At 43.9% G+C, this 127,426-nt stretch overlaps 3 protein-coding genes and 1 long non-coding RNA gene across 9 annotated transcripts; 3 read left to right on the top strand and 1 right to left on the bottom strand.

Moving 5' to 3' along the window:
- The first annotated feature begins 30,904 nt into the window (after nucleotides 1-30,904).
- On the top strand, nucleotides 30,905-82,220 carry GPR155 (G protein-coupled receptor 155). Of its 5 annotated transcripts, none has more exons than XM_075829488.1 (16): nucleotides 30,905-31,013; nucleotides 45,781-46,308; nucleotides 47,972-48,371; nucleotides 53,840-54,005; nucleotides 54,685-54,840; nucleotides 55,557-55,640; nucleotides 57,230-57,350; nucleotides 59,961-60,045; nucleotides 60,135-60,225; nucleotides 61,651-61,855; nucleotides 64,599-64,694; nucleotides 65,674-65,810; nucleotides 65,988-66,083; nucleotides 66,603-66,667; nucleotides 67,099-67,239; nucleotides 81,112-82,220. In XM_075829488.1, exons 2-16 carry the CDS (start codon nucleotides 45,855-45,857, stop codon nucleotides 81,137-81,139), a joined length of 2,325 nt encoding a protein of 774 aa, XP_075685603.1. In that variant the 5' UTR covers nucleotides 30,905-31,013; nucleotides 45,781-45,854; the 3' UTR covers nucleotides 81,140-82,220. The 5 variants fall into 5 exon arrangements, with proteins under 5 accessions (XP_075685603.1, XP_075685600.1, XP_075685602.1 ...); XM_075829485.1 differs by lacking the exon at nucleotides 81,112-82,220 and adding an exon at nucleotides 70,581-74,816; XM_075829487.1 differs by lacking the exon at nucleotides 81,112-82,220 and adding an exon at nucleotides 70,528-70,670.
- Nucleotides 74,780-94,218, bottom strand: SCRN3 (secernin 3). Of its 2 annotated transcripts, none has more exons than XM_075829491.1 (8): nucleotides 94,134-94,218; nucleotides 90,521-90,690; nucleotides 88,206-88,387; nucleotides 87,926-88,125; nucleotides 85,578-85,790; nucleotides 82,306-82,468; nucleotides 79,991-80,171; nucleotides 74,780-76,752 (listed from the first exon to the last, which is right to left on the bottom strand). In XM_075829491.1, the coding sequence occupies exons 2-8, from the start codon at nucleotides 90,674-90,676 to the stop codon at nucleotides 76,606-76,608; spliced, it is 1,242 nt and encodes a 413-aa protein (XP_075685606.1). In that variant the 5' UTR covers nucleotides 90,677-90,690; nucleotides 94,134-94,218; the 3' UTR covers nucleotides 74,780-76,605. The 2 variants fall into 2 exon arrangements, with proteins under 2 accessions (XP_075685606.1, XP_075685605.1); XM_075829490.1 differs by lacking the exon at nucleotides 94,134-94,218 and adding an exon at nucleotides 93,862-94,013.
- Nucleotides 76,324-80,487, top strand: LOC142655393 (uncharacterized). The gene is made up of 3 exons (XR_012849485.1): nucleotides 76,324-76,372; nucleotides 80,039-80,197; nucleotides 80,400-80,487. It is a non-coding gene; the product is annotated as an uncharacterized LOC142655393 (long non-coding RNA).
- Nucleotides 94,219-94,278: 60 nt separating the features above from the next.
- Nucleotides 94,279-122,321, top strand: CIRSR (corepressor of RBPJ and splicing regulator). Its single transcript, XM_075829492.1, has 10 exons — nucleotides 94,279-94,503; nucleotides 95,101-95,195; nucleotides 97,914-97,987; nucleotides 100,480-100,490; nucleotides 101,733-101,788; nucleotides 104,322-104,370; nucleotides 106,120-106,237; nucleotides 115,959-116,065; nucleotides 118,491-118,579; nucleotides 121,410-122,321. The coding sequence occupies exons 1-10, from the start codon at nucleotides 94,432-94,434 to the stop codon at nucleotides 122,044-122,046; spliced, it is 1,308 nt and encodes a 435-aa protein (XP_075685607.1). The 5' UTR covers nucleotides 94,279-94,431; the 3' UTR covers nucleotides 122,047-122,321.
- The last annotated feature ends 5,105 nt before the right edge of the window (nucleotides 122,322-127,426 follow it).

Here is a 127,426-nt window from a genome sequence, read left to right as displayed (position 1 = left end):
ACAGTATCACACCGTGTAGGGACACATTCTCCTGACAAGGGGAATAGTAACACTTATCAGTCCTGGACTGCACAAAGACTCTTTGTGAAATACAAGGATTTCCTATAATAAACATGTCAGGAGAGGTGACAGATTGTCTATAAATCTAGTGACTCACAGGTGACGACGTCGTTTTTTTCCTCTTTTCTTCTCCATGCGGTCCAGACTTCATGATGACTTTTCCCGGCCATGACCCATTTCTACAGAATTTGCCACTCGGATGTCTTTGGCTCCTCACTTTTCCAACATTTCCACGCCTATAAACAAAGATAATATTATCATGGTGCCACACACTGTGCCCCTAAATATAATTGCACCAAACACTGCGCCCCTGAATAAAATAGTACCAAATGCTGGGCCCCTAAATATTATAGCTCCATAGACTGCACCCCTGAATATAATTGTGTCAAACACTCTACAGTAAAGTACCACATACACACAGCCCCTGTAGATAGCACCACACACAACCCCCTGTAGATAGCGCTACACACAGACCCCTGTAGATAGAGCCACACACAGCCCCATGTAGACAGCGCTACACACTGACCCCTGTAAATAGCGCTACACAGCCCTCCCTCTCTGTAAATAGCGTCATATAGCCCTCCCCCTCTTGTATATAGTGCTACACAGGAATCCCCCTTAGATATAGTGGTACATAGCGCCACCCCCCTTGTATATAGTGCCACATAGCACCACCCCCCTTGTATATAGTGCTACACAGCGCCTCCCCCCTTGGACCTGCAGCTCTTGCAATTGCTCAGTATAATGTTCCCCATAGCTGCCCCACAGTACATTGCCACCCATAGCTGCCTCATACAGTATAATGCCCTCCATAGCTGCCTCTACACAGCATAATTTTCCCCTTAGCTGTCCTACACAGTATAATGCCCTCCATAGCTGCCTCTACACAGTATAATGTTCCCCTTAGCTGTCCTACACAGTATAATGGCTCCATAGCTACCTCTACACAGTATAAAGTTCCCCTTAGCTGTCCTATACAGTATAATGCCTCCATAGCTGCCTCTACACAGTATAATGTTCCCCTTAGCTGTCCTACACAGTATAATGGCTCCATAGCTACCTCTACACAGTATAATGTTCCCCTTAGCTGTGCTATACAGTATAATGCCTCCATAGCTGCCTCTACACAGTATAATGTTCCCCTTAGCTGTCCTACACAGTATAATGTTCCCCTTAGCTGTCCTACACAGTATAATGGCTCCATAGCTACCTCTACACAGTATAAAGTTCCCCTTAGCTGTCCTATACAGTATAATGCCTCCATAGCTGCCTCTACACAGTATAATGTTCCCCTTAGCTGTCCTACACAGTATAATGGCTCCATAGCTACCTCTACACAGTATAATGTTCCCCTTAGCTGTGCTATACAGTATAATGCCTCCATAGCTGCCTCTACACAGTATAATGTTCCCCTTAGCTGTCCTACACAGTATAATGTTCCCCTTAGCTGTCCTACACAGTATAATGCCCCCATAGCTGCAACACAGTATAATGCCTCCATAGCTGCTACACAGTATAATGTTCCCCTTAGCTGTCCTATACAGTATAATACCCTCCATAGCTGCATCTACACTGTATAATGTTCCCCTTAGCTGTCCTATACAGTATAATACCCTCCATAGCTGCTTCTACACAGTATAATGTCCTCCATAGCTGCCTCTACACAGTATAATGTTCCCCTTAGCTGTCCTATACAGTATAATGCCACCATATGTACGTACCTAATAAAAAAATAACATAATTACTTACCTATCCCAGTTCCCACGACGGTGGGGGATGCTTCTCCTCCTCTGCACTGTCCCATGAGTGACTCGGTGCAGACAGGCGCAATCACGTCACTACATCGCGCCTGCCTGCGCCAAACCGCTCACGCCAGAGTGAATGCTGGAGCGAGGCTCCAGCATTCAACCCAGTTCAGTTGGAAGCGGGACCAGCGCAGTCCACAGCGGCAGTTAGTAGCGCTAGAGCGCTGCATAGTTTTTTAAGATTGTGCGGTTCGGGCGCCCGAACCGCCCATATGATAATCCGCCATTGGTCTGGGTGCCGAAACCCCCACCGTCGCAGAAACAAAGGTGTAGAAGCCTTCAGCTGAACGCCCTGCACCTTCAGCTGTGATCGGCGCTCCTAGGTAGGCTGAAGATGGGCTCACAATGAATGTCTATAAGCGCGTCTTCAGCCAAACAAAAAGCGCTGATCATAGTCAGAGGTGCAGGGCGCTTCTACACCATTATTTTAGCACCGAGACTCCTATGGATCCATACTTCTAATATGTCATTTGATCTTTACTCAAAGTAAAATTTTTGGACTATACAAACTACAGGAAATATTTTTGTCTTTTCCTTCATAAATGAAACTATTTCAGCTTGATAATGTTATAATCCATGTGATGCCATACAGGCTTCATCGGCTGCTGTATGTATACTCGGCTGTTTCCGTCATTCCCATAGCGTTTGAATGGAGTGGCAGCGTGCGTGCTCGACCACCGCTCCATTCAATGTCCTCCTCACTGTGGTAGGTTCAGTAAGGAGGAACGGGGGTTCACGATCGGTGGGGGTCCCAGCAGTGACACACACCTGATACCTGCATATTATTTAACTATATAGCCGTGGTTCAAGAACATTATATACAAAGCTCTTCTGTATACACACTACACACAAAGCTCTACTATCTTCATATTAGGATATGTTCACATGTAGCGTAAACTGCAGAATTTCCGACCAGATTTTCTTTGCTGACATTGACCTGCATTACAGATACTCATTCTGCAGTATGTCAATTTCTCGTGAAAACGCTGCAGCCCTGTTCACACAGATTATTTTGGCGCTGATTTTGATGCCAAAACTACGTCTGAATTAGTGCCAAAAAACGTCAAATCTCCTTTTGGGTATGCTCACACCGTTTTTTTCCATGTTTTTCAGCCACAGCCATTGAGCGCTGCAGCAAAAAACACTTTTTCTGCCTCCCATTGATGTCAATGGGAGGTCAGGGACGGAAACACGGGAAAAAAACGCCTCCACCTCCCATTGAAATCAATGGGAGACCATTTCGGACGGTTTTTGGTGCTGTATCCGCATCAAAAAAGGGGCCAAAAAACTGTGTGAACCAGCCCTTCTTGAGACGTTTTCCCACTCACAAACCCTATTGAAATCAATAGATGGAAAAAAAACAATGCGAATGGCTGCGGCGGTTTTTATCCGGACGGAAATTCTGCAGTATTTGCTACGTGTGAACATATTAATTACTATATAGCCCTGCTGCATGCACATGATATACAGAACTTTTCCATATACACACTCAGCTCTGCTACCTTCATATAACTTTATAGCTCTGCTGCTAGTTATATTAAGACCTGTTCACACAGAGGTTTTTGCCGTGGCTTTTGCCGCGGAAACCGCAGCAAAAAACGGCCGAAATGGCCCCCTATTGATTTCAAAGGGAGGTGGAGGCGTTTTTTTTCCAACAAGCAAAAAAATGCTCATGGGAAAAAGACATGACATGCCCTATATTGTGGCGTTTTCCGCCTCAAAAATCCTATTGAAATCAAACGGAGACAAGTGAGTTTTATCCAGTGTCATCGCATGTGTATATTTACACAAAGCAATAAATAGCGCATGAAATAGCGCACGTGTCCTGATATTTAGCACAACTTTCATGTAAGATGTATTTTTCCTTATGGCTGGGATACGATTACTTAAATATTTAGGGCTCTAAAAAAATGGTGTGGATGTATGATGATTTTGATGCATTTTTCAACTGTATGTATATATATGTATCCCAAAAAATGCATGCGAAAAGGAAATGTGTTTTATATAATTTACGCTAGAAACTGGCATAAATTTGTAGCGGAGATCTACGCCAGCCAGGCGCCACTCAGTGGCGCACATACCGATGAGGATGTGACAAATTAAATTAATTGAAGGCGTAGTCTCACGACAGACGTTTATGGCCCGTCCACAGGATATGCCAATAATATCTTTTAGATGCGGCTCCCAACTTTAAGACCCACACCTATCTCAAGAATGGGGGTCCAGGTGAGGCGGCCGCTGCGTTCAGGCGATGAAGGTGGCCGGGTTCCGTTAAAAATTCACGCTCACTGAGCTACAAGTGAATGGGAGTTCTGGAAACAGCATAGCACAGCGAATTAAGGAAACCACTGGGTCCGTATCTACCGTTCACTGCTTTGGTCGTCTGGTTCTGGAAGCCGACCCTCTTCACTGCCTGAATGCAGTGGCCAGCTCACCAGGCAGGAATGGGTAGGGGGGGCCCTATTCTTGAGATATTCTTGAGGTCGAAAAAGTAAAAGTGGCCGCATTGCGATCCGTGGAGAATCGCAAAAAATCCAGCAAGTTTATTTTTTGCAGCTGATGTGGCTGCAGCAACCTGTGTGTCGCAACATGGCCACATTGACTTTCCTTACCTGCGATGCACGTAGGGTGACACAGCGATCTTTGACCTATGTTGCAGCCAAAGTCGCTGTGAAGCCCTAGATATGGGCATATCCTTTATGCTGCTGGTGTATTTTGCTCTCATCTTGTCCAGACTGGATATCCTGTTTCTCCACTTTTCAGCTGTAAGAAGTATTATGTCTGTACAGGTTTTCAGCCTCTGGATGGGTATGGAGCTTTCAGCCGCTGGAAACCGGCAAATGGGGACACTGGACCCCTGTTCTCCCAATAGGTGAGGTCCCAGTTGTGGATATGGCAAGCTGCTTAAGGGTATGTGCACACACACTAATTACGGAAGTAATTCGGGCGTTTTTGCCCCGAATTACGTCCGAAAAATGCGCCTCGATAGCGTTGACAAACATCTGCCCATTGAAAGCAATGGGCTGACGTTTGTCTGTTCACACAAGGCGTATATTTACGCGCCGCTGTCAAATGACGGCGTGTAAATGGACGCCCGCGTCAAAGAAGTGACCTGTCACTTCTTGGGGCATAATTGGAGCCGTTATTCATTGACTCCAATGAAAAGCAGCGCCAATTACGTCCGTAATGGACGCGGCGTTCAAGCGCCTGCACATGCCGTTACGGCTGAAATTACGGGAATGTTTCCTCCTGAAAACATCCCCGTAATTTCAGCCGTTACGTACGCTGTCGTGTGAACATACCCTAAGGCTTTATTCACATGACCGGGTGTCAAATCGGCCGTGTAAAATGGCAGTTTTTCACCTGTACGGGACCCGTTTTTACGGATCCCTAATAGACTTGTCTATTGAGGGATCCGGGAGAACGGGCAAAAATAGGACATGCTATTTATTTCCCTTGCCGTTCACACTGTCCGTTAAGACAACAGCCGTGTGAATTGCCCCATAGACATGCGTTGATTTTAATACAGCCATGTGACGGCCATTAAAAAAAAAGGCTGTCACCTGGCCGATTATGCCGGTCATGTAAATAAGGCCTAAGATGGGTATACCCCTTTTTAAGTGGCAATCATACACAAGTCAGAAGTCAACTCTTGTGTAAAATTGCAGGGTTACATTGAAGCGACCCCCTAAGGACACATGGCTTTGTGTTGGCAAAATTTTTGTCTGGATCAGATTTTTTTTATGTCTTCATAAAGTTACCTGTGACCTTGTTTCTTATAGAGAACCAGCAAGGGTGCGTTGTGGTTATCCTTCAAATATTGCCATGTAGTCCCACCCTAATACATATACTAGTCCTTCTCAATGCATTAGAATATCATCAAAAAGTTTTTTATTTCAGTAATTCAATTTAAAAAGTGAAATTCCTATATTATATAGATTCGTTACACACAGAGTGATCTATTTCCAGCATTTTTTTCTTTTAATGTTGAAGATTATGGCTAAGGCTGGGTTCACACACACTATTTACGGACGTAATTCGGGCATTTTAGCCTCGAATTACGTGCGAAAATACGGCTCCAAAGCGTTGACACACATCTGCCCATTCATTTGAATGGGTTTTACGATGTACTGTGCCGACGGTCATTTTTTTTACGCGCCTCTGTAAAAAAACTGTGCGTAAAAAAGACGCCCGCGTCAAAGAAGTGCATGTCACTTCTTGAGACGTAATTGGAGCCGTTTTCCATTGACTCCATGGAAAAACAGCTCCAATTACGTCCGTAATGGACGCTGCGAAAAACGCCTGCACATGCCATTACGCCTGAAATTACGGAGCTGTTTTCTCCTGAAATCAGCTCCGTAATTTCAGGCGTATCGGAGGCTGCCGTGTGAACATACCCTAACTGTTAAAGAGGTTGTCCACTTTCTGAAAACTGATGACCTATCCACCGTATAGTTCATCAGTACATGATCGGTGCGTGTCCGACATCTGGACCCCGCACCGATCCGCAGCTCCGGCTGCCTCTGTGCACAGGATGTATGGAACGGGATGCGGTAGTTGGAGCCGGAGCAGATGGCTCCGACCACTGCATAGCGGCCGTTCGACAGAACTCCAGCTCTGCTCCTATTCACTTGAATAGGAGCAGAGCAGCAATACTGCAGCTCGGCCTCTATTCTTTGACCGGAGCCATCTGCTTCTGGCAACATTATCCGGCGTCCGGAGGCAGCCAGAGTGCCGGATCGTGTGTGACACTTACCGATCATATACTGATGACCTATCCGGAGGATAGGTCATCAGTTTTCAGAATGTGGAAAATGTCTTTAATAAAAACCCAAAATTTTGTGTCTCAGCAACTTGGATTGATGCCTCTCCACTTTTCCTCCAGACTCTGGGACCCTGATTTCTAATGAAATGCAAAATTTACTTTAATCTGAAAACAGGATTTTGGACCACTGAGCAACAGACCGGTCCTTTTTCCCAGTGCTTGCGGTTCAGTGTGAAGTTTCCATTAAGTCCAGAGTCAACGCAGCCGTCTAACAGGAAATTTTTGAGCACTTCATGCTTCCCTCTGATGACAGCTTTATGGAGATGCTGATTTCATTTTCCAGCAGGACTTGGCACCTGCCCTCACTGCCAAAAGTACCAATACCTGGTGTAATAACCACAGTATCACGGTGGGGTATTGTCAAGAGGAAGATGAGAGATACAACAATGCAGACGAGCTGAAGGCCGCTATCAAAGCAACCTGGGCTTCCATAACACCTCAGCAGTGCCACAGGCTGATTGCCTCCATGCCACGCCGCATTGATGCAGTAATTCATGCAAAAGGTGCCCCACCAAGTATTGAGTGCATATACTGTACATACTATTTAGTAGGCCAACATTTCGGTATTAAATATCATTTTTGAAATTGGGCTTATAATCTAATTTTCTGCGACACTAAACTTTGGGTTTTCGTTAAAGGGGTTATCCGGGGACCAAAAATTGCATTGCAATAATATTTATGTGAAACGAAGTTACTTACTAATATACTTTAATTAAAAATTCTGTACTAAATGGTGCAGTTCAAACCTCCATGAATTATTCAGGAAGTGCTGAAGATTTTCTAAAAGTTATGACGCTCCGACACGGCCCCACGTGACTGAGCTCTGGCTTTATGTGCTGTTCGTGAACATGACGCAAGGGGCTGTCACATTGCCTATTGCTTGAGTCCCGAGCAGAGCATCAGCTAGCGCTTTGCTTGGGACTCCAGCACTGCTCCCAACGTCCATAATTGGTCCATTCAGGGGTTTCCTATCGCTGGAGTCTCCGAGAAGAGTATCAGCTGATGCTCTGCCTGGCGACTCCACAACTTCTGCCGACCTCACTGTCCATATATGGACAATGTCGGCAGAGCAGTACTGGAGTCCCAGAGCAGAGCATTATCTGAACGGCCGCCGTGCGCTTCTGGCCCGCGTAGCGCTCCGGTGCCTCTGCGGATTGCAGGGCTGTTGGCCCTATCATTGCTAGCTGGGGTCTCCCTGCACCCTGTACCCTTGATTCTATGTGGGACAGCTTGTATTATATAAATAATAGCATTTAAAGTTGCGGCCGCCATCTTGGATTTCGGCCTCAGCAGGGTTATACCACTCTGCCTACTTACAGCCATCTTGGAAACTAAGGACCATGCTGTAGTACTACTGGGGTGAGTGCAATCTCCCCTGTGCCTGACCTAGACAGCTGTCATAAGACCACACAGTCCTGATAGCGCTATACAGCATCCCATTTAAAGCTTCCCTCAATACCGGCCTGTCTAGGCGCTGGATGTCCGGTGAGGCGTTGATACCCTGCCACCTTTAGGCCGCTGTGTGCGGTGACTCGGGGGCTCATATCCATCTATAGCATGACTGTGCAATGTCCTGCTTGCTAGACCTCTTTGCCTTGTTGTTTGACACGCTCGGTGGCTTTTTATGAACAATTACTGCCTAAGCTACTTTCCAGACTGTTACCCGGTTGCCAAGACTCAACGCCAGCCCTGTTGGTGGGTCACCTACAAAAACCTGGTGCATCGAATTTCTCAAACTGACTCCCAAACTTTACTAATGGCCCCCTTGGGTATCGACATTGTCTGTACTTCTCTGTAATGTAACACTTTGCCACCGCCGGGGTGCCTAATCCCCCCTCAGAGCGATACTTCATTGTGGTGTCCCATACGCCTTCATTTACAGCTACTTCAAATCCAGCCATGGCACCTCCGAAATCGCAAACTAAATCGGCTGGCAAGCCAGACCAATACCGCAGAGCAGACTCCTTGACAGCTCCATCCTCAGTTGTGCTGCCTATTGATCCGTCTGAAGTGGATTCAAACCAGCCTGCCTCTACTGCGTCTGACTCTTATCCGGACACATTGAAAGTTCTGGCGGCTATACATACATGCCAGTCCACCCTAACCACACGCATTGAGGAGATTAAAGTGGATATTTCCCTCATACGCCAAGATGCGCAACATACTAGAGAAAGAGTGACGGAGGTTGAAAAAAAGAGTCAGTACACTGGAGGACCAAGCCCCTCCACTCACCAGTCGTCTTGGAGTCTTAGAACAAGGCCTCACCAGATTACATCAGCATCTGGTTAATCAGGGAAACAGATTGTGGCGCTGTAACCTTCGATTTATTGACTTGCCGGAAGGTATGGAAGGCTCCTCTTCTTAGTCTTTTCTAGAAAATGTACTCATCACCATCTTCGAAAGAGAACATTTTTCGGTTATGTTTAGAGTGGAAAGGGCGCACCGTATCCTGTCCTAACCCCCACCAGGTGCTCCACCAGTGGCGGACACAGACTGCAAAAGGCCCCTGTGCAGATAATGTGCCAGGGCCCCCCCGCCCCCCCCCCCAATACCGACAAAGTTACCTAAACATATATATGCATATAAAAATAAACCTTACTAATAAAAATTATGAAGGAAGATTTATATTGTACATTTTATTACCAGTTTAGAACACAAGTAACACATTTTTTTCCGGGTTAAATTCTTATCTAAACTAAGTCCCTAAATGTGGGCAAAGAAAATGAAAAACCTATACTCACCTCCTCCGGCGCCTCCGTTCCCCCTCCGCAGCCCCTATCCCTTTCTGTGTTTACAAAGCTGCTGTGGTGACGCGCGGTCGATGGCACATGACCGCTGCAGCCAATCAATGCCCTCAACAGCGATTTGCTGTGGAACTACTGTCCTCAGCAGCACACCAATGAGGAGTTATTGGCAGCAGCGGTCACGTGCCATCGGCAGCGCGTCACCAGTGCAGCCTTGTACACTTGTAACACAGACCGAGACAGGAGGATGGGGGCTGCGGCGGGTGAACGGAGGCGAGGGAGGAGGTGAGTATAGTTTTTTTATTTTCTTTGCCCACATTTAGAGACTTAGGTTAAATTGAATCATTGAATATAACACAAAGCACTCATGCAACTGAGATGCAATAATTTAGATGATCTTATCATGCTTAGCTTACTGCACTGTTACCTATCAAGCAGGACTGAATCTCAAGATATCTACAGAGGGGGCTGTATGGCGTTATCTACAGGGGGGACTGTATGGCGCTATCAACAGAGGGGGCTGTATGGCGTTATCTACAGGGGGGACTGTATGGCGCTATCTACAGAGGGGTCTGTATGGCGCTATCTACAGGGGGGTCTGTATGGCGCTATCTACAGGGGGGACTGTATGGCGCTATCTACAGGGGGGACTGTATGGCGCTATCTACAGGGGGGACTGTATGGCGCTATCTACAGGGGGGACTGTATGGCGCTATCTACAGGGGGGACTGTATGGCGCTATCTACAGAGGGGGCTGTATGGCGTTATCTACAGGGGGGCTGTATGGCGTTATCTACAGGGGGCTGTATGGTGTTATCTACAGGGGGGACTTTATGGCGTTATCTACAGTGGGGTCTGTATGGCGTTATCTACAGGGGTTCTGTATGGCGTTCCCTACAGGGGGGGTCTGTAGGGAAAGTCATACAGCCCCCCCCTGTAGGGAACGCCATACAGACCCCCCTTTAGGGAACGCCATACAGACCCCCCTGTAGGGAACGCTATACAGCCCCCCCTGTAGGGAACGCTATACAGCCCCCCCTGTAGGGAACGCCTTACAGCCCCCCCCTGTAGGGAACGCTATACAGCCCCCCCCCTGTAGGGAACGCCATACACCCCCAATCACTCAAAAAAATGCGACCTACAGTGTGAAAAGACAAAAGACATGTATCCCCTATCCACAGGATAGGGGATACATGTGTGATCGCTGGCATTGATAGGGAGAGCGGGGGACCGAAAGTCCCCCGAAGTTCTCCATCACTCACCTCTGACTTCCGGTGTCTGCGCAGCTCAAGTGTGACCGGCGCTCCATTCATTTCTACGGAGCTGCCGACACAGACCCCGGAAGTCCGAGGTTTGTGATGGAGAACTTCAGGGGACTTTCGGTCCCCCGTTCTCCCTATCAATGCCAGCGATCACACACGTATCCCCTATCCTGTGGATAGGGGATACATGTCTTATGTTTAATGGCAGAGCGGGGAGATACTCCCTGCTCTGCCGTAGTGTTCCGTGGCATCGCGCTGTAGCAGCCATAGCGGCAGCTAGCGGAGATTCCGGCCAAGGTGGGGGCCCGTGCCGGCAGGTGACGCGGGCCCCCTCATGCCGCGGCCCCGTAGCAGCCGCTACGGCTGCTATAGCAGTAGTTACGCCCCTGTGTTAGGGGGAGTTCACACTGAGGTTTTTTTCGCGAAAAACGTCAGAAAGTGCCTCCCATTGAAATCCATGAAATTTTTCCTGCGAGCAGTAAAAACCGCATGCGGGAAAAAGAAGCGCAATGCCCTTTCTTCGGGCGTTTCTGTCTCTGACTTCCCATTGACAACAATGGCAGGCAGAAAATGCGTTTTTTGCTGCGTTTCCCTGCCCACGGCCCGATGGCCGAAAAACGCCACAAAAAAACGCAATGAAAAACGCGGGAAGTGTTCTACCGGCAGGTCAAAATATGCCTCAAAATTCCGGAAGGAATTATGAGGCAGATTTTTCTACATAAAAACTTCTCCCTTCTGACATGAACTTTTTAACTTCATCTACCTGTCCTCTGCAGTCTGCACGTCCTCCACTCGTCCTGTGTCTGTCCTCCGCTCATCCTATGAGTTCTCCGGCAGTCCTGACTGTACTGTCCAGCCGCCCGAAGTCTTACGTCGCACCGCCCCCTGTCCTCTCCCCTGCCTGAGCGCTCCTCCTACCACCAGCATCGCCGTCCTGTCCTATTCATCTGTGCCAGATTGGCAGTGCAGTGTAGCGGCTATCACCGGGCCCGGGCACCCGCCCCCTCCCTCCCGATTGGTAGTGCAGTGTGGCGGCTATCACCGGGCCCCCGCCCCCTCCCTCCCCTCATGCCTAGTGTTGTGATGCTACTAGGCATGAGGGGGCCCGTGCCGCCAGGCCTGGTACATAAAATGTAATGTGCCTGTCAGGGCGACACGGGCCCCCCCATGCCGCGGGCCCCGTAGCAGCTGCTACGGCTGCTACTGTGGTAGTTACGCCACTGAACGGGCCCCCTTCCCACGCGGGGCCCTTGTGCAGCTGCACCGGCTGCACATGCGGTATGTCCGCCCCTGTGCTCCACCACGCTCATTCATTGCTAAACTCCTCAATTACCGAGACAGGGATGCAATCCTCAAACTTACTAAAGAAAAAGGATCAATTCCTCATGCCAACACGCAAATTTCGGTTTCTCCTGATTTCTCCATTGAAGTTCAGAAAAAGACAGCTCTGTTCCTTACTGCTAAGAAGAAGCTTAGGGAAATTGACCTCTAATACGCTATGATCTACCCTGCGTGGCTAAAAGTATTGGCGGATGGCAGATCACATTTCTTCACCACGCCGCAGGAGGTTCTCTACTTGTTGGAGACTTGTCCTCATGGTCAAGCTGTTTCTCATCGACGTCCGGATGATTGATTTTGGACACATGTAACTGTATATTTCTACTACCTCACAGTTTCACGTTTACCTGTATGTTTATAGTTTCTGTCATTCTATGTTGGAACTGCAATATACTGGTTCATTGTCTGTACACCTTCATTTTCTTCATTCAGTACACTTTTTCTGATGGGAGGGGGGTAGCACCCTGCATCACCCTTTTCAAAATGCATAATCTTAGCACATAGTTTGTACTGCTGTTGTTACGACTGCTGTTGCCTGCGAGCATGATAGTAGGGTGGGGGGAGGGGATTTGTTTTTTTCTTGTTTTACAAGTTTGTTTCCACATTGCATACCATGCTTCTCTCTATCTTTAGTCCACAGGTACCTTCAGTTACTTATGTGCTGGTCCCATTGGCGGATTATCATTAGGGCGGTTTGGGCGGTGGCCCGGGGCCCAAGGCTCGCGGGGGGCCGATGGCTGGCCAAACCGCACATGATCGCATGGGCCCCCTCATGCCCGGTGGCATCGCTAGCACCGGAGGGGGCCCCGGTGCTAGCGGCAGCCACATTCATTTGTATCTGAGTCCTCAGGACTTAGATACAAATGAATACTATAGGCTGCAGCCGGTCACGTTCGGCTTGCAGCCTATAAGGTGCTGGGAAGACTCCCTGCGCAGGCAGGCATGATGCAGTACTGCATCACGCCGGTCTGCGCATGCGTCTAGTCCGGAGGATTCACAAGCGTCCAGCTGGAGCGGCCGCCACGGGGTAAGGTAAGTAAACTGTATATATATTTTTTTAGGTGGGGACTATCGCTGTGTAAATATTCAAGGGGGGCATTGCTCCGTTACACTATATACAAGGGGGAGTGCTGGGTGGCCCTATATACAAGAGGGAGGGTAGCGCTGTGTGCGCCTGTATACAAAGGGGGGGGAGTGCTCTGTGTCACTATATACAAAGGGGGGATTGCTATGTGGCTCTATATGCAAGGGGGAGCGCTGTGTGGCCCTATATACAAAGGGGGAGTGCTGTGTGACACTATATACAAACGGGGAGCGCTTTGTGACACTATATACAAGGGGAGGAGCGCTGTGTGTCACTGTACAAAGGGGGAGGGCTGTGTAGCACTATATACAAGGGGGGGCTGTGTAGCGCTATCCACAGCGGTATGTGTGTGGCGCTCTTTATAGGGGGACTTTTTGGTGCTATTTACAAGAGGGGAGGGCTGTGTGGCGTTCTCTACAGGGGGCGGTATGGCACTATCTATAGGGGGCTGTGTGTAACGCTCTCTATGGGGGGATGTGTGATATCTAAAGGGGTCTGTGTGGCGCTATCTATGGGGGTGTGTAATATCTACAGGGGCTGTGTGTGGCACTATGTACAGGGAGCTGTGTGTGGCTCTATGTACAGGGGGCTGTGTGTATGTGGGGTTTTACAGTGTGTGGTATTATTATATTCAGGCGCGCATAGTAGGGTGCTATTATATTTAGGGGCACTGTATGTGGCACCATGATAACTTTATTTTCGTTTATAGGTGTGGAAATGTTGGAAAAGTGAGGAGCCGAAGACATCTGAGTGGCAAATTCTGCAGAAATCAGTCATGGCCGGGAGAAGTCGTCATGAGCTCTGGACCGGATGGAGAAGAAAAGAGGAAAAAATTACTAGAAACTGAGACGTCGTCACCTGTGAGTCACTAGATTTATAGAGAATCTGTCATCTCTCCTGACATGTTTATTATAGGAAATCCTTATATTTCACAAAAAGTCTTTCTGCAGTCCAGGACTGATAGACAATTCCCCTTGTCAGGAGTATGTGTCCCTGCACAGTGCGATACTGTCAGTATGTAGGGAAACAGCCCTGTGACAAGGGGAATCCGTAACACCCATTTGTTAATGCTTGCCCAAAAAGTTACTGTTAAAAGTAGTTACGGCATGACAGGGCGGCGGTGCGGAGGGGGGCCCAAGTTTGGGTAACAGCCCAGGGCCCATAGTCTACTTAATCCGCCACTGGCTGGTCCACCCTCAATGGTTAAACCTGAATGTGCTCTTTTATTCTTCACTATGTCTACTGACCTAGTGTCTTTCTTGATTGAATTAAGAGAGCCCTTGTATTTCGTTACTTGCAAAAAACATGACTGTGGCATAATATGCCTTCAGGAGACCCACGTAACAGGACAGGCTCTGTCTTCTAAATAGACCATTGATTAGGTGGTCCTATCACTCCACATTCACTAATTTAGCCAGGGGTGTAACAATATTGATTAAACACTCCATCCAATTTCATCTGCTGGAGGTAATTGTCGACCCAGATGGTAAATTTGTTCTTATACACTGTTTACTTTATCACACACCATTTCTTCTTTATAGGGGTTTATATTCCTCCTCCCTTTTCCCTTGCCACTATTAACATTGTTTTATCATTTATATGTAGTCACCCATCTGTACCGAGTAGTTGGCTGGGAGACCATAAATCTACCTGGAATGGGCATTTGGATAGGTTCCTCTGCTCGGGCCACAATTCTGACTCGCCAGAACCATCCTCTCTCCATTCGCTTCTTTTAGAATTTAATATTACGGATGTGTGGAGAACTAGAAACCCTCATACCCGACAAGATTCTTGCTTCACACCGCGAGGCCCTCTCCCGTATTGACCTAATGCTGGTACACACCTCCCTCCTTACAGCTGTAGACTCAGCGGAGTACCTCTCCAGGTCTGTTTCGGATCACTTCCCGAGCCTTATATAAAGTTCTCTCACAGTGCATAGAAGTTATTCTCAGAAAGTTCTACATAGAATTATCTGACATAATAGTTACTTGCAATGCTGTTTAAAGACTATGTAAACCTTTTTTAAAGGGATTTTTATTTAATAAAAAGGTCAGTGTGATTTGGTGCAACTTTATAATTCGTTTTTATTTTTAAAAAAATTAGCATTTTGAGAAACAGCTGCTCTGTATTCTACAAGACCTGAATCCATCAGTCCCTTGGGCCTGATCGGAGCAGGATTTAGCAAACGATACAGCTGCTCTGTATGCAGAATACAAAGCAGCTGTATCTCAAAGTAAAAAGAATGTTTAATAAAACGAGTTTATAAAGTTGCACCAAACACACTGACCTTTCTATTAAAAAAAACAAAAACTTTCAATGTTTCATAGCCTTTAACATCTCCATATAAATGCATTCAGAATAGAAATGTATGATTTTAAACTCTATTGAATGTCTTTATCATTTTTATCCAACTACAGTAGTTGCTTCTCACATTTTATTTGGCTGGAGAAAGATAAGTGTAGTCTGTAGTGCTGCCCTGTAATAGCATGTGGTCCTGACATGCGGCTGGCACAACTACATTAGTGATTCAAGCTGCCAGGCTGCAAAGTTATTAACCAGCTCCATCATTATAAATTGTGTGGTATGTTATTTGGGAAAGTGCTTGAATGGCAGGAAGCTCAAAAGCATACCTCCCAACTTTCAAGAGGGACAAATTTGCATCACGCCAATTTTTTTTTTCCCGTTTAAGCCACGCTTCTAATACTACCCAATCCCTGCCCATACACACCCGGGTCAACCCACACAGTATCATGCTCCCATAGTGACTCCCACACAGTATAATGCCCTCTAGCTGCCACCATACAGTATAATGCCCCCATAGATGTACCCATACAGTATAATGCCCACACAGATTCTCCCATGCAGTATAATGCCCAAACCAATGATCCCATACAGCATAATGCCCCCATAGCTGCCCCCTGCAGCATAATGCCCACAGATGCCCCCATACAGTATAATGCCCCTGTAATGTCCGTGGCTGCGGGCTGTCAGCTCCAGCCTCCTCCTCAGGAGATGCCAGCGCTTGCATCCACTCACCTCCGCCAGAGCCTGTAGGGGCAGCGCGCGCACCAGACATCTTGAACGACCTTTGACCCATGAGTACCCTGGGCTATAAGAGGGGTCCAGCCCCCTAGTTCGATGCCTGAGCGTTGTTAGTTTTCCCAGTCTGTCTTGCAAATGGTCCCTTAGTGTTTCCCGTTCCTGTTGTTACCCGTACCTTGTTCCCCGTTCCTGTTTCCCGTGCTTTGCCCTAGTATCAAGTCGTGCCACGTCCTGTGTCATCTGCCACGTCCAGAGGAATCCGCCACGTCCTGTCATTTGCCACGTCCTGTTTCATCTGCCACGTCCAGAGGAATCCGCCACGTCCTGTGTCATCTGCCACGTTGTGGCGAAACCGGGTCAGTGGGGGTCGGTTTACGCCATGAGATTGTGGGCGATAGATTCAGGCGACACAGATTAACAGGGGACAAGGCACAGAGGCGCGTTTATTAACAGGGACAGACACACACATAACCAATGCATCGCTGCTTCTCCCCTCTGGGCTGGATGGGACAGGCTACCTCACTATGGGGTCTCTCCACTGTACCTTTCATCCTTTGGGGTGTCTCCAGATCCTCCTTAGTTAGATGGGACTCCAGCACTTGCCCTCTATTACTGTCCCTAGGTCAGGTACCATCTCTGAGGTAGATAGCCCCTGCCTGCAGCTCACACTGCTATTTCATCCTCTCCTCGACAGCAACTGACTGAAATTTCACACAGCACCACTATCTCCCTCACTCACCCCTCCCTCAGGCATCAGGCCATGTGCATCCTGCTCCTGCCCCCTCCTTTTTCTTAATTACACTCAGACAAGTTCCCGCTTGCAGCCGGTGACTCATTCTCCTTCAGTATAAGATTAATCCTAGAGGGGAGGACAGTGAAGCAGCACTGAATACAATATAATATAATCAACTGGTTATCAAACATAACGTAATGCAGTTTGAGGGGACATATCCCCATCTAGCACCGGGCGCCATCTAAGCTATGGCACCCGGATGGCGGGAGTGCGATGGTTTGCGGCAGGCTTAACCTTTATTTGGGTACAATGCCTGTAACCGTCACCCGTTCCGCCACAGACCTCCTCCAGCTTAGATCCAGAATCCGTCCTGCTGACCCTCTGTCGGGTCAGTGATGAGATATGGGCCCGGTGCTGTCAGTCTCCGCCCATCAGTGTCCTGCTGCCGAGAGAGTCCATCAGCATTCCCGTGGTCCCGGCCCTTTTTATGAGAGATGGTAAAGTTATAGGATTGTAAGGCCAGGCTCCACCATAGTAAACGCCCATTGTCCCCGGCGGTTCGGTTCAACCAACTGAGAGGACTGTGGTCTGTGACTATTGTGAACTCCCTCCCATAAACATAGGGCTGGAGCTTCTTTAGAGCCCACACGGCAGCCAGGCACTCCTTGTCAAGGGTTGCGTATGCCCTCTCTCGGTCCAGCAGCTTCCGGGAGAGATACGCGATCGGGTGTTCGTGGCCCACCTGGTCCACTTGGCTCAGTACCGCTCCCAGCCCGACGTCTGAGGCATCGGTTTGGACTATGAACCGCCGGTGGAAGTCAGGGGCTGCCAGGACAGGGGTGGTGGAGAGGGCAGTCTTAAGGCTCCCGAAGGCCGCCTCACAGTCAGGGGACCAGGGCATCAGTCGACTGAACCTTTTGGATGTCAAGTCGGTCAAGGGCTTGGCCAGGGTACTATACTGCGGGATGAATTTTCGGTAGTACCCTGTGACTCCCAGAAAGGCCCTAACCTGCTTCTGATTGGCCGGCCGGGGCCATTGGAGAATGGCCTCCACCTTGGCCGGCTCGGGGCGGATCTGTCCGCTGCCCACTCGGTGCCCCAGGTAGGCGACTTCTGCCATCCCCATCTGGCACTTGTCGGGACGGATGGTGAGGCCGGCGTACCGGATGCGCTCCAGGATCTGCGCCACGTGCCCCAAGTGTTCCTCCCAAGTCTCGCTAAAGAAAGCGATATCGTCCAGGTAGGCCTGGGCAAACTCCTGACACCCCACGAGGATCCGGTCGACCACCCTCTGGAAGGTCGCGGGGGCGTTCTTCATCCAGAACGGCATGCACGTAAATTCAAACAGGCCGAACGGGGTGATGAACGCCGAGCGCTCCTGGGCTTCCTTGGTTAGAGGAATCTGCCAGTAGCCCTTGCTGAAATCCAGAGTGGACACGAAGCGTGCCCCTCCCAGCCTATCGAGCAGCTCATCAATCCGGGGCATCGGATAGGCATCCGTAACGGTTACCTCGTTCAGCCGCCGGTAGTCTACACAGAACCTCGTGGTTTTGTCCTTCTTGGGGACCAACACAACGCCGCTGGCCCAAGGACTGTGAGATGGTACAATGACCCCCATCTCCAGCATTTCTTCTACTTCTTTTCTCATCGCGGTCAGCACTGAGGGAGCCACTCGGAACGCGGGCTGCCTCAGGGGTCGGGCTCCTCTAGTGTCGACCTCGTGAGCGACTAGGGAGGTACGTCCGGGGGACGCGGTGAACAGGGCCTCCTGGGCTGCTAACACCTGCCCCATCTCCCTATTCTGCAAGCGCGATAGCTGGACTTCAAGCTGCACATCTGCCAGCCCTGTCTGGTGTCGGGCCTCTGCCAGTAGGTCAGGGATGCGGTCCACGTCAGGGTTGTCCATGGGCGGGCAGCATATCGCGACCGCTCCTACCTCCCTTACCACATAGGCCTTGAGCCGGTTTATGTGGTAGTTCCGTACCCGCTTTTCTGCCTTGTCGTGGGCTACTAGGTAGTTCGTCGTCCCCTGTCGCCCCACTACAGTGTACGGTCCAGCCCAATTGGCCTGCAACTTGTTGCCTCGTACTGGCGCGAGGACCAGTACCTTCTCCTCCACCCCCAGCTCTCGGGGTCGGGCGCTACGGTTGTACTCGTCCCGTTGACGGCTTCGAGCTACTTCCAATCGCTGATGGGCCAAATCCATCAGCCGTGCTAGGCACTCCCGCATTTGGCTCACATAGTCTACTACCGGGATCTCCGGGCTTGCAAACTTCCCTTCCCAACCTTCCCGGACTAAGTCCAAGGGTCCCCGGACCCGCCTCGCGAAAAGCAACTCGAATGGGGAGTGCGCGGTAGACTCCTGCGGCACCTCTCGATAGGCAAAGAGAAGCTGCTGCAAGGAGCGGTCCCAGTCTCTCCCCTCCGAGTGGACGTATCGGAGTAGCAACTGCTTGAGGGTACCGTTGAACCTTTCACACAGTCCGTTCGTTTGGGGGTGGTAGGCGGTGGTTCTTAGAGAACTCACCCCGTGCCGATTCCAGAAGTCCTGCATGAGTTCTCCCTGGAATTGAGATCCCTGGTCTGTGAGTACCTCACGCGGGAACCCCACCCGGCTGAAGATGTCCATGAGTCCCTGGGCGACGTGCTCGGCATCTATGGAGGACAGAGCCACTGCGTCCGGGTATCTGGTAGCGAAGTCTACCAGGGTTAGGATGTAACGCTTTCTCCCTGGGCTGGGGGGATTAATGGGGCCAACCAGATCTATGGCCACCTGCTGCAAGGGCTCTCGGATGAGGGGCAGCTGCTTGAGCGGCACCTTGCGCGGGGCCCCCACCACCCGTTGGCAGACAGGGCACGAAGCTTGGTACCGCCGCACGTACTCAGTCAGCCCTGGCCAAAAGAAAGCCTTCGAGAGCCGGGCCCTGGTGGACCTGGTCCCAGTGTGACCCGCCGCGGGTATATCGTGGGCCAGGGCTAACAGTCGTGCACGGTAGGCTTGGGGAACAGCCCGTTATCCCACTGGAACCCTGCCTGGGCCCCACCACTGGGTGGTCGATCGGCCAGGCTACGGGCAGAGGACAGGGAAGGATCCGTATGCTGGGCCTCCCTAAAAGCGACCCTATCCACCTCCCCCAGGTCTGTCGGGGGTTCGTCGGGTCGGTCAGTTGTGAGGCGTCAGGGGCTTGGGTACTTACCACCGGCGGTTCGGGGAGCGGGGCTTCCGGTAGAGGAGCCTCGGTGGTTACACTGGTCGGTGGTGAAGGCCGGTAAAGGTTCTCCTGGGCTCGGCCCCAGCGAACTGACTTGTGAGACCGTTACCAAGGTCGTTCCCCAATAAGACATCGGCGGGGAGATCCGGCATGAGCCCGACTTCGACCTCCCCTTTTCCGGGGCCCCAGTCCAGGTAGACTCTGGCGCGGGGAATGGACCGCTGCTGTCCGTCCGGCAGGGCAATCCGGGCTAATCGCTGGGGAAGAACCTTAGACTGGGGAACCAGGTCCACTCTCACCAGGGTGAGGGATGCCCCCGAGTCACGGAGTCCCTGGACGGTGCGGCGTCCCAGCACCACGGGCTGTCGGTGGCCCTGCATGTTGGCAGGGACCTGGTTTGTCACGAGGCTCGCAAGCTCTACGTGGTAGACCACCTCCTCCACCTCTGGTGCATCTAGGAGGTGGTCACACTCATCGGGGTCGCCCGCCTCCGGGCAAAAGGCGACCCGGGTTGGGGTTGGTCTGGGAAAGGGCACCGTTGATTGGGCCAGGGGGCAGTCCCGTCGGATGTGCCCCGGCTGGTGGCACCCATAACACTGGCGGGAGTCCGTAGGGCTGCGGACCCTTGGAGGGATCGGGGCGGCCGTAGGCTGCGGTCTCATCGAAGTTGGCCGGGGTGGTTCCGCTATTTTGGTAGGGGCTCGGAGCTCTCGGCGTTGGTCCTGGCGTGGAAGGCTTCTCCACTGGGGTCGGTGGGCCAAGAACTCGTCGGCCAGGGTGGCGGCATCTTCAGGGGTGCTGGGGTGGCGGTCCGCGACCCAGGCACGAACGGGGACCTCCATCCTGGAGAGGAGTTGCTCCAAAATGACGAGGTCCTCCAGGGCCTCCCGACTGAAGGCCTTCTTCCCCTCGGCCCACCTGGAGTAGCTTAAGCGGAGCTGGGCTGCCAGTTCCACATGGGTACCCTGGCCGGCGAGCGTCAAATTACGGAACCACTCTCTGTAAGTCTCTAGGGTGATCGCATACCTCTTCAGTAGGGCGTCCTGGAGGCAACCGTGGTCCCGTCCATCCTCTGGACTTAGGCTCCGGTAGATTTCAAGGGCCCTCCCTTGCAGGCTGGGCCCCACGTAGCGAGCCCGTTCGGTGGTGGGGATGTCATGCACCTGTAGCTGTGTCTCCAGCATGGTTAGGTGCACATCGATATCCGTGGACGAAGGATCCAACTTGGGGAGGTCGTTGTATCGTAGTTGGGGTCTTCGGGGGCCGGCAGAGATTGGGGTTGTTGGTTCTGGGGGTGCCACTGCACGGGCCACGGCCCCAATGATGATCAGGCGCTCGGCCTCGGAGCTTTGAGGCCCCAGAGCGGTCAGCAGATCCCCCATCCGCAGGGCCTGGGCGTCCGAGATGGCGCTATGGCCGGTTCCCTGGCGACTGGCCGGTTCTTCGGGGCAGTAGTCAACGTCACCCTCGGCCATCTCTCCCATCTCATCCGGGTTTGCCAGGTCCCAGGCTTGGAGCTTCTCAATCAGCCGATCCTTGATGTCGCGGGACGAGAAGGCAATGGGCCGGAACCGGCACAGCTCTTGGAGTGTAATTCGGAGGTAGCTGCCATAGGGGACAGCCTCGGTTCTGCCGGGAGGATCCATAGAGTCAGGCTCCATGACTGGGTATTTAGGTGCCTGTGGTCCCCCTGTACTGCAGCACGTGTGGCAGTCCGCCCTTGAGGTCTGGCCGCGAAGCGCCGGATGGTACCAGGATACCTATCCCCTGCCGCTTCCCCTAGAACGGGCTGAATCTATCCCACCTCTGCCACCAAATGTGGCGAAACCGGGTCAGTGGGGGTCGGTTTACACCATGAGATTGTGGGTGATAGATTCAGGCGACACAGATTAACAGGGGACAAGCCACAGAGGCGCGTTTATTAACAGGGACAGACACACACAGAACCAATGCATCGCTGCTTCTACCCTCTGGGCTGGATGGGACAGGCTACCTCACTATGGGGTCTCTCCACTGTACCTTTCATTCTTTGGGGTGTCTCCAGATCCTCCTTAGTTAGATGGGACTCCAGCACTTGCCCTCTATTACTGTCCCTAGGTCAGGTACCATCTCTGAGGTAGATAGCCCCTGCCTGCAGCTCACACTGCTATCTCATCCTCTCCTCGACAGCAACTGATTGAAATCTCACACAGCACCACTATCTCCCTCACTCACCCCTCCCTCAGGCATCAGGCCATGTGCATCCTGCTCTTGCCCCCTCCTTTTTCTTATTTACACTCAGACAAGTTCCCGCTTGCAGCCGGTGACTCATTCTCCTTCAGTATAAGATTAACCCTAGAGGGGAGGACAGTGAAGCAGCACTGAATACAATATAATATAATCAACTGGTTATCAAACATAACGTAATGCAGTTTGAGGGGACATATCCCTATCTAGCACCGGGCGCCATCTAAGCTATGGCACCCGGATGGCGGGAGCGCGACGGTTTGCGGCAGGCTTAACCTTTATTTGGGTACAATGCCTGTAACCGTCACCCGTTCCCCCACACACGTCTGGAGGAATCCGCCACGTCCTGTGTCATCTGCCACGTCCAGAGGAATCTGCCACGTACAGAGGAATCCGCCACGTCCGGAGGAATCCGCCACGTCCTGTGTTATCTGCCACGTCCGGTGGAATTCGCCACGTCTGGCGCAACCTGCGGCTCCTGTGTCATCCGCCACGTTTGGCGCCATCTGCTGCACCCATCATCTGTGCCAGAGCTGCGGCCACCATGTGGACTATTCAGGTACCCTTGTGCTGGACATTGTATCTCTGGGGTGTCCTGTTGTTTGGCCAGCTGCCTCCCCGCTGCGGCGGTACGGCCTAGTGGGTCCACTAACCCGCTCCGTGACAGCCCCCATAACTGCCCTATACAGTATAATGCCCCCATAACTGCCCCATACAGTATAATGTCCCCTTAGCTGCCCTGATACCGTATAATACCCCCTTAGCGTCCCTCCTATGTGAGACCATGACTTTTGGTATGTATTTACTCCTCACATTTGTCATATGATTCAGCCTTTTGCAGCACATAACCACTAGCTCCTCTATTGATGTGTATTTGGAATATTTACTATACATCTTCTTTATCCATTATCGCATTTATAGATTACCATTTCACATCTAGCAACTATTCGATGCATTTTGTATATGGCTTGGCTGTTTCTCTTGGACTTTGATATACATTTGTCTGTATCCTGCTATAAATATGGATAAATATGTTTAGTATATTCATTCACTTTTTTGGTCTAGCATAGGTTGATGCCTTTTCATTGTGTGACTCATCTTTTTATTCTGTTATATCTATGTGTAATAAAATGTATATGTTTTTATATTTCAACATTGTGTTGAAGTTGATAATTTTTCCACTCTGTAGTGTTCTTCTAGCTGTGTATTTGATCAACGCACCAAGTTCTACTTGGTTATTACTACGGATTTTTCATAGTGTTATCAACCTAGACAGACATATTGTATTAATACCTTGATGTTATAAACTGCACTGTCACTATTGAATTTAATCCCTCCGTGGGTATTCTTTTGGTTTTCATTCGAAATACTGCCCTGTACAGTAATCATGTATTTTCTTCTGCCACTGGGCTCTGGCACTTTCTGAAGAGGTGGCCGAGTTTTCACTGACTGTGGAAACTTCACACTGGACTGCAAGCAACTTGAATTGATGCCTCTCCACTCTTCCTCCAGACTCTGGGACCTCTATTTCCAAATGAAATGCAAAATTTACTTTCACCTGAAAACAGGACTTTGGACACTGAGCAACAGACCTGTCCTTTTTCTCCTTAGCCCAGATAAGACGCTTCTGACGTTGTGTCTGGGTCATAAGTGGCTTGACACAAGGAATGCGACAGTTGTAGTCCATGTCCTGGTATACGTCTGTGTGTGGTGGCTCTTGAAGCACTGACTCCAGCATCAGTCCACTCCTTGTGAATCTCCTCCAGATTGAATGGCCTTTTCTTGATAATCCTTTCAAGGCTGCGGATATCCCTGTTGCTTGTGCACCTTTTTCTACCACACTTTTTTTTCCTTCCTCTCAACTTTCCATTAATATGCTTGGATACAGCACTCTGTGAACAGCAGCTTCTTTAGCAATGTCCTTTTGTGGCTTACCCTCCTTGTGGAGGGTGTCACTGACTGTCTTCTGGACAACTGTCAAGTCAGCAGTCCTCCCCAAGATTGTGTAGCCTACTGAACCAGACTGTTGGGCCATTTAAAGGCTTAGGAAACCTTTGCAGGTGTTTTGTGTTGATTAGCTGATTAGAGTGTCACACCATGAGTCTACAATCTTCAACTTTTACCCAATATTCTAATTTTCTGAGAGACTACATTTTGGGTTTTCATTAAAGGGTTATTCCCATCTTGCCACATATTTATTTTTTTTGGCCAGCACACATGTATGATCAAAAATAACCCTATTCAACTTATCCTTCAGATTTCCTATTAGGATTTGATCCTCAATCTTCCTCTTTGTCCCTGCTGCTCGTTCCTCTGCTTGTGAAGATTTGTGGGGGGTACGCTGTGAGACTCATGCTGCAGAAGGGATCTCAAACACAAAGTGCTTGTTCTAAACTAAACACTTATCTCTATATGTACATATAGAGATAACAGTGCTTTGAAGAACAAAAAAAACAGCCCTGATAAGGGCTCTACTGCTGCGTGAGGAGTTTAGAAAACGTAGGCTTCATTCACATCTGCGTCAGGGCTCCGTTCCGATGGAGCTTTCCATCGGAATGGAGCCCTGACTGACACAAACGGAAACTAGAGGTTTGATTTCAATGGTGACGGATCCGGTGCCAATGGTTTTCGTTTGTCTCAGTTGTGCAGGGGTTCCGTCGTTTTGATGGAATCAATGGCATAGTCGGCTACGCTATCGATTCTGTCAAAGTGACGGAACCCCTGCACAACTGAGACAAACGGAAACTATTCGCACTGGATCCGTCACCATTGAAATCAATGGTGATGGAAACGAAAACCTCTGGTTTCCGTTTGTGTCAGTCAGGGCTCCGTTCCGACGGAACAGAGCCATGATGCAGATGTGAACGAAGCCTGGGAGCCGTCCTATTCACTTTCATTAGAGCAGGAGTGAGGTGGCCGGAATGAGAGCTACTGCGTATGCTCAATGTGCACACCAGAGGACCCGGCTAGCGTATTAGGGAAATTCACAGTTTCTACTGCTCAAGCGCGGCCATTGCTGCAGCACCCATAGGGGTGGCCGTAACAATTAGAAACCATTTCCAAACATACCAAAAGACATAGGGTGGACCGGATGAATTATCTTCTGAATGCCACAAAATTTAAAAAAGAAAGTATTTACAAATATGCATATATTTCCATATGCAACGACTTAAGCTATGATCATTGAGATGGGAGTACCCCTTTAACTGTTAGCCATAATCCTCAACATTAAAAGAAAAAAATGCTGGAAATAGATCACTCTGTGTGTAATGAATCGATATAATATATGAGTTTCACTTTTTTTTATTGAATTACTGAAATAAATTTACTTTTTGATGATATTCTAATTCATTGAGAAGGACCTGTATAGTGGGCCACATTTAATATTCAGTTTACGCCTGAGTTTGGCAAAGAGTGAACAAGTTACAAAGTCGCATTAAAGATTACACAAAACTTGCCCAAATATCTGTGACATTTGACTCGGTGTGGTCAGACTGTAAATGTACTTTTAGGCCTCATTTACACGAGCGTATTATACGCGCGTGCGACGCGCGTGCTTTTCACGCGTGTCGTACGCACCTATAATAGTCTATGGGGCTGTTTAGACGATGCGTGAATTTTGCGCTGCGTGAGTGCGTTGCGTAAAACTCACGACATGTTCTATATTCTTGCGTTTTTCACGCAACACGCACCCATTGACTTCAATGGGTGCGTGAAAACAACGCATGCCACACTGACGGTCCTGCGTTGCATGCGCGAAAATCACGCAAGAGCTGTCAAAAGGATGAATGTAAACAGAAAAGCACCACGTGCTTTTCTGGTTACAAACATCCAAACGGAGTGTCAAATTAGAGATGAGCGCACCGAACTTCACCGGGTTCGGCCGAACTCGTTTTAACCGAACCCGGCAAAAAATGTTCGGGTACGCGACGTCAGGAGACAGTCACTGCCCACGGTGCTCAAAGACTTAAACTGTTTCAGCACCATGGACAGTGACTTTCGATCACAATATACATATACGTGTAAAAAAAAACAGAAGTTCTGACTTACCGATAAGTCCCGGCTCCTTCCTCCAGTCCGACCTCCCGGGATGACAATTCAGGCCAAGTGACAGCTGCAGCCAATCACAGGCCAAGCACAGGCTGCAGCCAATCACAGGCTGCAGCGGTCTCATGGCCTGCCGCGTCATCCTGGGAGGTGGGGCCGGATGACAAGAGAGGGACGCGTCACCAAGGCAACGGCCGGGAGACCGGACTGGAGGAAGCAGGCAGTTCATGGTAAGTGTGAACGTCTTTTTTTATTCACAGGTTGGTGTATATTGTGATCGGCATTCACTGTCGAGGGTGCTGAAAGAGTTACTGCCGATCAGTTAGCTCTTTCAGCACCTTGGACAGTGACGGGCGTCGACTACCTCATCTCTATGATGGCGGCTGCGCGAAAATCACGCAGCCGCGCATCATACACGGATGACACACGGAGCTGTCAATTGCCTTTTGCGCACGCAAGACGCAGCGTTTTTTTGCGCGCGCAAAACGCACACGCTCGTGTAAATGAGGCCTTAGACTCATTTATCTCATTTATCAGTGGCATAGATTAAAAAAATCTCAAATCAGTGGCACAAATGTACAGGTGCTCATAGAAAGTGGAAAAATAGATTCAAACAGAAGGATAATTATTAAGAGACATACTTGATTCAGTATAAAATCTTACTTGGCTCTGTGTGAGGGCAGGGGGGAGAAACATAGGGAGCTCACGCAGCAGACTGATCATTACCCCCTGCGGTTCATTAGGGTATGTGCACACGATTGCTGCCTTTTACGTCTGAAATTACAGACTGTTTTCAGGAGAAAACAGCTCAGTCGTTTCAGATATAAATGTTCCTCCTCGCAATTTGCAAGGCGTCTTTGACGGCCGTAAATTTGAGCTGTTCTTCATTGAATTCAATGAAAAACGGCTCAAATTACGTCCAAAGAAGTGTCCTGCACTTCTTTGACGAGGCTGTCAAACGACGACGCGTAAATTACAGGTCGTCGGCACAGTACGTCGGCAAACCCATTCAAATGAATGGGCAGATGTTTGCCGACGTATTGGAGCCGTATTTTCAGGCGTAACTCGAGGCATAATACGCCTCGTTTACGCCTGAAAATAGGTTGTGTGAACCCAGCCTTAGAGGCAGGCACAGATCTGTGGGCTGGGGGACATGGTGCAGTGTTTCTGAGTGTGGGAGAACATCATAGCAGCTTGTGCCTGCACCTTCCGGAGCTGAACTCTGACAATTAAAGAGGAACCTTATAGAGGGGTTAGGCCCTATTCACACGAACGTGTTATACATCTGTGCTACGTGTGTGATTTTCACGCGCGTCGCACGGACCTATGTTAATGAATGGGGCCATTCAGACTCAGTGAATTTCACTCAGCGTATGTGCGCTGCATAAAACTCACGACATGTCCTATATTTGGCCGTGTTTCGTGCAGCACGCACCCATTGAAGTCAAATTGTGCATGGCACACGGAAGCACTTCCGGGTGCCACGTGTGATGCGTGCTACAGTAGTAAAATAAATAAATGAAAACAGAAAGGCACCACGTGGTTTTCTGTTTGTAAACATAAAACCAGAGTGTCATAATGATGCCGGCTGCGCGAAAATCACGCAGCCGCGCACCATATGCTGAAGCCACACGGACCTTTTGCGCGCGCAAAACGCAGCATTTTTTTTGCGCAAGCAATACGGACAGGTTTGTGTGAATAAGGCCTTAAACTGCTGAAAAATACATCATACAGGTGAGGCTGGTCAAAAATACCCTTATTAATCCAGGACACACACACAGCGGCTTTTTCTGAAAATTCACCTGGAATTAGATACAGTATAAAAACATGTTGCATATTCAATAAAGATGTGATCGTTACAAGCTGGATCCTGTGTCAGAGACACGCAGGACCTGCTCTCACCCGAGCCGTCAGTTCGACTGAATTGGCTGAGAAGGAATGAAACCGCTACTATGTATACAGGATACATAGAAGATATAAGAAAAAGCAAACAAAAAGGAAGGTTTTCATAAAAGTCAATTTTAAAATTGCATAAAAACAAATATAACATATTCATTTAATAAAGAAAAAAGTTGGTTCCAAAGGTGTACAAAGCCTTTAAGCAGTTCACATTAAGTATTTAGTATAATACAGACACATCAGAAGTTTTGATTAGTGGGGGTCTGGGTGCCGCGACCCCCACCGTCACTAAAACAAAGGTGTAGAAGCGCTTCAACTGTGATCGGCGCTCCTAGGTAGGCTGAAGATGGGCTCACAATGAATGTCTATAACCGCGTCTTCAGCCAAACAAAAAGCGCTGATCATAGTCAGAGGTGCAGGGCGTTTCTACACCATTATTTTAGCACCGAGACTCCTATGGATCCATACTTCTAATATGTCATTTGATCTTTACTCAAAGTAAAATTTTTGGACTATACAAACTACAGGAAATATTTTTGTCTTGTCCTTCATTCGTATAATCCATGTGATGCCATACAGGCTTCATCGGCTGCTGTATGTATACTCGGCTGTTTCCGTCATTCCCATAGCGTTTGAATGGAGTGGCAGCGTGCGTGCTCGACCACCGCTCCATTCAATGTCCTCCTCACTGTGGTAGGTTCAGTAAGGAGGAACGGGGGTTCACGATCGGTGGGGGTCCCAGCAGTGACACACACCTGATACCTGCATATTATTTAACTATATAGCCGTGGTTCCAGAACATTATATACAAAGCTCTTCTGTATACACACTACACACAAAGCTCTACTATCTTCATATTAGGATATGTTCACATGTAGCGTAAACTGCAGAATTTCCGACCAGATTTTCTTTGCTGACATTGACCTGCATTACAGACACTCATTCTGCAGTATGTCAATTTCTCGTGAAAACGCTGCAGCCCTGTTCGCACAGATTATTTTGGTGCTGATTTTGATACGAAAACTGCGTCAGAATCCGTGGCAAAAAACGCCCCAAATCTCCCATTGGGTGTCGGAGGCGTTTTTTTTCCTGAGCAGTTTTTGTCCGCTCGCTGTAAGGGTAAGTTCACACAGAGTTTTTTTACAAGTTTTTTTATTCGGAAACCGCGTCGAAAAACACGCCAAAAAACGGCCGAAAATAACTCCTATTGATTTCAATGGGAGACGGAGGTGCTTTTTCCCCGGGGAGCGGAAAAACCGGCTAGCGGGAAAAAGAAGGGACATTCCCTGTCTTTGGGCGTTTACGTCTCTGACCTCCCATTGACATCAATGGGAGGCAGAGAAAGCGTATTTTGCTGCGCTTTTTGCCCGCGGCGCTCAATGGCGAATATCGGCGTACAGGCAGAGCAAAATCTGCCTCGAAATTACAAACGGAATTTTGAGGCAGATTTTCTGCCTACAAAAAACTCTGTGCGAACCCAGCCTAAAAAAAAAAAACTAAAAAAAAAAAGCAACATTGGGTATGTTCACACAGAGTTTTTGCAGGCACAAAAACCTGCCTCACAATTCCTTCAGATTTTGACCTGCCTGAACTTTCTTTGCTGCGTTTTTCAGCCATGGCCACTGAGCGCCGCGGCAAAAAACACTTTCTCTGCCTCACATTGATGTCAAGGGGAGGTCAGAGACGGAAAAGCTGGAAGAAAGAGCATGATGCTTTTTTTTCCCGCAAGCGGTTTTTTTTTGCTTGTGAGAAAAAAAACGCGATTTCTGACGGTTTTTTGGTGCTGTTTCAAAAAAGTCAAAGAAGGGGCCAAAACACTGTGTGAACCAGCCCTTCTTGAGACGTTTTCCCACTCACAAACCCTATTGAAATCAATAGATGGAAAAAAAACAATGGCAATGGCCGCGGCGGTTTTTATTTGGACGGAAATTCTGCAGTATTTGCTACGTGTGAACATATTAATTACTATATAGCCCTGCTGCATGCACATGATATACAGAACTTTTCCATATACAAACTCAGCTCTGCTACCTTCATATAACTTTATAGCTCTGCTGCTACAGTCATCTTAGGTCCTGTTCACACAGAGTTCTTTGCCGTGGCAAAAAAACGGCCTACATCGCCCCCTATTGATTTCAATGGGAGGTGGAGGCGGTCTTTTCCCACGAGCAAAAAACAATCATGGGAAAAAGAATGACATGCCCTATATTGAGGTGTTTTCCGCCTCAAAAACCCCATTGAAATCAATGGGAGACGAAAATGGAACCTTAACCTGTTTTTTGACACATTGTTTGGCAAAAAACGCTTGCGATTATTCTGTCTGCAGAATAGCTTAAAAACGCCTCAAATTAACCGTGTCAAAAATCGCAGCAAACAAACGCATCAAAAAAAGCGTGTGGTGCAAACAAGGAGCTGATTTTTCCAGGCAGACTTTTCTGCCTGCAAAAAAAAGTCCGTGTGAACAGGACCTAATAACATATCCAGTCAGAGGAAAGGTCCCCGTCCACCCGGCCGCCAGCAATAACCCTTTCATAACACTTGTAATACTTTCCGTTACCAAACACTTCAGAAAAGCACAAGATTCAGTCTGACTCCTCCCATACACGTGACTGATCACGTGCTCGTGACGTTATCAAACCTAATAGTATCCAGCGGCTGCTGTGGCCTCTGGTGCACGGAGTGTGAGATAATGGAGAAGGTGACGGAGCCTCCCTGGTGACCGCCGCCTGCAGTAAGGTAAAGGGGGTTCCGCTAACAGCTGAGAGTCCGGTGCAGTGTCTATGGAGCCCATATTGAGGGAAAGTGCGTCACAGGTGGTGCTACTGATGTATATGTGGGGTTGTGTGTCATGTACTGCAGTGTGTGTGAGCTTCTGTGCCACTCTGCCCATGCCATGCAGCTACGTGCCCCCTCATTGGCATAATGCTGTCTGTCAGTTTTCACGATTATTGTAGCAGCAACGGACGAGTGTGTAAATGGTTAATATTATCAGTTATTCCTGCTGTGATTGTGCAGTATTGAGTGCGTTTTATCCATAGCGTCATCGCATGTGTATATTTACAGAATGCGAAAATAGCGCATGAAATCGCACACGTGTCCTGATATTTAGCACAACTGTCATGTAAGATGTATTTTCCTGGGATACGACTGGCTGGGATACGACAGTTTACTTAAATATTTAGCGCTCTAAAATAATGGTGTGGATGTATGATGAATTTGGTGCATTTTGCAACTTTTTTTTTTTTTCTTTTTATAGACCCGTTGAGTTGCAAACCGTGTCCTCCGGTGTATTCAGATGTTGTGGTTAAAAAAATTTGTATGTGTGTGTAATATATATATATATATATATATATAAATCTCTATCCCAAAAAATGCATGCGGAAGGGGAATGTGTTTACTATAGTTTAAAATGCATGCGGAAGGGGAATGTGTTTACTATAGTTTAAAATGCATGCGGAAGGGGAATGTGTTTACTATAGTTTACGCTAGAAACTGGTGTAAATATGTAGCAGAAATCTACGCCAGTCAGGAGCTCCTGGCTGGCGTAGATTTCACTCTGGCGCACATACCGATGAGGATGTGACAAATTTTAATTAATTACGACAGACGTTTACAGGATGTGCCAAAAATGTCTGATCGATGCGGCTCCCAACTTATCTCAAGAATGGGGGTCCCGGTGAGGCGGCCGCTGCGTTCAGGCAATGAAGGTGTCCGGGTTCTGGAAACAGCCACGCTCGCTGAGATACCAGTGAATGGGAGTTCTGGAAACAGCGTAGCACAGCGAACTAAGGAAACCACTGTGTCCGTATCTACCGTTCACTTCTTTGGTCGTCTGGTTCTGGAAGCCGACCCTCTTCACTGCTTGAATCCAGTGGCCAGCTCACCAGGCAGGAATGGGTAGGGGGGGCCATATTCTTGAGGTCGCTGAGTCAAAAAGTCAAAGTGGCCGCATTGCGATCCGTGGGGTCCCGCGGCCCAACAATCACAAAAAATCCAGCAAGTTTATTTTTTTGCAGCTGAAGTGGCTGCTGCAACCTGTGGGTCGCAACGTGGCCACATTGACTTTCATTACCTGTGATGCACGTAGCGTGACACAGCGATCTTTGACCTATGTTGCAGCCAAAGTCGCTGTGAAGCCCTAGATATGGGCATATCCTTTATGTTGCTGGTGTCTCTTGCTCTCATCTTGTCCAGACTGGATATCCTGTTTCTCCACTTTTCAGCTGTAAACCTGTACAGACATAATACTACTTTCACCCTCTGGATGGGTATGGAGCTTGCAGCTGCTGGGAACTGCAAAAGGACCACTGGACACCTGTTCTCCCCATAGGCGAGGTCCCAGTTGTGGATATGGCAAGCTGCTTAAAGAGGCTCTGTCACCACATTATAAGTGCCCTATCTCCTATATAAGGAGATGGACGCTATAATGTAGGTGACAGCAGTGCTTTTTATTTTAAAAAAAACCGATCTATTTTCACTACGTTATTAGCGATTTTAGATTTATGCTAGCTAGTTTCTTAATGCCCAAGTGGGCGTTGTACAGGGGAGTGTATGACGCTGACCAATCAGCCTCATGCATTTCTCTCCATTCATTTACACAGCGCATAGGGATCCTGCTAGATCCTTATGTGCTGTCTTATACTAACACATTAACAATACTGAAGTGTTTAGACAATGAATAGACATTCCACGGGATGTCTATTCACAATCCCGACACTTCGTTAATGTTTCTGTGGTAGTTACAGCCGAGCAAGCGTAATCTTGTGAGATCACGCTGTAAATGACAGGTTACAGCGAGATTACACAAGGTCATTTAGTTTTCAGAAAGTGGAAAAACTCTTTAATGAAATTCCCAAATTGAGTGCCTCTCCACTCTTCCTCCAGACTCTGGGACCCTGATTTCTAATGAAATGCAAAATTTACTTAAATCTGAAAACAGGAATTTGGACCACTGAGCAGCAGTCCGGTCCTTTTTCCCAGTGCTTGCGGTTCAGTGTGAAGTTTCCATCAAGTCCAGAGTCAGCGCAGCCGTCTAAGGCTGGGTTCACACGACCTATTTTCAGGCGTAAACGAGGTGTATTATGCCTCGTTTTACGCCTGAAAATAGAGCTACAATACGTCGGCAAACATCTGCCCATTCATTTGAATGGGTTTGCCGACGTATTGTGCAGACGACCTGTAATTTACGTGTCGTCGTTTGACAGCTGTCAAACGACGATGCGTAAATGGACTGCCTCGGCAAAGAAGTGCAGGGCACTTCTTTGCCACGTAATTTGAGCTGTTCTTCATTGAACTCAATGAAGCACAGCTCAAGATTTACGAGCGTCTCAGACAGCTCGCAAAATGCGAGGAGGAGCATTTACGTGTGAAAGGAGGCAGCTGTTAACAGTCTGTCTTTTCACACGTAAATGCCTCTCATCGTGTGAACATACCCTAACAGGAAATTTTCGAGCACTTCATTCTTCCCTCTAATGACAAACTTTATGGAGATGCTGATTTCATTCTCCAGCAGGACTTGGCACCTGCCCACACTGCCAAAACTACCAATACCTGGTTTAATAACCACAGTATCACTGCGCTTGATTGGCCAGCAAATTCGGCTAACCTAGACCCCATAGAGAATCTATAGGGTAATGTCAAGAGGAACATGAGACACCAGACCCAACCATGCAGACGAGGTGAAGGCCGCTATCATACAAACTGAGCTTCCATAACACCTCAGCAGTGCCACAGACTGATCGCCTCCATGCCACGCCGCATTGATAACACCTCAGCAGTGCCACAGGCTGATCGCCCCCATGCCACGCCGCATTGATGCAGCAATTCATGCAAAAGGAGCCGCGACCAAGTATTGAAGGCAGATGCTGTACATACTTTTCAGTAGGCCAACATTTCTGGAGCTTTTCTAAAAGTGATGACGCTCCAACACGGCCCCATGTGATTGAGCTCTTGCTTCATGTGCTGTTCGTGAATGACTCCAAGGGGCTGTCACATTGCCTATTGCTTGAGTCCCGAGCAGAGCATCAGCTAGCGCTCTCCACGTCCAAATTTGGTCCATTCAGGGGTCTGCTATCGCTGGAGTCCACCGAGCAGAGCATCAGCTGATGCTCTGCCTGGGGACTTCACAACTTCTGCCCACGTCACTATCACTGTCCATACATGGACAATGACGTCGGCAACACTACAGAAGTCCCGGAGCAGAGCATCAGTTGATGCTCTGCTCGGGGACTCCAGTACTGCTGCTGATGTCATTGTCCATATATGGACAATGACAGTGACATCAGCAGAAGTTGTGGAGTCCCCAGGCAGAGCATCAGCTGATTCTTTGCTTGGTGACTCCAGAGATGGGGAAACCCCTGAATTGACCAAACGTGGACATCGGGAACAGTGCTGGAGTCCCGAGCAAAAGCATTCTGAGGTTTGAACTGTACCATTTAGCACAGAATTTTTATTTAAAGTATTTTAGTAAGTAACTTCGTTTAACATAAATATATTATTGCAATGCAATTTTTGGTCCCCGGATAACCCCTTTAACTGTTAGCCATAATCATCAACATTAAAATAAAAAAAAAAATGCTGGAAATAGTGTGTGGTGTGTGTGTGTGTGTCCTGGAAATAGTGTGTGTGTGTGTGTGTGTCCTGGAAATAGTGTGTGTGTGTGTGTGTGTGTGTGTGTGTGTATATGAGTTTCACTTTTTGATCTTCTAATTCCTTGAGAAGGACTAGTATAAGCCCTGCATCTGTTCAGTCCCTTGATATGGTTTTATGGGCCTAGATTTATGGTGATAATGATCCCAGTCTGATGATACTACTGTACATGGCACCTGCTGCTTAATTTACAGAAAACCAATAAACAATGTTATTGATCATATCTTGATGTTCTGATTGTGGACATGATGTGAGTATTTACAAAGCAGAAAGTGCCAGCATGTTATAGCGTTTTCAACACTTTTTATGACTGCCTAGACATTTTGACAAAGGTTGAAACGAAAGTGTGGCCAAGAGGAATTGTAAAATGCAGCAAAATGATTAGTCGTTACCCATTCATTAGTCGTTACCCGATTTTGGTCAGATCAGTGCCTAGTGACTTATTACTTGGCGCTGTTGCCTTGCAGCATAGAGGTCCGGGATTTGAATACGACTAGGATGACATCAACATGTAGTTTACAGGTCCTGGCTAGGGGTGTAGATCTGCTTCAGAGGTGGACACTTGGCTAAGAACCCTATAGGGGACTGGAATGTGAAGGTATTCTCTGTACAGTGCTGGAAGATACTTGTAAGTAAATAAAGAAAATACCTGTCAATACATTCTTTAACCCCCTAAAGAGGTTCTGTCACCAGATTATAAGTGCCCCATCTCCTACGGCGCTGTAATGTAGATAACAGCAGTGTTTTTTATTTTGACAAATGATCATTTTTGAGCAAGTTATCAGCAATTTTAGATTTATTCTGATTAGTTTCTTAATAGACAACTGGGCGTGTTTTTACTTTTGACCAAGTGAGCGTTGTACAGAGAAGTGTATGAGGCTGACCAATCAGTGACCAATCAGCGTCATACACTTCTCATTGTTCCAGCCCAGCTTCTTTCACTGCACGATCACACTGTGTATGACGCTGATTGGTCACTGATTGGTTTACTTTTTTTTTTTAATTCCGTCGACATAGCCGTATAAGGGCTTGTTTTTTGCGGGACGAGTTGTATTTTGTAATTGTACCATTTTTAGATGCTTATACTATATAGATGAACTTTTATGACCTTTTTATTTTAGGAGTGAATTGAAAATAAGCAGCTATTCCAGCATTGATTTTCCCGTTATAAATTTACGCCGTTTACTATGCAGTGGAAATATTTGTTTAATGTTAACTTTATTCTATGAGTCGGCACGATTAAGGGGATATCAAATGTGGAAAGGTTTTGTTTTCCTACGTTTGCACAATAAAAACCCTTTTAGAAAGAAAATTACTTGTTTTTGCATCGCCGCATTCCAAGAGCCGTAACCTTTTTATTTTGCCGTCAATGTGGCCGTATGTGGGCTTGATTTTTGTGGGCCAAGGTGTAGTTCTTACTAGTACGATTTTGGGGTACATAGGACTTATATTAACTTGTTGTTAAATTTTTTTATGGGGGGGAATGGGAGAAAAGAGAGCATTTTACAGTTTTTTTTTTTTTGTTTTTTTTTAGTCCCACCAGGGGACTTCACTATGCGATCTGCTGATCGCATATATAATGCTTTGGTATACTTAGTATATCAAAGCATTATTGCCTTTCAGTGTAAAACTGACAGGCAATCTATTAGGCCATGCCTCCAGCATGGCCTAACAGGCATTTGCTGAAGGCAGACCTTGGGGCATTTGTTAGGCCCCCGGCTGCCATGGAAACCCGACAGCGCCCCGCTATTTCTTTGCGGGGGTGCCGAAGGAGTGACAGAGGACCCTCCCTCTGTCAAACACATTAGATGTCGCTGTCACTATTGACAGCGGAATTTGATGGGTTAAGCTGCCAGAATCGGAGCGATCTTAGATTGCGGCAGGAGCCAGGCGGTGTATAACAGCCGTGCTCCTGCCGCTGATCGTGTGGGTACACAGGCAGTACCCACGCGATCAGAGGACGGATATATCTGTCCTGTGTGAACTAGCAGCTGTAGAGGACTGATATATCCGTCCTTCGGCGTTAAGAGGCTAGGCCCCTTGTCCTATAATGTCCGACCTGGCACATTCTCACCATACACGCATGACTTGGCCTCCAGTCACTTCTCACCTACACTTCTACAGTTGTACTTTTATATTGTCTGCATCATGCATTATGTTATACATAGCAGGAGAGGGCAGATAAGGGCTCACTATTGTGGTTGTGGTAGCACTATGAGTTATTGTCCGAGCCGCTCTTCAGATAGCTCGATCTTTCCGAGAAGAGCCGAAGTTATACTATTATAGCCAAAAAGGCATTGCGCTCGGCTGAGCAGTCCTGCCTCTTCGTTTCAGCGATTGGTGTGGGTCTCAGCACTCGGACCCCCACCCATCAAAACTTCTGATGTCACTGACCAGTTGAAAGTTTTATGAAATTACACTTACCCTTTCATGACTAAGGGTCGTTGATGTCCCTGTGTCCAGGCCAAATTAAAAAAAAATAATATGCTCTTGTTTAAACGATAATATCTTTGCAGCCACTTTAAAGTGTATCTAAACGTTTGACAAACTTCTGACATGGTCAGAAGTTTGGATTAGTGGGGGTCCGAGCACTGGGACCTCCACCAATCGCTAGAACGAATCGGCTGAGCGCTCACAGGACCGCTTCAGCTGCTTCGTTCTAGCGATTGGTGGTGGTCTTAGTGCTCGGACCCCCACCAATACAATCTGATGACATGTCACTAAATATTATTTATTTTTACTTTGTTTTTCACAAGACTTATAGGGCTTTCATTTTCTCGATTTTAGTTTAATTGCTTGTTTTAAATTTTTATTATGAGCAGACAAATCACTAATGTGATACAAAACATCAGTTAAAATGGATCAACTCGGTGGCGCGGCTTGATGGCGGGACTGGCCGGACGCATACCTAGAGCTCTGATCTATCGAGCTCTATCTGGGGCCATCTAACCTCTTCTGCCACCAACATTGGGCTCTGGTGCCTCTCCTGCTGCCCTCCGCCACGTCTGGCTTGCTTTGGCACCAGTCCCAGGCATTTTGGCCACATTTTTGGGTTGCGGCGTACTATTAGGCCTAAAGCTGTTGTCTAGATTTTGAATGGCCGCTGTGTGCTTCCGGGCTACATAGCGCTTCGGTGCATCTGCAGGGCTGTTGGCCCCATCATCAGTAGCTGGGTTCCCCCTGTACCCTGGATTCAACGTGGGACAGCTTGTATTCTATAAATAATACCTTTTTAAAGTTGCGGCTGCCATCTTGGATTTCGGCCTCCGCAGGGTTATACCACTCTGCCGGCTTACAGCAATCTTGGGAACTCAGGACCACGCTGCAGTACTACTGGGGTGAGTGCAATCTCCCCTGTGCCTGACTAGACAGCTGTCATAAGACCACACAGTCCTGATAGACTTGCGCTATACTGCATCCCATTTAAAGTTTCCCTCAATATCGGCCTGTCCGGGCGCTGGATGTCCGGTGCCTTTAGGCCACTGTGTGCGGTGACTCGGGGGCTCATATCCATCTATAGCTTGACTGCGCAATGTCCTGCTTGCTAGACCTCTTTGCCTTATTGTTTGACACGCTCGGTGGCTTTGTATGAACATTTACTGCCTGAGCTACTTTCCGGACTGTTACCCGGTTGCCAAGAGTCCCCGCCAGCCCTGTTTGTGGGTAACCTACAAACACTCGGTGCATCGAATTTCTCAAACTGACTCCCAAACTTTACTAATGGCCCCCTTGGGTCCCCACATTGTCTGTACTTCTCTGTAATGTAACACTTTGCCACAGCCGGGGTGCCTAATCACCCCTCAGAGCGATATTTCATTGTGGTGTCCCATACGCCTTCATTTACAGCTACTTCAAATCCAGCCATGGCGTCTCCAAAATCGCAAACTAAATCGGTTGGCAAGCCAGACCAATACTGCAGAGCTGACTCCTTGACGGCTCCATCCTCAGCTGTGCTGCCTATTAATCTGACTCCGGTGGATTCAAACCAGCCTGTCTCTACCGCGTCTGGCTCTAATCCGGACACATTGAAAGTTCTGGCGGCTATACATACATGCCAGTCCACCCTAACCACACACATTGAGGAGATTAAAGTGGATATTTCCCTCATACGCCAAGATGTGCAACATACTAGAGAAAGAGTGACGGAGGTTGAAAAAAAGAGTCCGTATGCTGGAGGACCAAGCCCCTCCATTCACCAGTCATCTTGGAGACTTAGAACAAGGCCTCACCAGATTACATCAGCATTTGGATGATCAGGGGAACAGATTGCGGCGCTGTAACCTTTGATTTATCGACTTGCCGGAAGGTACGGAAGGCTCCTCTCCTTAGTCTTTTTCTAGAAAATTTGCACATCACCACCTTCGGCAGAGAAAAATTCTCGGTTATGTTTGCAGTGGAAAGGGCGCAACGTATCCTGTCCAAACCCCTATCAGGTGCTCCACCACACTCATTCATTGCTAAACTCCTCAATTACCGAGACAGGGATGCAATCCTTAAACTTACTAGAGAAAAAGGATCAATTCCTCATGCCAACATGCAAATTTGTGTTTCTCCCGTTTCTCCATTGAAGTTCAGAAAAAGACAGCCCTGTTCATTACTGCTAAGAAGAAGCTTAGGGAAATTGACCTCAAATACGCTATGATGTACCCTGCGTGGCTAAAAGTATTTGCGGATGGGAGATCACATTTCTTCACCACGCCGCAGGAGATTCTCTACTTGTTGGAGACTCGTCCTCGTGGTCAAGCTGTTTCTCCTCAACGTCCGTATGATTGATTTTGTACACATGTAGCTGTAAATTTCTACCTCGCAGTTTCGCGTTTACCTGTACGTTTATAGTTTCTGTCATTCTATGTTGGACCTGCGATATACTGGTTCATTGTATGTACACCTTCATTTTCTCTATTCGGTACACTTTTTCTGATGGGGGGAGGGTAGCACCCTGCATCCCCGTTTCAAAATGCATAATCTTAGCATATAGTTTGTACTGCTGCTGTTACGACTTTCTTTTATTGGGATCTAAATCTTCATGCCTGCGAGCATGATAGTAGGGGGGGTTGGTTTTTTTTTCCTGTTTTTTAAAAGTTTGTTTGCACATTGCATACCATGCTTCTCCATCTTTAGCCCACAGGTGCCTTCAGTTACTTATGTGCTGGTTCGCCCTCGACGGTTGAACCTGAATTTGCTCTTTTTATTCTTCACTATGCCTACCGACACCCAATTGTTAATGCTTGCCCAAAAAGTTAGTGTTAAAAATAGTTGCGGAGGGGGGGGCCATGTTTGGGTAACAGCCCAGGGCTCATGGTCTACTTAAACCGCCACTGGCTGGTCCGCCCTCAATGGTTGAACCTGAATGTACTCTTTTATTCTTCACTATGTCTACCGACCTAGTGTCTTAACATGGAATGTGAGAGGTCTTAATGATTGAATTAAGAGAACCCTTGTATTTCGTTACTTGCAAAAAACACTACACTGAAATAATATGCCTTCAGGAGACCCACGTAACAGGACAGGCTCTGTCTTCTAAATAGACCATTGATTGGGTGGTCCTATCACTCCACATTCACTAATTTAGCCAGGGGTGTAACCATATTAAAGAGGCTCTGTCAACACATTATAAGTGGCCTATCTTGTACATAATGTGATCGGCGCTGTAATGTTGATCACAGCAGTGGTTTTTGTTTTTCTAAATCTATTTTCACCAAGTTTTGACCTATTTTAGCTTTATGCTAATGACTTTCTTAATGCCCAACTTGGCGTGTTTTTACTTTTGACCAAGTGGACGTTGTGGAGAGAAGTGTATGACGCTGACCAATCAGCGTTCTACACTTCTCTCCATTTATGTAATCCGCACATAGTGAGCCTGCGTTGTTCACGATGTGCAGTCCCGTATACACACACATTAACGTTCCTGAAGTGTCTTGACAGTAAATAGACTTCACCTCCAGCCAGGACGCGATGTCTATTCACAATCCCGACACTTCGGTAACGCTTGTGTGGGCCTTACAGCACAGCAAGCGTAATCTCGCGAGAACACGCTGTAAATGACTGCTTACAGCGAGATTAATCAAATATCATCGGTGCGTGTTTGATACCCGAACCCTGCACTGATCAGCCGCTTCGGATGTTAAGGCACGTAATGCTATGTACGGAGCCGGAAGCATTTGGCTCCGACCACTGCATAGCGGCTGTGCTGCAGTACTGCAGCTCGGCCGCTATTCCGTGGCCGGAGCATCTCCTTCCAGCATGTACGTCCGGTGCACGGAGGCACCAGACCAGCTGATCTGTGCGAGGTCTGGGTGTCGGACCCCCATAGATCATGTACTGATTACCTTTTAAATTAATTTTTTTATTTATTTTTTTTCCAAGATTATTTGTTTTTGTGTCGCCATAACGTTTTGGTTTTTTTTCCTCGCCTATGCAGCTCTGAGGGCTTATTTTTTTTGCGGGACAACTTCTAGTTTTTATTGGTACCATTTTGGAGTACATGCAACTTTCTGATAATTTTTTTATCGCATTCTTTTTTGTCTGGGTGAACAGAAAACTGTAATTCTGGTATTGTTTTGTATCATTTTTTACAAAGTTCACCGTGTGGCTTTATTGTAATAGTTTCATAGTTTGGGTCGTTGTGGACGCGGCGATACCAAACTATAAAGGTGTAACTTTTTTTACTCCGTTTTTTTCATAAACCATTTTATAAGGGGAAAATGTTGGTTTTGTTTTTTCCTGTTTGTTTCCACGTTGCATACCATGCTTCTCTTTTTAGCCCACAGGTACTTTCAGTTAATTTATGTGCTGGTTCACCCTCGACGGTTGAACCTGAATTTGCTCTTTTATTCTTCACTATGTCTACCGACCTAGTGTCTTAACATGGAATGTGAGATGGTCTTAATGATTGAATTAAGAGAGCCCTTGTATTTCGTTACTTGCAAAAAACATGACTGTGACATAATATGCCTTCAGGAGACCCACGTAACAGGACAGGTTTTGTCTTCTAAATAGACCATTGATTAGGTGGTCATATCACTCCACATTCACTAATTTAGCCAGGGGTGTAACCATATTAATTAAACGCTCCATCCAATTTAATCTGCTGGAGGTAATTGTCGACCCGGATGGTAAATTTGTTCTTATACACTGTTTACTATATCACACACCATTTCTCCTTTATAGGGGTTTATATTCATCCTCCCTTTTCCCTTGCCACTATTAACATTGTTTTATCATTTATATCTAGTCACCCATCTGTACTAAGTATTTGGCTGGGAGACCATAAATCTACCTGGGATGGGCATTTGGATAGGTTCCTCCGCTCGGGCCAAAATTCTGACTCGCCAGCACCATCCTCTCTCCATTCGCTTCTTTTAGAATTTAATATTACGGATGCGTGGAGAACTAGAAACCCTCACACCCGACAATATTCTTGCTTCACACTGCAATTTAAGGCCCTCTCCCGTATTGACCTAATGCTGGTACACACATCTCTCCTTACAGATGTAGACTCAGCGGAGTACCTCTCCAGGTCTGTTTCAGTTCCCTCCCTGGGCCGTGTGCGTATCAAACTCCCAAATATACCCCCTAAAACCTGCTAGCGATTGAACCCATTCTGGCTGAAAAAACGTCCCCTGTCGTCCCCCCTAAAATCACCATAGTTTGTATGTAGATAGTGCCACAATACATCTGTAGATAGTGCCACACACAGTGCCCATGTACCTACCCCCCCCACACATTATAGATGGCTGCACTGAAGCTCCCTCTAGGGGCGGGGTTCCCGGCCAGAGCGTTGCTGGTGCTCCAGCCAGGGATTTCGCTCCCGGAGTAGCCCCTGACGTCCTTGTCCATGCATGGACTGTGACGTCAGGGGCTCCCTCTAGAAGCGTGTTCAGCCAAAGTGTCGGCGACAGTCTGGACAGTGCGTCAAGGGCTTTCCCAAAACAGGAGTCCCCTGCCATAGCACTTGCCATGCTCTGGCCGGAGTTTGAGGAGAGCGTCGGCAGAATGGAAAGTGCAGCACGAAAGTGTGTACGCACGATGTACTTCTAAGCCCCCTAACAGTGATTAAAGAGGCTCTGTCACCAGATTTTGCAACCCCTATCTGCTATTGCAGCAGATAGGCGCTGCAATGTAGATTACAGTAACGTTTTTATTTAAAAAAAACGAGCATTTTTGGCCAAGTTATGACCATTTTTGTAGTTATGCAAATGAGGCTTGCAAAAGTCCAAGTGGGTGTGTTTAAAAGTACAAGTCCAAGTGGGTGTGTATTAGGTGCGTACATCGGGGCGTTTTTAATACTTTTACTAGCTGGGCGCTCTGATGAGAATGCGCTGCAATGTAGATTACAGTAACGTTTTTATTTTTAAAAAACGAGCATTTTTGGCCAAGTTATGACCATTTTCGTATTTATGCAAATGAGGCTTGCAAAAGTACAACTGGGCGTGTTGAAAAGTAAAAGTCCAACTGGGCGTGTATTATGTGCGTACATCGGGGCGTGTTTACTACTTTTACTAGCTGGGCGTTGTGTATAGAAGTATCATCCACTTCTCTTCAGAACGCCCAGCTTCTGGCAGTGCAGACACAGCGTGTTCTCGAGAGATCACGCTGTGTCGTCACTCACAGGTCCTGCATCGTGTCAGACGAGCGAGGACACATCGGCACCAGAGGCTACAGATGATTCTGCAGCAGCATCGGCGTTTGCAGGTAAGTCGATGTAGCTACTTACCTGCAAATGCTGATGCTGCTGCAGAATCAACTGTAGCCTCTGGTGTCGACACGATGCAGGACCTGTGAGTGACGTCACAGATCTGCACTGCCAGAAGCTGGGCGTTCTGAAGAGAAGTGGATGATACTTCTCTTCACAGCGCCCAGCTAGTAAAAGTAGTAAACACGCCCCGATGTACGCACATAATACACGCCCACTTGGACTTTTACTTTTCAACACGCCCAGTTGTACTTTTGCAAGCCTCATTTGCATAAATACGAAAATGGTCATAACTTGGCCAAAAATGCTCGTTTTTTAAAAATAAAAACGTTACTGTAATCTACATTGCAGCGCCTATCTGCTGCAATAGCAGATAGGGGTTGCAAAATCTGGTGACAGAGCCTCTTTAAACACATGGTTGTTTGATCAAACTAAGGGGGAGAGATGCTGGCATTGTGGAAAGAGTCGGCCGACCGGAAAGTGCAGCGCTGCTCACACTGAAACAGCACTGTACACATTCAAGCCCGTTACAGGCTGCCAACGTTTATAAATACGTGACAACTGCATGGGGCATCGTTAGTTGGAACGTATGCAGCCTGTGGCCGTCCTCCATCATGTTTCTTCCCTTTAGTTGTTGCTATTTTCTTTTGCTGTATGAGCAGTTCTGTTACTTTTGTACATGCCTGGTTTTATCTGGTCTCTGTAGATCGTTGTTGTCTGTAGGGGAATGATAGCTTTACTGCAAAACGTATCATCTCCCTACAGATAATTAACCTTGTTGGGCCTGTTTCCATTGGCAGCATGCTATTTTGGCAATAGCCCTGTTTGGAACGCTGCTTATTTGACTTGTGACCATTATCAATGAGAAAAATAGATTTTCAGTACAAACACAGGCTATTATTGGACCTACATAATATATTTTATAAACACGCAGATGTAGCAATCTGATAAGTTATCACTTGGGGCCTTTTCACATCCGCGTTGTCTTTATGTTGAGGGGTTCCGTCAAAAACCGAGTGGGACAGATTTTTTTAATTTTTTTTACAGATCGTGATTCTCTGAAATATATTCTTCAGGACACTTAATTTTTTTAGGGATCTTTAGGTTCCTTTATAGAATTAAAGCATACCTACAATGATCCACTTAGAAACTTCTTCGGATATGCACCTCTGTAAATTCAAGTTTCTCAACTAGTATTAAAAATGAAGTGCTCTATGCTATTCTATAGCTTTATTCACTTGCAGGCTGCACATGCCATTCACTTAGGGTAGAGCAGGAGAACACGTGAATTACTGCAGCCCTTTACTTATTCCCTGCCGATGCCAGCTGCAGAATATCTGAATGATTAAATATCTTACCAAAACAGAGAATCCTAAGCTATTGGTGTCTGTAAGGGTGTACTCGCACAGTGTGGCTGAAAACCACACACACAAAAATTCATGCGTTTTTACCGTGATTTGCAGCAATTTTTGCCTATCGCGTAAAAAATCGTACGTGTGAATATGCCCTAAAGGGGGCTTGCTCGTTAAGTCCTGTGATTACAGAAGCCTCAGTGCTGATTCGGGCAGTGTGTATGACTATACTAAAGGGGGTTTTACACTCGACGATTATCAGGCAGACGAGGATTCCTAGAACACTCATCGCCGATAATTGCCCTGTGTAAACAGGGGAACGATCAGGTGAAAGAGCAAACGCTCAATCTGCTGGTCGTATAGTATTAAAAAAGTTAAATATTATCGCTGCCGACATGATGATAATGGATGGGGATGAGCGATCGGAGTAACGACCACTCGTCCCCATCCATAGCTCCATGTGACAGGAGCAAACGAGCGCCGATCAACGATATCTCTTTGATATGCACTCGCTGCACCGGCTCCTTATCGGCCGGTGTAAAAGGGCCTTAAGAGGCGTGGAAGTGGCAAGTGTATTGTGAGCTAGCAGGCTTGTAGAAACCGTGACTATATCTGTAATATGGCAGACAATATCATCAACTTCCTTTTAGTAAATTAGGAAGAAGGATCTGCAGCACAAAAGGCAGAGATTTGAAGGGCAATGCTTCACAATGGTACTGCACATCTGGGGTCTAAGAGCACTGAATTTTTATTTTTCACTGGAGGCATGCTTTAACACTCATTTTCTTTCTGTCTTGTTCTCTTTCAGGTCACTATGAATCTCCTTGTAGAAATTGGCATAGAGCTGAAACGTGCATAGAGTTAAAACTAGAAGCTAAGGACATGGACAGCACCTCTGAGCAGGTGTGGAAGAACCTGTCTGCTGCTGTCAATATGACGGAGTCATTAAGAGATCTAGCAAACACAACAAATGGCAGTCCCTCCATGTCTATAAACAGACTGTTCCCCGCTCTGTTAGAATGTTTTGGAATCATCATGTGTGGGTACATCGCTGGCAGAGCCAATGTCATAACTGCCACGCAGGCAAAAGGACTTGGCAACTATGTTTCCCGTTTTGCACTTCCGGCACTTTTGTTCAAAAACATGGTTGTTCTGGATTTGTCCGATGTCAACTGGTCATTCCTGTTCAGCATACTCACCGCCAAAGCCTTGGTGTTCATCATCGTCTGCGTGCTGACTTTGTTAGTGGCAAACCCTGAAAATCGTTTTAGCAAAGCCGGGCTTTTCCCTATATTTGCAACACAAAGCAATGACTTTGCACTTGGCTATCCCATAGGTAATACATCTTGTAACTTGGATTTCAACATACCTAGTCCATTTTTGTGCAGAAGATAAGCCTCTAGCCAAGCGTGCATCTTTTATAGGGAGGTCAGGGAGAAGGCCAAAACGAGCGTTTGCCCGACAACTATGTATATGCCAGTTTTAGACTTTGCACACCTGGAAGTCCGTAATTATTCACACCACTAATCCTCTCATTCTTAACCCTCCTAAGCATTGAGCTTGCTATAATACTCATATTGTTTTGTGTACATATTATTTCTAGGCCACTAAATTGTTAGTTGTAGACACTTAACCCCTTCCCGACATCCGCCGTGTATATACGGTGCTGTCGGGAAGGTGTTCCCGGAAACCCCAGTACAGTTACGTCGCGGTGATGGTGCAGGCTCGGAAGCGGAGCCGGCACCATCACCGTGGGGTGACAGCTGAATTGTACAGCTGGCACCCTCCTGTAACTGCCAGGACCGGAGCTATTCTCTGATCCGGCCGATTAACCCCTCAGATGCTGCGATCAGAATCTTGCAATCGGAGGCCAAATAATGGCGTTCGTGTCTGCCTTGTACGGGAGCCGATGAGGACCAGCCTCCGGCGGGTCATCCTAGTCTTGCTGCCAGTAAATAGCTGACAGCACTAATACACTGCACTACATATGTAAAAAAAAAACTTTGTCAATTTCACCTCTACTTTTGTTTTAATTCCTGCGAAATGTCTAAAGGGTTAAACTTTCTAAATGCTGCTTTGAATACTTTGAGGGGTGCCGTTTTTAAAATGGGGTGACTTATTGGGGGTTTATAATATATAAGGCCCTAAAAGCCACTTCACAACTGAACGGGCCCCTGTAAAAATAGCCTTTTGAAATTTTCTTGAAAATGTGAGAAATTGCTGCTAAAGTTCTAAGCCTTGTAACGTCCTAGAAAAATAAGAGTGTTCAAAAAAAACTGTCAATCTAAAGTAGACATATGGGGGATGGTCATTAGTGACTATTTTGTGGTATTACTATCTGTCTTACAAGCAGATACATTTAAATTTAGAAAAATGCTAATTTTTGGTGTTTTTCACAATTAAATACTGAATGCATCGTCCAAATTTTACCAATGTGTCACGAGAAAACAACCTCCGAATCGCTTGGATAGGTAAAAGCATTCCTTAATTATTACCCCATAAAGTGAAACATGGCAGATTTGAAAAATGAGGCTCTGTCAGGAAGGTCAAAAGTGGCCAAAGAACCTATTAGGGCATATTGCCTTTATAGATCCCCCTCTATGTGCCCGAAAGGAGAGCTGCTTTGATGGACCTGGCACACAGTTTCATTTACATGGACGGCTATTCATTTGAATGGCAGGCATGTAATGCTGCACTTCCCACTGACTATGTAATGCCAAGACCGCAAGGGTGGCAGAGAAGCTCTCCTTCCTGCTCACAGAGGGAGGTCTAAAAAAAATACAAAGAAGAGCAACGAAGCTAATAAGGGGCATGGAGAATCTAAGTTATGAGGAAAGATTAAAAGAATTACACGTACCCAAGATAGTGTTACATGGTTTGGACAGTCGGTATCGAAGCAAGAAACATGGGGTATTAATAGTCTTTATTTCTTCCTTATAATTGACTGATTTTACTGCCTATGTTCTGACTTTGTTGTTTTTTTTCTTACTATTTTCTAGTTGATGCCTTGTACAAATCTACATATCCTAAATACCTCCAATACATATACTTGGTGGCACCTGTGTCGCTCATGATGCTAAACCCCTTGGGGTTTGTTTTCTGTGAGATCCAGAAATGGAAAGATAATCCAAACACTTCACAAGGAAAAATGAAGATCTTGGGATTTGCCCTTCTCCGCGTCTTCCGAAACCCTATAGTGTTTATGGTATTTATAGGCATAGCCTTCAACTTTGCACTTGGTCAGAAGATCCCAGTCTACTTGGAGAATTTTCTGGACGGGCTGGCCAGTTCTTTTTCTGGCTCGGCTTTATTTTATCTGGGTCTTACAATGGTTGGACAGACCAGCAAGCTGAAGAAATCCTCTTTTGTTGTCTTGCTGCTACTTATCACTGCAAAGCTGTAAGTATGATTTATGGGCATATTAGTTGGGCGCGGTGGGCCAACTTTATTTTTATTACTATATTAAAAAACTATATCTCTTAGAAGCCGATAAGCTGTGATGTGAAAGTCTTGTTTCTTTGCTCACACTTCCTGCTGATGGAATCGCATTTAAATTTGTTCACATTAACATTTCCAGCAAACATTTTAAATGGGACTTTACGTGACCTTAGATTAGATTGAGGCTGGGTTAACCACTCCACTAGTAATTTCTACATGGTAAGGCCTCATGCACACGACCGTAGCCATAAGCACGGTCGTGATTTTCGGGTCGGCCGGCCACGGAGTGTCAGCCGCGAGCCGCCTGAAAACCGCGGGCCGTGCACATGGCCGCGGCCATTATTTTCAATGAGTCCGGATCGTAGAACACTGAGAAATAAGAAATCACCGTCATGTGGGCCCCATTGAGGCACTCAGTCAGAGGGCCATTTGGAGAGTAGACTTGCGGTTCTTGGTGCAACTCACAGAAGCCATAAGAAGCAGGGCTTCATCTTCTCTCATTGTATAACCGAATGGGTTAATATCGCATGTACAAAATATATATATATACACCGGTATATATTTTTTTTTTTGTATTGTAATTGCTTGGAATGCACATGGCTCTGGAGAAACATTTGACACAATGTTATGCAAAACGACTTCTTTTTTTTTTTTTTTTTTTGGCAGGTTTCATATCCTCTGTGGTTTGTTGGGTTTTCCTTCTTTTTTTTTTTTTTTTTTTTTTTTTGCTTGAGTAAGCACTAATTTGCTGCTGAATCGCACACCTTACATTTTTATGCTATTGCTTTGCATGTACTCAGTGTTCACTACACCTTGAATACAACCTACTTTGTCACACAAGACTGAGCTGGATGGAGTTGTCAGTTAGGCTCTGTTCACATCTGCGTTGGGGTCCCGTTCTGACGTTCTGTCTGAGCTTTCCGTCTGAACGGGAACCTGAATAGACACAAAATGACACGAACAGAAACCAGAGGTTTCCGTTTCCATCACCATTGATTTCAATGGTGACGGATCTGGTGCCCATAGTTTCCGTTTATCTGTGTTGTGCACCGGATCCGTCGTTTTGCCGGAAGCAATAGCGTAGTCGACTGAACAGAGCCTTAGAGAACTTACTTTGAAATGCCATATTAAGCAATGTCTCCCGCTCAGGTCCCTCATCTAATAGCCAGAGGAACGGCACATCCATCTATTACACGGACGTTTCATTAATTTCAAAAGAAACTGCTACATCGCCTTTGGCCCTGTTACATAGTACGGTTGAAAAAAGACACATGTCCATCAACTTCAACCAAGGAAAGGGAAAAATGTCTACACATTGACATAGGAGCTGATATTTTTTTAGTTCTAGGAAATTATCTAAGTCTTTTTTAAAGCCATCTACTGTCCCTGCTGTGACGGCTCCTGCGGTGACTATTCCATAGATTCACAGTTCTCACAGTAAAGAAGGCTTGTCGCCTCCGCAGGTTGAACCTTTTTTTCTCCAGACAGAGGTAGTGCCCCCTTGTTTGTTGAGGGGGCTTTACATGGAACAGGATTTCACCATATTTTTTGTATGTGCCATTCATATATTTATATAAGTTAATCATGTCCCCCCTTAGGGCGGGTTCACACATGGCGGATTTTCACTTAAATTCCGCTGCGGACACTCCGCAGCGTTAATCCGCAGCGGAGCCGTTTCTCCATTGACTTTCACTTTAATTTCGCAGTGTTCGTTTACACGATGCGTACAATTCCGCTGCGGAGCATAGGCTGCGGAGCGGAATGTGGTGTCCGCAGCATGCTCTGTCTGTTGCGGAGCAGTGGCGGACTGGTTGCGGACTCATGGCGGAATTTCTCCATTGACTTCAATGGAGATTCTAAGTTCCGCAATGAAGTCCGCAGCTGTCATGCACATGTTATGTGTGGTGCGGAGCGTATTGGTTTTTTAACATGACATTTCTTCATTCTGGCTGGACCTATGTATTTCTAGGTCTACAGCCAGACTGAGGAAGTCAATGGGGCTCCCGTAATGACGGGAGCGTTGCTAGGAGACGTCTGTAAATAGTCACTGTCCAGGGTGCTGAAAGAGTTAAGCGATCGGCAGTAACTGTTTCTGCACCCGGGACAGTGACTATCGATCTCAATATACATGTATCTGTAAAAAAACATATAAGTTCATACTTACCGAGAACTCCCTGTTTCTGTCTCCAGTCCGGCCTCCCAGGATGACGTTTCAGTGGAAGTGACGGCTGCAGCCAATCACAGGCCAAGCACAGGCTGCAGCGGTCACATGGACTGGCGCGTCATCCAGGGAGGTCGGGCTGGATGCCGAAGGAGGGACGCGTCATCAAGACAACGGGCGGTAAGTATGAATTTCTTTTACTTTCACTAGGGAAAGTGCTGTCCCTTCTCTCTATCCTGCACTGATAGGGAGAAGGGAAGCACTTTTCCTGCAGTCCGCAGCGGCCAGTCCGCATCAATTTTCTGCACATTTTGTGCAGATCCGCAGCCGTAATCCGCAACCCGGATTAGGTGCGGCATTGATGCGGACAGTTGCGGAGGAATTCCGCCATGTGTGGTCATGCCCTTAGGCCTCATGCACACGACCGTATTTTTTCCCACCCGTTAATACTGGCGTAAATACGGGTCCGGTGTCACACGTATTCCACCCGTTTTGCACCAGTATTTACGAACCCGTGCCCGTAAATATGGGTCCGGTGTCACCCGTATTCCACCCGTATTTACGGGCACGTTTTTGGCGGCAAAATAGCACTGCACTAATCGGCAGCCCCTTCTCTCTATCAGTGCAGGATAGAGAGAAGGGACAGCCTTTTCTGTAATAAAAGTTAAAGAAATTCATACTTACCCGGCCGTTGTCTTGGTGACGCGTCCCTCTCTTCACATCCAGCCCGACATCCCTGGATGACGCGGCAGTCCATGTGACCGCTGCAGCCTGTGATTGACCTGTGATTGGCTGCAGCGGTCACATGGCCTGAAACGTCATCCAGGACGTCGGGCCGGATGTCGAGAGGGACGCGTCACCAAGGCAACGGGCGGGAGACCGGACTGGAGGAAGCAGGAAGTTGTCGGTAAGTATGAAAGTCTTTTATTTTTATTTTTTACAGGTTTATACTGATCGGTAGTCACTGTCCAGGGTGCTGAAAGAGTTACTGACGATCAGTTAACTCTTTCAGCTCCCTGGACAGTGACTATTTACTGACGTCGCTTAGCAACGCTGCCGTAATGACGGGTGCACACATGTAGCCACCCGTCATTACGAGAGCTCCATAGACTTCTATGGACTGTCCGTGCCGTTATTACGGCCTGAAATAGGACATGTTCTATCTTTTTCAACGGCACGGGCACCTTCCCGTGAGAAAACGGGAAGGCACCCGTCGCCAATAGAAGTCTATGAGCCCGTTATTACGGGTCGTAATTACGACCCGTAATAACGGGAGTTTTTACGGTCGTGTGCATGAGGCCTCAGTCGTCTCTTTTCAAGGCTAAATAGGTTTAATTCTTTTAATCTTTTCTCATAACTTAGATTCTCCATGCACCTTATTACTTCGTTGCTCTTCTTTGTATTTTTTTCCAACTCCAGGGCAGCCTTTCTATGAACTGGAGCCCAGAACTGAACCGCATATTCTAGATGAGGCCTCACTAAGGCTGTGGCATAAATAACAACTTTATTCAGCGGGTTGTTGCGATTGCAACTATACCAAATTTGTATAGATTTTGTATGTCCTGATGATGAATACACATGACCTCCAGCCTGGACGTCATGTGTATTCAGAATCCTGACACTTCTGAATCTTTTCTGTGAGATTTCCAGCAAGGGAAACGAAATCTCGTTAATCTCGTGAGATTACGCGTGGCTTGCTGGAATCTCACAGAAAAGATTCAGAAGTGTCAGGATTCTGAATACACATGACGTCCAGGCTGGAGGTCATGTGTATTCATTATCAGGACACTTGTGTATGTGGCTGCACATCGTTCTAGTAAGAACACTATGTGCTGTGTAAATGAATGGAGAGGAGTGCATGATGCTGACTGGTCACTCATTCGTCAGCATCATACACTTCTATTCACAACGCCCAGCTAGTAAAACAAGTAAACACGCCCAGTTAAAAACACAATACACGCCCAGTTGGACATACGAAAAAAAACACGCCCAGTTGTCCATTTCAAAGCTCATTTGCATATATATAAAATTGCTCATAACTTGGCCAAAAATGAACGTTTTTAAAAAAAAAAACAACGTTACTGTTATCTACATTGCAGCGCCGATCACATGCAACAGGAGATAGGGATTTGAGAATCTGGTGACCGAGCCTCTTTAAGTGAATAGGAGCAGAGCTGCAGTTCTGCAGCACGGTCGAAATGCAGTGTACGGAGCCAACTGCTTCTGGCTCTGTACATTGCATACTGTGCAATGACATACGGCTGCCTGCGGGGTCCGGGTGTCAGACCTCCACAGATCATATACTGATGACCTATCCAGTGGATAGGTCATCAGTTGTCCGGTAGTGGAGAATCCTTTTTAAGGTCCTGTTCGCATCCTGTTTTTGCACTACGTTTGATATGTACACCAGGAAATCTCCTAATATACATGCTAAACGTGTCCATAGGGCTCCATTAGCACAACGGAGGTCAAATCCGCTTCCTTTTGACGGGCTGGCATTTCGTCTTGAGTTTTTCAACAGTTATTGCCATAATAATCAATGGGGGGGGGGGGGGGGAATATATCAAAAGGTTTAATTGTTATCTGGTGTAAAATAAAAAAATTCAAAAGTTACACATTTTGGTGCACGGCAGGCTTGCGCTAAAATTTGCGACCTTTTTACTTTTCTCGCCACTCTCCTTAAAGTGGGGCAGGGTTTATTCAAAGGGGGCCCGGGCTTCCACAGATTGATTATAACTTACACCAGAAACTGGTCTGTGTATGGGTCACATCTACATCTGCTTATAGGAGGCGTGATTTGCTTTTCTGTGGCACGGACCGTCAAAGATGCACCAAATATTTTAAGATGTGTGCACTCCTTTCATGTTGGTGGAAAATTAATAAAATAATTTAGGACTATCGTTTGGCCTATGGGGGACTGATGCTACTGTTAGACATCCGTCACAGCCTCCGTTTAACGTATACGTCAGGATCTTTTCCTGCTGTATACGCTAAACATAGGCCAAAAACGTGATGTGAATGGGGCCTAATAACGGCATCATTGGACAAAAGAAGGTTGTTCATAAAATGTCACTACAAAAGCTCATCTTGTATATGATGTGATTGTTTTGTGGAATAACATGCTGCATTTTTGTGAATATTCAGTGTATAAAGCTGCAGATTTCACGTGTTTGAGACTACTTAAAATTAATTATTTTTCTTTTTTTAACTACAAACCATCCCTAATTCACCTTCAATTTATACATTTATCCCCCCCCCCCCCCCCCAGGCTGGTCGTACCACTTATCTGCAGGGAAATGGTGGAACTGCTGGATCGGGGTAACCCTGTGGTCAACCACACGAGTTTATCAAACTATGCATTTCTGTACGGAGTCTTCCCAGTGGCCCCAGGAGTTGCTATATTTTCAAGCCAGTTCAACATGGAAGTCGAGATTGTAAGTGTTAGGACTTTACTGTTGTTTAGACAGTTAGACCTGTGATATGTTGGGGGACAGGAGTCCATATAATTTAGCAGTTATCTGGTGTAGCTGTATACACAAAAAAAAAGGCATTCAGCATGATTGTATGTATAAAGGTCCCCTGCTAGGACTCTTTTTGTGGGGTCACTTTGCTCTGAGTGGCGGTTCTAGCAGACAATCAGTAGACCGCTAGAGCTGTCACTCAGAGAAGAGGGGATGGCAGAGTGCAGTGAGGAGAGCCAAGGCGCACTTGCACATCAAGTGCCCGTCTCAATGGCACTTGCAGCCGCAGAGCCGTAGGAATTAAACCTAGTTTTACTTGCATGACCGATACCAAATATATCGTTATATATATATATATATCTATATCCGGTTGGTCTGTAGATCTCACCATGTTTTGGATGGACTGGAGTAGCTTTGCTTTGCACCAGTTACATGGTTCCGGGGAGGGTATGTTGTGATGCGATAAATGCACAGTTTTTTTTATTCTAGAATCTTCTAATGACTAGTAGGTAATTGTGGAAGCCTTTATACAAGAAACAAACCCATGAAAGATCTTTCACCCTGTTCAGGCAATGCCAAGGCTCTTTGTTTGCTGCAGTGACAATCTGTTATGGTGCCGCCAGCTTAATCCTTAAACTGTTTTTCCTTCCAGATCACATCGGGAATGGTGATCAGCACTTTTGTGTCTGCTCCAATCATGTATGTCTCGGCCTGGCTGCTGACTATTCCTTCAATGGATCCTAAACACCTAGTTTCTTCTCTGCAAAATGTCAGCTTCGACATAAGCATTGTGAGCCTGGTGGCATTGGTGAGTTTACACGATGGGTGTAGAGTAACCAGGTATTGATTTGGTTTTAAAGAGAAATATAAATGCAAATTTCCTGTTACATTTTATAGGATTAGTGATATCTGTAGATTGTGAGCAGAGCCCTCTGTCCTTGTATTGTAGTGTAGCATTGAACCGGATTATAATTTTGTTTCTGGATGCTGTAACTTATTGTACAGTGGCGGCATTGAATCACTTGGCGTACATATTAGGCCCCTCTGACGCTCTATTTGATGTGTTCTCCCGGAAAAGCTCCCAACGTATACGTTAAACAGGCTGTGACAGATCAGCATAACGGTGGCCTCCTGAGCTATTTTGGCATCATTTTAACAGATTCTTCATGAAAAGCTATTGTGAAGCTCATGACTTACTGGTGTACGTTGAATAGTGGCATCCGGCTCACATGCTGTATAAGTAAATATGTACTATACGGGATGCCTCTAGATAGAATAGCGTAGTAGAATACGCTATTGTGGCTAGAAAAAAAGGATGTGTACTGCATGACGGAGGCCTATGTTTGTTTGACGTATGCGCCCGGTGCTTTCCTGATGCATACGTCATTCGTGCAGAGGAAATGCCGTGTGACAGGGGCTTCAGCCTTTAAGTGGGTTCCATCTGTTTTGTATCTGAAGTAGTAAATGGTTTATAAAATACAAGTCCGTATATCACATTTTAATATATATATTTTTTTTTAACAGGTCTGGTCTCTTGCGGTTTTGCTACTGAGCAAAAAGTATAAACAACTTCCTCATATGCTTACTGCAAATCTGCTTCTTGCTCAGGTTCGTGTCTATGTTGGAACGTCTCAACTCACTTCATTTTTAAAGGGGCTGTCTGCTAAAGCCAAGAATCAATCCGATTTGTGGCTGTCTGGACTGGAGGACTGCAGGGTGCTGACTAATTATATATAGCTGTTGATTTTAACCCCTTAACGACCTCCATATAGCGTTTTACGGCAGCCGCTCAGGGTAGTTCTTCAGAAGAGGTTTCCCCCGAATCGGACGCTCTGCTCCTTTTAAGCCCAGGATTGTTGCTTCAGGGCAATAATCGAAGACCAATATTAGTGGTCTCTGGTCATGTGAGCTCATTTAATCTCTCAGATGCAGTGGTCAATAGTGACCGCCGCATCTCAGTGGTTTTAGAGGGAAGGGGCTCCATCTCTCACCCCATCGGCACCCCGCGATGCGATCGTGGGGTACCGATTTGGTTTTTATGGCAGCCAGGGGCCTAGCAGAGGCCCCCAGGTCTGCCTTTAGTGAATGCCTTTAGTGAATGTTTAGTGAACGCCAGAGGCATGGCCTAACAGATACCGGTCAGTTTTACACTGACAGGCAATAATACATTGCTATACAGAAGTACTGTAGTGTATTATAAAAGCGATTTTAAATGATCGCATAGTAAATTCCCCTAGCGGGACTAAAAAAAATTCATTAAAGTTTGAAATAAATAAAAATCCCAAAAAAATAAAATGAAAACCCCACTTTTTCCCCTTACAAAATGCTTTATGAAGAAAAAACATTTGGACACACACATTGAACATTTACACACATTTGATATTGCTACGTCCGTAGCGACCCCCAACTATAAAACGATTACATTATTTAACCCGCACGCTGAAAGCCATAAAAACACCGCCAGAATTGCTTTTTTCTGTTCATCCTGCCTGCATGTACTCCAAAATGGTACCAATAAAAACTACTAGTCGGCCTGCAAAAAAAAAAAAAACCCTCATGCATCTATGTTAGCAGAAAAATAAAAGTTATGACTCTTAAAATTGGCAACACAAAAAACAATTTTTTTAAAAGAAAGTGTTTTTACTGTGTAAAAGTATAGAAATTTGGTAATGCCGCAATCGTAACGACCCACTGAATAAAGTTGTTGTTTATACCACACAGTAAACCGTGTAAATTTAAGATGCAAAAAATAATGGAGAAATTGCTGTTTTTGTTTGTTCCCCCCACCAAAAATGTTGTTTAATCCATAATTTATATGTACCCAAAAATGGTACTGTTAAAAAAAAAAAATACAACTTATCCCCCAAAAACAAGTCCTTATACAGCTGTGTCGATGGAAAAGTAAAAAAGTTTTTACTCTTTGAATGCGACAATGTAAAAACTTAAAAAATTGCTTGGTCATTAAGGCTTAAAATACCTTCGGTATTAAGGGGTTAAAGTTAGCTCGGTTTTCCCTTCAGCGATGCTACATGCAAAGTTAATATTTACATTGATCACCTACAGATCTTTCTCTTTTCCTCTCGTGTCATGTTCTATTCATACTATTAAGTAATAAAATCTCCTCCGACATCTTGTACGTAGACAGGCGTTGTATTGGCCGGTCCTGCTGTACATTCTGAATGTTTTTCTCTCCTCAGTTTATTACCTGCATTGGAATGGTGTTATGGAACTTCATAATCCGAGAAAGGAACAATGTGGGGCAGATCCTAGTGTTTGTAATCCTGTACAGCGCCCTCTACAGTACTTACCTGTGGACAGGTATTTTTAATATTGATGTTTAAATCAAGTACAGGCTACTATAAATGGTCAGATTGATTATCAGTATATCCATAGTAAGTTTCAGATAGTTACAGGAGGACACTGATGAAAAAAACAACATTCTTTATTTTACCCACCACCACAAAATTGTCTTTATAGCAATGTATACATGGTTGATGCTCTTATACATTTAGGCTCCATGCACACGACCATATTTTTCATCCGTAATTACGGAGCCATTCATTTCTATTGGCCACGGACACCTTTTCAGTATTTTTACTGATTGGTGTCCGTGCTGAAAAAAGTATAGAACCTGTCCTATTCTTGTCCTTAATTACGGCAAGGATTCTCCCATAGAAGTCTATAGGAGCTTCCATAAATACGGACAGCTGCGGATGTGCGTCAGTATTTACGGAAGCGTTGCTATGCAACATGCTGATATCATTTGCACCCTCCTTTTTTTTTTTTTTTTTAAGGATCCGTATATACGGATGGAATACGGACAGTATTTCGGGATAGATGAAAATATGGTCGTGTGCATGGGGCCTAAGGCCTTATGCACATGGCCGTGCCCGTGGGCCGCAGCCCGCATTTTCGGGCCGTTCTACCATACAAAGTTATGAGAGCACGGCCCGTAGAATACAAAAAGTAGGGCATGCTCCATAATTTACGGCACGGACACCCTTCTGTAGCGATACGGAAAGGTGTCCGCGACGAATGGAATTGAACGGGTCCGTAATTGCGGACCGTATTGTGGTCCGCAATGACGGAGAATTTTTTCATGGTCGTGTGCATGGGGCCTTAGACTGACACTTTCTGGAGAAATATAGCAAACCTATATCTATACCAATAGAGGCAACAGAATTGGGTAAAAGGAACTGTTCCTACAAAAGGAGGACACCTTGGAGGTACTGTATGGCAACTGTGGAAACAAAGTTATATTAGACCATTGGTTGGTTGAAAAATATTACATAGAAACATTATCTCTCTTAGTAAATCCTTATCATGATGGGGGAGGAGGAGCAAAAAACATAAATGGTTATTCTGATAATCAGAAAATGATAGGATCTTTATCAAAACAGGAAAAAATAGTCTATTGCAGCATTCATTAGCCCTATAAATTGTAATAATACAGTTAGTCCCCCAGAAATTCATTGAGGTATGTAAAAGCTGCAGAAGTTTTCATTGCAGTCTACAGAACTGTTTGTTGTGTTTCTTTTGTTGCGGTTCTTTTTTTTTTTTGTAATGGTTGAACCAAGTAACTGTTTTGATGAAGTTGAAAGTGTCATTCTGTAGGATATCACTAGGATATGTCACCAGCATATGATTTGGTAGGCGTCCGACTGCAGGAATCACTACCGATCTCTGGAATCAATGGGCAGTGAAGCGAGGTTGAAGAGGGTCTGTCACCACATTATAAGTGGCCGATCTTCTACATAATCTGATCATCGCTGTAATGTAGGTTATCGCAGTTTTTTATTTTATTTAGAAAAACTATCATTGACTGAGTTCTGACCTATTTCAGCTTTATGCTAATGAGCTTCTTAATGGACAACTGGCCGTGTTTTACTTTTTGACCAAGTGGGCGTTGTACAGAGGAGTGTAAGACGCTGACCAATCAGTGACCAATCAGCGTCATACACTTCTCCCCATTCATTTACACCGCACATATCGCGATGTGCAGCCACATAAACACACTATAACGTTACTGCAGTGTCCTGACAGTGAATAGAGATCACTACCAGCCAGGACGGGATGTCTATTCAGAATCCTGACACTTCTGTAGCGTCTGTGTGATATTTACAGCAAGTCAAGCGTAATCTTGTTTTAAATGACAGTTTACAGTGTAATCTCGCGAGATTACGCTTGCCTTGCTGTAAATATCACACAGACACTACAGCAGTGTCAGGATTCTGAATAGACATCACGTCCTGGCTGGAGGTAATGTATATTCACTGTCAGGACACTTCAGTAACGTTATAGTGTGTTTATGTGGCTGCACATAGCGATAGAGCTATATCGCTATGTGCTGTGTAAATGAAAAGGGAGAAGTGTATGGCGGTGATTGGTCAGCGTCATACACTTCTCTCCACCGTCCACTTGGTCAAAAAGTAAAACACGCCCAGTTGTCCATTAAGAATTTCATTAGCATAAATAGGTCATAACTCGGTCAAAAATGATCGTTTTTCTAAATAAAAAAACACTGCAATCTACGTTACAGCGCCAATCACATTAGGTACAAGATAGGCCACTTATAATGTGGTGACAGACTCTTTAAGTACAGTGCCACTGCATACCGAGCGCTGTCTCTGTTATTGCGACCTAGCCCAATCCGAGTGAATGCAGGTACTACAGAGTGCACTCCCATCTCGATGCTGTGTATGAACTGCATTCACTTGAATTGGGCTATGTTGCAAGATCAGTCACAGTGCTCGGTCTGGAGCCGCACTGTATTAAAAAAAAGAATAAAGGGTACTGTAGCTCCGTTTGGTCTAGGCAGCAGTGATGGCCCCAGCAGTCTGACCCTCACTGATATCCTGGTAAATACTGCAGAGTATATGGAATGTGCAGACTACCTTTACAAATCCCAACTATTTTTTTTCTTCCTAGGTTTGATCTCTTTGTGCCTGTTTTTACTAACTAAGAGAGAAGTTGGGAGTGTTCCAATTGTTATAATCTCCTTGGCTGGATGGGGGTGAGTGCTTGCTCGGTAGACGTGCATGGGACATAATGTTGAAATAATTGTTTGCATGATGTGTTTTTTTAATTTATTTTTACCCCTAGCATACCGGTGATAACCATGTGTGTTCTTGTGAGTTTTGGAGAACGTAATGTGGACAGCATGGACTCTGCTTTCTTTTATGGGGAAGCTCAGGTAAGTCTGGCAAATAAACCTAAAAAATGTCAAGAAATAGACACATTTTAACTCTTAACCCCTTCTCACCTCCGTTATGTTTTTATTTTTTTTTCATTTTCGTTTTTCCCTATCCAAGTAATAACTTTTATTTTTTTTCTGCCGATTTATAGCCTTAGGCCCCATGCACACAAACGGTCCGTGCACGGCCCAGGAGCCCGCACCGCAGATAGAACGGACCTGTCTTATTACGGCCGTGTTCTGCGGTCCGGGCTCATTGAAAATAATGGCCGCGGCCATGTGCATGTCACGCAATTTGCGGGCGGCTCGCGGCTGGCAGCCGGCCGACCCGGTTTACTGCTTTTACAATTGAAAAGCTAGTTGTTTTGAAAAAAAAAAGTTTTGTCTCCTCCATATTCTGAGAGACATTTTTCTGTCGATTTGAGCGGTGTGAGGGCTTGTTTTCTGCGGGGTGAGTGTTTCTGTAGTTTAAATTGGTACCATTTTGGGGTACATAAGCTTTTTTGATCACTTTTTTTATTCCATTTTTTGTGGGCGAGAATAGCAATTCTAGTGGTTTTATCAACTTATTTTGGACTTTTACAAACGCGGCTCTGCCAGTTATGTTTGTTAAACTTGACATTGCTTTTGGAAGGGGAATGTAAAAATTAACTTTTTAATGTTTGGCTGATGGGTAAATTCTGCTGTGACACTAAGGCTACATTCATGCGAGCGTATCGGACTTGCGCGCGTGAAAAACGCGCGTAAATCTAGTCTGTGTGCTGCGTTATGCATCAGTGTGCTTTGCGAGTGGCATGCGATTTTTACGCACTCGCAAAGCACATCACTTTTTTTTTTTTTTTTTTTCCCAAACGAATTGATGCACAAATGTGTGTGGTGCATGGTTTTCATGTACCCATTGACTTCAATGGGCGCGTAGGTGTCCCGTATAGGACATGCAGTGAGTTTCACGCAACGGACACGCGCTTCGCGATAACTCCTGCATGTGTGAATGGCCCCATTAAAATCAATGGGTCAGTGTGCGGTGCGTGATTTTCCCGCACAGCACACGGACGAATTTCACGCTAGTCTGAATGAGCCCTAAGGAGGGTGGGTCGTTATTCGCTACGCTGTAACTTCTTAGAGGGGAGGTATGTTCAGTGGGGAGGGGGTCTTGCTGTGATCAGTAGGAGGTAATTTTCTCAAAATACTGTACATTTACATCATGGTAATTGCATAGGCTTCTGTGATTAACCCCTTTAACACCCCAATAATTATTGATTGGTGTGCTGACAAAGGAAGGATGTGAATCATTGGCTTAAGGATGTATTCACACATTGTGGTTATATCGCGTCATGATATGACCACTGTGTGAATACGTGCAAAAGAGATGTGACATTGTGCACATGAATCTGAGTGTTTTATCCTCTTCTTGTTTTAATATAGATTATCAGCACCGCAGTGGTCCTGTGTGTCACCATAATGCTGTCTGGCATTTTCCTTCTGTGCATGAGTCGCAGTGGGCAAGATGGAAACTACCAGGTACTGAATCCGTCATCGCAGAGCAGCAGTAGCAGGACTGCAGATACTACCACTGAGTCCAAGTCAGAGAGTCCCATCCGGGCTAGTACGCCAACAAACTGTAGATCAGGTACACATAAGCTTCAGTCTGTTGGGTTTTAAAGGGAATTTGATGGTGGTTTATTGAACGTGTATTGGCAGTCCTTTCAAGGAACTCTACGAAGTGTCTAGCCTGGACTCTTGGCTGATATACTGTAACAAACCCTCAGCACAGGAGAGAAATTTCTGCTGCTGATGTATTTAGCTCAAACGATTGTCTAAACTGGATACATTGTAGAAAACCCTTGGCTGTTGGAAGTATTCCGGACAGTTCACACTGAGTTTTTTTGATGCTGACTTTGACACGGAAACCATGCCTGAATCAGCGTAAGAAAACCAGCTGAAATCGCCCCCCCCCCCCCCAGGGGGAGGCAGAGGTGTTCTTTTCCTACTGGCGGCTTTTGTCCGCTAGCGGCTTAAACAAAGCGGTATGTCCTTTCTTGCTGCAAACCGCTGAGCTTGCGCCGCTAGTTTCTGAGCATTTTTTGTCTGCGGTCCTTGCATTCGCTTCAATGGCTGCAGGTGAAAAACGCAGAACATTCCTGAAGGAATTCTGAGGCAGATTTTTTTTCTGCCTGCAAAAAAACTCAGTGTGAACAGTGCTTTAGATCTTAACTGGTTTTCAGCCTTTGCTTTCTGGCAGTAAATGGCAACCTTTCTTGTTTCGATGCAGAGGTTTGGAAAAAAGTGAGGTATTGAAACACAATAAAAACTGTTGCATTATTTGACAGCATGTTAAAGGGGTGACTTATCAATATTGATCTTTTGTCAGTGGGTGATAAGACTTTGTTCTATAACTAACGGCTGGAGTGCTGACCCCCTGATCTAGCGATTACTAATCATCGTTGTTTTGTTGATTTAATGTATGTTAAAAATTGTTTATCACCTATCGACAGGATAGGTGATAAATATCTGATCGGTGGGGATCCACAAGAACCTGCTTACTTTGCAGTTCCTGGGTGTCCCATAGGAACGGAGCGGTATTGCGCAAGCTCTGCCAACACCCCATAGAAACGAATGGAGAGGTGGCCGAGCATGCTCACTACTGCTCCATTCCTCTGGGGCTCCCAGGAAGGGCAAAGTAAGGTGGTTCTCGTGATCGGTGGGGGTCGGACCATAGGGACACCCACTAATCGGATATTTATCACCTATCCTGTGGATAGGTACTAAATATTGATTATAGGAAAACCCCTTTAAATATCAGGGTGGCTGTACATGTTGTGGCCGAGCCGCGGTAACCGCACATAGATTGACGCTAATTGGCGTGCTTAACCTGTACTTACACGTACAGTAGAAGCACAGCACACTTGGGTTGTCCCATCTGGCTAATAGAGTCCCATGTGAGGCTCATATGCCTTCATGAGTTTATAGACTGAGGTAGTCCTCCTGGAATAATAGTCCCACATAGTACTGAAGTTGACAGAGCTATAGACAATAGGGTTGTCATGATACCAGAATACCGATACTTCCTGCAGTATTGCGTATCCCGATACCAAAATAATAAGAAGAAAAAAAGTTCTTCCATTTTCTGATGTGAAGCGCGTGGTGTTATGAATTTAGTGCCTCCATGTGCCTCACATTAATAGTAATTAACCCCATCATGTTCCTCACTGTCATAATGGACATTTGGTGAATGTGTGAGGTACATGATGGGGTTAATGGCTTTTAATGTGAGGCACATGGAGGTTCAAAATTCATAACACCACGTGTCTCACATTAAGAAGTGAAAGAAAGCAGTTTTTATTTACAGCGTAAACCTCATGACGCTATAAAATTGTTATGCTCACGACAATACCAAATATGTGTATTTTATGTATTTAGACTTTTACTTTAATGTTTATTGTAAAAATTGTTTTTTGTTTTTTTTTTCTATTTAACATTACTTTATTTATTTTTTTTACTTTTTTATTTTTCAACTTTAATGTACTGGTATAGATCTATATGCCAGTACATTAGCCTGTGTACTGATAGTACACAGGCAGTTGTTAGGGCATACCTAAATATACCCTAACGGGAAATATGGTCCGACAGCCCTGGGACCCTGGGCTGTCTGCCAATATATGGTATGTCCCTCAATCGTGTCACATGGATTTCCTGTAATCCGATCCGTCAGCTGCAGTCCGCTTTGATTGCACCATTCAAGGGAATAGCGGCGGAGATGGGAGGTTTTCTCATCTCTGCCGTTAGAGCGGGGCTGCCTGTGGGTGTGTAATACAGCCATTGCCCCGCTCCTGACAAGTGTGCGTGGTCCTCGCTGCACTAATGACCGGTGGCGCCGACCCTGAATACAGAGAACATGGGGGTGCTTTGCAGTGCGCCCGCCATGTTCTCGGTCTTCACCGCCGGCGCTCATTAGTGCAGCGCCGGCTGCATCACGCTGAACTGCGTGCACCCACTTGTCAGGAGTGGGACAATGGATGTATTACACAGCCCCGCTCTGACTACATTCATGTGTTAAAATACTAAGCTGTGTGGCCGCACAGCTTCGTATCGAAATACATGAATTAACGGTATTGAACCGTTTGAGGGTGCACGACATTATCAATATTTTTCGCTGCATCCTGCAACCCTAATAGACAATATCCTCCGTATGGTTAAATATTCTTTAAAAAAAATCAAGGCGATAACATTGCAAATAACATTTTTAAGAGAGAATACAAATAAAACTTGTGTTGCTCGGAAAAATGTATCTCAAAGTTAGACAATAAATAGACTGTCTTTCTAGTGCATTGGCTAGAGTGCAGTAATAACATTGTGGTGTCTCCAACATACAGAGATCTGTGCATGTGGACAGGAAAACGGAGACGCGTGTCAGCCTGCGGAATCTCCAAATATGCTGAATATAAATGAGGCTCCCGGCATTGAGGACGGTACAGTATCCAGACTGTTATTATACTGGCAGCTCTATTATAAACTGTAGCTGTGATCCTTTGCTGACGTATGTGGAGATTTCTACTAAACTATGTTTAGTTTGCCTTTACATTATACAGTACGTCCAGCCTGTTTCATGACGTTTGTCTGATACAGGGGGAAAACAAAAACTGTAATGTTCCCATAACTTTATATAGGGATAATGTATGCCCATATACAAACAGTAGGAGAGGGTGCAGATGAAGGGGAGTTTACACATGGCTGGAGGGTCAGATTACACACAGAGTGGGTTTGTCATCTCTAACCAATTTGACACATATGTCTGCAGAAGAGCTGTATACACAGAATGGGGATGTTTTTACCATCCAAACTATTTACAAAGTTGCAGCATTAGTTTTTTTTTTTTTTTATCTCCGATGCATTGGAGCAATTAAAACAATGTTTGCACAAGTGAATAAAACCTTCTCAGGATTGTGTATTGTGGAGAATTCCATGCCCTCACGAGTTCAGGGGCAGATTGAGGGGTATTTTTTGAGATTTGTTGCAGCCTGTTTTATATGATGATAAATGGTTTGTAGTGGAAAAGAATACTAGACTAGTGCTAGTGTCTGCATGTTTTAGGCCAGGTTCACACGAGCATGTTACGTCCGTAAAGGACAGAACGTATTTAGGCCGCAAGTCCCGGACCGAACACACTGCAGGGAGCCGGGCTCCTAGCATCATAGTTATGTACGACGCTAGGAGTCCCTGCCTCTCTGTGGAACTACTGTCCTGTACTGAAAACATGATTACAGTACGGGACAGTTGTCCTGCAGCGAGGCAGGGACTCCTAGCATCGTACATAACTATGATACTAGGAGTCCGGCTCCCTGCAGTGTGTTCAGTACAGGACTTCCGGCCGAAATACGTTCTGTCCTTTACGGACGTAACATGCTCGTGTGAATCCAGCCTTATTGGTATTTTTTCCCCCTCAAACAGCACATGAATGTCTCAGTCGCTGCAGCTCGCAGAGATGTCCCTTGTCCCAGGAAGAGCAGCGTCAGCTGCACAGTGGAGACCGACAAATAGCCAGACATGTACTACTTTGCCTTCTTCTCGTCGTGGGGCTCTTTGCAGTAAGTGTATCCAAACTGAATATAATTTGCATACACTTTACGATGTTCATACGATCCGCATCTTCTTGCAAATTCTTTCCATCCCAAATCTAAATAATTCAAGTTTTTATAGAACATTTACTTTAAAGATGCTCCATTTTACCCTTCTCAATACATGTGTGTTCTTTCCTTTGACAGAATGTGTCCAGTTGTTTCTGGTGGCTTTTCAATCCAGAACCCGGGAAACTTTATGTGGAACTTCAATTTTTTTGCGCTGTGTTTAACTTTGGTCAGGTAGGTTCATTTCAATGTATATTGGGTCCTAATAATCACGAGCACACCTAATGTGTGGTATGACTGCCTATAAATTGGTCAGATGTTTTCTATCTTCAGTTGGATAATATATTTTTTGCATCATTTTATATTCAAGTGTTTTCCTCTAACGTTAAAAAATGCTAAATGGAATTTTTAATAGTTTGAGAAACTAGAACAATTCATTCTATTTTTGTATTTATCATAAGCATGCATTGAAAGTATAGAGCTGTGGGAGTAATATACTGAAGTCTGATGGATATAGGGGGTTGGCGGACTCTCTGTATGCAGATGAGTGACTGGAGACCAAAGAGCCCGCACTATAGCCTACAAAATGGCTAACGCTGAAGTGAAATACTTTGCCAGATCCTGAATATTCCCAATGTTTTATTATTTGAGATGTGCTTTAATATTGTCCTGTTTCTAGATCTGTAGTTCTTCACAGCAGGACTATTCTGTATTCACCATTGATGTAAAATCTGGTTGTCACAATTTCTGCAGGGCTTCCTGTCGTTTGCCATTTTTGGATTCGATAAGCACTTGATTATACTTCCATGCAAGAAAAGGTATGTTTAACATTTCTTCTTCTAATTTCTCTGCATAAAGGGGTTGTCTGGTTAAGAATATCCGTTTTCAAATAACCTATTAAGGAATTCTGCGTTAATAGAGCAGGGTCCACCATTCAGGACTCCTCTATTAGTAGGGAGGGGAGTAGCTTCTTCTCTCACTATGGGGGACCCTGTATGTCTATGCATTACATGGATAACCCATCTCTGTTTCCCTGAGTAGAGACAGACCAGGAACCACTTTATGTAAATGATACTGTATGTATGAAGGGCATTCTATGTTCACTCAGCTTTTCAATGAAATTGTGATGGGATCCTTAGTTTTGGGAGGGCTGGCCTCCATGTTCTATAGCGTTGCATAGAAGACACATCTGCAATTCACTCTCTATATAAACCTCCTCCTATTCAGCTTGCTGCTATATATTTCTTAGGCTTCAGTTGTTCTGGAATGGCAGAGAACCAAATGTCGAGGCTGAGGAGACCAGGCTTCTCGAGGAAATCCGAATGACCTGCCACCAGTTTGTACACTACCACAAAGACACGTGCATCGGGAACGTGGTCAGGGAAAGAAGGTATCACAATATTACACCAGCTAAAATGTAGAGCAGAGATTATTGTAGTGATCTAGAAAACCTTTTTAGCAATGTTTGGTTTTTAGGGTTTTTTTTTTTTTTTTTTTTTTTTAACTGGGGTTTGTAATACCAGATCGTGCAAAACTAAATGAAATCTAGTGTGTTCTTCACTATATAAAAAGTGAACGGCCCCGAAACATCCCAGACTATCCCATAATAGGAATATTCTGGAAACAATCTAGGTCTATGTTCGCACCACGAATTGCATTCTGTGTGATTATCATCGTTCTATGTTTACATAAGTGTTGCGCTTTTGCAGTTGTGCGCTTTTAGGATGCAACACATTGCAGAGACACACATAACTACTGACTGCATATACTATCCAGGAGCAAAACGTTGACTTCTACAGGTGTGTGCATATATGGCGCTGCTATGTGCACCGTTAACGTGGCGACTTTGAGATTAATCAGTTTTGTTAGGAATGATAAATACATCCCCTTAAGTTCATGAAGGTTGACTTGCACTTATTCTTAATCAGTTGATATGACGTCTTGTTCATTTCAGATTCATCAGAAAGAAAGGTCACCAGTAAGAATTGTATTTTTTTGAAACGTGTTTTTTTTTTTTTTTAACTGCATAGTGTTCTAAACACCCAATCTGGCCATAGTCAGCCATTTATAAAACTGCGTTAATGTTAGAAGTCAACACCTCCAACAACGTACAAGGCCGTGATTGATTTGTTGGCGTGTCCTATAACATCAGCAGTCCTTTCCGTTGAGGGGTTCCGTCGGAGGTTTCCGTCAGGTTAACCCCCCCCCCCCCCCTTCAACGGAAAGGCAAACTGAAACCTTAGCTTCCGTTTCCCTCACCATTGAATGTAATGGTGACGGAAACGTTGCTAATGGTTTCCGTTTGACACCGTTGTGACATGGTTCCATTTTTTTTGACGGAATCAATAGCGCGGTCGACTGCGCTATTGATTCTGTCAAAACAAAGGAACCCTGTCACGACTGTGACAAATGGAAACCATTAGCAACATTTCCGTCACCATTGTGATCAATGGTGAGGGAAACGGAAGCTAAGGTTTCAGTTTGCCTTTCCGTTGAGGGGTTACCCGATTGAAACCTCTGACTGAACCCCTCAGCGGAAGGGGAAAGCAGATGTGAACAGGCCTTACTGCCAATGCTTGGCTCTGTTTAACAGAGCTTTACAAGAACGATGTGCGAATAGAAACAAACTGAGACCTATACAGTTACTCTAAAACGTATATTGAGTTTATCAATCATTTCTTACAGCTGGTTTAAGGAATCCGTTCATCCTTAGCAGTGGACCTGCAAAAAATTTTCATTTGTTCAGGCTCTGCCCGGACACTGGGGATTTAGAGCAGTTGTCTACATTTAGCTGGCTTTAGAGCAGTGTATATGATTATAGCTTTCTTCATTCATTTTGGGAATGCATATAAAGATTTTAAGATCTATAGTAGCAAATAGGAAAAAATAGATTTTCTACTACATTTATGCAGACCTTTTTGACCACCATGAGTTTTGCTTGCAGTGTCTTCATGTTCTCACTAGTGTCATTGATGATCTATGTGCAGAGAGGGTGCCCTCTTGTGGATGATTTTGTTTGTTTTTGCCATTGTGTTTTGACCATGAAAAGCTTCTCTTTCAATCTGCTCTTCATTCCCTTTTCTTTCTGTCACATTGTAACAGTGCATGATTTCGTCATTGTCCTGTCATTTAAAGCCTGTCTTGTCCTGTTTGTCCCCACAACCATGTGAAGCAAGAGTACACGGGATAAGGAAGTGACCCCGCCACCAATAAAGGGATCAATAACACCTTTTACAGTTGTACAGACAGGACCTTGTGATTTGTAAGGGAAGATATTAAATCTGTAATGTCACATGACCAAGAAGTAACCCCAGCTTGAGACGAACTACTGGTTCTCTATATTATATTAAATCCAATCCATATATAAGAAGCCGTAAATATCTTTCATAATACATTTGTATATATATATATATATATATATATATATATATATATATATATATATTCTAAACCGTGAGTCATTTTACGCCAACCACTCTGTGACCCTTTTAAGAAATGACCCCATGTACTTGTGTGAATATGGTGGATCTTGTGACCACCTGAGCAAGTGTTACACACGCTGCACAGGTAAACTAAGGACCATGTGAGTCATATCGGGAATTCTGTATTTTATGTTGGGAAACCAGCACAGGCCCTAATAACTAGTGTGTTCAGTGGCCTCACAAAAAGATCCTCCATGTGCTGATAGGGGACACATGTATTCTGGAAATTCCTTTAGGCCGCCATTTCGCAGCACTGGGACATCATGTGACCTGCACCTAGATTTATTTTAAAGGGTAACTAAATATTTTTTTAAAACTTCAGACCTAGTGATATGACAAGTTTTGATTAGAGGTGGTCTGAGCACTGAGACCCCCCCCCCCCCCCCCCTGCGTGCGCTATACGAAACGGCAGAAGCGCTCGGGTGAGCACTGTGGGGCATTGTTGCTGATCGGCTTTCCTTGGAGCGGTGTACAAGCTCAATAGAAAGTCTGAGACTTTCCGAGAAAGGACCATCAGAAACGAAGTGGCACAGCACTCACCGGGGCACTTCTGCCGCTTTGTTTTAATGATCGGTGGGGGCCCCAGTGCTCGGATCCCCACCTATGACATGTTAAGTTTTTTTGAAAAGTGTAATCACCCTTTTAAGGGTCTTTATTCACTTCGGTCATCTTTAAGATGTCATAGTAGAGAAGACAGTGAGTGTATCTGGCCTCAGGTCGGTTATGATGAGGACTTATGGGCAGTCTCACCCCAAATGTTACTGGCATATAGTTGTATCAATGAGGGAAGCGGCTACATATGGTCATCGATGACTGTGGCAATAAATTAGGGCTATTGTATCCAGCAGTTTAATGATATTGGGGTACATTAAATGGCCTAATTTTTTATAGTTCTTGGCTGGTGTCATTCCTTTTGATTCCTCTTTATTATACTTAAGACTGTCTCCCCCACACTACAAATCACATCTGAGATATAAAATTCTACATCACTATACTTGACACAACTACAAAAAGTACAAGTCAATGTTCCCATAGTTTGTGAATTATTCTAAGTGGCGAGTATAATATGTTAATATAACTGCCCCTCATTGGCCTTATTAATATTCTTTAACCCTATTGATGAACTCTCTTAACCTGCTTATATCATGCTGTCCTGTTTCCTCTCTGTTTTTCTTTACCTGCTGACCAATACACAGCGCTGGTACAAGAGTTACAGAACATATAGGTGAATCATTCCTTTGACATACAGGTGTGGTCCCAGGACAGCTGGAGGAATCTTCTGGGGCTCAGATTTGGTGAGCTGGCTGGTGGAGGTAGGACTGGCATCAGACCGTGGAGAAGCAGTAAAATATGGAGAGAGACTTCTAAAAGGAGGGGTCATCCAGCATATCACAGAGGAATTTGAATTTCGAGATGAAAACCTTTCCTACCGCATGTTGAAGACCAAGCAAGCTGCTCCTTACTGCCGATGACCCATTTACATTTTGCATATTATCCAGAAGAGACTTCCTTCCCTGCACCTATAAAGCCATATACAAAACACAGTGGCGTCTAAAAGTTGTGAATCTGCCTATGCAATACCAGGACTACTGGATGGGTTGCTCCTATTAAGCTTCAAATTTACGAGGAAAAGAATCCCATTACTTTGAGTTGGTGACATCTACGATCCTGCAGTAACAAGCTATTATTTATTGTGTTACTATTGATTATAATATGCCATATAAGCATCATGTGCCATCTAGTAGAGATTACATTGTGTCCACTGACATTGAGATGATCATCTGTGAAACTACCTGCAAATTGTATACACAGATCTGATCTGATCTGATTTTCTTGCTCAGGAACAAACCCTACATTTTACCATTTTATTTTTATATATATTTCAAAAAAATATTTCTTTTTTTCTCCATACTGACACGTTTTGCACTTTTATTTGATACTTTAATGCTCAGTTTTACAATAATTATTGTAACAAGTTCTTTTGGATCTTTAGGGGGTTTGTCAAATTTGGTCAAGCCTTCTCCGGATCTGCTCTCCCCCATCTCAAGCGGATTGTGGCAGTTTTCCTAACTGGCTCTTTGTAGCAGAAGTGCAATATTTAGCCTAATTTGGGTTCATGTATCAACTGGAATATGATGCAAAATGGCATAAATATGGCTGCCCGTCCAGCTACATATACGGGTGTAATATTTGACTCCTAAAAGCACACTGGCATTTGCAGTATTTAGGTTGCCATACACATTAAACAACTGTCGTCCGACCGGTTTTTTATTTTTTTTTACCGACTCTCCTATAAACATGCATACTTGGTTGAGCTCGCGTATTTATTTCAATAGGAAGAGGGGAGCAAGACATGTCTCCAATGCGAACAAAAGATTGGGCTTGTTGAAAACCAAATGCCTCCCTCATCAACCAACATCTGCCATTGAGGAGGGAGTTGGGAGACTCCATACACATTTAATTGTCGGTTGGGCCAAGTGTAGTCTGTCTATGGGCAGCTTTAGTGCCAATGCCCAAGTGTACTGGAAGAGGTTTGTTTTGGTTTTTATGCAGCATGTCTTATTTACCAGACTGCTTGTATTTATATCTAGAATCCAGCATTGCATGAAATATTCAATTCTGCCTAATGGCAAAAATCACATACAGTAAACCTCTCCAGACCGTTTTTTTTCTTATATTCTTTGTATATTGGCCATTCTTTGATCAGATCGCCTGTCTAGAGGACCATTTTTGGATGCAATGGTGGGTGGTCGTCTAAGAGGTTTCACTGTATCTAAATTATAACAATTGCAATACTTACTAGAGGGCATATATTTTTTATGGTGCCAATATGGTATGTGTGTTTTTTTTTCTATGTGTGTGTATATGTATAGAGATAGATATATATATCTATGTGTACTGCTGCTGGATATACAAATAGTGTTACTCCAGAATATACTGTCTTGGGTTCTTCAAAATCCCCTTTAGTGTTGATCTATGGTAGCATAAAGGGCCCCGTACTACTGACAAGTTCCCTTTAAATCATGGAGAGCTGTGTTACCAGACAAAATTCTAATTATATTTTGTATTAACTGTGTATTTAAGTACACTAATGTTTTATGTGTATATAAAGATGGAAAATAATGAAATATTTATTATAATGCAATCCAATTCCTAAGAGATGGAGATAAAATTCCTAAATATCTATATATTTATTACACTGGGAATTTAATCTATATTTAAAGGGTAACTAAACTTTGAAAAAGAACTTTTGACATGTCACAAGCTTTGATCGGTGGGGGTCCAAGCACAAAGACCCCTACCGAACACTAAAACGTAGCGGCAGAAGTGCTCGGGTGAGCGCTGTCCTGCGCGGCTTCATTTCTGATCAGCTTATCTAGGAGTGGTGTACGGGCTCAATAGAAAGTCAGTTCTTGGACCCCCACCGAGCAAAACTTCTGACATCTCAAAAATTATTTTTTTTTACAGTTTAGTTACCCTTTTATTGATTGCCTGAGATTTGTCTGATGGGGACGAGCGCTTCTATTTTTTTCCCTTTAAATAAATGGAGGTCTTATGTTCTGATCAATTGCAGTTGTGTTTCTAAAGTTTTTGGGGCAGATCCACTTTTCAAAATATATCAGAACACTTTTAAAAGGGGACTTCTGTATTGGTCAGGCACATCTTTTGAGGGCTGTTCCACCGTTTTGATTTCTTTTAAAGGGGTTGTTTCATAAATACAACCTCCTGTCCAGATGTCCTATTAAAGTATATGTACATCACAGAGGGGGGGTCCCCCCATGAGCCAGAACAGAGAGCTGCTCTGTAAAAGTAATGTTAATGACCATGTAGTACTCCATGGTTGCTGCCCTCGAAATAGCAGCTGATCACCAGGAAGCCGACCTGCAGCAATCCGCTTCCATGAAAAAAAGTGGTTGTCTTCATGAGACTGTCCTTTTAAAAGGATTTCCACCCGAAACGCACACACATATATTAATAAATCAGAATTTGGAACAATAGCCAAAGTTTGGTCATTTTTTTTTCTTTTGCTTACAGCGATCATTTTTGTTAGTGACAAAAATTGCAGTCATGTTCATTGTCACCGCTGGAATATACTTTCCAAATTATCACTTTATAAGGTGACAACCACTATGGCTGAACTGGATGTCACTTTTGCAAAAATGAGTCGTAACAAAACAGAAAAATGATTGGAGCAATAGGACACTCTCCGATTAGATACAACTGTTTGAAGATTATGCTGTGCCGCCAGTCTATGGCAGCTGTGGGTTCATAGCCATGTATAATAACTTCATACATTACTTCCTATTATAACCTATGTCAGGTAAGTGTCATTCATAATGTCACCCAATTCGCCATAGCCTAGTATCTACATCATTACATAGTTAGCCATTGAATGCACTTGGAAACCGGCATGTTTTATCTTGAAGTTTTCAGCATTTATATGTGCATGATCATAATGGTCTAAATCGGCGGCCGTCAACCCATGGCTTCCGGCTGTCAGAGCATGATGGATGTCAATATATGAAAACAGATGTTCTTGCTCTTTTCAAAATTCTGTTGACACGGCCAAATCACATTTGTATACTAGTCTTTTTCTCCATAAACAGTGCCACTTGTCTATTTGCGATGTTTGGTAATCGAACTCAATTCCATTTACTTAAATGGGGACAAGCTGCAATACCAGACGCAGCCCATGGACAAGAGTGGCGCATTTTTTTTTGGGGGGGGGGGGGTGAGATTACGTCCCAGACCATTTATTTATTTTTTAAATATCGGTCTCCTGCATAGAGAGTCCAGAACCTAGCTTCCGGTCTACGGCCAGGTGGTGTGTTTACTGTTGCTTCCCTAGCAAACTGCCAACTTTGCGGTATATTTAATTTATGCAATCGATTTTATCATGTTTTGCTCTAAATACAAGCATGCAATGGGCATTACTACATCTTGTAATTGACTGACTTGGAAACTACTGAATTAGTGAGTGGTACAGCCACTATAAGGCTTAGGCCTCGTTCACATCTGCTTTGGAGGACCAGTTAGGGGCCTTTGTGGCAGATCCGGCCCAGAAACAATAGTGCAGCTACACTATTGTTTCTGGTAAAGCCCCCACGGATATTTTGATGGAACCCATTAAAGTCATTGGGTTCCGTCAGCCACCAGTGGTCCCTCTGACTCAACGAAACCGGCACTTCCAGGTTTTCCCTTGTTCTGCTCCTCTGACAATCACTGGTGTAAACTCCAGCCTTAAGTTGTACGCACTTGGATTATTTAGCATTAAAATAACGTCTGATGTTTAAAATGAATTCTGTGTCTGGGATCATGAACCGGCCGCTCAATGTTTTTACTGTTTGCATAACTGACAACAGAGCGACGAGAGAGAGAGAGAGCGACGAGAGAGAGAGAGAGATAAACCCGGCTTTTCATGTACAAGTGGAGTCATTTAATGGATTTTATTAACATTTTCTATTAAATAAAAGTCACACAATTCTGTCTGTTTTTGATTCATGTGTAATGGCTGATATCTTGCTGTCAATATATTGAAGAAAAACAAAAATCATCGTTAGTTATTGTGTTAGTAAATGCCAGTACACAATCAAAAGTGGAGAGCAAAGCAACATTTGACCAAAATGTGGAGCAAAAAAAAAGTACGTACTATATGTAGAAGTTTGCAAAAATTATTAGGGGGCAGTTACGGCAGAAACCTTATGGTATCTAAAATTAGCCAACAGGGATATGGGGAGCAGTTGTTGGTTGATTTACCCCCCTCAACCTGGACACAATGCTGAGACTTGTAATGCACATCACAAACCACTAACTACACTGCTGTTGCGTACAACACGGACATTCTCTACTGTAATATTGACCGATCGGTTTTACTGGAGCTGAGGGAGACCACTACTCAATTGATAAAACCACTTTACACTGGGCATTAAACACACAGAAGCCCAATGTTACATGTAGAATAGGAATTATGAATTTCCATACACCATGCAGTAGTGTATTGTGCTCTTGCAAAGTGTATCAACAACTGAGCACTACCAAATGAGCTCACATTGCCCACCCCCCAAAATATGCCTATCCTGTTAGAGACAGGTTCCCTTAAAACTGATAATCTGGCCACAGATAGAAAATAAGTCAGATGAACAAACTTTCAATTGACAATTATTCTAGGTTCCACCACTATGAATATAAGTAATTTGCGAGAGCGATTTATGAATAAGACAGTCTATCCAATAAAGTTCTAAGTGATGGCAATGTCAGAGGTACAAACAAAGGTTGTAGCTCATTAAGAAGTTTGCGATTAACTTTTTGCATTTGTAACGGTATGTTGGCAGCCCGACATATTTACAATCATTTACGCCGGAAACTGGCATAAGGGATAGCAGGAGTCTATGGCGGCTTCACTTTCTGGTGCACGGACAGAACAAGATGCAACTAATTTATGAAAAGGTGTGCTATTAAAAAAATGACTACCATCTTAGGCCCCATGCAAATGACTGTGCCCGTAATCACTGTCCATAATTACGGGCACGGACAGTCGTTTGTATTTGCGGGCCGTGCTCCCATTATAAAGCATGGGAGCACAGTCCGTAACACGTAAAAAAGATAAGCCATGTCCTACCTTTTTGCGGGAGGTTTCTACAGCACGGATATCTTCCCGTAAATATGCAGGAAGGTGTCTGGACAAAAGAAGTGAACCGGTCCGTAATTGCGGTCGTGTGCATGGGGCCTTAGAAGCCCGCAGAAGTAAGACTGGCATATGAAACGCCAGTCTTGGTACATCTGGACCGAAGTGTTGTTGAGCTTTGCCATATAACATTTAAAATGTCACGTGCTCCTTTCCAACAGCTGTACTTTAGGGTCCCCTCTGTGCGTTCCCAATATGGCAGCGGCGCTTTTTAGACTACAAGTCAGACACTCCCACTGTTCTCAGATTTTCTAGAGCTGCTCACGTGAGCAGTTCCATCCAATCCGTGAACAGAGGGCGTGTCTTAGCCATTTTGAAACCACACAGAGGATCCTAAAACAGCGCATCCCCACCGGGTAAATTACTCCTTGTACCGCATCACATTTATAATTCTGTCCTGAGACCAGAGGGTCGCTGTAATAGAGGGTTTGAATATTTTAGTATAAGCATAGCATGACACGTCTGAGCAAACTACCATGGCTGAACAGCGACGTCTACAAAGCAAGGTCATTATGAAAACAATATTCACGACAAAGCAAAAACAGGAAGGAGGAAGATGTTTAAACGTGAAATGACACGACACAACCATTTACTCATAAAGGTTCATTTCCTCTTCAACACAATTGGCAAACAACGTGACCAGCCCTGACCGGTCAAAAGTTTCATCTTTTAAAAAATGTTCCACGTCCTCAAGTTTCTGCTTTTCTAAATCTTTCATCTTCTTCAGCAGCTCATTCTGTAAAAATAAAAATACATAAAACATACAACTAAAATTTCAGAGCTATTTTAAATTTCAGCACCCCCTAAAAAAACAGATGTGACTTTCCATCTAGGAGTAGGATACATTTCAAACTAGCTGCTTGTTTTACATGTTTTTTTTTAAAGGTTTTCCTATTATTACACGTAATCAGGGGTTTTAAGTGCTGTTTTATTTCAACGTGTTTTTTCCTGCAGAGCAGCGCTCTCAGCCACCCGCTTGAATGGAACAATGTTGCACTTCCCGCTATAGCGAGTGGCTGGCAGCACTACTGTACAGGGGGAGAAAAAAAAAGGTGATTGGCAGGGGTCCCAGAGGCCGGACCCCCACCAATAATATCATGACATATACTAGCAATACGCCATAACATGATATCATGGGAGTACTCCTTTAAATAAAACCTAAAATTGTCTGGAAAATCTGATAATACGACACTTCATTAGTCTTCAATTACCAACTAGAGTTTCGTAAAGACACAATGACTATGTCTACCCCTGTATGATTGTAGCCACCGCCTTATGCAGTGGCGTAACTACCGCCGTAGCAGCAGTAGCGGCTGCTACGGGGCCCGCGGCATGAGGGGGCCCGTGTCGCCCGCCGGCACGGGCCCCCGCCATGGCCGGAGGCTCCGCTAGCAGCCGCTATGGCCGCTACAGCGGGACGCCACTGAACACTATGGCAGAGCAGGGAGGTATCTCCCCGCTCTGCCATTAACTGGTTCCCGACCGCTGGCTGTATTTTTACGGCCAGCGGTCAGGGTCCTTAAAACCCGAGCCATAGACTTTCTACGGCTCGGGTTTTAACTTGCTGCCCGCGCGATCGGGCAGCTGAATGTCGGGTCTCCGGCTGTCAGTGACTGCCGGGGACCCCGAGGAGAGGATAGAAGCAGCTTTCGCTGCTTCTGTCTTCTCTGATCACTTGTACACAGCGCTGAATGCGCGCTGTGTACAGGAATAGAGACAGCAGCAGCGGCGCTGTCTCTATTCCTCCCGGTGACCTCCTGGTCACATGATCGCCGGGTGCCGTTAGTGGCAGACTGCTGCTGGGTCTTACTAGACCCAGCACAGCCCTATTAGTGACAATCGTCACTATGAGAGGGCTGATTTCCCCTGTAACTGGGGCTGCTGTGCAGCTCCAGTTACAGTGGAAAAACATGGTGTAAAAGAAAGAAAAAATATATATAAAGTTCCCCAAAGGTCTTCTTTGACCTTTGGGGGACAGACCATAGTAATAATAAAGTAAAGTGCAAAAAAAATTTAAATAATAAATACACATAAAATACCCACCCCAAAACAAAAACGTTCCCCCCCGCCAATCATTGTTGTAACGCTAGCGCTGACCCAATCACCCTAATATAGACATGTAATATATTAAAATTTACGGTAGACAATGACGATCACAAATAAAAGGTCTATTTTAGGGTAAAAGTGTTATTACCAAAAAAAAAAAAAAACAGCTGAAATGTAAAAAAGCTTATTTTTTTACTATTATTTCAAACTTTATGAATAAAAATTTGAAAATAGCAAAAAAGGTGTGTATAAAAACGATAAAAAATGAAACCTGCATTGTCTACGGAAAAAACGTCGCAAAAATCACGTAGTTAGCCCAACAAATAAAAAAGTTATAGCCATTTAACTAACACGTGCTAAAAATAGCTAAACGGTGTCTGGTCCTGAAGGCGCAAAATAGAGCAAAAGACATGTATCCCCCCCCCCCCTCTCCACAGGACATGTATCCCCTCTCCACAGGACATGTATCCCCTCTCCACAGGACACGTATCCCCCTCTCCACAGGACATGTATCCCCTCTCCACAGGATCTCCACAGGACATGTATCCCCTCTCCACAGGACATGTATCCCCCCCTCTCCACAGGACATGTATCCCCTCTCCACAGGACATGTATCCCCCCCCCCCCCTCTCCACAGGATATGTATCCCCTCTCCACAGGACATGTATCCCCCCCCCTCTCCACAGGACATGTATCCCCTCTCCACAGGATCTCCACAGGATAGGGGATACATGTGTGATCGCTGGCAGGGATAGGGAGAACGGGGGACTGAAAGTCCCCTAAACTTCTCCATGACAAACCTCGGACTTCCGGGGTCTGTGTCGGCAGCTCCGTAGAACTGAATGGAGCGCCGGTCGTGCTTGCGTGACCAGCGCTCCTTTCATTTTTATTGAGCTGCGCAGACGCCGGAAGTCAGAGGTTTGTCATGGAGAAGTTCAGGGGACTTTCAGTCCCCCGTTCTCCCTATCAATGCCAGCGATCACACATGTATCCCCTGTCCTGTGGAGATCCTGTGGAGAGGGGATACATGTATTTTGTAGGACACACTGTAGGTCGCATTTTTTTGGGAGAGGGGACGCTGTATGGCGTTCCCTACAGGGGGGGGACGCTGTATGGCGTTCCCTACAGGGGGGGGTGGCTGTATGGCGTTCTCTACAGGGGGGGAGCTGTATGGCGTTCTCTACAGGGGGGGCTGTATGGCGTTCTCTACAGGGGGGGGCTGTATGGCGTTCTCTACAGGGGGGGGCTGTATGGCGTTCTCTACAGGGGGGGGGCTGTATGGCGTTCTCTACAGGGGGGGGGCTGTATGGCGTTCTCTGCAGGGGGGCTGTATGGCGTTATCTACAGGGGGCTGTATGGCGTTATCTACAGGGGGGCTGTATGGCGTTATCTACAGGGGGGCTGTATGGCGTTCTCTACAGGGGGATGTATTGCGCTATCTACAGAGGGGAGGCTGTATGGCGTTATCTACAGGGGGGGGCTGTAAAAAAGGCACTATCTACAAGGGGGGGGGGTTGTGTGACACCCAGGGGAGGGGGCCCCAGTCAAAAGTTTGCTATGGGGCCCAGTCTTTCCTAGTTACGCCCCTGGCCTTATGTTTAAGGTTCGTTACCAACAAGCTTCCTCACGTAGTAGACACTTTTTACTTTTACGGATAAGTCTCTAGTCACATCTGCGTTCAGTGTTTCGGTTGCTCCGCTCAGTCATAGGAGCAGAACAACGGAAGCGCCGGATCCATTACATAACGGACACCATCGGCACCTGACTGAACCCATTGTTCAGTTTCCGCCATTGTGACCTTTGTTTTACCGGACAAAATAGTGCAGCATGCTGTGCTATTTTGTCCGGCATTTCTAATGGATCGTAACATAGGCCCCTAACAGCCTCCAACGCGGATGTGTACGCAAAAGTTACCTATTATTTTGTACCTGTGATGTCTCTGTGGACATGAGGGCATCTTCATGTTTCTTATATAGTTCATGTCTCCGGTCCGGCTTAGTTTGGAATCTTGGCTTTAGTTTGACGGGCTCATCAGCACCAAATAAAGGGGAGACTGTTCTTACAAATGGTTGAATCTGAGGCACAAAGATGAACGGCTTGAAGACCGATCTGAGGAAAAGAAATAGACTAATATTGTAAGTAAAGCGAACCAAGTTTAGCTCTTTATAGTTAGGGCATCCACTATGTGTAGAGGTAAGGAGGGATTTTTTACTGTAAGAGCAGTGAAATTGTGGAAAACTCTTCCACTAAATGTTGTAATGGCTTATGTTTTCAAAGGGTTTCTGGTTTTCTATAAATAAATGCAACTTTCTAACAACCATTTTGTTTTGATCAAAGGCTTCAAGAACTCTGCTTGTGGGCAGTGACTTGAAACATTATCTACATTCAGAGGCTGAGAACTTTTCCTGAAAATTTAGCAAGCTGTGCATCTGTGTGAGTTGGATATAGTCATATTCAGATTTTCTGCATTTGACATTTCAACAATGAATGTTATCATTCACTGCCAGCAAGAAAATTGAGGAACTGATTTACATAGTATAGTATATTAGGAAGTTACAGAGCATTACTGGAGATGGTTAACTGATCCAGGTATTTACTTTTTGTCCTAGAATAAAAAATTATCACCTATCCACAGTCGTTTTTTGATCAAGGGGCCCCACCGTATGAGAGAACAGGAGTTCTGAAACCCCTGCTCTGCCTCACATCTCCACCGCAGTGAGGATATTGATTCAACCGCCACTCCATTTATGCAGTGAGGAGGATCAGGGGGTTTAGGACCCCGGTTTTCATGATTCGTGGGGGCCCCAGTGATCAGAAAATTGTCACCTATCCTATCCTAATTAGGTGATAATTTTTTATACTGGGACAACCTATTGAATTTATTTACCCCCTTCGCTAACACTGCAGGATAATAGGCTTAACCAGATGGACTTGTCTCTTTTCCTACCTTACAAACTACATATTATTATTATTATATGATAAAACAGAAGTGATGGGTTTGCACATTTCACAAATACAAGTTACAGATGCTACGTCTTTATATTTACAGATACATTGAATTGTCCAGAACGGCCTGAAGATCTGGAATGGCAATTCTACACAATGCTGGACTACGTCAGAGATGTTATCCATTTCATGACTGGCATTTTGCTTTTACTTTCTCTAAAGCTGGTGAAGACAAAGTTGCAACTCTATCAGCCAAATGGTCGCTTTACTGCCTAGGAAGCTTCTGATACTTGTACAGAGATCCATATTAAAGGGGTTTTCCAGGACTTTGATTTTTATGGTCTATCCTTAAGACAAGTCATCAATATCAGATTAGTCAGGGACTGAATCCCAGCACCCTTACGATCAGCTGACGGAAGGGGATGCGGCGCTGTCGTAGTGGCTGTGCCTGCTATTACAGCTCGGTCCCATTCACTTGGATGGGACTGAGCTGCAGTACCAGGCACAGCCGCTACAAAATGTACAGCTCTGTGCCTGGTAAACAATGAAGGGGACACACCGCTGACCGGAGCGCCGCGGCACCTTCACACATGATTTGTGGGGGTGCCGGGAGTCAGAACCCCACCGATATGATATTGATGGCCTGTCCTAAGGATAGGGCATTAATATCAAAGTCCCAGAAAACCCCTTCCCATGAATACTAAATAAGTTTGTGTATTAATTGTAGGAGAACTATGCAAGACAGAACTCCGGCTTAGGGCTTATGTTCTGTATTCCCATCCGTGATTTTTTTTTTCTCAAAAACCCATTGGTTGCCAACAAAAGACGGTCAATGAAAACACATAAATGCTTATAACCATAAATCCTTTTATTGGAAGCTTATTAGAAGTCACGCATGGAATGGACAATAGTGTTTGTGTTACATGATAATTGTTACTGTTATTGCAGAGGATTTGGGGTTGGGAGTTTTACAGTCCTCGAGAGGGACATCTATTTTGTGCCAAAGACAGGATCAGATCTCATTAGAAAAAAGGAACCTGATCAAGCCCAACCGGAAATAATGCACACCCCACCTCTTCTCCATCTGCCCCGTTCAATTTAAACTACCAGATTGTATAGACCTAATGTATCTTGTTGCGGTTATGTTTGAAACTGTTTGTATTTATACAGCAACATAGAAGTCAGTGATATTATATTGAGACTGTAGCATTAGTTCCGTTATTTTCTATGAAAGCATGTCACTTTTTTGCTCTATCACATGTGATTTAGTCAGAGCTGTCCTCCACGGATGACCTACCTGGCAGGGTCTGGGGTTCCGGTGAAGAAGTGGCAGCATGGCTGGTTTGTATCCTGTGGCAGAATGGAGACCATGCTTCCAGTTGTCATAAATCCACCCTCCATGTTAATACCACTTGGCTTGTCCGATAAAATTTCCATCATGGATTCCGCTGTCATGTTTCCTAAAAGATGTACAAATTACTATGGAGGCCGCAGGTTAGGCGAAGGGCCTGTTCACATCGGCGTTGTTTTTCCATTCAGGGGTTCCGTCAGAGCTTAATAGCAGATCAAAGCACGGACCCATTCATTTCTACTGCCCACGGACACCTTCCCGTATATTTACAGGAAGGCATCCGGGCTGTAGAAATTACCCGCAAACAAATAGAACATTTCCTATTTTTTTATTTTATGGACCGTGCCCCCTTACTTTATAATGGGAGTACGGCCCAGAATGCAGTAATCACCGGCCGTGATTATGAGCACGGCTGGGTGCAGGGGGCCTAACTTGGCTTCACTTAATTGTCTTGTATCAGTACTCACTGGTAACTTCAGATCTTCTTTGATCTTTGGCTGAGCCTTTGCTATTTTGGCTATTCTTCGATACACAAAAACATGCCATACTTACTAACTGGGAAGGTAAACACCAGTTTCCAACAGGAAGCAGACAAGCCACAAATGCTACATAGAGGGAGAGTGCTCAGATGCAATAACTATTCTTTAGAGGAGTGGTTGCTCCGTGTTATCACTGCACACAACTAAAGCTTCAAAAAAATGTGCTGGTCACACGGTGTAGCGTATCTTGCCGGATCACAGCCTATTAGTGACACCCATACTATTAGATCAGGCGGGCTGCCCTGCACGCCACACCAGACACTATTATTTCCCAACATTACGAGGCCTGGCTGCATCCTAAAAAAAAGTATCCATGACAAACATGAGGTATTAGTTGATATTTTGGCCAAAATACGCAAGCTCGCAACCCACGTCAAGGGTCCTCACCGTCTTGTGAGCCACTACACTAGAACTTTACATTCCCTACAATAAAGCAATTCACAAAAAATGGGACATATACTAGTCCTTCTCAATGAATTAGAATATCATCAAAAAGTTAATTATTTCAGTAATTCAATTCAAAAAGTGAAACTCATATTATATAGATTCATTACACACAGAGTGATCTATTTCCAGCATTTTTTTCTTTTAATGTTATGGTAACAGTTAATGAAAACCCCAAATTTTGTCTCTCAGAAAATTTTAATATTGGGTAAAAGTCGAAGATTGTAGACTCATGGTGTCACACTCTAACCAGCTAATCAACACAAAACACCTGTAAAGGTTTCCTAAGCCTTTAAAAGGGCTGGTCTGTTGCTCAGTGTCCAAAGTCCTGTTTTCAGATAAAAGTAAATTTTGCATTTCATTTGAAAATCGTGGTCCCAGAGTCTGGAGGAAGAGTGGAGAGGCATCAATCCAAGTTGCTTGCGGTCCAGTGTGAAATACAGTCGGTGATGGTTTGGGGGCCATGTCATCTGCTGGTGTTGGTCCACTGTGTTATATCAAGTCCAGAGTCAGCGCAGCCTCTACCAGGAGATTTTCGAGCACTTCATGCTTCCCTCTGATGACAAGCTTTATGGAGATGCTGATTTCATTTTCCAGCAGGACTTGGCTCCTGCCCACACTGCCAAACGTGCCAATACCTGGTTTAATAACCACAGTATCACTGCACTTGATTGGCCAGCAAACTCGCCTGACCTAAACCCCATGGAGACTCTATGGGATATTGTCAAGAGGAAGATGAGACACCAGACCCAACAATGCAGACGAGCTGAAGGCCGCTATCAAAGCAACCTGGGCTTCCATAACACCTCAGCAGTGCCACAGGCTGATCACCTCCATGCCACGCCGCATTGATAACACCTCAGCAGTGCCACAGGCTGATCGCCTCCATGCCACGCCGCATTGATGCTGTAATTCATGCAATAAGGAGCCCCCACCATATACTGTACATACTTTTCAGTAGGTCAACATTTCGGTATTAAAAAACATTTTTGAAATTGAGCTTCTATAATATTCTAATTTTCTGGGACACTAAGTTTTGGGTTTTCATTAACTGTTACCATAATCCTCTACATTAAAGGAAAAAAATGCTGGAAATAGATCACTCTGTGTGTAATGAATCTATAGAATATATGAGTTTTACTTTTTTAATTGAATTACCGAAATAAATTAACTTTTTGATGATATTCTAATTCATTGAGGACTAGTGTATATATATATATATATATATATATATATATATATATATATATATATATATATATATATACACACATACTCACAAAAACAGGCCATGCTTACTAAATGGGCAGGTATCCACCAGTTCCCACTGTTCTTCGATCCATTTGAAGAGTAGTTCCCCGCTTCCTTCCGTGTCTTTCAGGTTTTGGTTGCCACTTCAAGGCATTTGAGATCATTTTAGCTGAGCAGCCTGTAATTTGCTGCACTTCTCTATATGTTTTTCCCTCTCCAATCAACTTTTTAACTAAAGCAGGTTTTTCATCAGAACAAATGTCTGTAACAACCCATTTCCCCCAGTATTTCAGAAGGAAATGCACTATAACTAAGGTTGGAGTCACACGAGCGTGTTCGGTCCGTAATATACGGTCCGTACGTTGGCTGCATAGTTCTCTATGACGCTAGGTGTCCCTGCCTCTCCGCGGAACTACTGTCCCGTACTGAAAACATGATTACATTACGGAACAGTTTTCCCGCATCGAGGCAGTGACTCCTAGCGTCCTAGATAACTATGATGCTAGAGGCCCGGCTCCCTGCACTGTGTTCAGTCCGGGAAATGTGGCCGACACACGGACCGTATATCACGGACCGAACACGCTCATGTGTGATGCTCCTAATATGTGCGACATTTGCCACTCTCCTACCTTAAATAAGGGCCACAATTGACACTTGTTATTCCACAGAATTAATGACTTCCCCCATTTAACTCCTCACTGCTATTATTTTGAACAAGATCTTTTCAATTAATGATTCGATTACTCAGAATGAGCGGCACGCATGTCCTAATTGTTGGGTCTCCTTTTTTTCTACTACTCTGCTACACTGACAAGTAAATTATTTGCTATGTAGAAATGTCAATTCTACCAAAAACATTGATTTATCAGGTTGATGATGTTGGACTTCCATTTTTTTGAACACTACTGTACATGTAAACGGTCTACCTCAAATAATAGCAAAAACCATATGTATTATCAGAAAACACTAGATTATCTCACTTGCCTTTATGTTTTCTGAGAAGTCTGTATCCTTCACAAAATCTATCCCCAGAAGATGAAGATCTAGATGGGTTGAAATAGGAATACACAGCTGCAAAATTAAATTCTCTTCTCCCGTCCCACCAGCCTTTAGTCCTAGCATATTCCCTCATTGCCGGGTGTTCACGATCAATTTTGGTGGTGATGGACAGGTTGTTGGATATATTCTTTATACCTTCTGTTAAAAAAAAAGAAAAGAACAGGTTATCTAAAATTAGTCCAAAAATTTTTTAGTGGAGAGAAAACTGTTTATTTAACCCCTTCCCAGAAATGTTTTAATTTTCCTCCCAACTTTCCAAAAGCCATAACTTTTTTTATTTCTCTGTCGATATAGCCGTGTGAGAGGTTGTTTTTTTTTTTTTAAGACGAGTTGTCGTTTTTAATGGCACAATTTATTGTACCATATAATGTACTGGGAAACTGGAAAAAATTCTGTGTTTGTTGGAATGGGAAAAAAAACCTAATTGCTCCATTGTATTTTGGGTTTCATTTTTACGTCATTCACCATGTGGTAAAAATGACAAGTTAACTTTATTAGGGGGTCGATACGAGTAAATTTTTATGTTTTACTACTTTTACAAAGGAAAAAAACATATTCTTAAAAATAAAATTTATTTTGTCGCCATATTCTGAAAGCCATACGTTTTTTATTTTTCCATGGACTGAGCGATGTGAGGGCTTATATTTTTTCAGGACGAGCTGTGGTTTTTAATGGTACAATTTCGGGGTACATGAAACTGTTTGATCAGTTTTTATTCCTTTTTTTGTGAGAGATGAGGTGACCTAAAAACAGTGATTGAGGTTTGTTTTTTTTTTAAATAAATTCTACTGCATTTACTGTGCGTGTTAAATAATATTATATTGTAATAGTCCTGACTTTTACTGGCGCATTGATACCAGTTATGTTTAAAAAAAAAAGTTTTTTTCTTTTGAACTTTTTATATGTGGGAAAATATAGGGCTTAATAGGAGCACAGAGATGGCAGACCTGGAGGCCTTCATTCGGCCCCCAGGCTGCCATGACAACCATCGGCACCCTGTAATCACGTCACAGGGGGCTGATGGGACGTCAAAGGTGGCCGCCCGCTCATTCTAACGGCTTAGATGCCTCAGTCACTATTGACCAGTGCGTCAAAGGGCTTAATCCCTCTCGTTGCAGTGAAGTGTTGGCTGTAACATACAGCCGACACCCAACTTATCGAGCGGGCTCAGCCCGTGAGCCCACTCCATACTTTTCCCCTGGCCTCCACCGTGTGTATATATATATATATATATATATATATATATATATATATATATATATATACATACACACGTTGCATGTCAGGAAGGGGTTAAAGTGCACTTGGTACCTTTGGAGCATGTTCAGACGTGGCAGAATTCCACTGCGGACAGGCTGCAGTGGAAATCTACCCCAGCCTTTTTTTCCTTATAGCTTTTTAGGTAACTTTTAGTTTAGACGTTGCAGAAAATAACAGTGTGTATTTTTGGCTGCAGTGCAGAATTTACCCTCTCGGCAGCGTGCACATTCTGTTGCGGAGAAGCAGCTGATTTTCACTGCGGATTTCAGCTATTGCAGTGTAAAGACTATAAGCTGTGGCAAGTCCACTGTGATATCCGTTACGTCTGACTGAATTGTCGAATGTGTAAATTTTCCTGCAGATTTGCTGCGTAATTGCAGCAGATTTGCGGCAAAATCTGCAGCTGAAAATTTCTGCCACGTGCGAACATGCCCTTAGGGTATGTTTACACGTAGCGGAAACGCTGCAGATTTTCCATCTGGATTTGCAGGCGAAAAATCTTCAGCAGATTACAGTAGCGGTAAAGTGGATACGATTTTAAGGAATTAAATCCACATGCTGCGAAAACATTTCAGCACAAAAATGTACCTGCCGTGTGGATTTTAAAATCTGCACGTCAATTTCAGTTGCGGATTTGCACCGCATATTTCACTCCTTTCAATTTGAAATGGATTTCTCTGCAATATGTGAACGTATACCCCTAATAGGAGCTTTTACATGATGACTAAATAATTCAATTCTGAGGCGCACAAACCAAAGGGAAATTAAAAGTGTGTGAAAACGGATCTGAATCCTCACAAGGTCGTCATGACAGCACTGCACTTGTTAAAAATCAGAAGGGGAAATGTCATCAGAATCTCTCAGTAGAGCAGCTTTAGGCTTTGGGCCTGTAACTTCGAGCGACCATCTCCCAGCATAGAAGATGTTTAAAAACAGTTTTCACAATTTTAATGTACAGTAAAGGGCTTTATTTACTTTTTGTAGGTCTATTGAAAGGTAAGAGATAAAATTACCATCTACTTTCTCAGCCGCCCAGTACTGGCCAGCCGTCTCCAGTATCCAGGCTTCCTTCCTGTCGGCTATGAGGAAGCTGTTGTGGTAAGTAAAGGACATCGGACTCTCCATGCAGTTTCCCCCTTGACCGTATTTATCTAACAAGCCAACAATGACGTCCAACGCTCCTTCAGCGGTGTCTGCCCTCTCCAGACCTAGCCTAGAGAGAACACAGATTATTCACAAAAAAACGTCATTCATTGATTCGGATATTAAAAGTAGAAGATTTACTTTCCCAACCTGACAAGATCCATGCCCAGCAGCGCCTCCTTATCATCAATTTCTTCTTTCCCCCAAACAGCTTCATTTCCAATACAAACACCCAATTCATTAGCTCCCATCTCTGCTCCCCATAGCCAAGATGGCCGACTTAAAACCACCGAGTGGGTCTTCTCCGCTTGTTCAATTTCAATGTAGGTGCACTTGGCGCAAAATAAATAAAATATATAAATCAGTAAGCAAGAGGTATAAATGAAATATATAATATGTACAAATGAAGTAGTACTAAAGTGAAGCTTAAAGGGAAGGTGTCATGAATTTTTTTTTTTTTATCATATTGCTTTTAATGGGATATGAACATAAATTTTATTTGTGTTCTCGTGTGCTACTTTTTCTTTGTTCTTACTTCTCTATTGGGGGCTGCCATTTTTTTTTTTATCTCTGTATGTGTCGATTAACGACACATACAGAGATGGAATACGGCACATACAACCCCATAGAGAATGCGAACGGGTACTGTTCCATTCTCTGCAGCATACGCCGTCTGTGTGGGAACGGCGCATGCGCCGCTCCCACACAGACCAAAACGAAGCTCGTTCGCAGAGCGAAATCCGGCACCATTTTCATGTGGACCGGAAGCCGCTGCCGGACAGTAAGAAGACAACTTCCGGCCGCAGCTTCCGGCCATATGTTCAAGGAAACGAAGGCGCAAGGAATAGGAGCGGAGGCGGCAGCAGCAGCAGCAGCAGGTAATTTATGTTCGTATATGTGATGTGTGTATTATGTTCGTGTTATACGGTCTGCTGAGCCCTGCATCTAATCCTCCTACACTGTGCAGTCGCTCAGGAAATGGCGGCACACAGTGTAGATGGTTTGAAGTTTCAACCCCCTCCTTCTCCAGGCACTAGCCAGAATAAGGGAGGGGGGATTGTGTAAGGACACTAGAGAGAGAGTGTCTACCCTGAATTTGCAGCATAAAGCAATGAGGTTGCTTTACCACATTGACCATGCTGCAATTTATGGAACTGCTCCCTCTAGTGACCAGCACATGGAAAGGTTATAAATTAGAATCTAATTTATAATATTTCTTGACTCGTGAAAAAATTAGAACAATGTGTAATCACTTAAATAATAATTGTTTAACTAAAAAAAAAAAAAAAAAAACATTTCTAGCGACACATTCCCTTTAACCAGTGATTAACTTTAGCTATAAAATCAGCAAACATAAAATATATCATCGTTATAAGAATTCTTCTTTATCTCCGACAGCAATGGAAAAAAATATCCTGTTGATACCAGGAAACCATCGACAAGCTGCTAGTGGCAGATCTGTTCTTATTGTTTTCCCATTTAGTACATAATGATGATGACACTGTAACGCCCCCCCCCCCCCAGCTCAGTTCATTCATATTCATGTTATTGAGCTGTGAAGTCTATTCACACAAACCACATTATGAATAATAATAAGCCGTAATGTGGTTCATTAACAGCCTATAGGGTAGAAACATGAGACCTTACATTGCAAAGACAATCTGAGGAAAAACCTGAATAAGTGAACACAGCCCAAAAAAAATATTTACACTACAATACATTCTAATACGGCTTACCTGGCCCCATTGAGAAACCATTATATTATATTACACTACAATACATTATAAGGCCTAATGCACATGACCGTAGTTATTTTGCCGTCCGCAAAGCCACAGATCCGTAGCGGTCCATTTGTCCGCATAACACCTTCCGTGTGTCATCAGTATTCACGGATCCGCAAAAAAAATTAAAAGGCTGGAATTGGTCCCAACCCCGAGTAGATCACATAATCCGCAAATACGTCTCCAGTTTTTGCGGCCCCCCCACACAGATACGTAGACATTATGGGGGCCATATAAATTAATGGGTCCGTGTGCTATCCGCAAAATTGCTGATAGCACACGGACAAAAAAAAAAGTTTTTAATATATTATATTACGCTACAGTACTTTATAATACTGTATACCTGGCCCAGGTGACCTGTGCTATGGGCAACAAGGCCAGTTTTACTGAGAGTTTTGTTACATGAGGCCCATTGCCCACAGCAAGTCTTTTTTATTATAATAATTATATTTCTATTTAAGATGGGCTTCAACATTTTTTAATTTAGGAGCCAAAGTTATCTAGGTACATTTTTAAGTCTGTAGCCCTGAATGGGAAAAAAAAAATTAGGGGAAAAATTCAGGGCCTCCTGGCTAAATATCCCTGCTAAAAACTTCTATTTCCTTTGTATTTGCATCACCTTTTATAGAATATATATAATTGTATATAAGAAATATAAATACAATTGACATAGGATTGTCCTACCTCTAGTTTATCTCCGGGTTGATAAGATTGTCCTGGGAAATACACAATCTCTTGCACTTCATCACTTGGCCTGTCGGAATTTTTTCCAAAAATAATTCTGCTGCCAACTGTTGCCGGTGGAAGAGCAACAAAGGTGTCACAAGAGCAGGGGTCCATATTGTCACTATGGTCTGAAAGGAAAATAAATAAAATCAGAACTTTACTAATTCCACTTTTTCGACTAGGCTATTGCTTCCGGCAACACGACGGGTCCGGTGCCCAAAAGACACAAACGGAAACCACGGGCACCGGATCCGTCACCATTGAAATCAATGGTGATGGAAACGGAAACGTGTCAGTTTGTGTCTGTTCAGGGTCCCTTTCTGACGGAAAGCTCTGACGGAACGTCAGAACGGGACCCCAACGCAGATGTGAACAGAGCCTTACTAATGTTCCCCATCCCGACTGCTAATAAACGTCAACCAATGCGGCAGCGTCCAGTCTTTTGTGTCACTTCTTTTTGTGATGTGATAAGGAACTAATCCTAAACTAAAAGGGTTTTTAGGATTATTGCACGCTCCTTTAAGACGATCATCCCCTCCTAAAAAGGAGTCTACTTGGCAATATTTATTCCAGCACCAGTCCTAGTGTCCTAGTTAGTCCTGGTACATGTCCTTAGCAACATTACTACTACCGTACCCCAACTCCACTCTCGTCTGCTAATTTCAACCAGTCGCCACTCGGCTTGCTAGTAATGTGCAGCAAAGACAATACTTACATGCGGGGGTTAAAAGTAAAAACTTGGGGTTCCTTAATCCTTACTCCTCAGGCCACATGTACACAACACGTATTACATGAGGATTTGCCGTGTGTATTTTCTTGCAGTGTAATACAATAGCAGCAAAGTAAATGAGATTTCAAGAAAACTCATCTACACGTTGTGGAATTTTCCCACATGTAAATTGACCTGCGATGAGGATTCTAAAATCTGTGACCGGTTTCCGCATAAACATGTAAAATCCACATCTAACAACCCATCAAAAAATGCATTTTAAGTGCGGATTTTCTCAGTGTTTTTTCTGCATCAAATTCCACAATGTCTGCCTGTAGTCTCGGGCTACCCTGTACCAATCCACTCATGCCACGGGAGATCCATAATCTTAGTCCATAAAAGGGGCTGACAGCAAAAAAAAATTTACAAATTATTTCTGTCTTTGACAACTTTTTCCCCAAAGTGCTGATGATAAAGAAGAGGCTCACATTAACATCTCACACATTTTATAAAAACATTAGTGTTAATAAAAGAAGGTTATAATCCCAATTTCAAATGTATGTGAGACATTGTATGTTCTGTACATTCACTGCTCATTCATGCCACCTGCTGGCCAATTGTAAAACTGCATTGCGCAGAGGAGCGGTTTGTGTTATGACGTTTAACTAACTTTTTACTCAGATAGATAATATGAGATGATCGATCGATCAATCGATATTGTAATGAGAAAGAAAAAATGTAGAAAGAAAGCCAAGAAGATGCTATAAGTACACATAAGGGCAAAACGTTTATACTGTACAGTTAGGGTATGTTCACACGGCCAAATTTCAGACGTATACGAGGCGTATTATGCCTCGTTTTACGTCTGAAAATAGGGCTACAATACGTCGGCAAACATCTGCCCATTCATTTGAATGGGTTTGCCGACGTACTGTGCAGACGACCTGTTATTTACGCGTCGTCGTTTGACAGCTGTCAAACGACGACGCGTAAAAATACAGCCTCGGCAAAAGAAGTGCAGGACACTTCTTTGGACGTTTTTGGAGCTGTTTTCTCATAGACTCCAATGAAAACAGCTCCAAAAACGGACGTAAAAAACGCCGCGAAAACGGCGTGAAAACGCCGCGAAAAATGCGAGTTGGTAAAAAAACGTCTGAAAAGCAGGGTCTGTTTTCCCTTGAAAACAGCTCTGGATTTTCAGACGTTTTTGTTGACTACGTGTGAACATACCCTTAGGGTATGTTCACACGGCCTATTTACGGACGTAATTCGGGCGTTTTTGCCCCGAATTACGTCTGAAAATAACGCCTCAATAGCGCTGACAAACATCTGCCCATTGAAAGCAATGGGCAGACGTTTGTCTGTTCACACGAGGCGTATATTTACGCGCCGCTGTCAAATGACGGCGCGTAACTAGACGCCCGCGTCAAAGAAGTGACCTGTCACTTCTTTGGCCGTAATTGGAGCCGTTATTCATTGACTCCAATGAATAGCAGCGCTAATTACGCCCGTAATTGACGCGACGTTCAAGCGCCTGCACATGCCGGTACGGCTGAAATTACGGGGATGTTTTCAGGCTGAAACATCCCCGTAATTTCAGCCGTAACGGACGCCCTCGTGTGAACATACCCTTAGGGTATGTTCACACGGCCAAATTTCAGACGTATACGAGGCGTATTATGCCTCGTTTTACGTCTGAAAATAGGGCTGCAATACGTCGGCAAACATCTGCCCATTCATTTGAATGGGTTTGCCGACGTACTGTGCAGACGACCTGTTATTTACGAGTCGTCGTTTGACAGCTGTCAAACGACGACCCGTAAATTCACTGCCTCGGCAAAGAAGTGCAGGGCACTTCTTTCAGACGTTTTTGGAGCTGTTTTCTCATAGACTCCAATGAAAACAGCTCCAAAAACGAGTTGGTAAAAAAATGAGTTGGTAAAAATGCGAGTTGGTAAAAAACGTCTGAAAAGCAGGGTCTGTTTTCCCCTGAAAACAGCTCTGGATTTTCAGACGTTTTGGTTGACTACGTGTGAACATACCCTTAGGGTATGTGCACACACACTAATTACGTCCGTAATTGACGGACGTATTTCGGCCGCAAGTACCGGACCGAACACAGTGCAGGGAGCCGGGCTCCTAGCATCATACTTATGTACGATGCTAGGAGTCCCTGCCTCGCTGCAGGACAACTGTCCCGTACTGTAATCATGTTTTCAGTACGGGACAGTGGTCCTGCAGCGAGGCAGGGACTCCTAGCGTCGTACATAACTATGATGCTAGGAGCCCGGCTCCCTGCACTGTGTTCGGTCCGGTACTTGCGGCTGAAATAGTCCGTCCATTATGGACGTAATTAGTGTGTGTGCACATACCCTTACTATCAGCAAATATATTGTTCTGTAAAGAATAGTTTTTTCCCCATTAAATTGCTAAAACGTTTTTTACATCAGAATATTTTCAGCAGAAGTTGAAGTGTCACATATACCATCTTTACTAATATCGACCAAGTCAATAAATGATATGTTGCTTTTCAGAATACACAGTACACACATAGCTCTGCTACATACTGTGCTGCATGCACATTACATACACCGCTCTGCTGCATGCATGACTCGGCTGTATACACAGCTCTTCTGTATCCACATTGCACATACAGCTCTGCGACAGGCATCTCACATACATAGTTCTTATCTACAGCTGCTACTAAACTACAAGTCCCAGCATACCATTACATACTTGTGCTTTCATGGCATGCTGGGACTTATAGTTTCACACCAGCTGCAGTCTACTATCCATCCCTGCAGCCAGCGATTAAAGCGTTGTTCTTCCCATAAAGTATATAAGACCTTTCCGCTCACGTACTGAAACTTCACATAATCAAAGCCCAGAGCTTGACTCCTCCCACACATGTGACTGATCACATGGTCATAACATAATTTAAGGTCTTTTAGCCAATTAGGAGCAAGCTTTGATAGCCCAGATTCTGACTCCTCCCATGAACGTGACTGATCACGTGGTCATGACATCATCAGCGGACTCGCAGCTAGCGTCTACCCGGAAGTGATGGAGTTTGGGTGTCGTTAGTGCAGGTAGTTGGACGTGGAGAGCTCTTCATCATCTCTGCTGAGGACCCGGCCTCCTCCAGGGAGAATTAGAAATCATGGGGAAGTCATTCGCTAACTTCATGTGTAAGAAGGATTTCCATCCGGCCTCCAAGTCCAACATCAAGAAGGTGAGGAGTGACTGAGCGGTGTCCGCGCTGATGTTTTGATTGTCATAGGACGCAGCCATGATGTTAGGTTGTAACTCCTTAAAGGGGTATTCCCAACTGAAATATTTATGGCATTATCACAGGATATGGAATACCCCTTTAAGGAATGACCTATTTTGGGCCTTCAGGACCAAGCGGTTTTATTCAGGCTTTTTTTTTTTTTATTGCCACATTCCAAGAGCCAATACATTTTCTATTCGTTTCTGTTCGGCTTTTTCCGTAAATAAATGTATTGTGTACGGGCTCATAGGCTTTCCATTGATATATATATAATTTTTACCAAGCAAGAAGTTTGCGTGAAGGCAGCCTAACGGTTCTTTTGATATATTTGGCGCAAGGAGAATTCTAAATACAGATGCCGCTGTCTAGGAGATCCCCGGCTCGTGGGCCTCCAGGTTAATATGATTTCGCCGCCGCCCTCATACACACGACCTTTACATTACTGTATTGTATAGCGTATTGCCATCTGTATGGTTTAGTATTGGGTGCCACGTATCGCGTTGTATTCACTATTTTCCTATTCTACAAATATTCGTAACGTACATGTTTTATCTTCAGGTATGGATGGCAGAGCAGAAAATATCATATGATACGAAAAAACAGGATGATTTAATGCAACAGTACTTAAAAGAGCAAGATTCCTACGACAACCGGTGAGTTAGAGCGCCCTCTGCTGGAGGGGGAGGTTGTTTTTTATCTGACTCTTGACTTCTAAAGCGTTTTTTGTGAAAGTGGAAATATCCCGGGTGGTCTTGATGATTGACTTGGCCTTATTCTATAAAGAGGAGTCGTATCAATATGAGGCTAGGGAGAATTTGCCTTCTCCATCTTTACCTCACAAATCCTATTATTGCGCTGCTAACACAAAGGGATTTTGGAATTTGCTATTTATGCATTTATCTATATTCACACCTACAAGTCCTGTAAAGTTGTGACTAGGGTTACATGATATATCGATACCATTTCAATGCGGTAGACCCTCAAACGGTTCAATACCATTTTAATTCAGGCATTTCGATACTAAGCTGTGCAGCTGCACAGGTTAGTATTGTAACGCATGAATTTAGTCAGTAGCGTGATGTGATGCGGCCAGCACTGCACTAATGAGCAGCGGCGCCAGCCCTGAAGACAGAGAACATGGCGGGCCCAATGCAAAACTTCCCTATGTTCGCTGTTAGTACAGCAGCAGCCGCATCACATCATGCAGACCGTGCACTTGTCAGGTGCGGGGCGATGTAGGTATTACACAGCAGCCCCGCTCTAATGACGAAGATAAGAGAAACCTCTGATCTCCACCGCTATTCCCTTGAATGCCACAATCAAAGCTGACCGCAGCATTCAAGGGGTAAATGAGAAGGTGGGGATACCCCTTTGATGGTGTCACAGGGATTCCCTGTGACACGATCGAGACACATTCCATATATGGGCAGACAGCCCAGGGTCCATTGAAGGACCTCAGGGCCGTCTGCCATATTTCCTGTTGCTAGGGTATACAGAGGTATGTCCTAACAGTACGCAGGCTAATGTACTGGCATATACCATAGATATGTGCAAGTACATTAAATTTTAAAAATAGAAAGGAAAAAAAAGTAATGTTAAATAAAAAAAAATACACGCACATTTTTTTACAATAAACTTTAAAATAAAATATACACACATTCGGTATCGTCGCGACCGTAATAACCTGCACAACAAATTTATAGCGTCATTTATGATGTGTACACTATAAAAAAACAACTTTCTTTCCCTTGTTAATGCGAGGCACGAGGTATAATGAATTTCGAACCTCCATGTGCCTCACATTAATAGTAATTCCCCCATCATGTACCTTACACATTAACCCAATGTTGTCCATTATGACTGTGAAACATGATGGGGTTAATTATTATTAATGTGTGAGGCAAATGGAGGTCCAAAATTCATCACACCACGTGTTTCACATGAGAAAATGGAAGATTTTTATTTTTTTATTATTGTTGAATAAGTATCGGTTTGCTATCGAGAACCGCAATACTACACACAGCATCAGTATCGAAGTCCAAATTCTGGTATCGTGACAACCCGAGTTGGGGCGCTTTCCTCTGCGTCCGCTTCTCCTGACATTGGTGCACAATGCCCACATTTTTTGTAGTTGGTTTATATGGAAGATTTTAGCACAGATGATATTACAAAGTGTGAGCCCTTGAGGTGGGGGCATATTATAAATGCAGGAACAAAGGGTTAAAGGGACCATTGACACAAAAACATATTATTTTTGTGTAATGCCTTTAGAAAGAATATGCTGGACTCTTTCTTATGAGCCTGGCGTATTCCTGAGACCTCCACACATACCCCACCTCTGCTACCCTCGTCACATTTGAGTGACAGCAGCCACTGTATACAGGATTACTGGGGTTTTTTTTGTTTGTATTTTTTTTTGTTCTGTTTTTATTAACTACAGCAACATATTATCCTGACACATCAACTCTAAGGCTATGTTCACACGGGGTCTTTTGCCGAGTTTATTGACGCGGAAACCGCGTCGCAAAACTCGGCAGAAACGGCCCGAGAACGCCTCCCATTGATTTCAATGGGAGGCGTCGGCGTCTTTTTCCCGCGAGCAGTAAAACTGCCTCGCGGGAAAAAGAAGCGACATGCCCTATCTTCGGGCGCTTCCGCCTCCGACCTCCCATTGACTTCAATGGGAGGCAGGAGAAAGCGTGTTTTCTGCCCGCGGCGCTCAATGGCCGCGGGCGAAAAACGGCGCGATCATTGCTATTCACACGGAGTATTTTGGGGGAGGAATATCTGCCTCAAAATTCCGTTTGGAGCTTTGAGGCAGATATTCCTCCCCCAAAATACTCCGTGTGAACATAGCCAAAGCGCTCTTTATACATTTCTAGATTCCATTTAACACAGAGTAGATATCCATGCAGGGGCTACTCAAGATGAACGTGAAGTTTTTGATGGGACAGATTAACTTCAGAACGAACAAAACATTTTTTTTTATAGTGTGGACAAAACAATTTTGGTAATAATCTTTATATCTTTGGATAGCTTTATTATACAATATTAAAGATTCAATGAATTGAAATGAGACTCGTTACAAGAGCAATGTATGAGGTTGATCGTGGATTACAGCTGGCACCGGCAGGATATAGCCGTATACACTATAGAAAGATTTAGGCTTTTAAGGCCAGATTCACACATGCAGTTTTTAGAGCCAAGCACAGGAGTGGATACAAAAGAGAAGAGAGATCAGTGGGTTTTTTTTCTTATATTTTTTTGTTCTTTTTGAATCCACTCATGTGTTAGGCCCAAAAAACTGTTTTTTTTTTCCCCCCTATGAATTCATATAACGTAACTTTCCTTCTGATTCTGTTTTTGTTCAGATTACTACTAGGTGATGAAAAAGTGAAAAATGGGCTAACTTTTATGTATGAAGCTCCACCAGGGGCTGAGAAAGGTAAATACTCATTATTATTCATAATTTATTTTTTTTAATTTTTTTTAAAAAGGCGAGTGTCATGACCGTCGTGCATCAAAATTTCTCGTTTTTTTGCTGGCTTTAAAGTGGCATAAACCTCTTAATAAATTCCTCTCAATGACTTGCTGGATTGACTGTAAAATGTCTTGAGTCTTCAGTAAGTTTAACGAGCATTAGGGTATGCGCACACGATAACTGCTCTTACGTCTGAAAAGACAGACTGTTTTCAGGAGAAAACAGCAGCCTCGTTTCAGACGTAATTGCTCCTCCTCGCATTTTGCGAGGCTTCTCTGACAGCCGTAAATTTTGAGCTGTGCTTCATTGAGTTCAATGAAGAACGGCTCAAATTACGTCTGAAAGAAGTGTCCTGCATATAATGTATATAAGTGCCCTGCACTTCTTTTGACGAGGCTGTATTTTTACGCGTCGTTGTTTGACAGCTGTCAAACGACGACGCGCAAATGACCGGTCGTCTGCACAGTACGTCGGCAAACCCATTCAAATGAATGGGCAGATGTTTGCCGATGTATTGCAGCCCTATTTTCAGGCGTAAAACGAGGCATAATACGCCTCGTTTACGTCTGAAAATAGGTCGTGTGAACCCAGCCTAAGGGTAATATCAAAGGTGATTGGACATTAGACGGAAGTTATTTTTCCTGCAATCATAGTTTGTTTTTTTGGAGAGTGAATACATATTCATTAGTGAGCGCAAAAGATTTATTATGATTGGAATAATATTTGATATGAACATCACGATTATCAAAGCAAAATATTCATCTAATCTGATGAGAATCTTTACTTGTATATCTAAGGCTCTGTTCACATCCGCGTTGCTCATTTCTGTTCTGCTCCGTAATAAGAGAAAATGTCGGCAGTGACAGATCCGTTACATGACGGACACCAACAACACCTGACGGAACCCATTGGTGGAGATTTATCAAACTGTTGCATAGAAAAGGCAGAGTGGTTGCCTCTAGCAACCAATCAGGTTCAAGCTTTCATTTTTCAGAGGCCCTTTTGAAAATGAAAGAAGCAATCTGATTGCTTGCTTTGGGCAACTACCCCACTTTAACTTTTGCACCAGTTTTGAACACTGAAGTGTGGGCTTCACCAGTGGTTGACATCCATGCCAAAGTAAAAAATATGAATTAATTTACCTTTTATGGTCTCTTGAACCCAGTGTAACCTTAAAATAAGCACAAAAGGCGTCCGTTCTGTTGCTAAATCAAAACTATATGCCTAGCTATGCCTCACCAAAAAGTGAGGCCCACCTCCTAGTTGGTGCATGTTCACACATCGCTGATTTTCCTGCGGCAATTATTGTGTGTATTTATAAGAGAATCCGCAGTAGAAATTCTAGGCTGACGCTCTCATTTCTTCTGCGGGTTTGTTCTTGATGCGTTGCAGATCCACACAAGGATTAGTCCCATTCGATGGGGATAATCCGTGGCTTTTCTGTGCAGATTTTTTTTCCGGAACATGTGAATGGGGTTTTAAAGGCAAAATGTTATCAGGTTTGGCAAGGATTTTATTGAGCGGAATCCGCATTGAAATCCTTGTCAAAACTCTAACCTGTGAACAAGGCCTTTGAGAAGCACTGATCTATAGGAGTGGATTGAATACTTTCCACAATCACATTGAACTTGTAAAAAAACGTAATTTAATACATTTCTATTTGGATGTATGAGTGCTAAATTATATGTTTGCAAAAGCAACAAGCTGAATTCGGAATGCAGCTCTGGGCTATAATAGTGCAAGTTGTGACTCTGGATTAGTACAAGAGAATTAAAGGCCCTTTTATGCCGGCCAATTATCGGGCAAACGAGCATTCACAGAACGCTCGATCCCTATCATTGTCCTGTTTACACAGTAATTCTCAGCCGATGAACGCGCGAACGCTCTTTCGTCGGCAGATTGCATCGTTTTAAATGCATAAACTTTTATTGTTGTCAGAACATCTCCCTGTATAAACAAGGAGACGCTGCTGACCCGATGGAACTGTATGGGGGCGAGCGAAAGGAGCAAACTAGCGCTGATCAACAAGCTGTATGATCGGACCGTGTAATACGACCTTCATGCAATGTATTTAATCTTCCGTTTTCTTTTCAAGTCCTATCTGTATATAAATAGTGTGTCACACAGTGTGCCGGTATATGCAGAAATGGACCCCTGTCTTCTATGGAACAACGTATACAGATGCAATTGTTGTATGGGGGGGGGGGGGGGGCCGCTTTGCACAATACTTGGCAGTCACAGACAGTCTCCATAGAAAATAATGGTGTCCGCTATGACCCCAGACTAATGTATTAATTGTCTTAACCTTCATTTGAGCTTGACCATTTTTTACATTATTTTTTTTTATATTGATAACTTGTGGTATTGTCGGCCATTTGTAACGAATGAAACTAACATCTTTCTGTAATTCTAATTTTTATTTATTTATTTTCTATCCACCCGACTTCTCAATCAAGAAACAAAAGAGGTACGTACTATATATACTCCTGCCTGCCTGCTCTGTCTTTATGATTTATCCAAATCCGTGTACCAGAATAGTCTTGTTTCCAGATGCAGCTGTTAAAAATGCACATAGTCGTGGGTGAAACCCTTAGGGTATGTTCACACGCAAACTCAAAAACCGTCTGAAAATACGGAGCTGTATTCAAGGGAAAACCACTCCTGATTTTCATACTACTTTTTAAGCCACTTGTGATTTTTGCTCCGTTTTTTACGGCCGTTTTTGGAGCGGTTTTCTTTAGAGTATGAAAAACATCCCAAGAAGTGACCTGCATTTTGTTTTCGCCGCCGCTTTTTTTTTTTTTTTTTACGTGGCCGTTTTTCAAAACGGCCCTTCGGAACAGAACGCAGTTTTTCCCATTTAAGTCAATGGGCAGATGTTTGGAGGCGTTCTGATTCCGATTTTTTCGGGCGTTTACGGCCCGAAAATAGGCCGTGTGAACATACCCTTATTGTAAATGATGGGGCTTGTGGACTCTGGTATAGTCTGAATCCCGTGTCCTTGGAATAGGGGTGCATATATTTTATGATTTGTACCACCTGTTACCTCTTGATGTCACTGTTGTGTTACTGTCTATGCAGCTTCTTCTTTTAAGATTGCAGTAGCAAAGGAAAGCAGAACAAAGCATGGTGAGGTCTGTAGTGCTCATGTGAAGGCACCTGCAGCTTGTATTGTAAGAGGACATGGTCGGTCGGACATACACAGACCCCATTCTACTGCTGGACTCGGGCTGCTGTGGAACAATGTTTCCATACTGTGCAAAACTATTAAACGGGTTCATCACTGTCCAATAAGAGATGCCGCTGCAGATTTTCTCAGTGTAAATGGAGCAGATTGCTGATCGACTGCTCTTATCTTTGATCGGCGCTTGTTTGCTCCATGGAGCAATGATCGGGACTGTGGGGTCGAAGGGTAGTTAATGCTATTGTTTGTATCCATACAGTTTGCATATTGTGGGCAACGCATCCCCTATATACACAGATGTGCTGCCGACAAACAATCATTTTTTTTCGTCTGAATAAATTATGCGATTATTACACCGGGCAGTGATCGGGGACGAGCGGTTGTACGAGTGCTTCTTCAGCCGATCACCGGTCTGTGTAATGAACTTGTCATTCTTTAGTTACTTTAATCAGTAAATTGTTCTGTTCTCCCGCCTCAAACTTTCAGACGAGAAGGAATTTTTTTTTTTTTTGTTTTCTCTTCTAGATAGAGGGGGAGACTGAATACAAATTTGAGTGGCAGAAGATGGCACCTCGAGAAAAGTAAGAATTGTTATCGTAACCCTGAGCTTTTACAGCGTGTAATACAACAGTCAACATTTTTACATAAATAGCCGTGATAACCTCTTTTGTGACAGAATATGGCACTTACAGATCCTAGGAAGCTACAGCTGGTAGCGCCCACACACAACCTGCAAACACAGAACAGCTTAGACTTCTGCTAACTTTTTTTAAATGCTTCTCTTATTAATGTGTGTGTCAAAAACTGCATCAAAACTGTGTGTGTGAACCTGGCCTAAAAACTACGGGATAGCTCCTGTGGCATTTTTTTATTTTTTTTTACATTTTAAAGCTCCATACTGATAAAGTCAAAGTAGCTGTTGTAATTTGGCTTAATTATTAGAAGACTAATCCACCAGGTCAAAGATCACTTTTAATAAGTCTTGTCAGAATATTTAAAAGAATAAACTAGCTCCACCTGAACAGCCCTATTTTACCCGATCACCCTTCCGTGTCATAGCTACCGCACTGTGAAGTGCGACCTTGGCATCACCCTGGTGTCATCCTATTATTCTTTCATGGCTCACGTGTTATATTAAATATATTCCATGAGGCTATAAGTAGGTACCACGGTCACCACCTCCGTAAATAAAAGTAGGTGATGAGATGCAGCAAAGGACACCAAAATTAGCTCAGACCGTAGGAAACATATTGCCCAATAGTTTGGATTCCCACGTAGCGTAAACGCTGCCGAATTTCCGCAACAGAATTGTGTGCGGAAATTCTGCAGCATTTACAGTAGCAGCGAAGCGGATGAGATTTAGACAATCTCATGCCCACGCTGCGGAATGAAAACGCAGCGTAAAACATTAATAAATTCAACTGCTGTGTAGAATATGTCAATTGATGCTGTTTTTCTTGATTTTCTGTTTCGGGTTTTCCCCATTGAATTCATTGGGGATGCGAAACCCGCAACAAAGTCAATTGTTGCGGCGTAAACGCAGCGATTACGCCGCAAAAATCTCAACTCCGGGGGGGAAAAAAATCGTACTATCCCAGAATGCCCACCTTCTTCCTGCAGACCGGCCTCCTGGGATGTTTCATCCCATGTGGCCGCTGCAGCCAATCACAGGCTGCAGCGTCACATGGTAGAAGACGGAGGAGGTAAGTATGAGCGATTTCTTCCGCAGCGGAAATTCCATTCAATAAACAATGTGGTGCGACTGGGACATGATTGTGTGTACGGGGCTGTGGGGATTCACCGTTCTTGAAATTTGTTTTGAGTATGGGGTTCTGTCCTTTGTGATATTTATTGACTGTAAGGCAAGAGTTCTAGCACCCCTAGTAAGTATTTTGACCGTTGTTGTTTTGTTTTATGTAGTCCTTCTTTGGTAACCCCGCTACTCCGACTGGTCTTAATCCCGGCTTAGATTTTCCAGTTGATCCCCCTTGAAAGAATTAATATGATGATACCAGGGTGCAGGTCGGGTCGCTTTTTTCATGGCAGTGGCTCTGACTAGGCTTGCAAAATAGGGCTATTTTAGTGTGTCCAGTTTAGTTTTGTTTTAGTTTTGTTTTTGTTTTTTTTAACATTACTTAGGTTTTAACATTGATCTTTGACATGTGGATTCGGCCTTTGTGATTTGCAATTTGTTTGAAAAGATCGCCAGCTTGTGATTTTGGGTTTCCAGGCCCTTCATATGTTGGTTCTGTTAATTAGTTGTAAAGTGTAGCTGTATTACGCCCTTGTGAAACCAGCTTAATTGTCCGAAATAGTTTTTGTGATCCAGTGATGATCCTGCACTTCTCTGGAGAGTTAGGGTATGTTCACACGGCCTATTTACGGACGTAATTCGGGCGTTTTTGCCCCGAATTACGCCCGAAAATAGCGCCTCAATAGCGCTGACAAACATCTGCCCATTGAAAGCAATGGGCAGACGTTTGTCTGTTCACACGAGGCGTATATTTACGCGCCGCTGTCAAATGACGGCGCGTAAATAGACGCCCGCGTCAAAGAAGTGACCTGTCACTTCTTTGGCCGTAATTGGAGCCGTTCTTCATTCACTCCAATGAATAGCAGCGCCAATTACGGCCGTAATTGACGCGGCGTTCAAGCGCCTGCACATGCCGTTACGGCTGAAATTACGGGGATGTTTTCAGGCTGAAACATCCCCGTAATTTCAGCCGTTACGGACGCCCTCGTGTGAACATACCCTTACTCTTTAGGAGTGAGCAGTGGAGTACAGGAACCGTCTGTCATTGCAATGCTGATATTTTCTATAGTGATGCTTCAGAGAAGCCAGGAGAGAGTCTGAACTGACTCTTACATTAACAACGCACATGTTCACTTGATGGTTCAGTTTATTGTATGCCTTTTAGTTGCCATTGCCTACAACACATGATTTTGTACTAATTCTTACATCAACTTTTTTTTTTTTTTTTTTAAATTATTCCCCCCCAGTCTTCATATGTGGCAGAACCCACTGCTTTTTAGAAAGTATCTGCAAATAAGTGTTAAACGGACAAATATGATAAAGTCTACAAAATTATGACCAAGCTTTGTTTTGACTCGCAGGTATGCCAAGGATGACATGAATATCCGAGATCAGCCTTTTGGTATCCAGGTACTTTATTTATTTTATTTTTTATTCCTTCTTCCTTTTTTTTTTTTTTTTGGCTTTTAATTTCTTTTGTTGCTGATCAGTCTCCTTATCCCCTTAGCCCCCAGTTTGTGCAGATATACCAGGTCGATATAATAAATTCCCTATGCACCGCCCTGGATTTGGGAGATTATGTAATAATTTAATGCCCTGATTAGTTTCTGTATGTTTAAATTACTACATTGCAATATATTCTGCTTTTGTGTTTTGTTTTGGCTTTTTGTTTTGAATTGGCCAACTCAGACTTTTGTAGTTGTACATAATTCATTTTATAATTACTATGACTTAGTACCATTATAGTCATTGGGAGCGCTGTTAATAGAAGGGCTCACGCACACAACCGTGGTTTTGGCAAATCCGTGTGGGGGTCAGGGGACCGAGCAGCAGAACTCTGAGCAGGTCCTATTCCTGTCCGTGTTTGTGGCTCTGTCTCACCCAACTAAGTGTATCCACGGACAGCACCTGCATGTCATCCGTGTGCTGTCTGTGTTTTGCAGATCTCTTTACGGACTACAAAATACAAACATTCGTGTGAGATCTACTCGTAAGCGTGCACCATTACCTCTTCACTTTTGAGATTGGTGGGGCTCACCGATCCCACTGACTGATTAAAACTTGTGATCTGTCTCTTACTCGTGTATAGATCGAGACGGATAGATTGAGATATATATATATAATATCTCTCTCAATCTTTTTTTTTTTTTTTTTTTTTTTTCGGGTTTTCCCCATTGAAGTGTATGTATGTACATATATAGATCTACAGGGTGGGCCATTTATATGGATACACCTAAATAAAATGGGAATGGTTGGTGATTATTAACTTCCTGTTTGTGGCCCATTAGTATATGGGAGGGGGGCAACTTTTCAAGCTGGGTGTTGACCATGGTGGCCATTTTGAAGTCGGCCATTTTGTATCCAACTTTAGTTTTTTCAATGGGAAGAGGGCCATGTGACATCAAACTTATCGAGAATTTCACAAGAAAAACAATGGTGTGCTTGGTTTTAACGTTACTTTATTCTTTCATGAGTTATTTACAAGTTTCTGACCACTTATAAAATGTGTTCAAAGTGCTGCCCATTGTGTTGGATTGTCAATGCAACCCTCTTCTCCCACTCTTCACACACTGATAGCAACACCGCAGAAGAAGAAATGCCTCCCGATCTGACCCCCTTAGACTTTTATCTTTGGGGTCATCTGAAGGCAATTGTCTATGCTGTGAAGATACGAGATGTGCAGCAACTGAAACTATGGATACTGGAAGCCTGTGCTAGCATTTCTTCTGCGGTGTTGCTATCAGTGTGTGAAGAGTGGGAGAAGAGGGTTGCATTGACAATCCAACACAATGGGCAGCACTTTGAACACATTTTATAAGTGGTCAGAAACTTGTAAATAACTCATGAAAGAATAAAGTAACGTTAAAACCAAGAGCACCATTGTTTTTCTTGTGAAATTCTCGATAAGTTTGATGTGTCACATGACCCTCTTCCCATTGAAAAAACTAAAGTTGGATACAAAATGGCTGACTTCAAAATGGCCGCCATGGTCAACACCCAGCTTGAAAAGTTTCCCCCCTCCCATATACTAATGTGCCACAAACAGGAAGTTAATATCACCAACCATTCCCATTTTATTTAGGTGTATCCATATAAATGGCCCACCCTGTAGATATAGATTTATTTATCTTTTCTGACATTTTATTACATCTTTTACAGGTTCGCAATGTCAGGTGTATTAAATGTCATAAGTGGGGTCACGTGAACACTGACCGAGAATGTCCGTTATTTGGTCTCTCTGGGATCAACGCAAGCTCAGTTACTGCAGATGGAGCAGGTAAACCTAAAATATTGTGTCTGTGCATTTGAACACTTACACTTTTGCTTGCATTGTTGTTGGACATGTAGCTTGTTGAGCTATGACCTATCGAACGAGTGGTGGAATGAAACTTTTATTTTTGAATTAAGAACCATTTTGGTTTTAGTCTTTATAACTCATTCATAAGCCAGGGAAAACACGGGGAGTCCCAGTTTTAGCACGGCCCTAACGCAGTTTATTTGGTCATGTGAATAAGTCCTTAACCTAACACTTTAATGGAACTGATACATTTGCAGCTACTGTCCAGTTTCCTAATTGAAGAGTTGTTTTGGGCACCTTGCAGGTTTTTATTAAAACATGGTATGTATTTTAAAGAAGTGTGTGCGTGCGTGCTCGCTCCATCTAGCGTGTGTTCCACTGCAGCTCAGGGTCACCACATTACAAAAGGGTGGGCAGGTGCTGGTAATAATTTTTCAGTCCTGACATCTGATCCAAATGAACGGTCACACCAAACCTTTGCTTTAAAGGGGTTTTCCCAACTTAGACTTTTATGGCATATCCACAGGATATGGCATACATGTCTAATAGATGCACCTCTATCAAGAACGGGCATCACCCAACTCCTGTTTTGCTTTGTGCAGCGGCCGCAAACTGCTGATTCTAGACCGGACTAGTGGAGAGGGAGCCGTGTATGTGTGCAGCTCTCTGTATCTACTATTGCACAGAATGGAAACAGCCGAGCAAACACTGCGCGTCTATTTCCGTAACACATATTGAACAGAATGGAAAGAGCTGCATGCATGTGCGATTTTTTTTATTTTTTTTTCCCCCCCCCTCACCACCAGGCAAAACGAGGGTCTGGTGACTCCTGTTCTCGATTATAGTTGCGGGTCCCAGAGTTGGAACCTGAATCTCAGACATTTGTGGCATATCCTGTGGATATGTCATAAAAGTCTAAGTTGGGAATAATCCTTTAAGCAAAAGTATATCAATTATCGTTCTAAGAGATCAGCCACGTATGGGGGGGCAGTCTTGTACAATGTTTCATATTTATAGGTTAGAATTCTATTCGCTATGTCCAGCTCGCCCAAATGACAGATATACCAGTCCTTAGACAATCCGCATTAAGCGCTCCTCGTTTTAATGAATGAATCTACATATATTGCACTGACCACCTCCCAGGGGAGATTTACAACATTGTCACCTGTTATAAAGTTCACAGCTATGTAAATGATACTTCCAGAAGGTTTGCCATTTGGCCGCACTTTTAGTGCCAGTGACGCCGCAGAGTGAGGGTTGATGTCTCACCATCTCTATGATCATTATACATCTGGCCAAGTATGGGCAGCTTAATTTCAGGACTTTGGCCAGTAGAAATTTTATGTGCCACTATACTGTAAATGCAATTAATAGGGTATTCCCATCTTATCAAGTTATGGCACATCACTAGGACATGCCGTCAATTTATGATCGGTGAGATCTGAACTTTCAGGTTTTTTTTTTCCCCTGCACAGTGGCGCCCTATCAACCCCCATGTTCAGGCATCTACAGCAGAGCCCCATTCTAGTGAATGGGGCCAGCTTCAGTTCCCTGCACAGCCAGTGGGCTGGGAGCGCCGCTGTGCAGGAAAAACTTACAAGAGGACACGGTGCTAAATCGGCACTGCAGCCCCTTCTTTCTAAGGATCGGTGGAGAATCCCATGATCCTAAAGTGATGGCATATCCCACTTTATTAGGTGGAAATAACCCTCTAAATTGGTCTGTGCTTTTAAGTATACTTTGAAAACACTAAAGGTAATTCTGTATCTCAGGAGGAGAGGACACACATTTAGATGGTTGTCGTTTTTTTTTTTTTTTGTTTGCACCTTGTCTAGAATCTATCACTAGTATATCGACCAGTCTTTCGGTAACTGCTGTTATTTTGATAAGCATTCCCCTTACTATAATTGAGGGCCCCTCTACAGACCCATGGTCTCAACCAGTGACCACTACTCTTGTGCTTTTCTGTCCAGCAATTTTACCTTCAGCTGCTACCTAGGAGCTATCCGGGAGATACTAGAAGCATTTGCCGTTACCTTCACATGCAGCCAACATATCTTCAGGTGTTTACACAGTGAGCAGGAAAACCCTGAACTCTATTCCCTCCGAGTTTTTATTTCCCATATTAATACTCTCCTCTTCAAGATACAAAGAACCAGAATAGAGGTACTCCCCATCTACCTCGCAATTCAAGACTAGGGTTTACCCATGGCAGATAAACCTGGCACAGGGACAATAATGCCCTCTGGCAAGCTTGGTTCCCCCGCTTTATATCCCCGTGCTCCAGACTTTACACCTGAGTTCACAGCACTTAATCTCCCCATGCCCCTTCTTTGGACACTGGGCTAAACAGAAGTTTATTTGATGCTTAAAGGGAACCTGTCACATCAAGCATGCTGTACTGTCTGCAGGCATTATGCTACAGAGCAAGAGTAGCTGAGCCCATTGATATATAGGATTGTGGGAAAAGATTTAGGATAATCTATAATTTTATTCATTGAAATCCCTGCTCACTGGACAAAAGTCCAATGGGCTGTCTCAACCATTGATTGACTTCCTGCATTAGCGTGCATACAGAAATAGCTGCCAATCGCTGAGATGGACCGCCCACTGGACTCTTTAGCCCACAGTGATAAGGAATTTAAATCCATAAATTACAGGATATCCTGAATTTTTCCCCACAAATCTATATATCAATCTGCTCAGCTCCTCCAGCTTTATAACATACTGGACACAGATGAGACACCATGTTTGACGTGAGACATTCGTTTTTTTAAGTGCAGTGACCACCAGGTCTATTAGTTTGAAGAAAGACGAAAGACTTGTCCTCATATAAAATTAGCTCCGTTTTTTTGAGGCAATCACAAGTGGACACACAAGAGATGCCTCAGTCTTTTTCTTTATATCTTTTGTTCCTTTTTAGATCCACTTCTGTCTTTGGCTAGAAAAACTGAGCCAAAAACTGCAACAAAACTGTGTGTGTGTGTGATCCTGGGCTTACATAGAACTTTTCAGGACTGTTGGGAAAATTTCAAGTTTAAAGTGGGTGGTCCAGATGGAACAACACTAGGGCTACACGGCGACTTTGGCTGGGACACAGGTTGTGTAGCCAAAGATCGCTGTGTCACCCTGTCTTAATCTCCCGTAATTAAAGCCGATGTGGCAAGGTGCCGCGAAACGGCAGTCGCAAGAAATCCGAAACTGCTGAATTTTTGTCTGACTGTCATGTTGCAGTTGCGGCAATGTACGGAATGCATTGATTTTCATCACGTGCGATGCAGGCAGGGTGACCTGTGTGGCGGCCAAAGTCGCCATGTAGCCCTAGCTGGGGGCTGTTTTTTCTTGTCCAGTTGCTTTTGTTTTTGAAAGATCATTTTTCTTTACAGCATAACAGAACTTATTTGCCAAACATTTATTTGCTTGTTGTGCTTTAGCAATATATTTGAGTATTCTTTCACAGGAGTTCATTATGTTGCTAGGTAAAAACGTATGATATTCGAATGGGATTTATTTTTTTTTAATCCTGACCATCTCAAGCCTCCTTAATGGTACTTTTTGATCACACGCAGCCACATAGCAAACAAAGTGAAGAAAGAACTAGGGTAGGTCTAAAAATACACATGGTTATGGTGGAGGTCACAACCCAACAGCATGAGAAGCCCGAGCAGAGCCCCTCTTGATGAAACCCAACGTGATGTCTACAAGACTCAGAAATCAGAGGTTTGGAATGATGAAAAAGATGTGTGAGGTATCGCTACATGGTGGCTTGGTCTTAGAAAAGTTCAGAAACATCAGAAAGGGCTGACTTGCAATCTTCTTAAAGGGCAGGATCATTTATTGGTCTTCTGTTCTCCCTCATGCGTTATAGATGTCTGGTGATCCTATTGAGAAAGACACAACATGGATATAAAGAGAGGGTGACAGCTGGCAGCAATCTCCAAGCAACCGTTTTAAGATAAATTCAAGGCATTTCAAACAAGCGTTGGCCCTTCACCTGACTGGCGCGCTCTGCTCATCACGGATTGTTTTAATTGGCAAAGTTGTCTTGTTGCTATGGAAAAACGATAGCATTTGTCAGTACCTTTTTTGTTTGACCTTGCTTGAGAGTTATACCAAAATCATGTTATTTATTTAATTAGTATGACTGCCAAAAACTTCTATCTAACATGGAAGCCATTTTATTGTGGTTTTATAGGCATATATTTTATGTATGTAAAATCATTTTGAAAGTGGCCTTTAAAGGGGTTCTCTCATGAAGGCAACACCCTTTTAGATTAAAGTGGACTTGGCAATCAGCTGAGCATTGGGGGTCAAAGTTCAGAAATCCTCAGCGATCAGATGTTCTAGCTGAGGGAACCTGCAACGTGAATGGCTTGGTCCACCACAGTCAGCCAATTTTTGCAAGGGGCTCCCTACTCTGGAGTTTGGTTTAGTGGGGGGGGGGGCATATGGAATGGGTTAACTTGATGAGGAGACCACTTTTTAATGTAATTTTGTAGATCTTAAACATAGGGATCCAGATCCAGTTAAATGCGATCTTAAGACCCATGTGGCTGTTTTTTTCTTGAGCTGGCAGAATATATTTACTGTCTAAACCACCTTCTTGGCTTCCCGGGGACTACTTATAATCCAGTCTAAATACATAAAACCTTTGAAACGTACTGCATGGCAGTGTTCAGCATTGACGTTTTGTGGAAAGACCTATAATGCCTGAAAATCAACTCCGAAGCAGAGCTGTTTAGCAGCTATAATATCTCTCCTGGCCTATGTTCGCTGACACGGTAGTAGCTCAGAAAGTGGTACAGTATTCACGTACGTCATAGATCAAAATGTTGACTTTCACAAAATATTTTATTTTTATGTATAGATGTAAAAACATCAAATTGGCTTCTGCAGCGGTCTGACTGGTTCCCAAAATCTACATTGCTTTCCCTATCCCTGCTACATCTACATATACAGCTCCTTGTCAATGAATTAGAATATCATCAAAAAGTTCATTTATTTCAGTAATTCCATTCAAAAAGTGGAACTCCTATATTATATAGATTTATTACACACAGAGTGATCTATTTCCAGCATTTTTTTCTTTTAATGTTGATGATTATGGGTAACCGGTAATGAAAACCCAAAATTTAGTTTCTCAGAAAATTTGAATATTCTAGAAGCCCAATTTCTAAAATGATTTTTAATACTGAAACGTTGGCCTACTGAAAAGTATGTACACAGTATATGCCCTCAATACTTGGTTGGGACTCCTGTTGCATGAATTACTGCATCAATGCGGCGTGTCATGGAGGTGATCAGCCTGTGGCACTGCTGAGGTGTTATGTAAGCCCAGGTTGCTTTGATAGCGGCCTTCAGCTCGTCTGCATTGTTGGGTCTGGTGTCTCATCTTCCTCTTGACAATACCCTATAGATTCTCTATGGGGTTTAGGTCAGGAGAGTTTGCTGGCCAATCGAGCACAGTGATAGTGAGGTTCTTAAACCAGGTATTGGTACTTTTGGCAGTGTGGGTGCCAAGTCCTGCTGGAAAATGAAATCAGCATCTCCATAAAGCATGTCAGCAGAGGGAAGCATGAAGTGCTCCAATTTCCTGGTAGACGGCTTTTTGATCTTGTAATTCATTGGAGGACTAGGAAAATAGGTTTGCGATATAGCGATCACTTCTATATAATTAAAATACCCGGCCTAATCTGGTGTGTAAACTAAGGGTTGACTGATTTTAGAGACAATTTATTTCCTTTCCCAAATGTTTCATCATTGTGAATATCAAGCACAGATTTATATTAAGAAATCACACTCTTATTATAAGCGTATGTGCTAAGAAGGACTAAACCGAGAGTGACTCATGTCTGTTATGCTGATTGTTGTCCCTTGATTTAGCCCCGCAGCCCAAAAAATATCCAATTTTTAAAAATAAAATAAATTCCGTAGAATTCAAATTCTTTTGGATTTCTGTGTTTTTTAAGGAGCAGGTAACTCAAAATTGACCATCTGGTCTAACCCAAACTCTGTTCAGACAATGTAGATTTGTCATCTGGAATACTTGCAATGTCATCCTGCAATGCGGTGAACATCTTGTGATCTGTTGGTTGGACATGTAACAACGTCTTTTGAACCATTATTTTAGTAATCTTTATTTTAAAAAAGGCCAGAATGCCGTTTTCCTAGGAACGGTTGCATGTTATCAAGTCCACCCTCCTTTCTTTTTTTTTTTCCTATGTATAGAAGCCAGAGCTATGATCACTTGTTATCACCTTGGGAGGCCGCGTCTTGCCAATGCAGTGCTTGCAGGGATGATGTAGCGCGACACACCGGCTATGCAAATAATTCACCAACTATGTAATGCATGGACAGCCCGGGCTGCCAGAGCCGCGGCAGATTTTACGGAGCGGCTCTCCATTTTTGCTCATAGAGGAGGTTTCGAGCTGAGGACCTCCCTCTGACATTCGTAACCCCTAATAGAGGCTCTGTTTATTATATTAGAAATGTTCTTTGATGGATTTGCACATGAGTATTTTTAAGGGGAAAAATCCTTATCTATCAAACCTGTCTTAACAGGAAAACTGGCCTTGTTCTCCATAGCAATAAATTAGAGCTTGGCCTTCATGATGTGAGTCGTTGCTATGGACTACAAGATCGTTGTGTACATTAAACTCGCTTATATGTCCCCCATTCACCTAATATATACACCAGCTCGTCAGAGGCCAAAATGATACTCTTGACCACCCATGAGCTGGTATATATTGGTAAACTTATACTGTTTTGTGTTTAACATAATAGCAATGGCATCCCTACCCCATAGCCTACAATGGTATCTATTTAACATCTACATCATGAAAAGCTTTCATTGCATATACGTTAAGTGACTGCTATATTCACCCATGGGTGATCGATGCCAGTGTTTGGCATCCGTCAGAGCCTCCGTTTAACATATAAGACAGGAGCTTTCCCAGGCAGCGTGAACATAGGTTTCATATTGACAATGGGCCTAAGGCTGTTAATACACATTGATGGATTCAACTGTTATTACTTCTGTCAAGATAACCTATAAAATACAGGCGTACTGGTAACAATGTTACTGGTGTCCAGTGTGAGACCATCAATATAACTGATAAAGGCACAGAACAATATGGTGTATGTGAGAAGTACAAAACTTACTTTATTGTAAACATACATCAATAAAAAGGAGAGTGGAATAAACCCTAATGGAGGGTGGTAGGACTGGGATGATATACAGAATAATTCTATATGACAGATAACTTTTTCCCAGATATATGTGTGCTCACGACCCCTGCTGATACTGCCTAAACCGCTACATAATACATGCATAGCTTCCTACAAATTACTATCAGAATAGGGATAGTGTAACAACCTGAGGAAACAAATGTATAACGTACACGGCCTACCACTTGTCCCCAACGTACGTTCGTCCTGGAGATGTCAAGATGGAGGATCATTAGATAGATATATATATCTATCTCAACCAGTCAAGGTCAGTGGGGGACCATTACACCCGAATTTAATTTAGTTTAAATATCTGGTAATACAGTGTATGCCCGTCTAATAGGAAATATAGCCGCCATAGCATTAGATAATGGTGCTGCACATGAATGTCTGTGCGGACGTCATGATGGAACGTCTACATGCCAGGACGACGAACGTCATGACATAGGAAATGTGTCACAAAGAAGGCGCCAAGATGTGGACACAGCGCATAGATAAGCGCATGAGCACAACTGCGCATGCGTCGTGATGTCAGGACGCAGGGAGTGTGCGTCACACAATGGGAGGTGACGTGTGAGCGTCATGCCATCACAACGCAAGCGTCCGGATCACACGTCGTCATGGGAGGGGTGTGTAGCACTTGGGCTTTGTTACACAATTTAAATACGAGCAGAGACCTAGCAGGCACAGATGGTGGAAGACCTATACCGTATTTTTTATATAGCATTGGGATCGGTTTTCAATATATTCCTGAGTCATACTAGCACAACATATATATGAAAAATCAAATAATATAAGATATATAAAGGTGATGGTGCTGAAAATACACAAAATCATAAGTGAAAGTGACAAGCAAACTTTTCACTGTTCCCGATGTTATTTGTTCCCTATACATATATATGTTGTTGTTCTATATATCATCCCAGTCCTACCACCATCCATTAGGGTTTATTCCTTTCTCCTTTTTAGTGTATGTTCACACGGCCTATCTTTAGCAGTTTTTCGGGCTGTAAACGCCCCCCGAAAAGCGGCTGCAAATACGGGGACTGAAAGCCTCAACAGCTCAGCATTGATTTCAATGGGAAAAACTGCGTTCTGTTCCCACGGGGCGTTTTTGTATGTGGCCGTTTTTTAAAAACGGCGTGTAAAAAAAACCCACGTTTTTCATTGGGTCAATAGAAAAACGGCTCCAAAAACGGTCAAAAAAAAGCTCTTGATGCTGAAAATCAGAGGCTGTTTTCCCTTGAAAACCGCTCCGTATTTTACAGCCGTTTTTTAAGCGTGTGAACAAAGCCTGGTTCTCCACTATGTTTTTATTGATGTAGGTTTACAATGAAGTAAGTTTTTGTACTTCTCATATACACCGTATTGCCCTGTGTCTTTATTGGTTATATTATTGCTTCCGTCAAGGTCAGATCTGCAGAGATGTGGAGGTTTCATAAGGAAATTCCTCCCAATAGAATGAGGGGAACCTTCATAGAAGGGGATTTTTCCAATTGTAACTTCTAAGAAGCATCCAGGCAGGTATCTCTGTTTTTGACATTTGCTAGGCTACATTCTCTAGATATCTACGTGATAAAATAAATCCGCTAAGTGGGTAGTATTTTTTTTTTATTTTTTTCAGCTTTATCTTGAAATACTGGCACATTAATGACCGAATGTCAAAAACCCTGAACGATCCGTTCAAGAAGTTGACTCTCTATTAATGTATCAATCACAGGTCTATTTGTGCCTCCGTGTTTCACTATTTTTATTTTGTATGTTCTTTTACAACTCCTCCAGTCTGATACGGAAGCCAAACTGCCCGGGTCTGTGCCTTTTTAAACCTATTGTAATTATTTCAATAAGCAAAAAATGTTTCCCGTACGCTCATAATGGCTGTCTCTGCAGGAATAACAAGTATGAAATGAGCGTTTTAAAGTCCATTTTCATGTGGCACAAATCTACATCACGGCAAGCTGTAGGTGCCAGCCTTCAAATGGAATAATGATCTTTCGAAATAAGCTCTGTTTTTAAGTACAAGCAAAGCTTCACCACTCTGCTACGCTGTGAACATGAAAGTTTTATTTGTAGCGTGCAGACAGTTTCCCAATTTTCTTGTACGGTTGCTCTGTACGGGGTGGCAGGCGGCGAGAGGTCCTTTGCTTAATCTAAGTAACACCGGGATACCGTCCACTGTAATGAGAAACACCCTAACTAACGCCACACTCCGCATGTTGTTTTGAGTATTCGCACCTTTACATAAGAGGAGAATCCAGTTCTTCGCTTAAACACAAATGCAATTATTTTGTATTCTGAATCCCCCGGTCGCTGTTGTAGAAAATCATATCCGATGCTTTTCCCAGCAGAAGATTATTGAGTTGATTTAGCACCGATTTTACTTAACAAAGCTTCAAACGCATTCCTACAGCGGAGTCAGAAAAAAGGTAGGGAGATATCAATGATGCATTCAAACCAAAATTCCTCTTTTCAGGGCCATCAATGCACCCCTCAGAGTTAATGGCGGAGATGAGAAACAGTGGGTTTGCACTGAAACAAAATGTACTGGGAAGAAACCTGACTGTAAATGATCCATCACAGGTAATGCTTTATGTCTAAGCTGAAAATATCTGTAAATTTTCATGTGATTGCCTGGAAATTATTACTTATCATTTGCCAATATGCATATCTATAGGGTAGAGCGAATGACAACACTAAAGTGGATCATGATGGCATCTAAATATCCTATTTATTTTCTGCCCTATTTATATTGCGAGACGACCAATTGTATTTATTTATTTTTTTTATGAATTGTTCCCTTTTTTTCTGGTTTTTATTTCATGTGGGTTTTTGCATACGTTGAACAGCAGCCCCCTCCCTCCTCCCGCAGGAGCCAGAGTGTGAACTTGAGTAATAACCATCATCTCCTACCACATTGTTTGTTCTGTGCTACCTGCTGGCTGATCCCGAAGAGCTTTGAAAACAAAGAATAGAAAGGAATTTATGTCTAGATGGACACGAGCGCGGATGGCAGCACTCCACATTGACTCGATAGTGCTGGGATAAAAACTGGGTGCATTAGATTGTATCATCCTGGCATGCAGAGACTGCTGTAATTGAATATTCATAATAAAAAGCCGACATCTCCACAGCAACAACACACCTAAGTGTAACGCCATCGCTGCCTGACGGCTATCCATAAAGCGGTTTCTCCCAGCAATCTGTTCAGGCACTTCTAGTGATGGAGTTGTCAAGAGCTTTTGATTCCAGACAAAGCCACGTATAGGAACAAACTGCACCACATTAGAACAGTTTGTAAAGGGCATGGATATGAAAGCTCGCACAGCGTATTACGTTCTCTTACAGTCATGGCTTGTGTCTTGCCCCTTTTTTTTATTGTATGGTCTCTCCCTGCACACTACATTGTCTGTGCGCTCTATACTACGGCTTTTATGGCCGTCACCAGAAATACAGTTTATACTCACAGATGAGATGTTAATAGCCAATAAACAAAGAGCAGCTTTTTGTGCTCAATGACTATTAATCTATTTAGGTTGACCGCTGCAGGTGTCTTTATAGTATAGTAGTGTGAAGATGTATATAAGTTTCACGGTAAACTGCATTATAAGCCTTCTTATGTGTCTGCTTTTTATTCCTATAAAGATATATTTCATATATATATATAGTTTTTTTTACCGTTGGCCAAATTAGCTAGGTTGGAATTTATTATTATTATTATTATTATTATTTATATTGTATAATTTGTATTCTCAAATGTGACAACCTCTAATATTTAGAAAGTGCCATTTTGAATGAGAGAGTAGTTTTATATGGGTTGTCATATGAATCCTTATATACCAATAGTCCGGAAATGCTGTTAAGAGCGGTTTGAAAGTGTTTCGCAGTGCTTCGGGCATATGCTTCCCTGGGTCTTCTTGGAAACCAATGAAAATATAATAAAATAAAACAGGTCTGAGTGGGTATGTGCAGGGTTGCAAACCGCTGTCGGGATCCAGGAGATTTACAATCCTAACAAGCTGAGAAGGGAAGTCTCTGCTTTATTGCCATGCGACTGCAGAGGTTTTGCTCCTTCCCTGACAAGCAGGGCAGAAAGCCAGTTCTACTGCAGTGAACAGAAGATCGCTATGCAGAGACCTGGCTGTGGGGAGAGTGACTGTGCATGTGTATCCACCAGCACTCCGCTCAGTAGGTGGACGTACATATTGCTATATACTTTGAACACTTGGTGGTGCCATACTATGTTCGTTAATGCCATAACTCATCACTGGATCGTATTTGCAAAACTAATCAAGTTTTGAACAAGAAAGAAAACAAAGAAAAACAGGAAACCAAGCCAGCATCATTGTAAATACAAATGTAGTAACTTAGAGTGGCAACGCCAGATTAGGCGATTGAACATTTGATTTATGTCTGTCCTCATGTCAAAAAGTCTCTATTGGGGGCCCTAAACCAAAACATGGGATGTACCATAAATTGTGGAGTGCAAATTTCTGATCACGACTAGGGCGATCAAAGGGGTCGGGAGTTGTGTTTTTTTTTTGGTTTTAAACCAAATGGCATATTTATAATGCTATACAATTAATATATTTGATGGTAGGACGACACTTAAACAATTAAATTCTTTCTGCATGTAACAGTCTCTGGGGAGTGCTTACTGAAGACAGATTTCTTTTTGAGTGTAACGGGAGTTGTACGAATCCGTTTTCAGTAAGCTTCCCTTAATGGCCCCTCTTGTTCATGAGTTGTCTGGTATTGCAGCTCCGCTACATTCAAGTGAATGTCCTACATTTACTTTAGCTCTAAGGGCTCTGTGATGGGGAAGTTTGATTTGGAGCTCTGACCCTTTATAAAGAGATACCTTTTATATAAATCGTCACCGAGTTTTTGGACCAATTTAGATAAAAATTAAAACTATAGTTGCACAATTATGATGCATTGATTTATGCATTTCATTCATGTTTCCAGTGCACATCATCTGATTTTTATTCATTCTTTTTTCCCCCAGGGATATGTTGTCAGTGAAGCTGAGGAAGATGATCCAGAAGTGGACTTTTTAAAATCCTTAACTACAAAACAAAAACAGAAGCTTTTGAGGTAATTCATAACTTTTTAAAAGGATATTACCAAAATCAAAACGATGCCCCATTGTCACCTATCCGTAAAATAAAAATTGCAAATACAACCAATTCGCCGAAACCAAAGGATTTTCTGCAAACACCACCCCCCCCCCCCCCCCCCCTTAAAAAAAGAAATAAAAAAAGTGTGGTTGTCTTTACCTCGTGAAGACGTCCTCTGGCCGTTCTAGTGTCTGCAGGACGAGCATGCGCAGTGCAATACCTTATCTTTCTATAGTGTATCGTTCTCTCCCAGTGCAGGGTGTCCGCACATGCACGGTGTCATCTGTCTCGCTGCACAGGGCGAGCATCTGTAGTGTGAACCACGCCCAGCGATTGTCCTATCTCTGTTAAAGGTGCCTCCGTATCAGAAGAGTTCTCTGTGCCTTCTGATCACCAGTCGGACTTGTAGCATGGGAATCCATCTCCTGTTGGGTAGTGTGCAGTCAACTGTAAAGTTATCTGCCCTTATTCACGATGTACATTGACGGACTAAAGGGATACCTTAGATTTAACTCTTTAAAGGTGCCTCAATAGCAGAGCAATCGGCCGTGACCACTGATCTCTGTTGTCACCTTATTTATTTATTTTTTTCACCATATAAAACCCCATGAATTAATTATTTTAGTTGTATAAAACTATATGTGCATCTTCTCAAACCTGACCTTGTTTTCATGGGTGTTATTAAGTAGTTTCATGTCCCTGTTCTTTATTGTGGTAGCCAAATACAAAGTCTGATTTAACAGCGTGATCCATGCGTTTGTAAAGTGGCAATGTATACTGTAATTGGTTCGTCCATTGAGAGAAAATATTCAACCGTGCATCGAGCAAGAAGAATTATAGGATTTAGAGCTGCAGTTGTTGAATAGTCTGTCTACTGGTTAACGTTGCTTTGACAGCAGGGATGCCTGGATTACACCAAACAATGGTGGGTGTTGTATAAATTACACATACGTACATTTTAATAGAATGTAAAGCTATTGCAAACCACACAACATTGTTTTTGACACATTTTTTAAATTTGTTCTCTTTGGATAAAAGCAAACCAATGCGCTTTGTCTTGCAATGTGCAACAGAACCGTTCTTGAAATGTATTAACATGGATAGCATTTCTACTGTAGATAACTTATTCCAGTTCTAGCAAAACGATGAATTCTGTATAGGCTTTTTTTTTGCCCTATTCGGACATATGGATGACCTAGAGGTGGTCCTCTGCCAGGGACCAATTATTGAACGAGCATGAAGAGTCGATGTGACGGACCTGTGCTTTTCCTCTGTAGCGGCTTTAGACGTCGCTTCCATGGGTAATTGTAAACCGAATCTGACTTGACGACCATCCGAAGGTGTTGGCGTCGTAAAATATGCACGTTATATTTGAATATCTCTTAAGATGGAAATCTCTGTTCTGTTGAGAAGGCATTTTTCTGGTTTTAAATGGGTCTATTAGAAAATAGTGATAAACAAACTAAAGATGGACAGATTACGAAAAAAATTGTTTCAAGTTGGCAGCTATCGCCGCCCCCCACCCCCACCCCGATTCACCTTTTAAAGGTAATCTGTCACCCACTGTAATGAAAGTCGGGGCTACAGGGCTATGTATTATGTAAGGCTCTGTATATGCAAGAGCAGGGGGTCGGCAACCTCCAGCACTTCAGCTGTTGTGAAACTACAATTCCCAGCATTCCCTAACAGCTGTAGGCTTTGTTATTCCAGCCAAAGGCTGTCTGGGCATGCTGGGAATTGTAGTTTCCACAACAGCAGGCGTGTCAAAGGGAAAACAGCCTCTGATTTCAGCAGTTTTTGAAGCTGAAAATGAAGCTTCTTTTGAAGCTTTTTATTATTATTTTTTTTCAAGAAGTGACATGCTACTACTTACGAGGCGTTTTTTTTTTAAAATTTAGCAGCGTAAAAATGAGCCTCGTGAACAGCAGTGTATTTCCCATTGATTTCAATAGGAAACGGTTTGCTGACTTATTTCAAGTGTATTTTGGAGCGTAAAACAAGGCTTTTCGTCTCCAAAATAAGCTGTGTGAACATACCCTTAGGGTACCTCCTAATGATATTGCGAACATAGTCTTCCACCGGAGGCTTAAAAGTGAGGACCGGAAAGCGGGCAGTCCGGTTGCCTTGGCATTCTGCAAATGATGTGGTCAGCAACATCCATCCAACTCGTATGGAGGAGGGCGAGTTGTTGCTAAGTACCCCTGATGCTTGCTGATAAGCCAAAGGGCTTCAATAAAAAGAGTGGACACCAGGGGATATTCGGCTGAAAACACTTCCCCCTTCCCATGAGCTTCTTACCACTACCCCCATCTCCTATTTTTGTTTCCCTCTTGCCCATGGATCATTCAGAACCAAACTAGATGCATTTACGATTTGTTATATGTGTTAGGTATTACATCTCTGTTGTACAGAGCTATAATACAAGTAAATAGGCGCTAACTGTACAGCCTTATGCAAAGCTTCGAGAGTAGAATAGCTTTGAACATGGTACCGAGCCTCTACAGACTCCATGCATGAGGTCTTAGTCTATGAACTAAATGTTGATTTATTTCTCGACCGCTTCTTTCAGTGAAAAACCTTTTATTATATATTTTGCCTTTTTAAATCCTTAATGTTAAAATTGATTTTAATTTGTGCACTACCCCTGCCTTATTTGCGGTTTCCTCTACTCCCTTCTGTAGCCATGTCTACGTCCCTTTTTTTTTTTTCCCTTTCATAAGTATTTCTATCACCTAGAAGATGTAGTATTAAATCCCTGTAGATGGATATTTGCAAACATGACTTCTGTCCTATTTTCCTTATTTTAGAAAGCTAGATCGACTTGAGAAAAAAACAAAGAAGAAAGAAAAGAAAAAAAAGTCACAGAAGAAAAAAAACAAAACAAATCACAAAAAACGAAAGCGCAGCAATTCCTCCAGTGACTCCTCTTCTAGTAGTGACAGTGAATCTACCAGTGAGGACGAGAAGAAGCATAGGAAGAAGTCCAAGAAAAGGAAGTCTGCCAAAGATTCTGAAGATAATAGCAGTGACAAAGACAAATATCGATCAAGGAAAAGAGAGAACTCCGATGAGCCTTCCACTAGTAGCAGAAAACGTGAGGGTGGGCCGGAAGATTATGGGAACATTAAAAATCTCCAGAGGTCCCATGATCAAAAAGAAAAGAGGGAACATAATCACAGAACACAGGTAGACAACAGAGGTGATCAAAGGGAGGATAGAATCGAGAAGAGTCATAGGCCTGAAAAATCTAGATCTCACAGAAGTCCAAGCAATGAACGATCTAGAAGCCACCGATATAGAAGCCGGAGTTCAAGCAGAAGTAACTACAAAGATAAAAAAGATTGCGAAAATGGAAAAGACAAGGGGAAGAGTCGAGATCAAAGAAGCCGAAGTAGAGACAGGGGGAGAAGTAGGAGCGCAGAGAGAGATCATAAAAGGAGATAGACTAGGTGAACGTCATTTCACTGCCAGCGTATTCACATGTGGTTGAAACATGTCTCGTGTTATATTAAATAGTTTTGTAGAATAGAATCAGTGTAAGCTGTATTTTTAGATGTCTCATTGCATGTCGTCTACTTATATTGTGCTGATTTGATATTTGTTTAAACTTTTAAGCATTTCTTGTTCAACATCTTTGTGGAACGTCCCCGTTTATTAGAAAGAATGTTATTCTGCCTCAAACATAAAGGAGCAATAAAAATTAAACCTGACTCCATCCATCACATGCCTTCATCCTCTAATTCATTTATTTATTACCCATTGTCATGCAGCCATATGACAGATTAAAGTTTTTAAGGGGAATGTTCCATGTATTTGATTTGTTTCATTAATTAGATGCAAGTCTGTAGAAGCAAAATATTGTGTTTTTTATTATTTTAGTTTTTTTTTTATATAAAAATTGCTGGGGCAGCCATATTGGAGACACACACTTTCTGTATAGACAGTATAGCAGGGTGTGTGCTCTTTATGCCCATGATGATTGCATAGGAGGTAATTAACAAAAATGTTAGACTATTAGTCTCCATAAAGTGATGGAGTACAGCGCCCTCCCCCAGAAACCATTGAGTGACAGGAGATGCATACAGATCCCGATCTATAACAACGTACGTTATTTGCAATCTCACATATGTGGTCTATATGATCAATTGCAGGAAATGCCAATTACAATATATAGGCTGTACCACCTGCAAACTTGGCTAGAATTGAAGCACATTTCATGAGCAGGCCCTATGGAAAACCTCAGGACCCGCACTCTTTCTGGAGCATCTGGGCAGTTCCTAGATCTACATAATGGTAATACTGACAGCCATTGAAAGGGTTAATAGACACGGGTAAGGAGAGGGGATTGAAGGATGACTCTACTCACTAGGGAAGCTTTCTGGATACTGATGATCGATACAAGAACTTCTCATGGTCTAAATCACAAGACCGGGCACATGTATTTTTAATGAAATGGTGGAGAATTATTAGTCTGATATTGTAACTGAGCCCCTTTCTCAAATATAACATTTTTCTACCATTATACTCATACAAGCATGATATTCACCTACTGGTTTAATGAGATAACCGGTGCTATGTAAATTAGGTATGACGTGGAGAGGAGGAGTTCTTCCTTCATACTAAATACCCAGGTGTTTCATGCCTCAATAGGAGAAAAAAACATGGTGGACCTCTGCTGGTGGATAGTACCTGCGATCCAATGATCACCTGTTTAAGTCCCCTAGGGGGACTATAAAGAATCGTGAAATTTGAAATGTATCAGGTTTTAACACTATACAAAAAAAACTTAAAAGGAAAAAGCTTTTTCCTATTTTTTTTTTAAAAATAAAAATATAATGGGTATTGCTGCATCCGTGTAAGTTCAAACTATCAGAATACAATACTATTTATAGCACATGGTGAACGCTGTAAAAAAAAATAACCATGCCAGAATTGCTGTCTTTTGGCCACCTCACTCAATAAATGGAATAGAAAGAGCTCAAATAGTCATATGTACCCCACAATGGTAGCAATAAAAATGCATCTTGCCCTGCAAAAAATAAGCCCTTGCCCAGCTACACCAACAAAAAAAATAAGATAGGGATCTCAGAATATGGCGACAGAACACATTTTTTTTGTTCTTTAAACAAACATTGTTTTTATTTTGAAAAAAGTAAAACCTAAACTATATAAAAATGATATTGCTTTATTTGCATTGACCCTCAGAATAAAGTTATCATGTAACTTTTAGCACACGGTGAACGCTGTAAAAACTAAACCTAAAAATCAATGGAGGAATGAATTGCTGTCATTTTTCCATTACACCCCACAAAATATTTTTTAACAGTTTCTCAGTACATTATATGGTGCTATCAGAATATGCAACTCGTCCCGCAAAAAATAAGCCCTTATACGGCTATGTCGACGGAAAAATAAAAAGTTATGGCTCTTGGAATGCGGGCAGGGAAAAATTAAAATAGGCTTTGTACTTAATGGGTTAATCTTAGACAGATATAACTAAAGTAAAAACAAAATGCGGTTTTTGAAAGATAATTTCATGTATTGAAGGAAAAATGCTGTTCAGCCTACCTCGCCATATGTGAAAAGTAATTACCCCCCCCATGCTTCTTAATCAACCAGTTAACCAAATGTAGTTGACAATTGGGTTTGCTTTTGACTAGCCTCGCCCAGACATGGTTACTGCCAGACCTGTTGACTCTAAACATCACTGAAAGAGGACCTGCTGATCTCGTGATATTTACCTAATCTCGCGAGACCAGCTTCTGTAAAACATTCATTCGGGGAGCCGCTGCTGTTCAGAACGCAGGACAAGAAGTGACTGGGAGAAGAATGGAACACCCAGAACGCAGATCCCGCTCAGGAGGAGCATCACCAGCATTCAGTAACTCTTGCTAGATCAGCAGGCCTTCTGCATCGCTATGAGGCTGTCCGTTCTAATTCTTAATAAACTTGAAATTTCTAGATGAGTGGATTAGGTATCAATATTTCAAAATGTAATCTTTTAAATCTGCCACACCTTAATCGTGATGTGCACCTTGGACCTGAAAGATGCATATTGCCATATTCCCATCCTCAACTCTACAAGCTTCTCAGATTCGCTATAAGGCATTAATCGCGTCACATTCTTTGGTTTTAGTTTACTGCACAATCCCCTTTGGCATTTTCTGTGCGCCAAGAGTTTTCACCAAATCATGGTGGAAGTAGTAGCATCATTAAAGGGGTTTTCCCATAATCCGTATTTATCACCTATCCACAGGATGGATGATAAATATCTGATCAGTGGGGTTCCGACGCCGGGACCCCTACCGATCACGATAATGGGCATACCTTGCCGTTCCTGGGAGCCCCATATGAATGGAGCGCATGCTTGGCCACCGCTCCATTAATTTCTATGGTCTGTTGAGCGCTATCTTCTGCAAACATCAGATCTCAATCCACTTCAGCCTCCTTGTGGGCAAAAAAAAGCTGGACCATCTTTGGATCAGATTTGTAGGGCTGCTACCTGGTCGAGTCCACATATATTTTTTTAAATCATTAACGTTTGGATTTACAATCGTATAATGATTTACCCTTTGGATGTGAAGTTCTCTAGGCTGTTGTCCCTCCCAAAACGCCTCATCTAGTACATATCCTGTTCCTACAGATATCAAGGGTCAACCTCCAGATGTTGAGATTATGGTGGACTAATGGAAACCGAATTACCGGTGAGACTAATTCTATTTTTTTTTCCCGAAAAGCAGGATCTGATACCAGCAGAAAAACAAAGTAAGGCTAAAATCTGCTTTTATTGAAAAGTTTAGTGGATACAACTGTATACAATTTATTTTATTTCTTTGGGGGGGGGGGGGGGGTGTTCTTTATTTTACATGTAACTGTAGATATATTGTATAACTGTATAGGCATATAGATGCAAAACACCTGTTTATATGTTTGGCGCACCTTGTACCAAGGATGGTCTTGGTAAAATAAATTTATACTTGCATTCTCTCCATGCTCTTGTGGGTTAATCTGTCCTCCACTACCAGGAAGTTGCATGCGAGCACCCGAACAGGGGCCATTTGCAGGTAAATCCCTCCTTCGGTGTGGAAAAAGTGTTCTGTTGGCATAATTGCTTCTATGGGACATCGGGACCCTGGCTGTATGACAGTCGCGTGTGGCCGGTGTTCCTTCGTTTTGAGCACTACTTATTCAGTTCTGATTATAGAGCTCATCGCTGCATCATTTATACCTATTCTTTTTTAATTTTTTTATTTGTATCTGCTGTCTATGTAAGAAAACTCCTTCCCTCCTATAAACACCCACAATTCTACAAATTCTCATTATACTGTCAAAATTCTCCATCCATATTACATGCACTATTAGGGTATGTGCACACGTAGTGACCAAAAACGTCTGAAAATACAGAGCTGTTTTCAAGGGAAAACAGCCTCTGATTTTCAGACGTTTTTTGAGCAACTCGCATTTTTCGATGCGTTTTTCGCGCAGTTTTCGCTGCGTTTTTTACGTCCGTTTTTGGAGCTGTTTTCATTGGAGTCTATGAGAAAACAGCTCCAAAAACGTCCAAAGAAGTGTCCTGCACTTCTTTTGACGAGGCTGTAATTTTACGTGTCGTCTTTTGACAGCTGTCAAACGACGACGCGTAAATTACAGGTCGTCTGCACAGTACTTCGGCAAACCCATTCAAATGAATGGGCAGATGTTTGCCGACGTATTGCAGCCGTATTTTCAGACGTAAAACGAGCCATAATACGCCTCGTTTACGTCTGAAAATAGGTCGTGTGAACCCAGCCTCACAGGTTTTAAAAATAAGACAATTTTTGTAATAAAAAAAAAAATTGTGATTTGAAATAAAATAAATATGTAACTATCCTATTTCGCAGCAAACACTTGTGATTAAATTATTTTCATAACTGGTTGTTGCTTCCAAGGTTTTCATATAGGACATATTAAAGTACTGTATAGTTTCAGCTATCTTACAGGAATATGCCTCAGGGTGCACTAATCCAAGACTATATTTTTATTTAGAGATTGCATGTTTTACTATATAGCTATAGTTCTTTTCTTCCTGACAGCCTTCCTAATTACACCCTAATTACTATTGCTAGTTTTCTGGGTGCATGTGAGCTGTCACGCAGACCTTCCTATCTTAGTGTTGGGCCTCGTTCACATGGCCGTATTTGTAATCCATAACCAGAAATGGAATCTACACACAGAAAAAGTGTAATGAAAGATTTGTACTTTTTCTATGTTTTGGATTTACTCTTGGTTTTGGCTTACAAATACTGATGCACAATACTGACCTAAATATACGGGTGTGAATGAAGCCGAAGGCCGCGTTCCCACGTAGTGTAAGTGCCGCAACGGAATTCTGTGAAAATTCTGCAGCATTTACAGTAGCAGCAAAGTGAATGAGAGTTAGAAAATCTCATGCCCACGCTGCATTTTTTTTGTTTATGAAAACATTCATAAATTGACCTGCGGTGCAGATTTTAAATCCGCAGCATGCCAATTTTCTTCATTGGAGTCAATGAAAAACTGCTCCAATTATGTCCCAAAAAGTGTCCTGCACTTCTTTGCCGAGGCTGTTATTGTAGGCGCCGTCTTTTGACAGCGACGCGTAAAATTACAGGTCGTCGGCAAACCCATTCAAATGAATGGGCAGATGTTTGCCGACGTATTGGAGCCGTTTTTTCAGACGTAATTCGAGGCGTAAAACGCCTCCATTATGCCTGAAAATAGGTCGTGTGAACCCAGCCATACGCTCAGATGCCCCGTGGTTCTACTGAAGAGCACCTGAGTCGTAAACTAAAAATGTAATACATGG

Source organism: Rhinoderma darwinii, chromosome 6 (genome assembly GCF_050947455.1).
Source record: "Rhinoderma darwinii isolate aRhiDar2 chromosome 6, aRhiDar2.hap1, whole genome shotgun sequence".
Taxonomy (NCBI): domain Eukaryota; kingdom Metazoa; phylum Chordata; class Amphibia; order Anura; family Rhinodermatidae; genus Rhinoderma; species Rhinoderma darwinii.
The sequence above is the reverse complement of the archived record's forward strand: the minus strand, read 5'-3'. Positions and strand labels throughout refer to the sequence as shown.

Coding starts and splice junctions, on each gene's coding strand:
- GPR155 (XM_075829485.1), top strand. CDS start 45,855: ATGGACAGCACCTCTGAGCAGGTGTGGAAGAACCTGTCTGCTGCTGTC. Junction 48,372..53,839: donor CTACTTATCACTGCAAAGCT/GTAAGTATGATT, acceptor CCCCCCCCCCAG/GCTGGTCGTACCACTTATCT. Junction 66,084..66,602: donor CTGTGTTTAACTTTGGTCAG/GTAGGTTCATTT, acceptor CAATTTCTGCAG/GGCTTCCTGTCGTTTGCCAT.
- SCRN3 (XM_075829490.1), bottom strand. CDS start 93,916: ATGTGGATACAGAAGAGCTGTGTATACAGCCGAGTCATGCATGCAGCA. Junction 88,388..90,520: donor AACCCGGAGATAAACTAGAG/GTAGGACAATCC, acceptor TTTTGCGCCAAG/TGCACCTACATTGAAATTGA. Junction 82,469..85,577: donor ACTTCTCAGAAAACATAAAG/GCAAGTGAGATA, acceptor TACATCTTTTAG/GAAACATGACAGCGGAATCC.
- CIRSR (XM_075829492.1), top strand. CDS start 94,432: ATGGGGAAGTCATTCGCTAACTTCATGTGTAAGAAGGATTTCCATCCG. Junction 94,504..95,100: donor CCAAGTCCAACATCAAGAAG/GTGAGGAGTGAC, acceptor TTTTATCTTCAG/GTATGGATGGCAGAGCAGAA. Junction 104,371..106,119: donor ATCAGCCTTTTGGTATCCAG/GTACTTTATTTA, acceptor CATCTTTTACAG/GTTCGCAATGTCAGGTGTAT.